Source organism: Diceros bicornis, chromosome 7 (assembly GCF_020826845.1).
Source record: "Diceros bicornis minor isolate mBicDic1 chromosome 7, mDicBic1.mat.cur, whole genome shotgun sequence".
Classification (NCBI taxonomy): domain Eukaryota; kingdom Metazoa; phylum Chordata; class Mammalia; order Perissodactyla; family Rhinocerotidae; genus Diceros; species Diceros bicornis.
Genome location: NC_080746.1, coordinates 16046263 through 16158230, shown reverse-complemented (window position 1 = coordinate 16158230; position 111968 = coordinate 16046263). Strand labels below are relative to the sequence as shown.

Genomic DNA, 111968 nt, shown 5'->3' with positions numbered 1-111968 from the left:
TCATAGAAAAAAAAAAAATATATATATATATATATATCATAATCTCATAACTGGGTATGGCTTCCAGAAGAAAAAAAATCTCCAAGTTTTAGAACTGAAGGGGCCAGCAACCTCATTGTAATTTAAGGGCAACCAGATAAGAGAAGTTCTGTCACTATTGATAGAACATCATTGTTAAAATTTTATTAATTTCATACTAATTTCCAAATCTGAAGAAAGAATGAAAAAATACTAATATTGCCATTACACACATAGTAGAGCTAGTGCTGAGATCAAGAAAGAAAGAAGTCTGCGAAGGCAAGAAAGTGTAAAACAACCTATTTGAGCAGAAATGGCAGAAGGGTTGAGGCCCAAAGAAGGGGCGTAAAGAAATTGAGCATATAATCTGCCCTTCTATGAACTAAGAGCGTGCATTTAAATATTTCTCTGGCTGGGATTGGCTGAAGTGTGTCAGGGAGTTGGTGCATTATGACTGGTGCTGTGTCTGGCGACTTGACCCTATTAACAGGTTAGACTGTGTAGAATCTACGTTATAGAGGTTGGAGGTCAAACACCTACGTGCAATGATCCTTCCGCTAGAAAATTAGCTAAAGGATCCTGTGCCCTCTTCAGTACTCCTTGCACCCAATCTAATGTTCTCTGTTAACTATGTCAGAGAAGTCAGAGGGGAGCAGGGACCCAGGGACCACTCATCTTGCTGGTACTTTTTCGTAGATTGGGGAGTGACCTTGAGAGGGTATTTCTTGAGCACACAGCACCATCTTAGATTCTGTGGGAAACAGTGAAGAAGTAGAAGAAACGATCTGTACTCTGCCTGGGAAGACAAAACTTACCTGTAAGAAACAGTGAAAGTAAAGCACAGAATATCAGAGTGCCGGAGTGTCTGCATTTGGAATACAAACCATGTAGAGAGTCACAGGGCTACAGATTCTCCGTAGTTGAGAAAGGCTTAGCGGCGGAAGCAGAGCTGTTTGTGTCTTGGGGTTGTTAAAATCTTTTTTTAATGTCTAGAAAAACAAGACTCTGCTTCATCTCCCTGGGAGTGAAATATGGTTAATTCATGTTGATGGATTCAGCGCTCGTCTGATAAGAGATGGCTTCTCCTTGCTGCATTTTGTTTTCACGCACAGTGTTCTTTTTTATGGGATTCTGGTTCTCCCGTTATGCTTCTTCCTGTTTGCTGCCAACACTGTTTAGAGATTTTCACCTCTATCTCATTCCTGGGCTTCTTTAAGTTGTATTAGTGGGATTAGCTACAGAGACAAACAGCCTAGCCCTGCAGAATACAGAAAAATGAACTCGAATGAGCAATGAAATGGTCTGAGGTGGATTATGCGCTCTTAAAAAAAATCAAGTATTTTTAGAACTGAGGGGCAGGAGTGAGAATACAGGACTGAAGGTGTGGGATCAATGTGAAAAACTAATACAGAACCAAACCCCCAAATTTCTGATGTACAGGAACATTTAGGATGGTTTTCCTTTTCAATCCATTAAATCATCCTGTTATCCATAGCACAAGGAGCCTGCCTGGAAGGTTATTCTACTTGGCTTGTTCTGATTAGGTTCTTAGTAGCTTTTCCATTAAAAATAACAGAATGTAACTTGCATTTCTACATCATCTGTAATCCTATAGCACTAAGTGAGCATAGAAAAGCATTTTAAATCACCAAAACTTGGTCAAATATGAAGGTCAAAGAATAGACACCACGAGCAGGTGAACAGCACAAGGCAGCACTATCAAGAGACTTCGTATGCCCACACGCTCAAACGTGGTGACAGGACTTTAAAAACTAGCTTTAAAGAGGATCAGATAAAAAATAGTTCCACTTTTTTCTTTGCTGCTTTCCCTCCCTTTTTATATAAGCTAAATGGTGTGTGTGTGTGTGTGTGTGTGTGTGTGTGTGTGGTAGTTTAGCACAGATCTGCAGATTCCTTTAATTTTTTCTTATGTCCACTTCAAAAGAGAAAAGACGCTCCATTATCACTTCAGCCTTTCTCCCTGCTTCTATGTAATATTGCTGGGTTTAGTCTTCTGGCTTTGAGTGTCTTAGTTCTCACTGCGTGGTCTTTGATGTAATTTATTTCTAAGCCAAACGTATATGTAGATGAATGAAGTAAAAGATGTTTTCTCCCCATTCCCAGTTGAGTAATATGATGCCTGAACTGACTTTTTAAACCTATTCCCCTCCACCCCCATCAATGCCAAAGTTCCTCTCGCATTAAAAAGTGACCAGACAGAATGTTCTACCATTAGTGTTATTGAACATAGCCAGTGAAACATGAGCAACGCAGGCTGACTTTCATTCATACTCCATACTTATCGATAGCCTTGTCCAGTTTCGGCAGGAAACAATTTTCAGAAATGTCAGACAATGAAACTGTTAAAATTCGAGTGGATAGGTTGACCAATAAAGTACAGAATTCAGAAACAACATTTTTAGTCAGCTAGCATGTCTTTTGTTTCCAATGAAACAGCAGATTTGCTGAGGCTGCCATTATTTAGGATTTCAGGCCCTCCCTGATCCAGCCCCTGCAGATTTTTCAACCTTCTCCTTAAGCTTTTCTCACCTACCTTCCATCCCACCCTGCACTCAAGCCACACCACTTACTGCTCTGTGTTTTTCCTATTTGTCCTATGCTTTTCTTCCTCTATGCCTTTGCTCTGGCAGTTCCCACCTCCTAGAATGCACTTCCCATTCATCTCTACGTTGCCAAAGCCTACCCATATTTAAGATCCAGCTTAAATATCATCTCCCCCATGAAATCTTCAATGATCCCCATCCCCAAGGGAGTAAGGAAATAACCTCTCCCTCTCCTTAACGTTCCCTTTGACCTTATAGCTTTCTACATTGAATTATATGTTCTTGACACATATGTTGTTCCTCTCATCCCCACCTACCAGCGTAAGGCCCTTAAAGTTCAGAGAAAATGCCTTTTTCATTTTTTATTCTTTCACACTGTGTAGGATTCCTTGCACATATTTGGTTCCCATGAATGAATGCATGAATGAATGAGTTAAAATCAACTGAGAGCAAATGTACGTTAAAATGCTGTGGGTATAAAACTGAGTTGCAGGAGTATGCTAATGTACCGTGCATAGAACAACTTAATTTACACTAGGAAAAAATATGACTTCATTTATTTTACTGGGCATGAATCTAGTGGGGAAAGCAGGTTGATAATATTCGTAGGCTGGTGGAGAGTTGGTTCCAATCGGTAGGTACGAGGGAGTGTTTTCTTCCAGCTGTCTACATGCCTTCTATACAGGTCAGAAGAATTCAGCCACCCGACTCCCACACCAGCTTTGGAATAATCAATCAGCCTTCTCCCTTCTCTCCTCATTATCCTCAAAAAGTGATTTCTGCTCCAGAATAAAATTACCAAAACTTGGTTCATGGGCTATCCATTTTGACAAAAGTCCATTAAGATGGTACTTGCTCAGAACAAATGCAATCTTCTTTACCAAAATAATCAAAATCAACTTCAGTTTCCTCCTTATTCACCAGGAAAACTGAAAAATTTCCCCCTGTGGTTTGCTTTTTAAATGTGAAAACATCATAACTGTTTGAAGGTCAACAAATTATAGCTCTAGCGTGTAGACTGATTATCATGCTGGGAAGTCTGGCCAGTTTTGATGAGTTTAGAAAAATGCTGCTATTTTCCTAAGTGTTAGTATTTAGATCAAAGAAAAAGGAAGGGAGTGGAAGGAAGGAACCAGCATTTCTGTAGTATCTGCTACTCACCAAACACACTACAAACATTTGTTTATTTGATCCTGTGATAGTCCTCAGTTAAATATTAGTATTTTCAGGAGAGAAAACGAAGCCTTCTGCAAGTTAAATAACATGTCCAATGTTCCACAGCTAGTGGAAGACAAAGCTTCAATAATGAAATGCAAAGATTCAAACCCAGTCCTCTCTGTCTCCCTTGCCAGGATATCTTCCATTGCGTCACACTGCTTAATTCCCTCTGGGGGGTTTGCTCCAGAAAGGACAGAACAGGGGCAGGAGTCCGCACACGCTTGATATTTATTACTTAGGACTCTTGCCTTTTGTTGTTGAAGCAGGTAAATCACTTTGATTCTATAACTTTGTTCACTCCTAATCTTTTATATTAGCTTTTGAAACAACCTGCTTCCATAAATGCTCAGAAATCATCAGAGATGCTAAATATATTACTTAAGAGATGGAATTTTACTAGCAGAACAGTGTTTATTAGTTTCTCTGACATGTTGATTATGAACAGCAATGAGCGTTGATGGTTTTAATACGTCAAACATCGATGAACCAGAGCAGTCATTTAGTTGATGGAAGCATCCAGCTGCTCTGTGTTTTCTTCCAGAGAAAGAGAGTCCTATTCAGTGATCAGGGCTAACAATCTAAATGAGAAAAATTAGAGATAAGGCCCTTGTAGATCTAGAAGTTTACCACCTAGACTTGTAAGTCTGGGAGGACCCTGTAGTAGTCAGGACTCCCTTTTAGTCCATTTCCTACCATTAGGATTATACCCACACTATTGTGACCAAAGAGGTAACTCTACCAATTCAAGCCAATAAACCTTTATTAAATGCTATGTTTGCACTGGTGGGAGGGAGGAAGGTTTGTGGTTACAGGTGAGGTTTGTGGCTACATTCTGAGATACAGAGTACAGATAAAAGGAAGACCTTTGAAACAAAGCAGTGAGTTCCCTATCACTGGAAGTATGCAAGTTAATGATATCAGAGATATCTTAACAAATTAAAGCTATCAGAGAGGACTCATATTTTGTGGGAAGTCAGACTAGATGATCCATTATGATGATGATTACAGAAGAGCAATATAATAATAATAATAGCTATCTTTTATTGAGTACATAATAATCACCAGATAATGTACTCTGTGTTGTATATATACTATTTTTATATTCACAACAGGTAGACATTTTCCTCATGTTACAGAGAAAGAAACTATTTTACTCAGTCAATACCAGTTTAGAAGTCGGTGGTGCAACTAGGATTGAACACAGCTGCCTGGCTCCAAAGTCTTCACTATTTTTAGTAAAGTCCTTTTTATTCCAACCTTGAGATCCTGTGATTGTCAGGCATGGAGCCTGCCTTCAAAGTATTATTCTTTTAAATGTCTCCTCTTTTAAGGAGGCAAATGTACATAACTATAATGCAAGAGGGAAATAACATATAACACAAAACATTATCATCGTGTTGAAAAGATATGAAACAGTTCCAAAATAATAGAAGAGATTAATAATAAAAGACATGATTACAAAAGACACAAGAAATTATGTAATCAACTTGTATTCAACAACCATTTGTTATTATATAGTCAAAAAAAGTTCCTTCAACATCTATTATGTGCTCATTTCTGTCCTAGATACTGAAGGATACAGAAAACAAGGCGCTTAAAATGGAAGGAGCTCACTTTCTGGATCTCTCATTTGGCCCTGAATCTTAATTTGGTTTTGTGACATTTCTGTTACTGTACTGTTATTAATGCATACTTTAATGCTTACTTTTTATAACTAATAAAGTAATAAACATACATTATTGAAGATTTGGAAAATCCAGAAATTGAGGAAAAAACCCCCGAATGTGAATACATTATTAAATTTTATTAAATTATTAAATCATTATTAAAATTTTGTCTTCTAGTCATTTTTATGTGGTTTAGAATCATTGTGATCTTCCTGTATGCTACTGCATTATTATCTTAACTTTCTCTCCATACACACTGAGCTTATCCCACAAGGTTGTGAGCTCCTGGAAGGCAGAAATTAGGTACCACACCTTTCTGGAATCCCTAGGGTATCTAGAAATAAACACTGCACAGTGCTCTCAGCATAGTGGGTGCTGAATTAATGAGTGGATTAATTGCTGATTCATTTATTGGTCAATAAATGAATGAGCAAAAAAATATAAAACAAGGTTCTTGCCCTTGACACATTTACAATCTGTGTTAGAAGTCAAGTCTAATTGCACAGAGCATTCTAACCTAAGTCAATATATGATTAATGCTAAATGAGTAATTATACAATACTTGTTAGAAGTGATATGTGGTGAGGAAAGATGGCCTGGGACAGACCTGAAGGGCAGTGCCTCAGGTGGAAGAATCTGAGCTTATTTTTTCTAACCATCCAGTAAGCCCCCAGTAGAAGGGGGCTGGTCTACCTCCAGCCAGTTCCCAGCAGTGCCAAGTGGCCTCTCCTTCAGCTGCCTCAGAGGACCCACCCTATTCTACACAAGCCAAAGAAACCAGAGCTCCTCTCTTTGCACACAGGGAATTACCCAGCTCTTGTTTCCTCTCAGCCCTGGGACGGGAGGAAATTCTAGGCTGCACAGCCATGCTGTGGATGATACCTTTCTCCAGTGGTAAATTTTTTTATAGTTCTTTCTCTCTTTTAAGTTTGTCTGCTCAGGTGGAAGTGCTGAAACCGAACTCTCTACTGCCTAGTTATGTGATCATTGTGGTCTCGGTTCCTCCAATACATGACTTGTGTTGAAGCGTATTGGAACTGGCCTGGGCTCTGATGGGCAGCCCGCGAGGGATGCTCCAGCGACCTGGGGCTTCTCAGATGGCCCGGATTCAATTAATAGTTCCTAGCTAATCAATAGGGGCATAGCAATCAGGTGGATGTAAGTAGGGCTGGATTTGAAGGATTTTCAAGTAATCATTGGAGAATTACCCTGGGTAAAAAGAAACGTCTGATAGCCAACGGCATTTGGCATTCTCCAGCGAAGGCTGTGGCAGCTTGTCTGACGGGATGCCCGCCCCTTTCACAGCTCTTTTAATTCCAGATGAAATGAAAATTCCCTCCTTTGTAGTCATTAAGACTCCAATTTTATTTCTCATTATTAAACCATGAAGTTGGCCAAAACATTTGAATTAAGCAAAATGAAGAGATTTATGAGCAAATTGGAGTCTAGGTGAAAAATTGAAGCCTAATCCCCAAAGATTAAGAAAGACACAATAACTACACTATTGAAAAAAAGCAAATCTCAGAGTAAACAGGAGGAATGTTCTTTCTTATTTTTCCCAAAGAACCGACTCTTTAAAATTGAGTTTTTAGATGATGATTTCATGCTTGGTAATACCCACATGATTTGAGAAATGTTGGAATAAGACTTAAATGGTATTTTAGTCTCGGTGTAGAACTAGAGAAGTATGTCAGATTGATAGCCCTAAGCAGCCGACAGCCTCCTGTGGAGGAGGAGCACTGTGATGAGAACAACATGAATTATTTCAGATCCGCCTTGCCCTAAAGACAGAAACCTGCTAGGTGGCCAGAGTGGGGGTCAGAGATTAAATTTGTTTGATCTTCAGTTTCTCCACTGAGACTGTCAGTAAGGAGCTGTCGTACCAGAGGGAAGGATGTTTCCAGGCAGCTGAGTGTCCATGGGTAAGTGACAGGGCTGAGATCCCATTTGAATTCCTCATCAGAGGCTTCCTTCTTCCTGGAGGAATGCTGTTGCAGGGGCAAATTTGAAATGGTAACTGAGAGACGAAAGGTTCCATAGGCAACCGCGTAAGCCAGCCACCAACCATCAAAAGCATTTTCATTTAAGACTATAGAATGTCCTTGATAATCATATTCCCAGCTACTGGTCCTGAATCTCTTCCAGCAGTGAGGAGAGGCAGTTACCTTAATGGCATAAGGACAATGATTGTTCCCCTGGGGCTTCAGAGAACAATCCATTCACTTAAAAACTGAACACCAAGGCTTGCTCTGAAGGTAAGTTGTATCATCTGGACGTTAGTGTTAATTTCTGCAAGATTCCAATTGTCCCCAAATACTGTATCTCCCCCATAAACCTGCTGTGGCACCAGAAATTGTCAATAGAGTGATTTCTTTGGGTTAAGGGAGTGTAATACTGAGTTACTATAAGTTAATTGTTACCTAGCAGCAGAGATAAGGTCTGGGAGAGGTCAACGTTTAAGAAAGTTATGGAAGTTCACACAAGGTCTGGTGCCAGCAGACCTGCCTCTGAGGATCCTGGGGGACTGGGAGTTGCCAGGGGCACTGGGTCTGTGGGAAAGCTAGTCCCAAACTCAGAGCAGTGAGGGGCAGGGAAGGAAGGGAATTAATGTTTCTTTCATGTCTATTGTGTTCTGGGCATTATACTAGGTGCTTTTATATCAGTTATCTTATGTGATCACAGTAACTCTCTAAGATAGTCATTCTTTCCCTCATTTTACAGCTAAAGAGTTGGAGGCTCAGGGAGTTGAAGTAATTTGCCCAAGTTCGCAAACCTCTCCCAGCATGGCTGTGAACTAAAGTTTGCCAGCTTCAAAGCTCATGCTCTTTCTGTGACATCTGTAAACTCCCTGGAAATTAAGAAATAAGGGGTGTATTGCACAACTGGGTCAGCCAAGGTTCACCTGCCCCAGCAGCCCAGGTGGGAAATTTAGAAACTCCACAGTCTCTTGTTTTTCTTTTTTTTTTTTTTTGTGAGGAACATCAGCCCTGAGCTAACATCTGTGCTAATCCTCTGCTTTTTACTGAGGAAGACCGGCTCTGAGCTAACATCTATTGCCAATCCTCCTCCTTTGTTTTTTCCCCCAAAGCCCCAGTAGGTAGTTGTACGTCATAGTTGCACATCCTTCTAATTGCTGTATGTGGGACGTGGCCTCAACATGGCTGGAGAAGCAGCGTGTCTGTGTGCGCCCGGGATCCGAACCCGGGCCGCCAGTAGCGGAGTGCACGCACTTAACCGCTAAGCCATGGGGCCGGCCCCCCACAGTCTCTTTTAATAAAACCTTCCAAGATTGGAATGGAGGTAGAACCTCTGCTTGAGAACGGGAGACTAGATTGATAACCAGGTTTCTGTCCCCTCAAGATTCACCTTCGCCCTGGTGTCTTGTCACAAGTCACTGTTGCTGCCACCTTTGCCTCCAGGGCCACTTGTGCTCTTTTACCAAGCAGACTAACATGGATTTAGGACTCTTGCCTTAATTCTGTGTAGCAGAGCTGCAACAAAGTTAAAATGATGAAACAAGACTTAGCTAAAGGCTTGGAGATAACAAAGGGAAACTAAACACAGATTAAGAGGCAACTAATTAATCAGGCTCAGGAGTTGTGGCTGCTCAGCAGAGCATGGTCCATCCTTACAGGGTGCCAAGCTTCCAGCCTACCTCTGTGTGGCAGAGCCCAAATTCTCTATCCCACCCCACTCCACCCCACCCCAAGCAACTGGAAACATCTTAAAGCATGTCTAAGGAAGTTCAGGCCACTGTCTAAAGTCAGCCGTCAAATTTCTAAGCAATTACTTTCCCCATGCAGATGGGCCCCCAATCCTGACATTTATTTATTGATAGCATCAAATTCATAACCCAATCTGAATAGGGAAAGGTAAGTAGCATAGCAAAAGCGGAAGAGCTTTTTACAATTTGTCAAAATATGAATACCAGTGACATTTTTACTTTAAATACAACTGCTCAAAGCACTGACAGCAACTGGTCTTCTTGACCACAGCAACAGGGACCTCATTGCATATGTTCTTCTTGTGCACTATCTACTTCAGTTAGAACAAGGTTGTGTTTTCAGTTACCAAGTCAGCTGTTTTTTAAACACTTGAAGACCTTCAAAACAACAAGGAACTACTTCACACCTGTTACTGAGCAATAGGCTCGTTCTGCTTGCTCAAGACTAGCCAAAATGTCAGAAGGCAAGTCAGTGGAATAGAAAGGGTTTATTTGTTTTTGCCAGCAAAGACAGAAGATGGTGGACTAGTGTCCCTAAAGCCCATCTTACAGAACAAAGACTACAGGCCAGTTATATAGGGGCTGTTCTCTGGGTGGGGCAGACATCTGGTCTTAGTTCCCAGTAATGTTTTGTTTTAATGGATATACATCAAGAGACCAGAGCAATGCCCTATGCCCTGATTTAGTTTAAAGATAATAAAAACAAAATCTTTAATCTGTATAGCAAAGATTACTGTTCATGTGAGTGGTGCCAACACATCCATCAGGATGGCAAAATAAATAAATAAAAATCGGATAATGCCAAAGGCTGGTGAGGATGCGGGGTAAAAGAAAGTCTCATACATCCACTGCTCGTAGGAGTGTAAACTGAAGAACAATTTGGCAATATTTAGCCAGGATAAAGAGGAGGAATATCCTATGAATCATCAATTCCGTATCTTGGCACATACTCTAGAAAAATTCTTGCAAGTGTTCATAAGTAGACATAAACAAGGATATTCACTGCCGCAGTTTGTAACAGCAAAACAAACAGACTTAAAAAAAAACCTGGAAAAATTTAAAAACATACACCAAAGGGATAGATTTTTTAAATTATGATTTAATTGATTCAATGGAACAGTTCACAGTTGTAAAAGTGAATGAAACAGCTCTACATATTTCCATATGGATAAGTCTTTGCAATATAGCTGAGTGAAAACCCTGCATCTCAGGTGAACTATGCTGTCTCAAGTTTAGCCATTGACCAGGAAAAACAACCATTCTTTCAAGGCAATATTCTTAATTAGACAGACGTGGCCTCAGTGAGGTATTAGGGGAGATTGAACTATTGATCTTATGCCAATGAGGAAGATTTTCCTTAATGTCTCACGGACATTAAGCACATCTGTAATGTATGCAGGGCTACTTGTACTAGGGCTGGGATGGACTTGGAGTGTGCTGATGAAACAAAACAGATGCAAGCAGGAAAACAAAACCAATAAGCAACTGCCTACCGCAAATGCGGGACAGGGGCAGGAACCTTGTAAAAGGAATGCAGATAAGTGGTTTTTGATGAGAATGTGTTAGTCAACAGAAATCTGGACTAGACTATTCAAGAACTCAGATTGCACTGTTGCTACAACAGTAAAAGGATTGAGAAGTGCTTCTCTCTCTCTCTCTCTCTCTCTCTGCTTTAGTATTAAATGTAATCAAAAGATCAACAGAGTGATTTCTCTTTTCAAATGACTTTTAGTCCTATGTACCATTTGGAAGGAAGTCATACAAAATAGAAAGGGATTGCAATAAATTAGAGGCAAAAACCTCCTAATTAATGCTAGAAATATAGAGGTGGCATGGTATGATGGAAAATCAGAACTGGAGTCCAATTCTGGCTCTACTACTTATGAGCTGATGGTGCTTTGGGCAATTCATTCAATAGTTATAATCTCCAATGTCTTTTTTTTTGTAAAATAAAACCTCCTGCAGTATTGCTGGGGGGATTACAGAGATAACACATGTAAAGTGCGTATGTACAGGGCTTAGTAAATAAGAAGGGCCTGAGAGATAGTAGAGCTTGTGATGATGATGATTACCATTTTCCAGGCTGCTACTGCTCACTGCCGTCAGCTACATCCTCCTTCTATTTATGATGCTGATGGGAAAGGCATAGGAAACCTTTCAAGCTGATCAAAACTTAAGTCAGCAAAGCATTTAGTGGCAGTATGTAACTTCTTGCACTCAGATGATAACCAGCTAGTCTATTTTATTAATATAATGTCTTCCGGTTTCAATTAATTTCATTGTTTGCACACTATTGATCAGCAGAGAGCTGATTATATAGACTATACTGGGCCCCTGCAGAATTATTCTTACAGAATTACCCTAAGTGAGATGCTATTAGCTGAGATGGAGGGTCTTTATATGAGAAACAGCCCAGTGAACCTCACTGACTCTATTATAAAGTATGTTTTTGAGTATGACATTCGGTACATCATATAGTGTCCACTTCACCAGGCCTCCCTGTAGGGGAAAGCACCTATCTGATTTTAGTGCCACAGACAGCTAAAAATCCCTTCAGCAATTGGTTTTATCATATAGATGCTGTGAATGGGCAAGGTTCCTCTCCTTTTTTGAATCAATATCTAGAAAGCTTAATTTGAGGCCCATCTATAAACTGTGTGTCATCACTATGCACATTTCTTAAGCCCACCTTGGAGTCATCTTTGTTCGTGCCCTTGTTTTTTCTCCTCCTTTCACCCTGTTTTTAGCTGGAAAAACATACACACGTAGATACATACATATATTTACTTACAGCTATATAATATGGTTCTCTATACTAATCTATAAAAGAAATTATGTAAAGTGTTGTCATTCTGGGTGGTCTAAGGATTGTTAAAAAGAATTAACAGGCTCAAAATGGAGTCACTTATGCTAAGCTCCACCAAGACAAATCTAGCTGAAGTTTCTGCCTTTCCCAGGAGTGGAATTTTAAACCAATCAGTCTGGAATTTCCTGATCAACACTAGTGAGGTAACCTGCCTGATATGACCCCCTATTCTCCTAAGGAAAGGTGACATTGCCGGAAATAATCCAGTCTTTTATATTCTTTGTCCAACCCTCTTTCTGCGTATAAAAACCTTCCATTTTGTACAACTCCTTGGAGTTCACTTCTATTTGCTAGATGGGATGCTGCCCACTTCATGAATTATTCGATAAAGCTAATGATCTTTAAATTTACTTGGTTGGATTTTTGTTAATAGGATAGATTAGTATAAAGTAGACTAGTCCAAAGTTTCGTTTCTCCCATAGAACCTTCATCTACACATGTTTAAATGCAGCTCTTAAAAAGCCAGTTAAATTGTTAACTCCCATCTGGATCCTAAATAAGTGTTTTTCAAAATACATCATTTATAATATACTGTTGCACCTCAGTAGTTGAGGTAGTAAAGTGCTGCTTGAGACATGCTGGGAAAACTCTGGAAAATAACTTGCTAAAAGGAAAACAGTTCAGGAAAGCAATTTTATGTTCCATTTTCCTGGTGGGATACTATCTGAGATGGGGTGGCACTGTTTATGTGTAAGCAAAAATCTCTTCCATATGCTGAAAGAAAGACAAAAGCAGAGCCAATCTGAGACATTAAACAGTGGCACTCAGCAGATAATTTATAGGGAAGAGAGTCAAGGACTCGTACTTATGCAATCATTGTCATCTTTATGCATGAAGGACCACCATTGCACTTTTGCCTTCCTTTTGCTCTCTGGTGTGTCTGCTTTAAAAAAATAATTATATATATTAAGCCTTGCCATAAGTTCAAAGGTATATCTTGACTTCCTCAAATCACATGCCTTGTCCCTGACTGAGAAGAGTGCACATAATCCAGTATTATTACCAAAAGTGAGGTGACGGGCCTCAGTTCTGAACCATGCATATTTCCCTCTTCTAGAAAAGGCACATTGGTGCTTTCCTCCCCTGGGACTGTTTTGCTTCATAACTCTTTTGGTAATTCTTTTCTCTTTGTCAATTCTTTTTGAAAAAAAAAAGAGTCCTGGTGAGGTGCTATGGATATAGATGTGATTTCATGAGGGCAAAGTGTTCATTTTTCAGCGTGAGGACTAGGAAAGGTCCTCAGGACCTGAGGAAACATCCCTTCTTTCACACCTTCATTTTCCTCAAAATGCTGAATTGCATTTTTCTTTTTTAATTGCAGAATTAATGAAGAAAAGAGGAAAACGTGGTCTTGTGGAGAAGTCCATGGAGAAGTTTCTCAGCAACACGTAGGAAGAGAATTAGCTGCCATAAAACGGGACACAGAAATCTCCATTCTTCCCTGAAAAAGCTCAAACACGTGACTTGTGCCTTTTCTCTTCAGAACACATTGCCCTGATAAGGGCCATACTGCCTAATGGTTAAGACGTAGACTCTGGAGTCAGGCTCCTGGGTTCAAATCCTTACTCTACCACTTTATATTGTGTGACTGTCAACAAATTGCTGTACTTAATTCCACTAAGCCTCATTTTCTCAACTATAAAATGAGAATGACATTAAGAATACCCACCTCACAGGATTGCTGTAAGGATTAAATGGGACAATCTCTGTGAGGCACTTAGTACACTACCTGAGCATATTAAGCGCCAAAAAGTCAGCTATTATTATTTATTGGATCAAAATCATTTTAAGGATGGTTGATCCACAAACTTTTTCTTACAAAGATCTCTTTTTAATGAGAAATATTCTTCATGATCCCACACAGTAGGATCACAGTTATATGTTTAGTATTGAGTGACTAAGAATTAGTTTTTTTAAAATTACAGGTATCAACACATGTTTTTTAAAAGAAGCACATGTGTATTTGAGAACTGTTGTTTATTCAGGGTTTAGTGCACACAGGGATTTGCAGACCTCTTGTAAATAATCCAGTGGGACCCAGGAGCGTTGTCCACAGATAAGGAAACATTGCCTCCCTGAGATCCTCTAATTCTGTTTTGTGGAACAGTAGGGTTCAGTGACATGAGGTTGTCCATGACAAAGGGCTCTGAGGTCAAACATGTTAGGAACATGCTGCATGAAATAGAGTTAAACCATTTTCTCTACTGCAGAACTTCTTAGAGTTTTTGTAATGCAAATAGATACAGTGACTCCGCTAGAGGGTGAGATGGGGTGCTGCTTTTCCCAGACATTTTTGACAAAAGCTGTGTGTGTATTTGTGAGTAAAATCACCTATACAACCTGGGAACATGAGGGTTTGGAAACTCACCTTTACTGAGCCTCCTTGCACTGGCAGGTCCCCAACTCATGTATGCTTAGTGGGTATTATAACGTTTCCCTGCTGCTTTACCACTGCCACTAACACTGCTGTTGACCTCAGTGCTACCTACTTCAGAGCTGCCCCTCTTCTTAAGATGCTACAGTTACCTCACTCTCTCTGTGTTTACAAACTCGTCTATGAAGAACGTTGGGGAAAGTTCCCAAGATGTGGCCTAGAAGGGTTTGATCCTTATCCTACGTGAGCATGCCTTCCTGCACCCCACAATACAGTGACTCAAAATGATCTAGGCACATTGACTCTTATCTACCCCCAGGCAAGTTTCCTTTCTATCCTGAGACAAGGAAATCTTTTCCCCACTTCCTTTTAGCGTGCTTTAATTTCAGTGTCTTCTTACCCTATTGGCAATAAGAACACCAACTTCTCATTCCATAAGACTCCCAGCAACCTGTTCCAGAGCTTCTCAAGTGCACAAACATAAATGTTTTTCCTATTCATTTGTTCATTAAACAAATATTTAGAGAGTGCCTATCTGAGCCAGGTATCTGTGGAGATAGAGATAAGTATATTCTGGAGGTACACAGCATTTGGTAGAATCAAGAATGAATTCCATATTACTGGCTTTAGTAACTGGTGTGAAAAGTTGTGCTGTTTACTAAAATAGGGAAGACTAGATTGGGAGAGGGTGGAGGGAGGGAACTGAGTTTTCTTTGGGGCATGTTAAATTTGAGATGTCTAAGGACTATCTACATGGAAATATTAAAAAGGCAGTTAGATATGCAAGTCTGGGGGCTCAGAGATGTCTGGGCTAGTGATTTAGAATTCATCAGCGTGAAGATGTTATTTGAATCCAGGGCAATAGATGACGTGACCTAGGGAGAGACAAGAGAGGAAAAGGAAAGAAGAGGCCTTAGAACCGAGCCCTCAGAAACTCTAATATTTGGAGGTAGAGTAGAGGAGGATAAACTAGTCAAGGAGACTAAGAAGGAGCAGCCAGTGTGAAAGAGGAAAAACAGAAGAACAAGATATCCAGAGGCCAAAAATAAGGGCGAGGTTAAGTGAACCAATGCTGCTGTGAATTTAAAACGAAAACAGAAGTATCCTCACAGGAATGGTTTCAGTGGAGAGTGGTGGAAAGAGAATCCATATTGGAGTAAACCAAAGAGTGAATGGTGAGAGAAGAAGCAGAGACATGTGTAGCAACTATTTTAAAGGAATTTTGCTGACAAGAGAGCAGAAAAATAGAGCAGCAGGGAAAAGGTATAGAATGTGAAGTCAGGAAGATGGGAAATACTAGAGAATGTTTATGTCATGATGGGAATGATCCAATAGAGAGGAAGAGATTGCTGAAGCACGAAAAGAAGGGGAAAACCAAAGGGTGGAAGACCACGACTGGCTGAGAGCAGGAAAAATCCAGAACACAAAGGGAGGACCGGCCTTTGATGCACGGAGGGAAATGTCCTCCATTTTAGCAGAAGAAGAAACAGGGGCAAGTGCAAGTCGACTTTTGGGGATGGTTTAGGAAGATAAGTAAGTTTACTTTCCTAACGAAGTCTGAAGTGAGGTCATCTGCTCAGCAGGAAGGAAGACAAGGGATACAAGAGGTTTGAGGAGAGGGAATGTCATCTTAAGGGGTAGGAAACCAGAAAAACTCAGTAAGATTTCAGTAGATTCTCAGTAAAGATGGGTGAGCAGTATTGAGTGCCTGTGTGCAGTTAGAGATGAAGTCAAAATGCATCCAGTCAGCTCAGTTATGTGATTTTCTCCAACAGTCTTCAGCTCCTCTAGTACTGGCACATTAGGTTCATTCTTGGGTCTGCCATGTAAGAAGGATGGAGGAAAAAGAAGGGCACAGCAGTTGGGGATATTTGCAAGGAGGTGAGTGTATCGATGGACCACAGTGTCTAAACTGTGTAACCCACTGGTTCACAGTGGACAATAATGAACTAATGAAACATGTACATCTCCCCTTATATAACTTCCACAATTCATTTATACATCCTCAACAGAGCTGAAAATTTTAACTCTCGTGTGTGGAGAGAGTATTTGGGCAGGGACCAAGGTTCTGTAAATTCTTGAGTCTTGTCCTGCCATAGCCATCTAATCAATTCTTCACTTTCCTTTCCCCATTATGATATTTGATGTACATATATATCAAATATATATACACATGCACACATATATACACATGCACTCACACAAGAGACAAGGACATTCTTCACTTCTGTGAGGGCTTTGCCTTAAACTTTTTCCCTGAGGAATGTGGGGTCTAATGGGGGTCACATATATAATAAGTTACTTGTCAGAAGCTATAATAGAAGAATGTGAAAGATACCTGGAAGCATAATAGAAGGAGCAATTTAATTTTGCCTGGTAGGTGGGGATGTCTTCCGAGGAATTGACATATGAGCTCAGACTTAAAAGACAAAAGGTTTCATTTAAGCCTTGACTGTTCAATAGAAACTCAAGAGAATGGAAAGAACTTAGAGAGCTATCATTTATTGAGTGTTTACTTTGTGCCAGGCACTAAGTACTTTACATACTTTAGCTATTTAATCTATACATACATTCTATTTTTTTGGACTGGGATTTATATTTTTTTTGTTGAGGTATAGTTGACATACAATATTATATTAGTTTCAGGTGCACAACATAGTGATTCCACATTTATATACATTATGAAATGATCACCATGGCAAGTCTAGTAACTATCTGTCACCCTACAAAGTTATTACATGTTCCCTATGCTGTACATGACATCCCTGTGACTTACTTATTTTATAATGGGAAGTTTGTACCTCTTAATGCCCTTTACCTATTTCACTCAGCCCTCTCCCCCCACCCCTCTGGCGACCACCTGTTTGTTCTTTGTATCTATGAGTTTGTTTCTGGTTTTTTTTGTTTCTTCATTTGTTTTGTTTTTTAGATTCCATGTATAAGTGAAATCATACAGTATTTGTCCTTCTCTATCCAACTTATTTCACTTAGCATAATACCCTCTAGGCCCATTCATGTTGTTGCAAATGGCAAATTTCATTCTTTTTTATGGCTGAGTAATATTCCATTGTGTGTATGTGTGTGTATATATACATATACCACATATATATATACCAGGTATATATATACCACATATATACTATATATGTATATATACACACACACCACATCTTCTTTAGCCATTCATCTATTGACGGACGCTTAGGTTGTTTCCATATTTGGCTATTGTAAATAATACTGAAATGAATATCTGTGCACATATATATATTCAAACTAGTATTTTTGTTTTTGTCTTCTTTGGATAAATACTCAGAAGCAGAATTCATGAATTATATGGTAGTTCTATTTTTAATTTTTTGAGGAACCTCCATAGTTTTCCATAGTGGCTGCACAAATTTACATTCCTATCAACAGTGTACAAGGGTTCCCTTTTCTCCACATCCTCGCCAACACTTGCTATTTGTTGTCTTTTTGATCATAGCCATTCTGACAGGTGTGAGGTGATATCTCACTGTGGTTTTGATTTGCATTTCTCTGATGATTAGTAATGTGGAGGATCTTTTCACGTATCTGTTGGCCATTTGTATGTCTTCTCTGGAAAAAATGTCTATTCAGGTCCTTTGCCCATTTTTTTAATGGGACTGTTTTTGTTTTTGATATTGAATTGTATTAGTTCTTTATATACTTTGGATATTAACCCCTTATCAGATACATCATTTGCAAATAACTTCTGCCGTTCAGTAGGTTGCCTTTTTGTTTTATTGATGGTTTTCTTTGCTGTGCAAAAGCTTTTTAGTTTGATATAGTCCCATTTGTTTATTTTTGTTTTTGTTGCCTTTGCCTGAGGAGACAGATCCATGAAAATATTGCTGAAACTGATGTCAAAGAGCTGATTGCCTATGTTTTCTTCTAGGAGTTTTATGGTTTCAAGTCTTACATTCAAGTCTTTAATCCATTTTGAGTTTATTTTTGTATATGGTGTGATAAAGTGGTCTGGTTTCATTCTTTTGCATGCAGCTGTGCAGTTTTCCCAGCACCATTTATTGAAGAAACTATCTTTTCCCTATTGTATATCCTTGCTTCCTTTGTCACAGGTTAATTGACTATATAAGTGTGGGTTTATTTCTGGGCTCTCTATTCTGTTCCATTGATTTATATGTCTGTTTTTGTGCCAGTATCATATAGTTTTGATTCCTATAGCTTTGCAGTACAGTTTGAAATCAGAGAGTGTGATACCTCCAGCTTTGTTCTTCTTTCTCAAGATTGCTTTGGCTATTTGAGGTCTTTTGTGGTTCCACACAAATTTTAGGATTATTTGTTCATGAAAAATACCACTGGTATTTTTATAAAGATTGCATTGAATCTGTAGATGGCTTTGGGCAGTATGGACATTTTAACAATATTAATCCTTCCAATCCATGAGCATGGTCTATCTTTCCATTTATTTGTCTTCAATTTCTTTGAACAATGTCTTATAGTTTTCAGAGTGCAGGTCTTTCTCCTCCTTGTTTAAGTTTATTCCTGGGTATTTTATTCTTTTTGATACAATTGTAAATGAGATTGTTTTCTTAATTTCTCTTTCTGATAGCTTGTTATTAGTGTATAGAAACACAACAGATTTCTGTATATTAATTTTATATCCTGCAACTTTATTGAATTTACTTATTAGTTCTAACTTTTTTTTGGTGGAGTCTTTAGGCTTTTCTACATATAGTATCATGTCATCTACAAATAGTGACAGTTTTACTTCTTCCATTCCAACTTGGATGCTTTTTATTTCTTTTTTCTTGCCTGATTGCTGCAGCTAGGACTTCCAATACTATGTTGAATAAAAGTGATGAGAGTATGCATCCTTATCACGTTCCTGATCTTAGAGGATTATGGTATATGATAATTTTAATGTATTGTTGAATTTGACTTGCTAATATTTTGTTGAGGATTTTTGCATCTATGTTCATCCATCATATTGGCCTGTAATTTTCTTTGTTTGTAGTGTCTTTGTCTGGTTTTGGTATCATGGTAACACTGGCCTTGTGGAATGAGTTTGGAAGCGTTCTTCGTCTTCAATTTTTTGGAATAGTTTGAGAATATTTGAAAATATTAACTCTTCTTTAAATGTTTGGTAGAATTCACCTGTGAAGTTATCTGGGTCCTAGACTTTTGTTTATTGGGAGTTTTTTTGGTTACTGATTCAATTCCACTACTAGTAATTGGTCTGTTCAGATTTTCTATTTCTTCCTGATTCAATCTTGGAAGATTGTAAGTTTCTAGGAATTTATCCATTTCTTATAGGTTGTCCAATTTATTGGCATATAATTGTTCATAGTAATCTCTTATGATTCTTTGTATTTCTGTGGTGTTCGTTGTAACACCTCCTGTTTCATTTATGATTTTATTTATTTAGGTCCCTTCTCTTTTTTTCTTGATGAGTATGGCCAAATGTTTATCAATTTTCTTTATCTTTTCAAAGAACTAGCTCTTAGTTTCATTGATTTTTTTAATTGTTTTTTAGTCTCTATTTCATTTATTTTTATTCTGATCTTTATTATTTCCTTCCTTCTACTAACTTTGGTCCTTGTTTGTTCTTCTTTTTCTAGTTCCTTTAGGTGTAAAGTTAGATTGTTTATTTGAGATTTTTCTTGTTTCCTGAGGTAGGCCTGTATCACTATAAATTTCCCTTTTAGAACTGCTTTTGCTGCATCCCACAGATTTTGGAACATTGTGTTTCCCTTTTCATCTGTCTCCAGGTATTTTTTGATTTCCTCTTTAATTTCTTCATTGACCCATTGATTGTTCAGTAGCATGTTGTTGGGCCTCCATGTATTTGAGTTTTTCCCAGTTTTCTTGTAACTGATTTCTAGTTTCATACCATTGTGGTCAGAAAAGATGATTGATACGATTTCAATCTTCTTAAATTTACTGAGACTTGTTTTGTGGCCTAACATGTGATCTATCCTAGAGAATGTTCCATATGCACTTGAAAAGAATGTGCATTCTGCTGTTTTGGGATGGAATATTCTGTATATATCTATTAAGTCCATCTGGTACAACGTGTCACTGAAGGCCACTGTTTTCGTGTTGATTTTCTGTCTGGATGATCTATCCATTGATGTAAGTGGGGTGTTAAAGTCCCCTACTATTATTGTATTACTGTCAATTTCTCCCTTTATGTCTGCTAATATTTGCTTTATGTATTTAGATGACCCTATGTTGGGTGCATAGATATTTACAAGTGTTACATCAACTTGTTGGATTGATCTCTTCATCATGTAATGCCCTTCTTTGTCTCTTGTTACAGTCTTTGTTTTAAAGTCTAGTTTGTCTGATATAAGTATTGCTATCCCAGCTTTCTTTCCATTTCCATTTGCATGGAATACATTTTCCATCCCTTCACTTTCAGTCTGTGTGTGTCTTTAGATCTGAAGTGAGTCTCTTGTAGGCAGTATATAAATGGGTCTTGATTTTTTATCCATTCAGCCACCTTATGTATGTTCTTTTTTTTTTTTTTTGGTGAGAAAGATTGGCCCTCAGCTAACATCTGTTGCCAATCTTCCTCTATTTTATATGTGGGACACTGCCACAGCATGGCTTGATGAGCAGTGTGTAGGTCTGTGCCTGGGATCTGAACCCACGAACCCTGGGCCACCAAAGTGGAGCATTTGAACTTAAACCACTATGCTACTGGGCCAGCCCCCATTCTATGTATTTTGATTGGAGCATTTAGTCAAGTCACATTTAAAGTAATTATTTATAGGTATGTACTTATTGCCATTTTGTTAATTGTTTTCTGGTTATTTTTATAGTTCTTCTCTGTTCCTTTCTTCTTCTCTTGCTCTCTTCCCTTGTGATTTGATGACTTCCTTTAGTATTATGTTTGTGTGCCCTTGTCTTTATTTTTTGTGCATCCATTATAGGTTTTCGGTTTGTGGTTACCGTGAGATTCATATATAACAACTTGTGTATATAGCAGTCTATTTTAAGTTGATGGTCACTTAAGTTTGAGCACATCCTAAAAGCACTACATTTTTATCCCCTCCCACACATTTTATGTTTTTGTTGTTGTTGTTGTTTGTGTGTGTGTGAGGAGGATTAGCCCTAAGCTAATATCTGATGCCAATCCTCCTCTTTTTGCTGAGGAAGATCGGCCCTGGGCTAACATCCATGCCCATCTTCTTCTACTTTGTATGGGATGCCACCACAGCATGGCTTGACAAGCAGTGTGTCAGTTTGCACCTGGGATCCGAACCTGTGAATCCCGGGCTGCCGAAGCGGAGCAGATGAACTTAATCACTACGCCACTGGGCCAGCCCCACATTTTATGTTTTTGATGTCATATTTTACATCTTTTAATTTTGTGTATCACTTAACCAATTACTGTACATATAGATGATTTTACTATTTTTGTCTTTTAACCTTCAAACTGACTATATAGATGCTTAATCCACTACATTTACTATATGTATGCCATTACCAATGAGATTCTTTCTGTCATAATTTTATTTCTAGTTGTGGCCTTTTCTTTTTCATTTAAAGAAGTCCCTTTAACATTTCTTGTAAGACCAGTTTAGTGGTGATAAACTCCTTTAGCTTTTGTCTGGGAAACTATTCATCTCTCATTCAATTCTGAATGATCACCTTGCCAGGTAGAGTATCGTTGGTTTTAAGTTTTTTCCTTTCAGCACTTTGAATATATCATGCCACTCACTTCTAGCCTGTAAAGTTTCTGCTAAAAAAATCAGCTGATAGTTTTATGGGGTTCCCTTGCACATAACTAGTTGTTTTTCTCTTGCTGCTTTTAAGATTCTCTCTTTATTTTTAACTTCTGACATTTTAATTATGATGTATCTTGGTGTAGATCTCTTTGGGTTCATCCTACTTGGGACTGTTTGTGCTTTCTGGACTTGGATGTCTGTTTCCTTTGCCAGGTTAGGGAAATTTTCAGGCATTATTTATTCAAATAGGTTTTCTGCCCTTTTCTCTCTCTCTTCTCCTTCTGGGACCCTCATAATGCAAAGGTTAGTATGCTTGATATTGTCCCAGAGGACCCTTAAGCTACCCTCGCTTTTTTTTTTCTTTTTTCTTTGTGCTGTTCCAATTGCATGACTTCCTGACTTCCAGATCACTGATCCGTTCTTCTGAATCATCTAATCTGCTGTTGAGTCCCTCTACTGTATTTTTTATTTCAGTCATTGTATTCTTCAGCTCTAATTGGTTCTTTTTTATATTTTCTATCTCTCTATTGAAGTTTTCACTGTGTTCATCCATTCTTCTCCCGAGTTCGGTGAGTATCTTTATGAGTATTATTTTGAACTCTTTATTGGGTAGATTGCTTATCTCTATTGCATTTAGTTCTTTTTCTGAGGCTTTTGTCTTTCATTTTCCTTTGGAACATATTTCTCAGCCTCCTCATTTTGCCTAGCTCTCTGTGTTTATTTCTATGTATTAGTAGGTCAGTCATATCTCTTGGTCTTGAAGGGTTGGCCTTATGTAGAAGGTGTCCTGTGGGACCTAGCAGTGCAATCCTCCCTGGTCACCAGGGCCAGGTGCTCCAGTTGTGTCCTCTGTATAGGCTGCATACACCCTCCTGTTGTTCCTGGGCCATGATTGCTGTGGGTGTGCTGGTATACAGAGCTGGCCCTCTGGGGTGGGAGCCATTTTGGAGGGGCTGTGGTGCTCGCTGGGGCTGCCTGCCAGGTGGAGCAGGGAAGGAGCCACTTTGGAGGGGCATCAGTTGGGGCAGGTCTGCAGGAGAATGCCAGGGTAGGGTGAGTGGTGCTAGCAAGGTAGATGCAGAGTGTTAGAAATGGTCCCCACCAGGGCCAGGCCAGCTAAGTAGGAGAGTAAAAAAAAAATGACACCCCCAGTGCTTCCATCCCCAGAGAAAGTTCCAACAGATCCCTTCCTTTCTGGCACATGCTCTAAAATTAATCAATGAATCTCGTTCATGTATAACCCAGACACTTTTCAAACTGCTGCCTCTGCGCTGGGACTCACAGTGAGTGAGTTTGTGTGTGCACCCTTAAAGAGCAGTGTCTTGGTTTCCTATAGCATTCTGGCTCTCCCAGATATAAGCCCTGCTGGTTTTCAAAGCCAGACATTATGGAGGCTCATCTTTCTGGTGCAGGTACCCCAGGCTGGGGAGCCTTAGGTGGGGTTCAGACCACTTGTTCATCTGCAAGGACCTCCATAGTTGTGATTTCTCTCCTGCTTATGGGTCACCGAGCCAGGGTTGTGGGTCCTGACTAGACCATGTCTCTGCCCCTTCTACCTGTCTCAATGTGGCTTTTTCTTTATATCCTTAGTTGTGAAAAATATGTTCTGTTAGTCTTCAGGTCATTCTCAGTGATAGCTGATCTACACGTAGTTGTAGTTTTGGTGTGTGTGTGGGAGGAGGTGAGCTAAGGATCTTCCTACTCTGCCATTTTGATCCAATCTCCAAATAGGTTCTATTTTTATTCCTATTTTCCCTGTAAGGATTATAGAGATTGATTACTCTGCTATTGAGAGTCCCAAATGGGACTCAAACTCAGGTCTTATTGATGGTGAAGCCCAGGAAGAGGGAAAGCACCAGCAAAGGGTTGGGGAATGTGAAAGTGCATGAGATACTTATGTAAGGGAGAGCAAACTGGGCAGGAGTGGAGTGTGGGGAGAATAGAGGAGTATGACTGGGGCACAGATAGGAAGAACAATGGAAGTTGAGCCAGGAAAACCAGGTTGTGCCGAGATTCCAGTCTTCAACTATGAGTAAGCTCTAGTTATCTATTGCTGTACAACCAACTATCCCACACTTAATGACATAAAACAACCAATTTATTATGCTCATGGATTTGGTGGGTCAGGAATTCAGAGAGGACACAGTGGGATGGCTTGTCTTTGCTAGAAATACTCAAAGGCTGGAATGACTCAATGCTAGGGTCTGGAAATATGTAAAGGCTCATTTACTCACATGTATGGTTGTTGATTTTAGCCATTGGCTGAGACTCTGCCAAGGCCGTTGACCAGGGTTGTTGGAACATCTTCTCATGACCTCTCATGTGGCTAGATTGGCTTCCTCACAGCATGGTGGCTGAGCTCTAAGCACAGGGGGCCCAAGAGAACAAGGCAGTAGTACATGGCATTTTACTCCCCTGACTGAGGCAGTCACAAAGGCCCATCCATGTTCAAGGAGAGAGGACATAGACTCCAGCACTCCATGGAAGGAGTGTCAAAGAATTTGTGACATATTTTAAAACTACCACAGAGTCAGTGAATCAGGTCATTAAATAGGGAGAGATCTTTAATTTCATGGGAATCTAGTCTACTGCACTGAGGTGAAGTCTATTGCTATACAACTTCTTCGTGTAAAATGTATGGAACAGTCCTATCTGCTCTTCCAAAGTCCCTCCTGAACCTTTCTTTTTCTCATTTCCTTTCTGCTTTCTGTAAACTACCTTACTTCATTCATTTATAACTTTATGTGAGAAGAGCCAAGTTTAAAGGAGTCATATGGGAGTACCTTGAAGATTTTTAGAGAAAAATAGCTATAAAATTCTAACAAATAAATAATGAAATAACATGTAACAGAAGAATTTTATATTGGAGAGGATTATCTTCCCAGAGCCTCAATAGTCAGCTGAATCTTTTGGATAAATATTATGTATAATATTTTTAATTTCACTCAGTATTATTTCAAAATAGGTACAATTTTTTTAAATGATATAGTCACAGAGCTCAATGGAACCTTCTGAGTTAGGTGAACAGCTAAACCTTCCAAAACAGATGGATACCTATGAGCAATATTTAATCTTAATGGCAAGCCAGGTTTATATATGACAAGTTCCTGGCTTGGAAGCAATGCTTATTGTGACACAACTTTGCTGAACTAAATGTTTACAGAGAGTGGAGAACAACAGGCTAGCCAAACAGCTGCATTATTGTGAGCCAGCATTTAATGCATGCCTAAGAATACTTGATTAGATGCTTCTGTGCAACTTCAATTGTGCCTATAAGTGGTTCTTTAAAGTGTAACTCAATAATACAATCACTAGTTCAATTATGTTCCAATATTATTTATTAATTCATTCATTTCATAAATTTAGTTGATTAACTACCACGGCCAAGGCTTGAGCTAGTCACTGAATGTTATCAGCAAGCTATAGATCTAGAAGTATGTCATCTTTAGAAAGATTCTCCTTTTAATGATTAATCCTTACTGGAGAAAAATACCTTGATTTTGCATAAAATTTATCTTTAGAAGCTAAATGAGTAAGTGCATCAAAAACTAAGAACAATATCTGGCTCTAGCAAGAGTTTAATGAATGTTTAGCTACTATTATTATTAAACCCAAAAGTCTCACTAAAACTCTCGTAAATTCTCATATCTTTTCTCACTATATTTCTTTAATGAGGTCAGGGATTAGGTAAAAATACCAAAAAAGGAGAAGCTGTAGAAATGAATTGGCAACTTCCATTTCTAGCATGAACTAGATAATACCAACTAAGTTTCCCTATGAATACAACTAGAAAAACTGGACAAATTTTTTTTTAATTTATTTGTAAGCATAAGGTAACTAATAAGGCAAGGAAATGGTTCAACACCCAATGGAAGACAGAAACCAGAGAAGCACTAATGCTGTTTTCCCCTAGTAGTGTCTGGTGATTCAGGAAGAGAAAATTGAGAGGCTTATAAGCTGAGTAGTGCTTTTGACAGCCTCATGGGCTAGGAAGGCAAAACCAAAGACAAAAACTTGTCCAAGACCTGGGGCTGGCCTGGTGGCATAGCAGTTAAGTTTGTGCACTCTGCTTGAGTGTCCCAGGGTTTGCAGGTTCGGATCCCAGGTGTAGACCTACACACCACTTATCAAAGCCACGCTGTGGTGGCATCTCATATAAAGTAGAGGAAGATGGGCATGTATGTTAGTCCAGGGCCAATCTTCCTCAGCAAAAAAGAGGAGGATTGGCAACAGATGTTAGCTCAGGGCTAATCTTCCTCTAAAAACAAAAACAACTTGTCTAAGACCTGACAAGGAAGGCCTGGATAATCAACAATGTTTTGGTTAGGTCTCTAAGGGGCTACTTAGAAGAAAAGATGAAATAGAAGTAGATTAGCTCACAAAGATTTTGAAGCCCAAATTCAAATAATGTCTGAAATTGCACTAAAGTATCCAGAGATTATTGATTCCCTAGTTTCCTGCCCAAAGGCAATATAAATTCTCTCTAGAGAAATATAGCCATTTTCTTAGGCCTTAAATTATTGCTACAGTGTTTAACTTACAATATAGATGCTGTTATCAAAATTAACTAGGCACATGAAGAAATAATAAAACAAAGAGAAGCAATGTACAATTGAATCAGACCTACAAGGGCTTCAAATAATAAGTTATGAGACACAGACTTTAAAACAATTATGATTAAAATATTCAAAAAAGATAAAAGATTGAGAATTTGGGCAGAGAATTTGTAAATTACAAAACTAAAAAATTAAGAACTCAATGATAGATTGTATGGCAGACTACAGACAGTTGAAGAGAGAATTAATAAACTGGAAGGTAGGTTAGAAGAAAATATACATACTAGATCATGGAGAGATAAATAAATGGAAAATTCCTAAGTGAGCGTAAAAGACATAGGAGACACACCAAGTATAATATACATATCACCAAAGTCTCAGAAGGAAAGAACAAATATGTCAGAAGAAATATTTGAAAATATAGTTGGTAAAATTTTTCAAAATTGATGACCTTTCAAAAGAAACAATGGAACCTAGAAGATAATGAAATGATATTTTCAAAGTGCTGACAGAAAATATCTTCCAATCTATAATTCTAAACCAAAAAAAAAAAAAACTTTTTGGAATACAAAGATTATATAAAGACCTTTATGTAAGACAAATAAAGGTGAGAGCATTAATCACCTCTTGTCCATTGATACAAGAAATACTAAAGGGTGTTTGTCACACAGAAAAAAAATGACTCCAGAAAGAAGTTTGGAGATAATAGAAGGAATAAAAAGCAATAAAATTGGAGCTATGTCAGGAAAACAGGAGACTAGCAACCCCAAGTTCTTCTTTCTCCACAAACCATCAAAAAAACAACCAGAAACTGTCTGAACAAACTGTGTAGGAGCTTTGAAAACAATTAAAGGTTTACAGCAACAAAGCACACCTAACTGAGGAAAAAAAATCTTCAAAACTGTAAGAAAGCCTTTGGGTGCTTTTACTTATCATTGCACCACTGCCTCTGATGCAGTGTCAACAGTCTTAGTCTTCAGCATCAGCAACCCAGTTCCCATTTCTCAGCCTTGAACGAAAGGGAGCAGAACAGACCTCATTTGAAAATTGTTGTGTACTCCGTTCTGACATGACTGACTCACTCATCTCTGTCTTGTATGACTTGGAATGCAGGCAGGGAAACTGGTGCTGGTAAAAGCTATAATGGGACTACAAACCCACAGCTCTCTTAGGCAAGAGATTCCAGGTGGAGACATACAATAGAGCATCTAATGTCCAGAGGAGAAGCTGAGGTGAGACTCTTTAGGAAATTAGAACATTCAAAAGCAACCACGAATATGGGGAAACATACAAGTCACACACATGCACAAATAGGACCAATTCTCAGAAAAGTCTTGAGAAGACCTTAAGTTTTCACCTCAGGTTGATCACTAGGCTCAGAGCAAGTATAGCTAATCTGTGAAGGATTGCCTCAGCGCAGAGCCAGTCTGCAAAGACTGGGAAAGGTGATTGTTCTCCCTTTCTCTCTCTCTCTCTCTGTGTTTTGTTTATTTGTTTCCTCCCAGCATTCAAGGAAATCTCAATCAAAACATTAGCTGAACATGAATTAAAAGAACAGAGACTTAAATGAGCACACATGACAAAAAAAGTCTTTCCAAAAATAGTTTATAAAAGTCTCAAAACAAACAGACTACTATAGCCTTCAAAAATTAAAAAAAAAAAAAAAAAACCACCAAATCCTGGGGAAGGGTGAAAACATGATTTCCAGAGTTACCACAGTATGATAGTCAAATGTTCTATTTTCAACAACAACAACAAAAATCACAAGACATACAAAGAAACAGGAAAACATGGCTCATTCAAAGGAATAAAATAAATTGACAGTAACCATCCCCAAGGAAGCCCAGACATTAGACTTACTAAACAAAGACTTTTAAACAACTGTATTAAATATACTCAAAGGCCTAAGGGAAAACATGGACAAAGAACTGAAGGAAATCAGGAAAATAATATATGAAAAAAACGAGAATATCAACAAAGAGATAGAAAATATAAAAATGAACCAAACATAAATTCTGGAGCTGAAAAGTACAATAACTGAAATGAAAAATTCACTACAGAGTTTCAACAGCATATATTAGCAGACACAAGAGAGAATCAGTGAACCTGAATTTAGGATAATTGAAATTCTCGAGTATGAGGAGCAGAAAGAATGAAAAAAATGAACGGAGCTTAAGGGACTTGTGGAACAGCATCAAGTGGACCAGCATATGCATTATGGGAGTCCCAGAAAGAGAATAAAGAAAGAAGCAGAAAGATTTTTTGAAAAAAATATTGGTCCAAAACTCCTCAAATACGATGAAAGATGTGAACTTACAAATCCAAGAATCTCAACAAACTCTGAGTAACATAAACCCAAAGAGGTCCGCACCAAGACACATTACAATCAAACTTTCAAAAGCCAGAGACAAAGAGAGAATCTTGAAAGCAGAAAGAGAGAAGCAACACATCACATAGAAGAGAGCCTCAATAAGATTATCAACCAATTTTTCATGGGAAACCTTGAAGGCCAGATGGCAGTTGGATAACATATTCAAAGAATGTGCTGAAAAGAAAAAAACCTGTTGATCAAGAATTCTATATCTGCAAAACTGTCCTTCAAAAATAAGGGAGAAATTAAAACATTCCCATATAAACAAAAGCTGAGGGTGTTCACTAACAATAGACCTGACCTAAAAGAAATGTGAAAGGAACTCCTTCAGTTTGAAATGAAAGGATGGGGGGCTACACAGTAACTTGAAGCCATATGAACATACAGAGATCTCTGGTAAAGGTAAATACATGGGCAAATATAAAAGTTATTATTATCTTGGTTTGTAACTACAATTTTTATTTTCTACAAGATTTAAAAGACAAAATGCATAAACAATAATTATAAGTCTATGTTAATAGGTACACAATATATAAAGATGTCATTTGTGACGTCAATAACATAAAGTGGGGAAGGGGCAGAGCTGTAAAGGAGTAGAGTCTTGGTATGCAATTGAAGTTAAGTAGGTAACAATTTAAAATAGATTGTTATAACTTTAGGATGTTGTATGTAATTCCTATGTTAATCACAAAGAAAATATCTATAGCATATACACAAAAGGACATGAGAAGAGAATCAAAACATGTCATTACAAAAAATCAACTAAACTCAATCAACTAAAATCAATAAAAGAAGGCAGTAATGGAGGAAATGAGGGACAAAAAACCATATAAGACACACAAAAAACAAATAATATAGTAGCAAAATTAAGTCCTTCCTCAACAGTAAGTACCTTAAATGTAAATGGATTAAACCCTCCAAGAAAAAGACATAGATTGGCAGAATGGATAAAAAACAAAACAGAATCCAATGATACTCTCTATAAGAGACTCACTTTATATCTAAGGATACACATAGGTCAAAAGTGAAAGGATGGAAAGAGATATTCTGTGCAAATAGTAAAAAAGAGAGCTGGCTATACTAATATCAGACAAAATAGACTTGAAGTCAAAAACTGTTATGAGAGACAAAGAAGGACACTATGTATTGATAAAAGGGTCAATTCACCAAGAATACATAACAATTATAAACATATATGCACAAATTATCAGAGCCCCAAATAGGAATTATCAGAGCTCCAAAATATATGAAGCAAATATTGACAGAATTGAAGAGAAAAATAGGTAGCTCTACAAAAATACTAGGAGACTTCAATACTCCATTCTCAAGAATGGAAAAACAGAAGGTCAATAAGGAAACTGTATTAGTCCATTTGGGCTGCTATAACAAGATACTATAGATTGGGTGGCTTATAAAAAACAGAAATTTATTTCTTACAATTCTAAAGGCTAGAAAGTCCAAGATCAAGGTACTGGCAGATTCAGTGTCTGGTGAGAGCCTGCTTTCTGATTCATAGATGACCATCCTTTTGCCATGTCCTTTCATGGTGAAAAGAGAAAGGGAACTCTCTGGGGTCTCTTTTATGAGGGCACTAATCCTCTTCAGGAGAGCTCCAATCTCATGACCTAATCACTTCACAAAGGCCTCACCGTCTAATACCATCACATTGAGATTAGGATTTCAACATATGAATTTAGGAGGGACATAAACTTTCAGTCCATTGCAGAAACAGACACTGTGGACTAATTGAACCTAATAGACATAAAGAACACTCCATCCCATAACAGAAAACAAATTTTTCTTAAGCACACATATAACATTATCTAGGAGATATTATACGTTAGGCCACAAAGCAAGTCTTAATAAATTTTAGAAGATCGAAATTGTACAAAGTATCTTTTCTTATCATAATGGAATGAAACAAAACCAATAGCACAGGGAAAACTGAAAAATTTTCATACACATAGAAATTAACACACACAATCAATGGGTCAAGGAAGAAATCACAAGGGAAACTGAACATATGTTGAGATAAATGAAAATGGAAACACAGCATACCAAAAATTATGAGATGTAGTGAAAGTAGTACTGAGGGAAATTTATAGTTGTAAATGCTTGCATTAAAAAAAAATCTCAAATCAACAACTTAACTGTACACCTTAAGGAACTAGAAAAAGAAGAGGAAACTAAATCCAAATCTATGAGAAGACAGGAAATAATATAGATTAGAGCAAAGATAGATAAAATAGAGTATAGAAAAACAATACAGAAAATCAGTGAAACCAAAAGTCAGTTCTTTGAAAAGAGTAACAAAATTGACAAACATTTAGCTAATTTGACTAAGAAAAAAATGACTGAAGACTCAAATAACCAAAATCAGAAATAAAAGAGGGGACATTTCTATTGATTTTACACAAATAAAAAGGATTATAAAAGAGTACTACAAACAATTGTATGCCAACACATTGGATAACCTAGATGAAATGGACAAATTCATAGAAACATACAGCCTACCAAGACTAAACCTTGAAGAAACAGAAAATCTGAATAGGCCTATAACTAGCAAGGAGATTGAATCAGTAATCAAAAACCTTCAAACAAATTAAAGTCCAGACAAAATAGTCTTTAAGGTAATAATTGTTACTGGAGATAGGTGGGATACTTTTAATGAGAGAAAGTTCAACTTGTCAGAAAGAGAATACAATTTTAAATTGATATTTATCTTATAATACAGTATCAAAATACATAAATCAAAAATTTTCAGAACACAAGGATAAACCAAATCATCCATAGTCATAGTAAGAAATTTTAACATTCCTCTCTCAGTAACTAATACAACAAGCAATCAGTCTGCTTGTAACAATTGTTACAAAATCAATTTATAGCAAAAAGTCAATAAGAATATAGGAAGTTTGAACAACAAAATTAACAAACGATCTAATTGCTTATATAGAACAGTGAACTCAACAACTGTATTATACACAATCTTTTCAAGCACTGGCAAAAAATTGATCCCTAAATCATCACATGCTGAGCCATAAAGCAAAGCTTGACTATTTCCAAAAGATTGAAATCCTGTGGAGTATAATCTCTGAGTACAGTTTAATTAAACTAGAAATTGATCTAAAAGTTTCTTAAAATTTTCCATACATTTGGAAATTAAGAAATATACTTCTAAAAAACCCATAGGTAAAAGAAGAAATCACAAGTGTTATGGATTGCATATTTGTGTCCACCCAACATTCATATGTTGAAATCCTACCCCCCAAAGGAGTGGCAGTAGGAGGTGGGACCTTTGGGTGGAGACCACATGATAGGATTAGTGTCCTTATAAGAGCTTTCTCTTTCTGCCATGTGAGGATACAGCAAGAAGTCAGCTATCTATAAGCCAGGAAGTGGACCCTTACTAGACACCAGATCTGCTAGTGCCTTGATTTTGGACTTCCCAGCCTCTAGAGCTGTGAGAAATGAATGTTTGTTGTTTAGGCCACTCAGTCTATGGTATTTTTGCTATAGCAGCTTGAAGTGACTAAGACAACAAGTGAAATTTGAACTTAAAATAAAAATATAACATCAAAATTTGAGAGATGCAGTAAAAGCAGTGCTTAGAGGGAAGTTTATAGCACTGAATGCCTATATATGAAAAGAAGTAAGATCTAAAATCAATAATCTAAGCTTCCACCTTAGGAAACTAGGAAGAGAAGAGCAAATTATATCCAAACTAAGCAAAAGAAAAAACAAATTAGAAATCAATGAAATTGAAAACAGAGAATCAATAGAGAAAATCAATAAGATCAAATGCTGTTTCTTTGAAAAGATCAATAAAATTGATAAGCCCCTAGCCAGACTAACTAAAGAAAAAAGAAAGAAAAAACAAATTACGATAAGCAAAAATGAAAGAAGGGACATCACTACAGACCCCATAGACATGAAAAAAATAAAAAAAGAATACAATGAACAACCATATTCCCACAAATTTGATAACCTAAATAAAATGGAAAATTTCAGTGCAAGACACAATTTGCCAAAACTCACATAGGAAGAAAGAGAAAATCTGAACAGCCCTCCATCTATAAAAGAAACTAAATCAATAATTAATAACCTTTTAAAACAGAAAGCGTCAGATCCAGATGGGTTCACTGGTGAATTCCACCAAACATTTAAGGAAGAAATTGTACCAATTCCAGAAGATAGAAGCAGGAGTACTTCCTAACTCTATGAGGCCAGGATTACCCTAATGCCAAAACCAAAGACATTACAAGACAAGAAAATTACAGACCAATATCTCTCATGAACATAGATGCAAATATCCTCAACAAAATATTACAAATCGAATTCGACAATGTGTAAAAAGAATTATACACCATAACCAAGTGAGTTTATTCCGTGCAAGGCTGGTTCAACATTCAAAAATCACTTAAGACAATCTATCATATCAATAGGCCAAAGAAATTAGGAAATATTTAAAACTGAATGATAAATGAAAATGCTACGTATCAAAACTATGGCCCACAACTAAAGCTGTACTAGAGGCAGATATGTAGTTCTAAATGTATATTTTAGAAAAGAAGAAAGTTACAGAAAGAACACTAAATTATATCCAATAAGAACAGAAGGAAGGAAATAATAAGGATAAAAGTAGAAAATAATAAAACAGGAAAAAATATAACATAGATTCAACAAAACATAATTGATTCTTTCAGAAGACCAACAAAATTGGTGAGACTAATCAAGGAAAAAGACATGCGTAAGTAACCAGGATCTAAAATAAAAATGAGATGTCACTGCAGATCCTGCAGCTCTGACAAAGATAACAGGATATTATGAACAACTTTATACTAATACATTTGAAAATTTATATGGAGTGAGAAAATTCCTAGAAAAATACAACTTACTAAAACTGACACAAGAAGAAATAGGAAAATTTCAATAGTGCTATAATTATGAAATAAATTGAATCTGTAATTTAAAACTTTCCATACAGAAAACTCTAGGTCAAATGGCTTCTTTGGAGAACTCCAATGATCATTTAAGGAATTAATAATACCAATATTACACAAAATTTTGCAGAGAATAGGAAAAGAGAGAACACTTTTCAACTAATTTTATGAGACCAATAATAAAAAGACAGACCAACTCACTAGAAAATAAGGCTCAGACTCTACAGAAAGAGAATATCAATCGGCCAATAAATGTATGAAAAGATACTCAACCTCCTTATCAACAAGGAAATGCAAATTAAACCAAAACAAGATACTACTGTAGAACCACCAGAATGGCTGAAATTAAAGACTCAGTACCAAGTGTTGATGAAGATGTGGAACAACTGTAACTCTCGTACACTGCTGTCAGGAGTGGAAACCAGCACAACCACTTTGGAAAACTGTCTGTTAGTACTACCAAAAGCTGCACTGTCCAACATAGTAGTTAATAGCCACACTTGATTAAGTGAGAGCACTCTGAGCACTTGAAATGTGGCTTGTCCAAGTTGCTATAAATGTAAAATACACATCAAATTGAAGATTTAATACGTAAAAAAACACTTAAAATATCTAATTAAAAATTTTCATATTGATGACTTGTTGAAATGATAATATTTTGGGTATATTGGGTTAATATAACGCATGATTAATATTAATTTCACTTTTTTTTTACCTTTTTAATATGCCTACTAGAAAAGTTTAGATTACATATGTGACTTGACTTAACTATATTTCTATTGGACAGTGCTGATCTAAAGCTATGATCCATCAGTTTTATGCCCGGGTATATTCCCAACAGAAATGTGTATATATGCGCACTAAAAGTTAAGCACAAGAATGTTCATAGTAGCGTTATGCATAACAGCTAAAAACTGGAAACAACCCAAATGTCCTTCAACAGTGGAATGGATAAATAAATTGTGGTGTGATTATAATATAAAATACTATTTAGCAACAAAAATGAATAAACTACAGCTATATGCAACAACATGTTGACTCACAGTGTTAAGTGAAAGAGATCATCTCATTTGATTCCATTTACGTAATGTTTAAAAGCAGAGGAAAATAAGCTACAATATTAAAAGTCAGAATAGTAGTTAACTTTGGGGAGAGTGGTGGGGATAGTGATGGCGGGGAGGGTTTGGGAATCTGGCAATGTTCTGTGACTCAATAGGGTGGTGTTTACGTGGGTTTTGCTTAGAGATAATTCACTGAGCTGTATATTTATATACATTATGTATGTATAGTTTTCTGTATGTATGTTATTTTCACAATAAAAAAAAACTAAGAGGGGTTAGTGAGGCTTCTAGCAATTTGTTGCAAATGATTTTAATAAATGTAAGGCCTCCTTGGAAATTAAGCTTCTTACGACTGATCCATTTATGTAAATTGCAGAAACCCAAATTGAGTTGCTTTTTCAAGACTATATTCTGCCCAATAAGGAAATCTGCATGCTTTCTAAATAGTTCTAGTTATGACTCTCCAGTTTAAAATAAAAATATCTCTGCCTTTTGCTTGGTCACTAAGCTTAGCATGAGAGTCCATTTCCTGACAGATACGTCACTAATGTTGATAAAAATAAAATATAGAATCGCAGAATTTAAAGCGACGATGAAGCCTAAAATTTGAGTTGATTTCTTTGTGAATCTGATGGAATCTATGGCACTTCCTCTTGAAAATGCACATATGTATAATATATGTATATACATAATATTTTACATACAATTTTAGTTGGTTCACCTTGGTAGTTTATCCAGTCCAGGTATTTGGTAGATACAGCTCTAAGGCAGAAAGAGATCAAGCGACATGGCTGGTTAGTGGAAAAACCAGGATCAATACTGCATACTCTTAATTGCCAAATCAGTCATTATTCTTTCAAGTGAAGCTGATATTTTTCTCTTCTCCTGTGTTCCCACCTGTGTACTGATGTTGTGAATTCTCATATAATTCTGTTCTTATCCTTTTGCCTACTTGGGAGAAGGCTTCAGCTAAGAAGATGACTCCCTTATCCCCTTTTTAAAATAATATACCTTTAATTGTCCTATATCACTGTTATTTGAGCATACACATGATCTTTCCAACTGCATTGTAGGGACCATGCCTTATCCATCTTTGTTTTCCTCAAACCACCAAGCTAAGTGCAAGGAAGACATCCATTATAAAACACACATTTGTTGAATTAAAAGGACATGCAAATCTATGACTGAAATGTCATGTTAGAACTATAGCCCATCTTTACAGGGTTATTATGAACTCAGATTCTGGTGTCAGACTGGCTGAAATATGAATTCAGCCTCTGCCATTTACTAGCTGTTTGTTTCTGGGTGTATTACTTAACCTGAGTCTCATTTGGTAAATCTGATGACCCCCAATGTAGTTCATAAGGTCATTGTGAAGATTAAAGGAAATAATCTCTGTGAAATATCTCGAGCAGTGTCTGGCACGCAGATCATAGCTATGATTGTTGTGATAGCATACTCAACCCTGAATAAAAGACTCAGTTGGAGGAACACAGACTTAGAATCTTAGAATCAGACTGGTCAACCAATCTAACTGATTCAGGAATTACTCCTACATTGTTCTAACAGATTCTGCCTTTGCTTAATCTATCCCAGTGACAAGGAACTCATTAGAACCAACTGAAGCAGCTTCAATTCTGCCAAAGTTCTTCCTTATTATTAGGTTGAACCATATAAAATTGCTGTTTGTAGGTCAAAACAATTGAATTATCAACAATTTCTAATAAAATGACTAGAAATTTCTCTTTCTACTACTTCCTCTCACTTTAATTCAACATCTGCTGTCTCCTTTTTCTATATGACAATCCTTTAGAGACATTGGAGAATCAATGATGAAAAGATACACCTAGCTCCTGCCTTCATTGAGGCTGACATGTTTGTTAAGGAGACAATAAGAAAATAAGCAATTGTGTGTAGTTGTCAGTTCAAGGAGGTGGAAGAAAAATGTTTCAAGCAAAGGGCTTAGCAGAGTGAATTCCCATAGAACATTTCATATATGAGGAATTGAGGGTATAGAGCAGCACTGCCCAATAGAACTTTCTGTGATGATGAAAATATTCTGTATTGGCACTCCAAATGATAGCCACTAGCCACATATGACTACTGAGCACTTGAAATGTGGCTAGTGTCATGTAACTCAGGAAATGCAATTTTAGCTTAATTTTAATTAAGTTAAATTTAAATAGCCACGTGTGGCTAGTGGCTACCAGGTTGAACAGAGCAGGTATAGAACAAGAAGAGACAGGCAAAAGATGAGGCTGGAGATGTCAGCAGGGCCCAGATGGTGAAAAGCCTTGAGGAGCATCTTAATAATTGTGACTTTACCCTGAAAGCCTTGGGGAGTCTCTGAAGGATTTTAAGCTCCAGGGAATAATGTGATCAGATACGAGTTTTAGAAAGATAATTTTGGCTGTCTTACGGAGATAGACAGGAGATGGGTAGAGAAATCGATCTTAAGAGTTTGCTCTATAAGGGCAGAGATGGGAAGAAAAGAAAAATGACTCAAGGATATCTCAAAGAAACAAAGAAGTATATAACTAGGCATACCCAGGCACCGACAATACTCATATGTCTTTACATATTATACCCAGTATTTAACAGTAATGACCCACATTTCTTGCATTTTTTCCTAGTTGCTCATGGGACATCTAGCCTCCTAAGTGTTTCTGGGTGTCCCCAAGTGTACCTGAGCTCACAAGTAAGTCTATCAACAAAGTGTCCATGCGGCAACCACCTTGTTCTTCCTCCTCTGTGGATATTTCTCTCTGCTCTTCTCATGGTCCTTGTTACTGAGGCTACTACTGACAGTGGTCATGCCAATGATCTTGATTCTCCCAAAGCCATTAATCCTAAGGTGCCAGAAAGGCGCTCTGTTCTCTGAAGAAGGAGGAGGGACGTCCCCATGTCAGCAACCTAAGCCACACTGCTTGGCTTACCCTCCCCTTGGTTCTCAGAGCAATTTCTTTAATAAGCTCTTTTGAGTTTTTCCCCTCTAACTCTATGCCCTACCTAGAGGATAAAACAAAACAAAACAAAATGAGAGAAGGAAGTCCCCAGAAACTGATGGTGATAAGCTGCTATTGGGTCCCCCCCTAAAGAACTTTATGTTCCCCCCCTAGGAACCAATATATACACGTGCATGCACATCACAATCCCTCGCCTGTTCCCTAACTCACTCTGCATGAAAGCACACACACTTTATGCATGTAGATCTCTTCGACTCCTAGCACTTCAGCTAACATATCCAAACAAGGCTGAATTCTCTTCAGGATCAGCCAGCACCGTCCCTATTCCGTGTACGTTCCTGCAAAAGAAATGGACAAAGAAGCACTTAAACAATCACAGCTGAATGGTCAGATATAACGTGTATGGAGCTGGAGCAACAGCATGGTATAATGCGAAGTGCGTGGACTTGACTTTGGTGCCAGACTGACCTGGATTCAAATCTCAGCCTGGTCAGTTTTACTGACTCTCTGGTCTTGGGCGGATCACTTAACCTCTGTGAACATCAGTTTTCGATTCTACAAAACACCTACTTTCGGAATGTTGTAAAAATTAGAAATAGCATATGTAACAGTGCCTGGTACCTAGAAGGGGCTCAATGAATGGAAGCTGGTATGACTCCATGGGTGCTGAGCACTGAAAACTCAGGATACTGCAGGCCTTGCAAAGGGGACACAGAATAAAGGCCAGAGTGCTACCACATCCTGATGCAAAAGCATCTTAGGATCAAATTAGATCACAGCCTAGAGCTCACCTAGTGAGGATACTGAAGTCAGAGACAGGAAGTGAGTTGATCAAGGTCACACAGCAAATTAGTGTCAGAGCCAGGATAAGATTCCAGGTAAGTGTGGAAATGTTCAGCTCCTTTCTGTAAGGCAGCGGCCTCTCAGCGGCCCAGGCTCTACACTGACCTGACCCTATTTCACTCTGATGTGACAATTTGTACTCCTCCTTGGCACCTGGGAGTGTCCCTTCAAATGATGGGCTAGAGAAAGAGCAGACGAGGTGTGTTTCTAGTGATAACCAGGCTAGTACAGGCATCCCTGTCGCCATGGCAACCCGGCTTGGTTGGGGAGGACCCACTCCTCCAGCGCCCCCTCCCATTTACGCAGCGGACGTGACACGTGCGACAGGGTCACGTGTTGTTGTCGGGCCGCGAAAGCTGCTTCCGGGTCAATGCAGGACACCGGGCTCCGGCGGCCAGAGTGGGGGCCGAGGTGAAGCGGAGCCGGTCCGGGGCCGGCCGGGACCAGGCCGGAGGCTGCGCGGCGGCGACGGCAGTGGCCGGGAGGGGGGAGGCGAGGCGCAGCCCGAGGAGCCGCCGCAGCAGCTCCCCCGCCTCCCGGGCCGAGGGGTGAGTGGAGCCCGGCCTGCCGGCTCCGCCGGGCTCTCGAGGCCCGAGGCGCTCCCCGCCGGAGCCGAGGCGCGGAGGGCCGCTCCTGCTGGGGTGCCGTGTGAGGAAACACCGGGAAGAACTCGGAGCGGGGCGAGGCCTGCCTGGGAGAAGGGGAGGGATGGGACACCTGCGCGGGGCTGGAGGAAGGATGGGGCTGACCTGGGCTAGCGGGGCGGGGAGGGCCCTGGGCTGGGAGAGGGAGTCTGGCCCCGGGTTGGGGGGGAGGGCGTGTGGGGGGCCTGTCTGAGTTCCTGGGAGAATCCAGGCTTCTCACTGTGCCCCAGCGGCGTGGCGGATGGGAAGATGCCCCCTGGCTGGTAGGAGATGGAGATGAGTCTGGGGCTGCTGGGGAAACAGGAAACTTGTCTCTGACCCACTGAATCCGGGAAAAAAAAAAAAAAAAATAGAGGCCGTGTCCCCAGAGAGGGGAAAGGAGAGGGTGGGCATTCCCAGGCTTCTGGGACACTAGGCCTTCTCCTTGCTGGGGCTGGTAAAAGGATGCGGTAGTTTAATGAGGGCTTCTGGGAGAATCGTTTTACCCCCAAGTTGGGTGACGCTGAGAAGGAGAGGATTGGAGTAAGATGGGGCCTGGGAGGAGGGTACCCTGTCCTAGGATCTGGGAGGAGGAGGGGAATATAAGGATCTGTGTTGAGAATGGGGAGTATAGAGTTCTAGGTCCTTTCCTAGGAACACATTCTGGGAATTGGTGAAGTGAGGAGATTTAATACTGCCTTCTCTTGGGACACAGTGATTTTAGAAGTTGTAGTTGAAAGAAAGTTGGTTGGAAGAGTTCAACTGTTTACCGTTTACCGTTGGTTGAGGAACGAGGAGCTCTGCTCTGAAGGTTGCTAAGCTACCGGGAGCTTGTCAGCACCGCCTAGGCCTGCTGTTGGGAGAAGTTAGCAGTCCTTTCAGGTCCAAATACAGGCTTAGCTGAGGCTTGTCCCAGTTCTTTTTATGCTGCCCTGGACCTCTTAAATTGGTTTCCAAAAGTCCATCTTGAGCAAAGAGATTCTGTGTAGGTGCTGAGGACTAATGAAAACATTCAGTCTTTGGCTCCCGAGACATTAGACTTAGATCTCTAGGTAGGAGCTTTCAAACTTTTTTTTATCATGCCCCATAGCAAGAAGTACATTTTACATCATAATCTAGTTCATGCCTATGTATGAACAAAAAGTTTCACAAAGCATTATTTACCCTTATTATATGTGATGCATTCTGATAATTTCTATTATATTCCATTCTCTGTCATTAAAAAGTGCTGACTGAAATCCACTAAATTGATTTATGGGTCACAAGTTGCAGTTTGAAAAACACTGTCTCCAAGGCACATTTCTTTGGCTTCAATTAGTGTCTTCATGTTGCATGCTTCTAGAGAGCAAGGGTGATTATAAGGAGATAGATTGGAGGAGTGGAGGCAGAACCAACCAGATGCAATTGACTGCTTCATTTATTTACATATTTATAACATGTAGCATATTTGTGTTCTGTACTATAATCTTAATGTTGCCTGATCATTTCATGAAAATTTTTTTTTTTTTGCTGAGGAAGATTCACACTGAGCTCACATTTGCTGCCAGTCTTCCTCTTTTTTTTGCTTGAGGAAGATCAGCCCTGAGCTAACATCTGTGCCAGTCTTCCTCTACTTTATATGTGGGTCCCTGCCACAGCATGGCTGATGTGTGGTGTAGGTCTGCGCCTGGGATCGGAACCTGTGAACCCACGCCACCAAAGCACAGCTCACCGAACTTAACCGCAATGCCACAGGGCCGGCCCCTATGAAATTTTTTTTTTATGTGAGGAAGATCAGCCATGAGGTAACATCCAATGCCAACCCTCCTCTTTTTGCTGAGGAAGATTGGCCCTGGGCTAACATCTAACAACAAGCGGTGCGTCGGTGTGCGCCCAGGATCCGAACCTGCGAACCCTTGGGCCTCCAAAGCAGAGTGCACACACTTAACTGCTACGTCACTGGGCTGGCCCCTGAAATTTTTGAAATAAGTGTGTGCTTTAATTTTCTCTATCATTTCGTATGTCAGAAATATGAGAGGCCTAGTTCATTTTAGTTGATCCTACAACATAGTTAAGGTAATTTTATTTTAATGTTATGGTGTTGTAAATATACAGTGATTTGCTTCTCTGCTATTTAAAAAAATCTCAAGCTGAAACCTAAACTCTTCTTACTCCAATAATTAATATATGGTAACAATTTTCTACATAATTATAGGTATAGGTTCATGGCTTTAGTATATATTTTGAACTTAATCATAAACTTAAGTATAACTGAGTTAGTTAACATCTTAATTACCCCCATGAAAGCTGTGTTTTCATCTGTTTATAAAATAGATGAGGTCCTTATATGAATAGTATTATAATAAATGTTAGTGAGTATTGGTGAACAGAGTGAGAGGCCTTCATGTGTTGCTGTGTTTAAAGTCCTTTTAAAAAGTTGTCACACAGCCTATTGGTACAGGACATTGAGTGTCAAATGGTGTTGCCTGATTTCAGTAGGTAAATTTATGGGGTATGTATTTAAGACCAATTCAGTAGTGTTAATTTTTGTTGAGGACACCTTCATATTATTTGAAACATGGTATTCTAAGGCAAGGCCATCAGGAAAGAATTCCCGAAATTAAACTTCATCAGTGGGGCCACATTGTTTATTAGATGCTTTATAAAACATTCTTATCATCTTCAAACTTTGTGTGTTATAAAATATGTCTTTCTTACCTTTAACTGTGTATTGACTATCTTGATTACTGATGAGAGGGCCTGTGTTGGCATGTATCAGCCATCCTTTAAAAATTATCTTTTAATCAGCTAAATATTTGTTTTAAAATATTTAGCTTTAAAGAATGTTTAAAAATTTCTTTTTGTGGTAGGCATTTGGAGCATTAAGGAAGATTCTCATTAATTTCACTTTGCTGGGAATCATGTGTACCTGTCAATAAACAGTTGTGGAGAATTTACCCTGAGTGATTGTGTGTGTTTTTTTATAGTTTTCATTTCTTCTCTTGAACCTCATACTCTTAAGTATGTCCACTTATAGCAGGCTCTTTCCCTTTATAATTTTTGCTTCCAAACTGCTGTTGGAAATGAGTTGTTTACATTTGTTAGAACTTGGTGTAAAATGAGATTCTGTAGCTCTGAATAATGCTTTTTCATTTATATATATAATATATGTATGTTATACTATATATTGTATACTACAATATATATATACACATACATATATACTGACCTCTTAGTCGTGGGCTGTGTTTAAAATAAGTGAAGTCGATGTATTTTGGGCCTAGTTAGCTATATAAGACAAAGTTCTAAAAAGTAACATAAAACTGATAGTGATACAATTTGGACTTAAGAGGTGAAGAAATCATTTTGCTGTGATTGTTGCCGTTGCCCTACATGCATTTAGTCATTAAGAGTTACCATTCCTCCCTTTTTCATCTTTTCCACTACCCTGTTCTTTTCTTTCTTTGAGATTAGAATGCTAACAGCCTAGCTATTCCCATTGCGTGTTATTCTCGTTCTACTGGATCTTGCATAGCTTCATCAGAGTACTCTTCCAAAGAATATTGCTGTAATTTATCATTTCCCTCCTCAAAAACCATTTGCAGCATCCAGGGCCAGCACTGAATAAGGCCCATACTGTTTAGGTTGACATGGAGGGCATTCTACAGCCTCTGCTTTTTTTGTGACATTATTTTTCCATTCCTAAGTGCAGATCCTCTGCTCTTGCCACGCTGTCTAATGGTCGTACCTTCCTGCGTATGTGACATTATTCCTGAAAGTCTGCGGGAAATGTGTTTCCTTACTTCATGAAATCCTCCTCATCTTCATTTCATTACAGATGACCCCTCTTCCTGAAGTCTTTCTTGCCTGTATTGTCCATACCACTTTTTCTATATTGCTTTGTATTATTAGTGTACCTTGTTTTTACCCCTTTTAGGTTGTAAACTCATAGAGGACAGGAGGCTCAAGTACCCTCCAGCCTCTAGGACACCTAACATGAGGTTTATCAGAGTTCGGTTCCTGGACCAAGTGAATCAGAATTGACTGAATTTATGGTTAAAATTTCAGATCTGTGAAAATTCCACCCTAGACTTACTGAATCAGAATCTAGGAATCTGCCTAGGTGTGTCTTCTGAACAGTAAAGTTTGAGAATCATTGACCTAGCATGATGCGTTAAATTACGGTAGGTACACACATAATTTTTGAGCAAATGGTGTAAATGAACTGAGCAATATCAGTCCAGCAGATTGATTTAATTTTAGGGCTTTGGAGTCAGGCAGCCTAGATTTGAATCCTCTCTTAACACCCACTAGCCATCTGACCATAACCTCTCTTTGCTTTAGTTTTCCCATCTGTAAAATGGGGTTAATAGTACCCCTCATAAGGGTGTTGTGAGCATTGGATAACAAATGTAAAACAACCTAGTACAAGGCACATAGTAAACTCAATAGATTTTATCTGCTGTTGTCATAGCGTTGATCAGCATAACAGTGGTCATGGAAGAAATGAAAAGTGGTAAGAATAGGTTCCATGTCCATTGTTAATAAGCAAATTGCTCATGGTTTCAAATATTCAGGCTTAAAATTTATTTTCCATTTTAGGCTAACAGATAGTGGACCTATATGGTGTTTAAACTCGGACAGGTGTTCTGCCTTCTTTAGAAGCACTGGTATCAAATTTGCATGTTAAATTTTTTCTGCTTCATCTCGCCTTTGCCTGAAGAATAAAGTGCATGCTTTTAACCAGAGGACCTTAGCCCCTTACCATCTGGTCCTGCCAGCCCATCTTCATCTTCCAGCTGTCCTCCCACACATCCATACCAGCTGCATTGCATTTTTTCTCACTTTGACTTATTTGTGCCTTTACACGTGCTTTTCCCCTTATTTTTCATCTGGGGAATTCCTGTGGCTTTCAGAATTTTAAGACTCAGTTTTATGTGTGGCCAGCCTCCTTAACTAACTCCTTTGGTGTTGTGAAAGTGCTTTGTCCATACTTATGTATTGCTTTGTTGTGTACATTTGTCTTCTTTTTGGAGGGAAAAAGGATTTAGTCCTGGCATATGTTCCGGGTACATTGTATGTAATTGGTCTACCTCTGCTAGAGGCGGATGATGTTTGGTTATTGTTTGATTCATATAAGCTCTCCCATTTGTCTGGACTTTCCTACTCTCAGCTTTTACGATTTGTTGACTATGTACTACGTGCCAGGCACAACTAGATGCTTTAAAAACTTTATTTCATTTAATCTTCACAGTGACTCTGAGATAGCTATTAACAGCTCTATTTTACCAATGAGAAAGCAGGCGCAGAGAGGTTAGTAACTTGCTCAAATTTCAGTGCAGATTTATAACTGGACTCAGGCCAAACTGAATTCCATGCTCTTAATCACAGTGCTCTTCTAAAAACAGGAGATGTAAACAGATGACACACTTCCAAACCTCAGGACTCTGTGGCTTTGTGAAACTTTCACTAATAATTCATTCATGGTCCTTAGGAATGTGATCTATTACTAGTACTGTAGAGAAAAGGATTATTTAAACTAAAATTCTTAGATTAATGCTTTTCCAGTAATTTTTCAAAATTTCTCCTTCCATTCTCCTCATTGCTGTACTTGATTTGTATTTCACTGCCGGAATATATTACTTCATGTTTATTCAAAGTAAAATTCACTTTTTCATTCATCCAACAAATACTTGTTGCCATGTGCCAGACTCTGCTCCATATAACACTGACCTGGACTGACAAATCCCTGCTTTTGTGGGACTTAGGTTCTGGTAGAGAGGGACCTAAAACAAGCACTGAGCTAACGTCATAGTGAGTGCTGTAAGGAATGAAAGAAGTGAAGTGTGATGAGTGATTGATGGTGGCAGTGGTGCTATTTTTGATGGGGTGGTCAGAGGCAGCCTCATTGAGACGATAACATTTGTGTTTAAATTTATTTGAGGCTTAAGTGCTGAGATGAAGCCAGTTAAACCAAGAGCCAAGACATTCCTTGTGAATGCCTGAAGAGGGGTGATCAGCTCGGCAAGGTTGAGAAGTAGAAAGCCAAACTGGCTGTAACCCAGTGGGCTAGGAGGAGGGTGGGAGGAGGTAAGGTTAGAGAGGTAAGCACAGTTTAAAGGACATGATTTGACTTAAATTTTGAAAAGGTCACTTGGCTGCTTTGTGGAGAATGAATTGTAGTCATGAGAGACCGGGGGAGGCTACTGCAGCAGTCCTAGTGAGAGGTTGATGGAGGCGTGAAGCAGAGTAAAGTAATGGCGATGGAAAGAACTGGGCAGAATGGGGGTGTTTTAGAGGTACAGTTGATAGGTCTTGCTGATTAATTACATGGGGGTGTAAGAGGAAGAGAGAAATCAAATATAACCCTGGAGGCAGGGACTGGTGCAGGAAGAGCAGGTTTGAGGAGCGAATAGAGTACTGTTTTTGCCCCCTGGGTGCCTCTCCCTAATTATACACTGCCCCCTCTCCAAGGATACCACAATTCTGTATATTATTCTCTGACTTTTCTTTAGTTTTTACCACATATGTGTGTGACCCTAGACAATACGATGATTAATTTTCTGTTTTTGAATTTTTGTATAGGTGGAATTGTACTGTATATATTCTTGTGATTAGTTATTTTATCCATTCAGCATTGTTTTAAGAGTCATTCATGTTGATGAGGAAGCAGTCATAGTGAACAATCAATTGTTAATTTCCATTGCTGTGTACCATTTTATGAATATAAATGAATATAGTTTTATGAATATAATGCAGTTTGTCCAGTTGCCTTTTCTTGGATGTGAGGGCCTTTTTTTCACCAGGATTTTTGTAATTTCAAACAGTACTGTTCTTGTGGACATTCTTCTACTTGTCTGTTGTGCACATGTGCAAGTTCTTGTAGAGTTTACACTGAGAAGTAGAATTGCTGTATCACAGCATATGTGCATCTTCAACTTCACTAGACAGTGATAAATTGTTTTCCAAGGTATTTGTACTCCCACTAGCAATGGAAGAGTTCTTATTCTTCCACATTTTTTCCGACGGTAATGTCAGTTTTTAAGTTTTGCTGATTTTTATAAATGGTATTTTATTGAGATTTTAATTTTTGTTTCTGAATAATATCGAAGTTGAACACCTTTTACATATATTTATTAGTCATTTGAACTTTATCTTCTGTTAAATACTTGTTCATGTCTTTTGTCCAATTTTCTATTGGATTGTTTGCCTTTTTCTTACTGTTTTTAGGAGTTCTCCAAATTAGTTACATGTGTTGCAATTATCTTTTTCCAATTTTTGTCTTGTCTTTTTGTGTGTTTAATGTTTTTTGATGATCCAGTTTTTCACTTTACTGGTCACCTTTCCTTAATGGTTTTTTTTTTAGTGTTTTCATTATGAAATATTTCTGTAAATCAAGATCTTAAAGCTCTTCTCCTATTAGAAAAAATAACTATTTTCTCTCAAAGGGATAAAGTTTGCCTTTTACCTTGTCTCTGGAGTTGAGTTTTTCTGTGTTTGTGAGGTGAGCATTCGCTTTCATTTTTCCCAGATTGATATTCACTTGTCCTGGGACCAGTTATTGAATAGTTTAACCTTTCCTACTGATCTCTATGCCACTTCCTGCCGTATTTACATGGGCCTGTTTCTGGGCTCTCTTTTCTATTCTACTGATGTATTTTTTTTTTCCTTCAGAGTTTTTTCTTTAACACAGTATAGTCGGTTCTTGTTATTCATGGTACTTATGTTAAGTTGCCATAAACACTGAATTAGTGAATATGGAACCACTGCTCCTAGGAAAAATACAGGGTTAGGTTCCTGCCAATCTCTAGTCACAACATTTTCGACAACTGATCAGTACATAACCTTGTTTCATATGTGTTTCCGTTTAAAGACACCTTCTTCAATATATATCGTTGATTCATTAACTTTGAATTCATAGTGAACAGCACTATATAAATCTTATCTAACACGTATTTTTCTCCATAAGGCACATCACAGTCGTCTTGTGCTTAGGAACGTTAGACAGCGCTGCGGCACTACACTTGGGAGCCATTTCAATAATGAAATCACCAACAAAACACAAAAATATGAAAACCACGGCACTAAATAGATGGTGAAAAGGACACTTGTTTACCGCATGAGAGCCGAAACAAGAAGGCAGAGTGCCCCTTGTTCTTTCTCAGCTAGAAATGTGCCCAGTGGACGACTCCAGTTTTTTGTTGCTCTTCCAACGTCTGCAAATGACTGTGAAAATGCTGCAAGTATTGATTTTTGGGTTAGAAATAAACTTCAGTGAGTAGGCAAATTTGTAAATAAGGAATTCTCTAATAATGAGTCTCAACTGTACTGTGTCCTCTTGGAAGAGAGACAGTTTTTCAGGAAACCATTAACTTAGCATTTTTCCTTCCCTCTCATGCTTACACGTATCTTTATAACATTTTATTTTAAGAGACTATTTTAATGCAATGAATCTCTCAGATACTGAGTTCTGATTGGTAGATGCCATTATCTCAATAAAGAGACTTCTTTTTTGAGAATATTTTTATTTGTAATCATGGTATAGTTGTTTAGTTCATAGGTAAATGAGCAAAGAATTTTAGGAAGAATTGCAACTCTTAAAATGTTGAAAACAAGTCTAACTTATTAAACCCTTATTGTGACTCTATAGGAGGGTCAATCATGAGGCACTATTAATAAGGCATAAGTTTTGTAAAGGCAAGTACCCTTTGGAGGTTGCAATTTAAATATTAACTCTGTATAGTCCCTCATCCACTAGGGACATATCTCCACGTGAACTTCAGTAAAGGAGCCCAAGGAAAAGATAAGTGAACATCATATACATCGTAAATCAAATCTTCCACAAAATACATTTATTGTGATTTGGCTATTTATCCCTCACTCACTGTTAAGAACCTTAAGTGAATTGTTGGCATTAATTTGATAAGTGTGCTGAGAGAGTAAGAACCAGAAATTTTGGACTTGACCTACATTAATCTTTTTTTTTTTAATATATAGCATATATTTTATTTATTCCTTCATTTAAAAAAGTATTTTTATTGTGGTAAAATAATTATAACATAAAATATACCATTTTAGCTATTTTTAAGTGTATAGTTGAGTGGCATTAAGTACATGTACATTGTTATGCAACCATCACTACCATCCATGTCCAGAACTTTTTCATGTTCCCAAACTGAAACTCTATATCCATTAATCAATAACTCTCCTTTCCCTATTCTCTCCAGCCCTTGGCAACTATCATTCTACTTTCTGTCTCTATGAATTTGACTACTCTATATGCTTCATATAAGTGGAATCATGCAGTATTTGTCCTTTTGCGTCTGGCTTATTTCACTTAGCAGTATGTCTTCAGTGTTCAACCATGTTGTAGCACGTATCAGAATTTCCTTCCTTTTCAAAGCTGGATAATATTCATTTTATGTACATACCACATTTTGTTTGTTTATTCATCCGTCCATGGATATTTGGGTTGTTTCCATCTTTTGACTATTGTGAATAATGCTGCTATGAACATTGGTGTACAAATATCTATTCAAGTCCTTGCTTTCAGTTCTTTTGGTATATACCCTGAAGTCGGATTGCTGGATCATATGGTAGTTCTATGTTTAATCTTTTGAGGAGCTGCCATACTGTTTTTCGCAGCAGCTACACCATTTTACATTCTCATAAGCAATGTATATATATTCATCTTTAGTTACTAAACAGTGCCTATTGTTCTGAAGTATGGCATAAATGATTAACTCTTGCATATAGAATATAAAGTACAGTATGGATACAAAAATCATATATTGAGTATTAAATCTATTGTGGCTGTAGTTTTTGCAGAAGAGTGTAGCTTGTGCTAGGTAGCAAGTAGTTTTGACTCTGCTACTGATTCATTGCTCTATCATGTCATCTCTTATTTTTGGAATCCCCATGGAGAGAGAGACATAGTTACATATTTCAGTGGTAGCTATGAAGCATTTTTGTTCATAAATACTCTGATCTCAGAGTTTATTAATAAACCTGCTTTTCATATTTTAGAAAATAATTTGATAGGCACAATCAGAAGTGATTAGAAAATGCATTGATTAGCACGTTTGTTTGTTGTTAGTGCTGTTGAGTGGATTCTGATGCTTAGCGACCCTGTACAACAAAGCAGAACTGCGCCGAGTCTTTTTGCGCCATTCTCTCGCCTGCCAGCACTACATCAGACGGTGTTCTGCTGCTATTCATAGGGTTTCATGGCCAACTTTTTCAGAAGTGGGTGGCTAAGTCCTTCTTTCTAGTCTGTCTCTGTCTGGAAGCTCCACTGAGACTTGTCCACCCTGGATGTCCCTGCTAGTATTTGAAATCCCGATGGCATAGCTTTCAGCATCACAGCAACACGCAGCTGCCCTAATATGAGAACTGACAGGTGGTGTGGTTCCCTGACCAGGAAACGAACTGAGTTGTGGCGGTGAGAGTGCCGAATCTTAACCACTAGACCACCACGGCTAGCTTGCACATTTACTAGGTGGCAATCATGTGCAAAGTTCCAGTCCATGATAGGTAAAAAGAAGCGTTATGATATAGTCCTTACCTTCAAGAGCTGTACAGTGTAAGGACACAAGACACAAACTAATGAAAATCACATCACAACACATGAGTTAAACAACTAGTATATGGGACAAAAATGAAAAGATGTCATGCCAATATGTGATTGATTAATTGCCCTCTGAATATTTTAGGCATTAGATACCATGAGCTCAGCTCAAAGGAAACAGCATTATAGCAGGAGGTATCTGAAAAGTATACCTCTGAAGTATATTCTGAGTAGAGTGTTGAAGGATGTATACAATTTAGACAGGTAGAGAGAAGAGAAGACCTTCCAGTTAAGGAGGAATGACATTATAAATGTCAGACATTTTTATTGCCCAAATCATTAATTAATATTAATTAGCATTGTCCCAGGAGCAAAAAAATTAGATCAAATCTATATAACAAAAATTTCAAGTAAGTCCCCCAGCCATACATTCATGCTGCCATGCTCACAGGGTGGTGATGGTAGTAGTATAATAGGGATGGTAGTAGCAGTAGAAGTAATAGTAAGCTGATATTTATTAAGTACTTTCTCTGTGCTAGGCACTGTGCTAAACACTTTTCTCCCATATTATCTCCATTCATTCTTCAGCAACCCTATGAGCTAGGAGTTAGAGGCTGTCTATTACCTCTTTTTACAGATGAGGCAATGGAGACTTAGAGAGCTGAATTAACTTGCCCACAGTCACACAGATAAGTGGTCAGTCATGATTTATATCCAGGCAGTTTTGTTCTAGAACCAGCACTTATTACCACCAGGCAATACCACCACAATACTAAATGTGGGAGGGACTAGTGAATTTTGTTTTATAACCTGTAAACTTTTGCAACCTCTCTGTGTGGCTGATGTTTAACATTCTGGCAATCCCTAATCATTAGCCAGAGTGGTTTGTAAACTCCTCTAGAAGGTTGCAGAGTGATGGGCTAGTAGTCTGTTCCTAATGAGGCCTTGCTTTAACTTGATAGCTTCTGTAGGTGCTCCTCAGCTAAGATAATGGTGTACTCTGTTCTGTAAACAGCTGAGTAATGACCTTAAACTTGTATATTCAAAGCTGAAAGCATGCATATACAATTTTCTTCGGATGAAAACTAATCCATTCAAGAAACTAATATTCATCGCACTTTGGGGGAAAGGAGAAATTGAGAATAATTTTTTCCCCTTTGGTGACTAGACCAGTCAGTCCTGCTGCTTAGTTTTGTGGTTCAGAAGTTGCTTGATGTGGTTACAAGAGGTATTTTGGCTGTAATGGTTTTCATATATTTTAATAAGTTATATTTCTATGATTTGTGCATGATGCTGTATACAGTTGACTTAAAATATTCCTTTTTTTTTAAGTAAAGATAGGATGGCTCAATAGATTAGGGATACAGAAAGTATGACTTAGCATCCTGGTTGGGCAACAGAAACCTGAGCAAGTCATGTGAGTTTCATGTCCTGTAAATAAAGATAAGTGTCAGTTTGTTTGTATCAGAGGATCGTTGTGGAAAATTACTAGGCTTTAAAATGATTGTTAATCTCAGTGTGGAGACACTTGACTTTTGGGGAACATCGATTCAAGAGTAAATGTATCTACTTCTGAATTTTGAGTAAGTGCAACATTAAAGCCTTGAGATTTTTCCAGTCAAATCTGGGCCACGTAGAAAGGTAGGAGTGGGTGCAAATTTGTTTGTAAAGGAGTTGGGGTGGGGGAGCAGGGTGAGGGTAGAACTTTCCTTGGAAGCTATTGAAGTAAAGGGTATAGTGAATGTTAAACTTTTATTGTTGTTGTTGTTGTGATTGCTGTAAGTGTATGGAAAGTGCTTTTCTATATTTCAGAATGCCTAATTTAATAGGGATATAGACATCTGGTTTCCTGACAGTGAGAAGCTATGGAAGTCAAGAAAGCAGTGCTTAGAAATATTTTCACACAAAAAGGTACTTCAGTCTAAATAGCAGTATTTTCTCAATTTTTTTTCCTCTCAAATAAAGTACTTTCTTATGAAAATCATAGAATTCTTGGGCTAGTACATTTGGATCAGAAATGTCAAGTGCTTTGTTTACATGCAGTAGCCTACAAGCATGAGAGTCAGTCATATTTGCTAATGGGCTGTTGTTGATGAGAAAACTTTGTCTCTTTGTCCAACATCAAATGTGCGTCGTATGCAGTATAGTTCTTTGGTAGAAAATACAGACAGCTGTGAGGCAGTACTCGCTAACAGAGAGTCATGGTTTTAGACATCTTGGGTGTCACTGATATAATGAAAGAAAGAATTTGGGTTAGATGTTTTAATGTCTGTAGTGCTTTAAGGGGAAACAAGTGCTGTGATAAGAAAAGAGGGTAGCAGTGCCCTACTAATAGCATGATTCAAGGAATGACCAGGACTCTGAATTCTCATGTCATTTGGCAGGTTTGGATTTTTTAAAAAATCTTCTACCAATAAAAGTTGATGTGCCACATTCTTACACTTAGATTCAGTTGAGAAAGAGACTTTGAGAAATAGGGTGGTTCATCATAGTAGGGTGTGAAATCCTGGTGGCCTGGTGTGTTATGATAATGGATTTATCAGCTCCACTCAAGTTTTGCATTTGGAATGCTTAGAGTAAACTTGTGAATTGGTGAACTGTAACTCTACAGAATAGTTTTGAAAGTTATTAGAGTTAGTTTATTTTCCTTGCTTTTCATCCCAAGAAGGCATCCTCTTAGGTATATCATATAACGTTCAGGGGAGATAACTGAGATGGAATTGCCGGTATATGTACTTTATGATAAATGCAATTAAAAGTGCCATGCAGACTGAGACTGGCTAGCCTAATTATATTGACTTGGACAACATCCCTGAAGTATTTTTATGGGAGAGAGAGCGGTCATTCATGACTTCAGCTGCAAAAGCGTGTTAATCGAACACTCTACAAACCCTAAAAATGATTATGTACATGTATAGTTATTGACATAGAAAGTTTTTCATGAGCTATCTAGAGAAAATGTAAGTTATAAAACTATGTATCTAGAAGCAAGTTAATCTTTGTGGAAAAAATATATATCTACATAGCATGGAAAAATATATACCGTAAAGTGTATCCTCAGGCTTAATCTACCTGCTAAATCTGTTGACCAAAGCTGTCTAGTGTGGCTGTGGCTCTAAATATGCTTCAGATATGGAAAACTTTTGGTAGCACTATTTACAAGCTTAGCTTAGCTAATGAATAGGGAAACTAATCTACATGGAAACTACATGAGGTTACAGGTTTTTTGCTTTTTTTCAATTGGAAATTTCTAAAAATTTGGAATGTATATTACTTGTATTTTTTAAAGCAATTATTTAGAAAAAAGCTTAATAATAGACCTTAATTCATTCATTTATTTAATCTTTCCAGGAGGGAAAAGATATAAAACACACATACACCTTCCCAGAGGAATTATGTTTTATTGGGGTACACCTATGCTGAGGATCAGAAAGTTTCAGGAAGCAAAACAAAGTCCCAGCTACCTAAAATGTCCAAGAACCTGGCAGGGTTTGGGTACAGTGGGGTCTTTTAAAAAATGAATTTTTATGGGGATGAGGTTAGGGGTGCACAGTGCAAAAATTAAATGAGCTTAAAAAAAAATTTGGAGAGCCAACCCTGATGGCCTAGTGGTTAAAGTTCAGCGCTCCTGCTTAGGTGGCCCGGGTTCATTTCCCAGTCACGGCACCATACCATCTGTCTGTCACTTGCTGTGCTGTGGGGGTGGCTCACATAGAAGAGCTGGAAGGACTTACAACCACGCACTGGGGCTTTGGGGAGAAAAAAAAAAGAGAGAAAGATTGGCAACCGATGTTAGCTCAGGGCAAATCTTTCCCGGAAAAAAAACTAGCAAAAGTTGAGAGAGTAATCCTAAGAGATCCTTTGAAGCTACCCAAGAGATTTTCCTCCTCAGACTTGTTTCCTTAGTTGTTGTTGACCTCCTCCACCCCCACCCTCACCCCCAAACTCAGCCTATAAATTTCTCTTTTGTCTTTTGAAAAAAACAGCAGATATAACAACTCTCTCTCTGAACACTTGGGTTTTCTTCATCAACTGTCCCATCTCTTCTGCTTCCATCTAAGCTTCTCAAAGGTGTGGTCTCTACTCACTGTCTTTACTGGTTTCTTTCTTTAACTCTTTACTATGGTTTCTACCCCCTTGTCTGTACTGAAAGGGCTTCCCCTAAGGTGAACAAACTCCTGACTGCCCAGTCCTTTAGGGATTTTAAAATTCTCATCGTTGTTGACCTCTTGATATTCTACATAAAGATCGGTAACCCCCATCCTTGCTCTGTGTTCACAGTGATCTATCAAAATTTTTCTTACTTTTATCTCTATAGGATAAAGTCAAACCTAAGCAAAGTCTTGAGCTGACCACCATCCACTCTACAGTTGAATCTCCTGCCTCCCCCTCTCCCACCGCACGTATTTTATGCTTTAGCAATACCACTTAATAGCCCATGTTTCATGTCTCTTGTGCCTTTTCATGTTCTGTTATTTCCTGTGCGTGGAATGTTCTTCTCCATCCTGTTAACTTGATCTTCGTCATCTTTCAAAATGACTCAGGATTCACCTTATACTTCCTTGATCATACTCCATAAGTTAATCATTTCTTATGTTTGAATTCACTATTTCTGTGTGGCTTATTTTAGGTATTTGTTATCTCCATGTATTTCCTTCTAGATTGTGGGTGCCGTCAGGGCAGAGTTTGGATTTTATTCATTCTCGCTTTAGTGCTTAGCACAGTGTTTGGCACAGATTCGATATCTGTTTCATGTTTGTTGAACAGAACTAAATGAGACTGTAAGTTTGGTGAGGGCACACATTTTATGAAAAATGCGTGGGCAAATAAGCCTAACTGGAACCACTTGATAAGGTGCAAAAAAAGAGATAGCAGAAAAAACTAACTATATTTGTTGTCTCCATTTTTATTAAACAAGTGTTAAAGAGATTCTTATCCTTAGACTGTCTTGTAAAGGAAATAGACATCTAAGTGGAGAAAAATGACTGGAATGAAATGTCATCTGACCAAAGGAAACTAAAGGTGAAATTGTAGAGCCTTTGGCCAAAATGTTTAACCTAAGTTGTTTTTTTTTTTTGTGAGGCGATCAGCCCTGTGCTAACATCTGCCAATCCTCTTCTTTTTTTGCTGAGGAAGACTTGCCCTAGGCTAACATCCATGCCCACCTTCCTCCACTTTATATGGGACGCCACCACAGCATGGCTTTCTAAGCAGTGCGTCAGTGCACGCTTGGGATCCGAACTGGCGAACCCTGGGCCGCCGCAGCAGAGTGTGCACACTTAACCGCGACGCCACTGGGCCAGCCCAGTTTAAGTTTTCAAATATTGGTAACAAAATATTGGCAGGTAGCTTTTAGACTGTAGTTTTTTCCTGCCCTTCTCTGATGAATAGATGAGATTGGTTAGTTGGATATAAATGGGTCCATGTCAAATGACTGAAAATAATTTTAAACTACCTGAGAGTATTTCCCTCTTCTCCATTATTTTATACTCTTCCTGGAGATTTAGCCTCATACTAAATTAATGCATATTTTGAATTACTAAAATTTACTTTTTAGAACTGTAAATCAGTTCCCAACTATTTACTATTCCAATAATTTGAATCCTGCAGGATTGGCTTCGTGCTGCAGGAAGCACCACTCTTTTCTTTTTCAGTCTCAGACAGGTGACGTGGAGGCTTGAAGCTCCCAAAACATTCTTAGGCTTATGGCTTTGTAACCTCTGTCTCCTGGAGCTGTTGTGGTTCCAGAGTCACAATAATTTGGATATAGTTCGGGTAATTTGGATGAAATATTTGGATAGCTTTTATTAACACATTTAACTTGGCTGGCAAAGGAGGTGACATGATACCGCAGGCCTGAGGGTCTTCTTCCACTTCTTCCGTACGCTTCCTAGGGGAGCTTTTGCTTTGCCCTTGTTAAAGCATGGTCAAGACCAGAGAACACTGATCTGGCTCTTTCATCTTACCCCTTTATCTCAACTCTACCTCTCAATGTAATTGTAATTGAGTTCTGAAGCTCAGGTGTGTTTTGTTCTGCTTTCTTTTTCTTTCCCAATGCTGTTTTACAAAAGTGTCTATTTCGTTTTGCCATCCATTTTATTTCTCTTTTCTTCCCTGATCCCCAAATCCTTTTAAAATTATTATTAATATTATGTATTCTACATGATACGATTTGGAATTTTTTTTATAAATGATTGATAATAATGAGGAGTTAAAAAACCCTTTGACAAATTATTAGGTCATTCCCAGATATATTTCTTAAAAATGTTTTATATTTTGAAAAGATAATGTTTGGAAAAAAAATGATGTATCGGGCCAGCCCCGTGGCTTAGCGGTTAAGTGCACGTGCTCTGCTAGTGGCGGCCCGGGTTCGGATCCCGGGCGCGCACCGATGCACCGCTTCTCCAGCCATGCTGAGGCCACATCCCACATACAGCAACTAGAAAGATGTGCAACTATGACATACAACTATCTACTGGGGCTTTGGGGAAAAAAAAAAGGAGGAGGATTGGCAATAGATGTTAGCTCAGAGCCGGTCTTCCTCAGCAAAAAGAGGAGGATTAGCATGGATGTTAGCTCAGGGCTGATCTTCCTCACCAAAAAAAAAAAAAAAATGATGTATGCATCTGGTGAGTTGAAATGGTTTAAATGGGTGAACAGTGAAAAGCAGATCTCCTTTCCACCCTTATTCCTCATTTCCTCTCTCTGGAGTCAACCATAGGTGCTAATTTTACTAATTTCTATTTTATCCTCCTGGGGTATTCTATGCATATATAAGCAGATAAATCTATTTTTGTGTGTGTGTGTGTGTGTGTGAGAGAGCAAGATTAGCCCTGAACTAACATCTATTGCCAATCCTCCTCTTTTTGCTGAGGAAGATTGGCCTTGGGCTAACATCCATGCCCATCTTCCTCTACTTTATGTGGGATGCTGCCACAGTATGGCTTGATAAGCAGTGGATAGGTCCTTGCCCAGCATCCGAACCTGTGAACGCCGGGCTGCTGAAGCAGAGTGTGAGAACTTAACCATTACACCACCAGGCCAGTCCCTAAATCTATTTTTTATAAGATTCAAAATTTATATTTTGGAACTTTGTGAGTAGTATTTATATTTTTGGAAGTTGTGAGTGAGGCTGGTAGTATTCATACTTTACAAAGTATGGTACTTTACCATGAATTTTTTTTAATGAAGTAAATATTGCTCTTGCATACCAGCATAAGGATATATCTTGTATATCTTCCAGTGTTAGTGGTCAGACATGGCCTATTGTCTGTTTTCAGTTGTGTTGAGTTTTGTACTAATTTGACCTGACCCCTTTGATTTGGAACATAAAGTATGAAATGTTTGATAGCAATTGGGGACCTGTAGGTGACAAGATGTTCTGTTCTCATATTAATCTGTTTTGCCAAAGTGTACTGAGCACCTTATCCTCCAACTTACCCTTTATCCTGACTCTCTCCAAGCACTTTACAAGAGCATATTATAGTCAGGATTTGAGGCACAAAGGAGTTGAGATTTTCACAGGCACACTCCATTACTTGGTAATGGAACCAAGCAACATCACCCAAGGTTCCTGGCTCCCTGGCTTTAAGCACCAATTCAGAATACTTTTACAAATGTGTTAGAACTCTGCCAGCTGCAGAGGTAGTCAGATGTAATGTGACACCTCTTCTTTCCAGAAAGTCATAGATTACCCCTCCACCCTCCAAAAAAACCTTTTAAAACGCTCCAGTTAAAGATCTTTTTCCATCCTATATTTCCTCATTTTTCAATTTGTTTGGTTTTCAGTTTTCCTGTCCCACCTACTGTTCCCCCTCAAGCTGCCCGAACAGATTTTGAGTAGATTTATGTTACTGATCCATTTTGCAATCTTAATGTTCTAATTCAAAACCCATGTATTAATGTGTACACTATCTGCATTCCTAGAAAGCTATTCCAATAGAGTATCCTGGAAAATGACCAATGAAGGCGCCTGGCATTGCTTTTAAGTCTTGAGACAAAAAAGAAGAAGGAAAAAAAAACCCCAGACTATTTGGAAGAGTTGTTAAGGCCTGGGGCCATGAAGAATAACTTTTTTAAGTTCCCATGATTGCTTGCTCACTAGCACTCATTTTAACTTGAATATGTCTCTAATATTACCATCTCTCAGTTTGTCTAGATTTAATTGTGTGTAAGATTATTGCCCTTGAATCGAAGAGGTTTGAGTTTAAGTGGTTCTGAAGCTTCCAGTTAAAAGATACTATTTAAACTTGGTGACTATTATTTTGACACTGACAGTTCAGCACCCTCTCCACCCACTTTTTATTCTTTGAACTGCCAAGTGCATAGAAGATAGCGATGTAACTTCTTTGACTTTTTGTTAAACATTTCTAAAATTTCTGTAGGCATTCTGCTTGAGACAGGTCTTTGATAAGAACTGTGGTGCCTGTCACAAGTGGCGTAGCACCTGCTCTGTGTTGTCTGCTATTGGTGATAAGTTTACACTGAAAAAGAACCTTTCCACCTGAAGGTTCCTGAAGTCCTAGATGAACACACAGTTCAGTTTTGACACAGTCAGTGCTGGGATAGAGGACAGCGGCAGACACTTAACACTCTATGGATAGAAAGAACAAACTGTCTTGTTCTAAAACAGGCTCTATCCTTAAACTCACAGATGAGGATCCTGATAGAGGGCAGCCCTGTATTTTCAAGGTGACTTGTGATATACTCATTATGAAATGTATTCCGTAGTCTAAACTTTGGTAAATTGTACAGACGAAACTTTTGTTCAACAGATGGGTTTGTGCTCAGTGAGTGTCTACTCTGCGTTATGGGCATTTGTGAATTGATTTCACAAAGTGTATTAGACATGGTCCTGGTAGTTATCTAGGAAATCGGCCAAGTTTAAAGACCACGTTTATAGTCATACTTTTTTCAAATTATTATTACAAGTCTGAGAGGAAAATTTCAGCCCATCCATAGGTGACAAAATTAGAGAGAGGTTAGATAACTAGCTTATATTTTACCCAGCTAATAAATGACAGAACCTAAGTTTTCTATGTCCATGTGCTTTCTACCACACTACAACTTCCTTTTATAATTAGTATCATTTATATATTTTAGAGCCTTACAACATCCCTGTAATCCCTATATTTTAGAGCTCTACAGCAAGTCTGTAATCCAAGTAGTATAGATATTAATATCATATTTTACAGATGAAGACATTTGAGTCCTAGAGAAATACAGTGTCTTGCCTGATGGCAGAAAACTATTAAGTGGTAGACCTGCGTGGTCTTAAACATACTCCCAATCCTGGATTCTCTGCTGTTTCAGCCTGCTGGAGGCTAGTGATTTTAGTACTCAGCAGCATTTCGTGAACCATTACCATGTGTAGTGTACTGTGCCAGATGCTATGAATCAATACTGAAGAAATAGCATTACACAGCTCCACTCTCCTTTATAATGTAATGGTGGAGTTAAGACTCTCACATGAGAAAAATACCTAACATTAAGTATAATTAAACTGTATAAGCAAAAGTAAACCAGTGCAACATTGTAAGTAAATATGTCACCACCAATGGTAAACAATTTGGAACATTATCTGGCTAGCATCAAACAGCCTCTGAGAAGTTTTTTAATGCTCATTCCTGCTGTTTGCTTCTAGGACCACAGACCAATAGTCATTTTTAGGCTTTCCAGCTCTACTTACTACTTCTCTGTAATCTTTAACCATATTCAAGTCTCTTCTGTTTTAAGAGGAATAATCTTGACAATTGCTGTCGATTCCCTACTCCCTCCTGTTCCTGCCTTGCTTATCAGCCCATCTTCTTTCTCCCTTTCTCATCAAAACTTCTCAAAATTTTGACTATACAGTCTGCTCTCTGATTGTTCCTTTTCTTTTCCTTCATGACTCTGCTTCTTGTGCCTGACTCTTAAATATCAGTGTCCTTGAGAGTTCTATTGTTCTACTGCTCTAATTGATAATATTTCCTATATCCTGATGATGTCCAAATCTTCATCTCAGCTCACATTTCTCATCCAGCTTCAGACTATTTCCCTGGGTAATCCACAGATGCCCCAGACTGAACATGTATAAAATGGAATTCATTATTTTCCCACTTAAAACTAGATCTCATCATATTTTCTTTGTACTTAATGGTATCACCAGTCACCTGGTCACCTGTACTAGAAACCTGGAGGTCAGCCTTGACTTCACCTTCCCCTTAGCCCCTATAATTCCTGAAAAGCTTGCTTTCTAAATTGATCTTGAATCTGCCACTATTTGTACTACCACTCTATTCCTTCAGATGCTCATCATCTCTCTCTTGTAGTTTTGCAGAATCTTTCTAACTCTTCTCCCTGCCTTCAATCTTGTTTCCCTCATATTTATCAGCTACACAACTGCCAGGGTGAGTTTTCCCAAAAAATTGGTTGTTGTATTCCCTTCCTTAAAACCTTTTAGTTTCTTCCTGTTTCCTACAGAATCAAGTTCAGCCTCTTACTGTAGCATGCAAGATCTCCCCTGAGGTTTATATTTAGATACTCCTGTTGCTGTCTTCTATTAGATGTCTTGTGGTTTCTCATATATACCATTGTATATTCTCCTTGCTATATATTTTTTCATAATATCTCGTCTTCTTTGTTTATCCTCCTTCCTTTCTCTGATTATTTTAGTAGAAAGCTTGATATCTGATAGTTGGAACTACAGAGGTCAATTCATTGCCTATATTTTGATTGATATTTAATACAGATCATATGCTAAGCCCTCAAGATAATGGGTTAGCAGGCTGTCAGAAGGTAGCATGTTGTATAGTATTACCTGTTTTAACCTATGCTGAGTACTGAGAGGATGCTGGAGTTACTGTGTGTTTGGACCCTTAGTTGAGGTTAGATAGTGAAGACTCTACCCAAACTCAAAACAAAAAGAAATGACATTCTGTATTAGTTATTATTAGGTCTATTGTAAGTAACTGAAAAATTGAAAAGAAGAATGGCTTAAATAAAATACAAGATTATTTATCTTTCACTGAAATTTCCAGAGATAGGCAATCCGTACCAATATGGCAGCTCAGTTCCATGAAGTCCTTAGGGACCTAGGTCCCTTTCAGCTCTTTGCTCCACTTTCCTTGGGGTGTGTTCCTTGGGCCCATAGTCCAAGGTGGCATCTGTTTTCTAGGTAATAGAATTGAGGAAGAGACAAAGAAAGAGGGCAATGGGCATACTCGGGCTATCTTTTAAGGATGATTCCCAGAAGCTACCTCAGAATACTTTATTTCTATCTCGTCAACTAGAACTTACTCATATACTCATTCCTAAATGGAAGTAGCTATGTATACAGTTAAAAATTCTTTTACTGTGGAGGAAGAGGAGAATGGATTTTCAGAGACAAATATCAAAAGATTCATCCAAACTTTTAGTCTCATGTTTAGTCTATACCTTCCTTTTTAGTCCTTTTTTCTGTTACTTACCACATGAACCGTACACACCAGCCAAAAGTCTTCATTACCCTTCCTTGTAAATGATTGCCTCCTCTTCTAAATCTTGTAGCACTTTTAATCTGTATTGCAATTATCATATGCTGAACTGTATTGCTGTCATTTGTCCTCATTGCAGCTTCCCTAAATCCTAAGGTTACACCACAGTGTAAATTTCTGGGGGCAGTGACCATGTCTTATATGTCTGCAATGCCTAGACTGGTGCCTTATAAATAATTAATTTCAATAAATATTTCTTATATGAGTAAATAAATAATTTTGATGATTTCTTGGTTTCTTGTAGAATTTTAGGAAAGGAAGATGGATCAACCTAGTGGAAGGAGTTTTATGCAAGTATTATGTGAAAAGTATAGTCCTGAAAACTTTCCTTACCGCCGTGGTCCTGGGATGGGAGTCCATGTCCCAGCCACACCTCAGGGCTCTCCTATGAAAGGTAAGAAAGATGGGACCTAAAACATTTATTTATTGGAGTTTACTTAAGACATTAAACCAGAATATTCCCTTATTTGCAAATGATTTCCTCTATTTTGAATTATGAGTCAAGTAGTCTTTCTCCCTTGCTATGATTTCAGTTTTTTAAAAAACCTGAAAGGACTTGTTTTTTTTTCAGACTGGCCAAAAGCCATTTTAGTTACACTTGTAGGGCAAGAACAATATTTTAGTGATAATATTTCACATGCATATTCTTTCAGGGAACTTGGAGGGTGCAAGATAGTGCAAGACTGGCCTGTGTCCTCAAGGACCACAGCCTAATTGGATTACAAGATATTCCCATTTACAAATATGTGACACAACATAGTTTATGTTGAACCAAATGAATGGCACAGTGATTGGGAAAGAAATTTAGAAGCGAGTTAATTAATATGATCATGAAAGGATTCAAAGCTGTGAGACTTGAACCAGTCCTTCAGGAATGTAGCGTTTGGTTAGAGAGGAGATAAGGACGTTCTAGGAGAGGGATTATGATGTGAGCAAAGATCTACAACTAGAAACGTGCAGGGTATGTTTTTTGCTTGCATTTTAGCTTAATGTTGTAATTAACAGTTCTTGGAAGTAGTTCTTTGTAATTATGTGGGATTAATATTGAACAGTGTTTTAGTTCTTATGTCTGAAGGTTGCTGAGTGTTCGTTATTTCTCAATGCAACTATCTTATCACTCCATATAAACTGGAATGGCACAAAGAAATGAACTTCTTAGTTGGTAATTTTTTTTCAGGATCCCTTCCTATTCTGAAAAATTTGATATTGAAAAGTACTAAGTTGAAAAGTCACATAATTTGAAGCTTCCATTAATTAAATACTAACTTTGTGAGTCCTTGTTTTATACCAAGTAGGGAAAGAGTGGTTGAATTCTCATGTTTATCCTTTTTACTAGAGATAGTAAGAGCAATTTTATTGACACATGTATTTTTGAACCAGGCAATAGTTTGATTACCCCAGTTTGACCAAATTCTTTGAATAGTTTAAGACTCTGAAACACTTTCTCCCATTACAATTATATTTTTTAAAAAGTCTAATTTTTGTAAGGGACAGATTCTACACGGCTATGAAATGAGAATGATTGATGGACAAGTATGAGAGAAAGAGATGTAGATTTCTAAATGGATCCACTTAAGTGAGGAAGATTGCTTGAATGATATGAACTTGAAGAACAGAAATGGTTTAGCACGTGGACTACCTAATGGTTTGAGATAATTTTCAAAGGCAGCGAAAGGTGAAAATACACATCAGGCAGAGAGAAAAGAGCTATCCAGAATGACACTTTTGAACTAAATTAAAAAAAGAAAGAAGAGGCCAATAAAAGACAGTGGTATTTCAGACATGAATCGCATGGATCTAGTGTTCAGATGATAAGATGATAGCATGGATGATGGCCCTGTTGTTGGTTACTGAGATAAACAATGCTGCCAGGAGTTAAAACCTATAGAACATTTTTGGTAGTACTGGTCCAGTACACTTCTAATCTCCTCCTGGGCTATATTTGGCTGTTTCCCCTTAGAATTCAATACCCTTGGATCCCATCATATCCTGTATTTTCCAGGTCCTTGTGTAATTTCACACAATTTGATTTTGATTCCTGGGGGCTGAGTATATGTAGACAAGAATTAGGCTGACGCAGAAAGTGTTTTGTTTCCTCTGTGATTCAGATCGCCTCAACCTCCCAAGTGTACTGGTGTTGAACAGCTGTGGAATAACCTGTGCAGGAGATGAAAAAGAAATTGCTGCTTTCTGTGCTCATGTGTCGGAACTAGATCTTTCTGACAACAAACTGGAAGACTGGCATGAGGTGAAGTTTTTATATTGCTGCATTTTGGTGAGATCCAGCAATAGCCATTGTATTATTGTTTATGTTATGTATTCTGCTGAATTCTGGTTCTCACTTGAGATTCTTGTTGTCTGTATGTCTCAAGATAAATAACCAGCGACTTCAACTGTTTGGTGATTTTTCAGTTAGCTTTCTTATTGCTAATTTGTTTTTCATTAATGTAAAAAGCTCTGAAGAACTTTATTTCAGATATCAAGAAGTTAATGAGATTACGGAGGTTTAGACTGCTAACAATGCATTAAATGTTCTGCTATTTCACTAGTTTACACATCCTATGCTCATTCTCTGCTACTACTTCAATATTTATTTTTACAAGTTGACATAAAAATTGCTTGAGCTTGAAACTAAGATTATAAAAATATTTATTCTTGTTACTAATGTTTATTCCAAATATTTTAGAACTTTTCCCTGTACTGTTAAGTCTCTTTGGTGGTTTGACATAACTGATGCCTTTTGACCTTAGAGTGACTCTACACCAAGTACACAAATAGAATTAGTATAATCTCCTCTCTCATTATTATATATAATATTACCTACTTGATTATAACATTACCTGATGAAGCTACCCTTAAGAATAAGGGAAAAATAGTTCTTCCTACTTGATTCATTCTCTTGCCTTAATTTAGGCTCTTAATTCTTGCTTGGACTACTGGAAAAACTTCCTACTGGGGTTTCTTGCCTCTAGTTTTATTCTGCTTCCTCTAAGCAATCGTCTACAGTGCTACCAGACTCCTTTTAATAAATGAAACACGATTATGACATGCTTGAAGTCCTTTAGTTGCTTTTCATTGCCTAGAAACTAAGGTCTGAACTCTCTAATCACAGCCCTCCATCATATGGCCCTTTGCTATTTCTAGAGCTTTATCTCCATCTTCAGCCATATGCTTTTTCTTGCAGCTCATGATATACTCTTGACATGAAAAGCTTCCTTGCTTTTATTCATTCTGAATCTATTGCTCTCTTTCTCCTCTTGTCTACCCGGCCACTTCCCATGTATCTTTCAAGACTTGGCTCAAGTTACTATTCCTCTGTGAAACTTTCCCTGGCTCTCAGGCAGAGTCAGATTATCCCAGCACCTGTAGCATGCTGCTATGAAAGGATTTATCACCTTGTAGTGCAATCACTTGCTTACTTGACAGTTTTCCTACTAGACTATGAGCTTATTCAAAGTAGAGATTTTTGTCTTTTTTTATCATCAGCACTAAGCATACTAGGCACATACTATAACGTAGTTTCTTCAGTTTTTCTTATATTTATCCATTTTATTGTCTTGTTTAATCTGGTAACTTGGTTATATTTCCTATTTTTATTAAGAAGTTTACCAAAATTCTTTGAGGTGCATGTCACTTTTGATTTCTAAGTGACTTGTTAGTATATGCAGATTTACTGGGCTGTTCTGTGAAACTATGTCTATTTGCTCGTGTATTTATTCATTGATTTGCTTATCTAAACAACTAGTATAGTTTACTGTTCAACAAATCACAGTCTATGCCTTTTTGGTCCTTTGAGATGCTTAATTGACATGCATGCTGTGTTCACACTGGAAAAAGAACTACCTTGTCAATCCTGCTTCTCCAGGATTCCCACAGTAGTCCTACTGCTGAACCTCTGGTAAGATTTGTGACCTGCCTGGGTGACAGATCAGACCAAATCTTCCTCTGAATCATTTCAGCTCCTATGTTCACAGGCTGATTCCCCTAAATTTATTTCTTTGGGAGTATAAAATTTCACAAAGTTTTTATGCTTTGTGCTTTGACCTATGCTTTGAACACATACTTTACTACCTGGTGGGAACAGCTTAATAGTGTTGCAGTGTTACCTCAGAAGAATGATTTATGTCAATATGGGTCAGGACACGGGATTTGCACTAGGTAATTCAGCCTTTTCTCTGCTTAGACAAAGGTCTACACTGAATATTTCTTAGGCCAAATTGACATATATAGCCAGTTTATTTGTGGTCTATTTGTACTCAGTTTGTCTTTTCCTGTGTATGCTGTATAGTTTATTTTCATATAAACGTTTGTTGCTGCTACCCTTCAGGTTTCCATTTTCCAATTTATTTTTGTTTTCCTCATTCCTTTATATTTTGTCCTTAGCCTTAACTGTAGTTGATCCTAATCTTCTAGAATATATATCAGAGCACAGAGAGATGGGAGAAATACTGACAGCAAAGAATATTGATTTTTAGGATTGATTAAACTCTTTGCCAGGCTACAAATGCTTCATAGGTCACACTTTTAAGACATGACATTTCAACCCCGTTACAACCCATATGTCTGATTACCAAAAAGATCATTTGTCCCTGGTCATTAACTTACTTTATTTCAGCAGTATTTGATATAGCAATGTGGAACAAAATAGTATCGTTTGTTTTTTTAGTGTTTTGAATGGTCAGTAATGTTATGAGTAACTTCTTTGGTAGTTTAAACGGCTGGCTGCTGTATATCCAGAGACTAAGATACATATGAATGAGAAGTGTAGTTCTTTGAGAGGAGGCAAAAATTTGTCTCCATCCTTCTAAAATTGGGCATCTATGTGTAAAAAAAAGGTGGCATGTTTTAGCTTTCGACTTGAATTTTTGGGTAAGTAGATTTTTGTCTGACCTTTCCCAAGGTATCTCCTTTTTTCTCCCTTCCTTATCAAAACCATTTTATAAAAGAAATTAAACCAAGTAGTTGAGAGGAGAGAGGAATTAGCCACTCAGGTGAGGTAGAGAATAGCTTGGGTATAAGTTACAGATTGTTATCTTGCAACCCTTGCCCCATTTTTCTTAAAACATTAGTTTCTTCCTTTGTAGAAGCCAAAGTAGAGGGTCCCCTATTAAATCATTGAATTGTGGAGACCTAAAAGGTGATCTAAGTTCATCTCCATGTTTCTCTCTACTCTTGCACATGAGTATACTCAACTCACTCTAGCAGGAGGAGTCGTTTTTATTTTTAGAATTTAAAAGAGAAATCAATATACTACCATAGAAACTCACCGAATGTTTGTCAGCCTTTGCTATTGGGATGTTTTTCTGTCATAAGTAAATTTACCTGTGTGAGGAATATAATATTTTCCAGAATCTTATCATTAATTTAAGGTTATCCAAAAATCCTTTTTAATTTTAGCCTTTTAAAGAAAATATTTTTAACATATATTATTTTTCCTGCTTGAATTATTAGATGATAGTCCAATTTTATCTTTTTAGAATATTCCAAGGCTAATGAGTTATTATTCTAAGTCTTTATTCTTATTGGACAATAGTGTAGATGCAGACTATGAAAAAGATTACATCACGTATCTGCTAGCCTTGGGAATTCTCCCAGAAATTGCTTCAAAAACCCTTAAGTTATCAATTTTGGGGGTATTTTCCTCTTTGTTATAAAAAATAAAATATGAAGGATGGTGGTTAGCAAAAGGTTTATGTTTTGTTTTTATTTAACTGGGGTTGTACTATAATTAGCAATTATTCTTCAGTCTTTAGTCAGAGTGTAATTCCTCCTCATCCTTTTTTGCCCTTAAAAGAGGTAAAACATAGCTGGTCGTCATCTTCTGTATGAAAGTCCTCATATCTGTAGTATTCAGGTGGTAGAATGCAGTAGAGGATTAGTCCCTGTGTAGACTATTTAGCTGCATTGTGGCCGCAGATTAAACTCCAAATCCTAGCGTATATCACACAAATGCTTGGTACCATTTGGTCACAAAAGGGATCAAGCAGGAGAATATATGCAGAATGGTGTAAATTCCTACATTTTAAACTGAAGCCTAGTGTATTTTCTCTAAAAGATAGCTCATTTCTTCATTTGCAAAATGAGGATAAAAATGGTACCACTTGAAAGGGTTAGTGTGTAGAGTAGATGAAATCGTGTATGTGACGACTATTCCCTCTGACATACTTTTCTGAACCTTCTTGGAATTAATCTACTTCTCACTGATTTTAGAGCTCCTGAACTGTACAGTACGCAGTAGATCTGATGTAAAGTACATATTACCTTTTCTTTCTACCCGTGGTTCTCAATACTGGATACCTTTTTGGCATTGCCTATGGAGCTCTGAAAAGAAACAGGTATTCAGGTCCCAGCCATGAAGCTTGTCCCACCTATGAACCTTCTGATTCAGTAGTTTATGGTGGATCCTGGGAATCTACCAATGATTTTAATTTTATTTATTTATTTTTTCCCTGAAAGCCCCAGTAGATAGTTGTATGTCATAGTTGCACATCCTTCTAGTTGCTGTATGTGGGATGTGGCCTCAGCATGGCCGGAGAAGCGGTGCGGCGGTGCGCGCCCAGAATCCGAACCCCGGGCCGCCAGCAGCAGAGCGCGCGCACTTAACTGCTAAGCCACGGGCCGGCCCTACCAATGATTTTAAATGTGACATTTTCAAGTTAAAATAAATATGATATGACATGTAGCCAGGGTTGCAATATTGGTTCATACTATGGTTATCATATTAGTAATATGATTTCTTGAATGATTTTGTGCCATTAATATATTCAACAAACATTCAGTGCCCACTATGCAGTAGTGAACTAGGTAAGTACTGTCCCCACTTTCATACTTTCTGCTGGGGAATAGGTAAGGAAACAGGTTTCTAAAAGATATTCTAAAACAATCACTATGTTAAGTGCTTTACACATGTATCTCATTTAATTCTACCAACAATCGTGTAAAATAGGTGAGTACTATTTTCTCTATGTTACAAATGAGGAAACTGAGATTTGGAAAGGTTAAGTAAACTGTCAAACCACACAGCTAGAAAGTGCTGGAACCTGGTTTGAACCTAGGTTTTCTGACTCTAGAAACAATTCTAACTCTTCTGTTGTACTCATTTTTTCATACCATTTAGTTACCACATTGCCTGGCTGTTTAATGCTTAATACATTTACTGGGCTTCTACAATTTATTTCATACTTGTTTAAGCTAGTTCTTCATTTTTTTCTGGTTATATTTATAATTTACTAGTTGTGGTATATTGGAAAGAACAGTGGCTCTGATTTTTAAATCCTAGGTTTGGCTTCTGTGACTCTGAGACCTTAGTCAAATTATTTAACATCTCTGAGCCTCAGTTTCCTCATTTATTAAAATGAAAACAGTATTAGCTGTCTTGCAGGTTGTTTCGAGAATTTAGTGAAATAAGCTGTATCAAGGAGACTAGTACTATGCAGAGCAAATAGTTAAGGTCAATAATTGTTATTTCCTTTTTTTTTTGTGAGGAAGATCAGCCCTGAGCTAACATCTGATGCCAATCCTCCTCTTTTTGCTGAGGAAGATTGGCCCTGGGCTAACATCCGTGCCCATCTTCCTCTGCTTTATATGGGATGCCGCCACAGCATGGCTTGACAAGCAATGCGTCAGTGCGCATCCAGATCCGAACCTGCAAACCCTGGGCCACCTAAGTGGAGTGCGTGCACTTAACCACTGCACCACCAGGCCGGCCCCTCCTTTTTTTTTCCTTTTGTCTGTCAAGTAGCTAGCTAAATCGTTAAATTGATGATCATGTTTTCTCTTTCATTATGTAGTTATGGATGCTTTTTGTTTTTGAGTAAATATATTCTAAAGTTTGGTACATCTTTGAATCAAGCAGGAACTTTTCTAAGTGATTGTGACTATGTAGTCAATTTTGAACACCTGAATTGTGGTCGTCAATAAACCTTTAATTAGCCTTGTTGTACTGAGGGTGGAAGGAAGGAGATATTCAAAGAGAATTACATTACCCAATCTCAGCTCTTTAGAAACTTATAGCCTAAAATGTCATCTAAAGTATCTTTTCTGCATTTATCAGAGAGTATCATATAGAGCAGAATCAAAAACCTTGCCAAAGGCAACATGGGAAATCTTTCTTTTGTACCATTAATTTTCAGTCATGCCACTATTTCACAGAAAGAGATGAAATTATTGCCAAGATTTGTTGAAATTATTTATGCCCCTCTATGGGTACCATCACTAAATAGGACTCCCAAACATAAATGGCCCTTTGCCTGGAAACCCACTCACTGAGGCTTTCTTGAGCATGTTTGCTATTTAAAAGCTCTGATTACTGCCTGATACACTTTTCTTTTTTTCTCCCTAGGTCAGTAAAATTGTGTCAAATGTTCCCCAGTTGGAGTTTCTAAACCTGAGTTCCAATCCTCTGAATTTATCGGTTTTAGAAAGAACGTGTGCTGGGTCCTTCTCTGGGGTTCGCAAACTTGTCCTCAACAACAGCAAAGCTTCTTGGGAGACAGTCCACACGATACTGCAGGAGTTACCAGAGTAAGCCCAGAGAGCATGATGGAGAGGGAGCTATGTTGCCATCTGTGTTAATACATAGAATTACTGCTGATCTCCCATCTCAGAAATACTAGAACTGAAGATTGAATGGAGAATGAGGTTAGAAAAATGAAGTAATTAGAATGAGGGTATGAGGGTAATCTAGTAGCATTTTCATTGGAATCCTTGCTCGTGTTGAGTAACTCCAAGACATAGGATATGTCATCCTTTGGCTAGAAAATATCCCTGAGAAGCACTTATCATTTCTAGATCAACCCAACCTTTCTCCATTTTAATCTTCTGATTACCTGATTTCAGAATTTTGCCTCAGCCCTTTTCTTGGGGAGGAAAAAAAAAATCGTGGTATCTCTAAAATGTATTAACACTCAGATCATTAAGTGCCCAGCAGGCCAGATGGGAAAATGGACCTGGCATTCTTTTCAATAATTGAAGCAAGAAATTATACTTTTGTTTGTCAGTTTAGAAATGCTTTGTTATGTTTTGTTTTTCTCTATCTTTTTATATGCACATAAATATTCAAAGGAAGTAGTTTAAAGAAATATATGAAGCTGTAGTTTCTTTGACGTCTAAATATGGAAATTATCAAAGCCTTTCAGAATCTGGTCTCAACCCACTTATTCCACCTTAGTTTCTCACTCTGAGACTGGTTTCCTCACTGCGTGGAACACCTAGCATGGCAGCGAATGAGCTTTTAAGTCCCAGTTCTACTTACTATCCATATGACCTTTGGTAAGCTAAGTAACCCCTTTGAGCTCTGTTTCCTTGTCTGTCAAATGGGCATAATTGTATTTACCTTGCAGAAATAGAAGTACAGTCTATAAAGCACCTGGCACAGGGCCTGACACGGGGTAGGAATTCAATGATAGTTGTTATTTCTATTTCTAAACATTTGTTCATGTTGTTTCTGGAGTTTCCTTCTATCTCCTCTGAAGCTATGCAAGTCCACCCCTCCTTCAGGGCCATGCATCCTTTCCTAATTATTCTCACTACAACTTCAATTCCATTCCTGTATGAACTACTATTGTAATTACAGTTAGTACCGCTTAATTTAGCACTTAATTATTTAAGCACAAAATTGACTTAGTACTGGGTTATATCATTCTCTGCTTGTTTTATGTATTTTAAGTTTTGTCTTCCCAGCTATCTTTGAAGCTTCAGGAAGACATCTTTATATTTTCTCTGCAACACCTAGCAGAATTTCACACACAGTAGGCACTTATTGATTGAATGAATGAAAATAGAAAAGCAAAGTAGAAACAACTGCTTTAAACAATGAAATATTTTCTTTTTTCTCTGCAGTTTGGAGGAGCTCTTCCTGTGCCTTAATGACTATAAAACAGTGTCTTGTCCTTCTATTTGCTGTCATTCTCTTAAGCTACTACATATAACAGACAATAACCTCCAAGACTGGACTGAAATACGAAAATTAGGAGTTATGTTTCCTGCACTGGATACCCTCGTCCTGGCCAACAATCATTTGAATGCTATTGAGGAGCCTGATGATTCATTGGCCAGGTTGTTTCCTAATCTGCGATCCATCAGCCTCCACAAGTCAGGTGAGGTACAGGCTTGTTCTCATTCTGCATGCAAATTGATCTGAGCTTATGCATGAAATGCAGTGAAGGTATATTTCTTTCAGTCATAGCTCTGCCTTCTTATAGGATGAATTTTCAAGAGTGACATGCAGATGCCTATTGATTAACTAAATTTAAGGTATTCATTTTCATAAATGCTCTGATAAATATCAAGTGGCATAGCATTATACTAGCTATTTATATTTTATATATTAAAGGGGTCATGCTATGAAAGGAGTGAAGTGAAGTTGATGAACTGGATAGTAAAATGCAGAGAAAAATAGTACAGAGAATTATAAACTAGACTGTTTTATCTGGGTTTGGGTTAAGGAATCCCAACCTGCTATGCCTTTCAAATGCTTGCTTTTCTAGTATTTATATACAGTTGATTGCCTGTTTGTTGCCGTCTGATTCTGTGTATCTCAGGAATGAATATTTTAGCCTATTTTTTAAAATTAATAAACTTTATTTTTTAGAGCAGTTTCAGATTCACAGCAAAATTGAGCAGAAAGTACAGAGTTCCCAAATACTCCCTGCCCCCACACATGCACAGCCTCCCCCACTATCAACATCATCCCAGCACCAAAGTGGTACATTTGTTACAATCGATCCTACACTGACACACCATCACTCAAAGTCCATAGTTTACATTAGAGATCACTCTTGGTGTTGTACGTTTTATGGGTTTGGACAAAGGTATGACACATCTTCGCCACTGTAGAATCGTACATAATAGTTTCACTGCCCTAACGATCCTCTGTGCTCTGCCTATTCATCCTTCCCTCCCCACTAATCCCTGGCAACCACTGATCTTCTTACTGTCTCCATAGTTTTACCTTTTCCAGAATGTCACATTGTTGGAATCATACAGTATGTAGCATTTTCAGATTAGCTTCTTTCATTCAGTAATATGCATTTAAGTTTCCTCTATGTCTGTTCATGGCTTGATAGCTCATTTCTTTTTAGCGCTGAATAATATTCCATTGTTTGGATTACCATGGTTTATTTATCTACTCACAAACTGAAGGACATCTTGGTTGCTTCCAAGTTTTGGCAGTTATTCATAAAGCTGCTGTAAACCTCCATGTACAAGTTTTTGTATGGACATAACTTTTCAGTTCATTTGGGTAAATACCAAGGAGTGCAATTGCTAGACTATATGGTAAGAGTATATTTAGTTTGGTAAGTAACTGCTGAACTGTCTTCCAAAGTGGCTGTACCATTTTGCATTCCCACCAGCAGTGAATGAGAATTCCTGTTGCTGCATATCTTCGTCAGCATTTGGTGTTGTCAGTGTTTTGGATTTTGACTGTTCTAATAGGTGTGTAGTGGTATCTCATTGTTGTTTTAATTTGCATTTTCCTGATGACACATGATGTTGAACATATTTTCATGTGGTTACTTGCCATCTATAGATCTTCTTTGGTGAGGTGTCTGTTCAGGTCTTTTACCCATTTTTTAATCAGATTGTTCATTTTCTTATTGTTGAGTTTTAAGAGTTCTTCTAAGTTTTGAATAACAATCCTTTATCAGATGTGTCTTTAGCAAATATATTCTTCCAGTCTGTGGCTTTTCTTTTCATTATCTTAACATTGTCTTTAGGCCTATTTCTTAAAACAACTACATAGCTAAAAATAACTCTAACCTACAATTGAAAAAACATAAACAGTTTAATTTGCCAGTTTAATTTGGGAATTAAGTTTTATAAACCAGTATTTTGCGTAAGGAAGCTGTTTATTTCACAACTCGACACCCCTCGAGCTAACTATTCTTCTTCCTAGATGGAAATGCCATTCTGAAGGGAAGAGAACTGTGTGACTTGAGATAGTTATGCACCAGAGTCCTCATTAATTGCACCTCTGCCTTTACCCTTGCTGAAGGTTGATAGAAATAGGAAGGGACTACGTTGTTCCCGGAAATGGATTTCCTGTGTTATAAAATTGACCAGCTTTATTACAGGAATATTTTTCCTACCAGTGCCAAGTATTGACCTGGATAATACATTTGCTCACAGCCATAGGACTCTTTTGTTTTTTTTTTTTTTTTTTTTTTTTTGTGAGGAGATCAGCCCTGAGCTAACATCCGCCAATCCTCCTCTTTTTTTCGCTGAGGAAGACGGCCCTGGGCTAACGTCAGTGCCTATCTTCCTCCACTTTATATGGGACGCCGCCACAGCATGGCTTACCAAGCAGTGCGTCGGTGCGCGCCCGGGATCCGAACCAGCGAACCCCGGGCCGCCGCAGCGGAGCGCGCGCACTTAACCGCTTGCGCCACCGGGCCGGCCCCAGGACTCTTTTGTTTTAGGACTAAATGATCTTAATTTGTTGTATGTTCTCCTACCTAAGGGTTCAGATTTTTTGTTTACGATTTTGTTTGTTTGTTTTAAATTTTGAATCTGTTTTCCCTGTCTCCAAAATGAGGGCAGTTTAAGAGATAATATTTAGTTTCTGGTTCTATTGACCTTGCCCCATTTTAGAATTTGTTAGATAAAAAATTGAGTATGACAGTATCAACTCTGATCAATAGTTATATGTTCTGTGAGTCTATGTTTGATGAAATAGTTGATTGCATCACTTTTTTTATTATGTAATCTTGGTATACATCCTGCTTATTGAAACCACCAGTGACCTCCTTTACAAGCCATTTGGGTGGAGACTCAGTACATGAGTGGATATTGGAGAATAAAGATGCCTCTCCTTGACCACTGGGATCACAGGGACAGGAGAGGGCTATAGGGAAGTTTTTAGAGTGTTTAACTGTGTTCCATTCTTTCCTTGGATAAAGAAAAATTTCAGACTCTAACTAGTTTATGATTATTTTAACATTTCAGAAATTATTAATTGAAGTAATTTTTTTTTGCTATGTGCTTAGTTGTGTGCTTTTCTGGATTTACTTAAACAATATATTTCTAAAATTAGGTTTGCAGTCCTGGGAAGACATTGACAAACTAAATTCATTCCCCAAACTGGAGGAAGTGAGATTATTAGGAATACCTCTTCTGCAGCCATATACCACCGAGGAACGAAGGAAATTGGTAGTAGCCAGGTCTGTTGTCCTGATTATTCTGCTTTCTGTTCTCGGGGCCTTGTTGTTTCATCAAGCGGATGATGCACTATTTGAAGGGGGGTGCGCGCTGTAAGTTGATCTGTCTCTTGCACACACTGTTCTTGAAGGAGCTGCTTCTGTCGCTTCAAATCCAGGAAGAAAAGGAATGCAATATGATGAGGAAAAGGTGAAATATAATTAGCCTGCCAAGATCACTGAAAAATTCCCTTACAAATCTATTCTATTTTTATATTTTTCAATATTTACAATATTTGAAGTCCTGTTTTGGGTCATGAAGAAAAAGTAGGTATAACAGGGAATCAATTCTATTTTAGTTGTCCTATTTTCTCTAACATAGTGGTCATTTAAAGTGTAAATACCTGAAAATTGGGCTGTTTCATTTGTGTAGAATTTAAGAGCAGTATCTGTGTTTTCTTCTTGAATATAGATTGACTTAAATATGACCACCATATTGTCATCTTCTTCCTCCAACTCCCTTGCCTTTCGTGTCGTGTCACAGACTCTCCCTCCTACAGACTACTGAAATGTCCCCTGAGTGTTTATTTTCGTATGCACGTTGAGCAGCAGTAAGATTTGGCTAAGATGTGAAGGGCCACGGAGTTTTGATTTGTTCTCTTTGCATGCTATACATGGTAGTTTTGAAAAGGGAACAGTAGGCTTTAAGGTTCCCTAAAGAAGAATGGGTCTTTAAACAGGGTACTGATCTTTCTGACGAACTAACATCTAGCAGATCCTACTGCTTTCCAGTTGTTAACATACACCTTAATATCTCACTGAAGAAATACATTTCAGCATACTTTTCTTCTAAGAAGAATGTCTTGCAATAGGCGTTATACTTTACTTTCTTTACACAATTCTTTTGTAAATATAATAAATTAATTCCTGAACTATATGGTATGTGACTTTTGAGCACTTGAATTATGGCTAGTTTGAACTGAAATGTGCTGTAAGTGTAAAATACACACTGGATTTCAAACACTGTGAAAAAAGAATGTAAAGTATCTCAGTTATTTTGTGGTATTGATTACAGGTTGAAATGATTAAATCCTGAATATATTGGGTGAAATAAAATATATTATTAAAATTAATTTCACCTGTTTTATTTTTAGTCTTTAAAATAAGGCTACATTGGAGAATTTAAAATTACGTATGTGGCTTGCATTCTGTGTAAGTTGGACAGTGCTGCCTAGAATCTCATGTTGGAAGGTGAGGTATAGTTGTAAAAGGTCAGTGTAATATCTTAAAAAGAAAATTGAGGTATTTTTGGTCATTTTATTTTATACCACTTAAGTTCACGTCAGTAGTTATATAGAAGCAGAGCTACAGCAGATGTGTCCTTTCAAGAGAATAAGACTGGGCCTCAAACCAATAATTTTATTTCTAAAGCTAAATATTTTTAGTATCTTAAAATGTCGTTATTTTGGTTTTTACTTACAGATTGCCATCGGTTTCCAAACTTAATGGCAGCGTTGTTACAGATGGCGAGCGAGAAGATTCTGAGAGATTTTTTATTCGTTACTATGTGGATGTTCCACAGGAAGAAGTGCCATTCAGGTAAAAACCAGTCCACAGCTTAGGAACACGTTAGTGAATATTGAGGCAATTGAACAACTATTGTTTTAGAGCAAAATCTAATAATTTGTTATTGAACCCTCTTAGAGGGCTTTGGTGATAGATTTAAAAAAAAGGAAGAAACACGAAAGCAAATCTGTTTTATCTCACTTTCCATGGTGTATTTCTTCTAGCTTTGCACTTGTATCAAGAATCGTTGAGTAAGTGTTTGACTACTTCCAATAGTTCCCACCCCATACTCAGCATCATTGATTCCTTTTTGATCCTCTTCTCCAGAGGCATATTTTCACCTACCTCAAAATTGTTTTTTTCTTTGACATTGCTTCTGCTTTTAGGATATACTAAGTTCTGCAGTTTGGAAGATTTGGCAAATGTACACTAGGTTTAGTGAATATGAGAAAAGGACTGGAAAATAGACTCTTGAGGAAATATTAAAGGAATTAGGATGGCTGAGTATGAAGAGAAATGATGAGGGCTACGTTAGTAATTACCTTTAAGAATATGAAGAGTTAGTATATATAGTTTGGTGAGGAACTATCTTTAATACTCTATAGCAGGTATGATATAGGTAAATACATAAGAAAAAAAATACCCCCCAAAACAGGTTTCTGGGTGTTAATAGCTAGAACCAGTTACCAAAGAAGGTATATGCTTTCTTTAATGACTTTAAGAATAATATGAAATCCTGGGCTGGCCCCGTGGCTTAGCAGTTAAGTGCACGCGCTCTGCTACTGGTGGCCCAGGTTTGGATCCCCGGTGCGCACTGACGCACTACTTGTCCGGCCATGCTGAGGCCGTGTCCCACATACAGCAACTAGAAGGATGTGCAACTATGACATACAACTGTCTACTGGGGTTTTGGGGAGAAAAAGAGGGAAAAAAAAGGGAAGAGTATTGGCAATACATGTTAGCTCAGGGCTGGTCTTCCTCAGCAACAAAAAAGAAGAGGATTGGCATGGATGTTAGCTCAGGGCTGGTCTTCCTCACCAAAAAAAAAAAAAAAAAGAATATGAAATCCCATTTGACGGGAGGGGTTTCAGAAAAACAGGATGCAAGTTAGGACTGATTGTGCATCAAATCAGTTGGTCCTTCTGGTTACAAATTTCTGTGATTCTGATTCATTCTTAATGAACATATCTAATTTTCCCCGAAGTTTTCTATTATTTACAGGCTTTAAGGGGGTTGACACTCTGTAAATCTCAACCAGTGCTGGATAAAGGATTTTGTGGTATTATTAGTAGTATTTTAAAGCCTAAGCATTTAAAAAATATTAGACAAATTAAGTAAGGATTTTGAAGATAACATTTTAAAATTAGCTAAGAGCAGCCAAGTAGGGAGAAATAAATATTACTATACCATTTAACACAACCCAGAAATATTAAGTTAAATGCATGAAGTTTTTTTTAGGTAAAAAATGGTCTAATATCTATAGTTTCATTTGATTCAATCTAACATTAATGGAAGAAGTAAATGTTCTGGCTTTGAGCATAAGTCTGTTATTATAGTTTACTTCCATTCTGCTACAAGAGGTAGTATATATATATGCAGTAAATTGTTTTCTGTCCCTGATGGCATAGTTATCCTAAAGTGCATTTATGCCTCTGTACTGGTTGGTGTTCTTGAATGCAGGTCATAGGAGTCATCTTTAATCAGAAGAGGAATTTATTGGAAGGATATTGAGAAACTAAAAGAATTATTAGACATACTGAAGAACCAGACATATACAGGAACCAAGGGAAGCTCAGACAGACAAGGTTTCAACTCATAGTCTGTTTCACCTATCTCTGCTGGCACTGTCATCTCTAGACACTACAGTGCTGGATTTTAGCCCTGGATAGCCGTGTCATGGACTTTTGATTCCCCCATCAGTGCTGAAAATAATCTCTCACTGACCTTTGCCTCATTCCCTAAGAGTCAAAAATCTGCATCTGACCAATTGATTGGCTATGTTTAGGGCATGTGCTCACACTTTGTCTCCCAGGAGATAGGGAGAGGAATTATATCCTCTACTTTGGCTTCTGCAGTGAGAGGTAGAATCTTGCTTCCCCTAATTTGACTTTCCCTCAAATAGGAAAAATTCAGCAAAAAGAACATTTGCTATAGTGTGCCACTTGGATTACCCAGCGTCTATACATATAACTTTTTCCCATAGTTACATTAAAAAAATTATTCTTACCTGCCCTAATATATTTCTTGTACAAGTGAAAACGTATTTCTCTCTCCCTGAAATGAGATACTTATTTATTCTAATCCTAAAGACTCTGTGATTGATTAGCTACTGTAAAAGATTCAGGCAGTCAAGGTATTTTAATTACCACTCTGGCCTTGATGCCTAGTTATGTAATTATACCTACTTTCCCACTCGGTTGTGGTTAGATGTCACTGCTTGGTCTCATCCATCCTTTTTGAAACTGAAATGGGCAGCCTTATTTCAGTGTCTCCTGCCAGCATCCCTTGCCTATAAAATGTTTTTCAGGGGGTCGGCCCCGTGGCTTAGCGGTTAAGTGCGCGCGCTCTGCTACTGGTGGCCCGCTTCGGATTCCAGGCGCGCACTGACGCACCGCTTCTCCGGCCATGCTGAGGTGGCGTCCCACATACAGCAACTAGAAGGATGTGCAACTATGACATAAAACTATCTGCTAGGGTTTTGGGGAAAAAACAGAGGAGGATTGGCAATAGATGTTAGCTCAGAGCCGGTCTTCCTCAGCAAAAAGAGGAGGATTGACGTGGATGTTTGCTCAGGGCTGATCTTCCTCACACAAAAAAATAAATAAATAAATACAATAAACTTTAAAAAAAAATGTTTTTCAAAGATGTGAGTGCTCTACTCACTAATGTATTTTTCAAGGTCTTAGGAAATGAAGTGTCTTCTAGGTCCTCTTAGGGTTCATAGAAGGAGAATGGGTGAAGAGTTAACATGTGACAATAATTTCCATCATTCCTATATCTTGAAGTTTTTCAATTCCTCCTTTCGCATTATCCCCCAAATTTGGGATCTCAGCTTCCTTTAGCATTGACCACCATTGATTCTAATTTCCAATCAGCCAACCAGACAAAAATTTGAACCCAACCACTGAAGCTAGCTTTTTGAATTTAGAATCTCTGGTGATGTGCCTATATCAGCAAAATTGGATAGATCTAAGATTGCTTTTCCTTCTTTGGTCAACACACTCAGGATCTATTACTGTACTTATTTCCTATATTTTTGTCCATATAAATGACCAAGTCTTATAATTCTTTTGGTGTTTTTGTAATTAACCCCACAGAGCATGCTGTGGTCTGATGGTAGTAGAGCAGAGTATATATATGGAAGGATGAAGCAAATGGGGAATTAGTTTACTCTTGCAAGGTAATTCTCTTAGGCAGGATTTTACTGCCTTTTCAAGAAAGAGAGGAACAGTCTCATTAGACCTAGCTAGCAAGGGGGGCCTAACTGAGGATTAGGGATTCAGGATACTCCCAAGTCCTCAGAATCCACCCGTATACCTCTATTCCTGTTCATATTCTCTGTCTCTGTCTCTCTCCCTCTCTCCCTCTTTCTCTCTCTCTTTCCAATCAATGCTCCAATTTTCATCTAATAGTTCCAATATGGATGCAAATTTAACTGATCCGTAATTCAGCAACCTGGAGCATCAAACCTTGTGCATTTGTTTTTAAAGCTACCTCAATTCTTATTGTTGTAAGAGAGAAAAGACTCTTTTCTTAAAAGTACCTAGGTTTCACCCTATGTCTTGAGCCTAGTTTATAGAGATTCAACCTTAATATGCTCTTTATTTAAGCTGTCTTCTGATGCTCTGCTTCATAGTCAAATTCTTCATGCCCTTCATATTGTTTTATTCTTGGCAGCAGTAGAGCATTCCAGTCTCCTAGAGCATTCCATGTAACCACAAGAGATAATTAGTTATTTCACTACTCCATGTCAAGGACTTGAAGAATCTCTTCCATGAACACTAATATGATATTCACTGGCCTCTTCTAGGCCATAAACCAACCTCAAATTGCCTTTAATTACCTAACGGACTATTGCTGGTAATCTACTCCCTGGTACCAATTTCTTAGTGCACACAACAGAAGTCTACTCTGGCCAACTTAAGTAGGATAGGAATTTAGTAAAAGAGTAATGAATGTAGCTCACAGAAATGACAAGAAGATTAGAGAATTAGGCTTGGGCAGGATTGATGGGAAGCAAGGCAAAGGCAAGATTTCTGTATCTCACAATACAAACAGTATGTTGCTGACACGGGTCACTGGACAGTCATCAACGAGCTGCTGGGCTTCACTGCCCTCAGACATTTACAGCCATGCCTTCAGATTCTTGACTCTTCTATATCTGCTGTGAATAATCTCTGTTAGACCTTGTGTGTTTGCATTACATCTTAAGATTTAAAATTCCAGTTATAGTTAGACAGCTTTATGTCACCTTCCCATGTTCTAGCTTTCAGGGAATGGAGAAAGAGAATATCTATTCCTCTTTAGCTTCTGTAGTGGAAAGTGGTTCCTGCCTCTCATCTTTCTTGGGTTTCCCTCAAATCAGAAGGGCATTCAGATGCTGGACAGCCAGAGTCGACATGTATCCACTGTGGTACCTGTTCCCTGGTACTTTTTGTTATAAGTCCCCTGGTAGAACTATCAGGTAGAACTACCCATTTACTCAGCAAATGTTTTTTTGAGCCATTGTGATGTGCCAGGAACTGTGTTAGGCACTTAAAGAAGAACCATAATACCGTTCATGCTGATGCAAGATGGAATGGTGAATAAGCACAGAGGAATTTGTATTAAAATGTAGTCATTATGAATTAAGAATAGTGATATATAAACACGGTGTTAGTACTGTACTTATCATCTCTTTAATTGTGTTCTAAATTATATGCATGATCTCTCCCTAAAATACCAATAAATAGTGAATAGCACGGTGCATAGTTGGCAAAAGGTGAGAATTTGACTCTCTGGGTAATTCAGTGTTTCATACAGAATCACATTTGAGCTTTAGTTTCCAGGTGGGATTTATTCTGAGGAAAACATTCCTTTTTATTTGATCATGGATTTTTAAAAATCACTGTTTAATTTGATTTTCCTATAAATTCTAACTTCTACAACAACTTCCCCAGTTGTTAGATTCCCTGAGCCTTTCCTCCTCCCTTCATTTTCCTGTCTTGTGTCATTAAACATGAAATACCTCTACTCAACTTAGACGTAAGTAAGAAAAGTTAGCCAAAATGTCTTTTGAGGGCATGAATAAAAAGCAATTAAGATCAATTGAATGTCCTTTATAGTAGCAAAGTTATTTTGTGAGTCTTATTCACATACATCTGTTTCTATGTGATTAGTCATCGTGGCAACAGAAGACTTGAATGATGATTCAGAAATTTACGAATTCTGTTTTCCTATCTTAGAATAAAATACAAGCCCCAGTTATCTGAATCACTTCAATTTTTTGTGATGAACAGAATAGAGTGTTTAGAGGACCAAAGGGAGATATACTTATTAAGAGTTTTATAATTTCTTACAGGTGCTCATTTATCCTTTTTATTGCCTTCTACTGATAGGTGGAACTACAAGTTTAGCCTCTCTACTGTAGCTGTTTATGATAATAGTGGACTAACACAAGAAAACTGAGCAATCGCCTATATGTTTCATGTTTATTTACTTTGTGAAACAATAGAAGACAAAAAATCTCTGTCTCCTGATTTTTGGCCTTTAAACATCATAGTGTTTGCTTTTCTAATCAATAGACTCTTTCTTTTAAAGCCTTCATCTATGCCTTGTCTCTTTGTGGCTTGTGTGGCAGTGGTGTGCTATTTCAAAATAAGTTCAGTGTGTGCTGCAGGTGGTTGAAAAGATGTCCTCACTGGGCTGGTCATATTTCGGTTATTAGATTCTCATATTTTACCAGGAATACTTCTAGGAAATAACTCTAGAGTCTAGCTGGGTTTCAAAGGACAGTTTAATTTATTACTAAATTAATGAATGAATACCTACTATGAGTACCTACCTACTATGGTGTTCCTACTATGAACCAAGAGGCAATGAGCCAGAAGCTGGAGATAAGAAGACCAAAAAAATTAGTGTCTACTCTCAAGAAGCTTGCCATCTGGGCTAAGCTGGAGATATATTTCCATGTTCCCAACCTCTAAAAATCGAATTATCCCACGATTTGGTCCTTGGACCTCTTCTCTTTGGTACTCATGCCCTAGTTCCAGTCCTGTGGCTTTATGTGCCTTCTGTATTCTAATAACTGCCAAATTTATACCTCTAGCTCTGATCTGCCCATGTATTCCAGATTAGTATTTCCAAATGCCTGCTTGACATGCCTACTTGACATCTTTATCTGGATGTTTAAATCTAATGTGTCCAAAACCCAACTTTTGATACCCTCCTTACCTTCCCCCCTACCCGCCCCTGCACCACCATATCTGCTACTCTGCAAGTATTCCTCCATCTCTCCATTTTTCCAGTTGCTCAAGACGAAAACCTCAGCGTCATCCTTGATTTCTTTCTCCCACACCCCACATCTAGTCCATTTGTTTTTTTTCTTTTAGTTCTACTTTCAAAAATATATATGGAATCTGACTACTTCTTACTATTCATTGTAGTTCAAGCCTTCATCATCTTATGAGAATTATTAGTAGCCTCCTCATTGGTCTCTCTGAATCCACCCTTGCCCCCTATAGCTTATTCTCCACATGGCGGCCAGTTTATAAGAACTCAAGTTTATTAAACAAACAACAAAAAACCTTCCTTGGTGTTCCTCAGACACATCAAGCACACTCCCACCTCCAGCCTTTGCACTTTTTTCCATGTTTGGAATGCACCAAGTGTTGTCTCTCTCTCTCACCGTTACCTTATCAGAGATTCTTTCCCTGACCATCCTATCTAACACAGCATACCTCTGTCTCCTATAATTCTCTTAGCCTACTTTTATTTTTCTTATTTATCAACACCTAACTTATATTTCTTGTATATTGTTGGTCTCCCCCCACTGTACTGTAAGCTCTGTAAAAGCAGGACGACTTCTGTTTTGTGCTTTGCTGTATCCTCAGTGCCTGACAATATGGCAACTGTTCAATAAAATGGTTGAATCTTTGCATTATGCTCTGGGAGCATGAAGGAGGGATGCATAGCTCTGCTAGAAGACTTGTACTTCCTAGAAAATGATTGAGTCATCTGGTGAAAGTGAGGGGAGAATATTCCAGGCAGATGGGAGTACATGGGAAGTAAAGGCACAGAGATATAAAATAACTCTTTATGTGTAGTGAACTATAACGGTTCGATATGACTTAGTGAAAAATAGTACATGGGAAGTAGTGCCAGATAATGCTGGGGAGGAAGGTAGGAGCCAGGGCAGGCCGTTAAAGACTTTGGTATGCCATACCAGGAGATTAGGACTTTTTATTGTAGGCAGTGGGAAATCTTTGAAAGATTTCAAGTGGGGAAGTTACATGGGCAGATTCTGGTTTATACTTAGAAGGAGAAACTGACAGAAACCCAGTTAATAACTGAGACTTTAATAAAGGAGAATGTGTGTATTGGAGGTTGCTTATGTCATTGTACAGAGGTACACATGTTAGGACTGAATTCCAGTATAGAATTTGAGGTAGTCCTTAGAAAAATCTTGGTGAAGTTCTGCTTGTTTTCTGATATTTATAGGCCTGATTTCTCTAGGGGTATAAAAATATCATTTGGAGAGAAAGAAACCTCCACGTTTATGAAGCTGGTACATGTTAAAGTGTGCATGTTTACTATTTTTGCCTTGCTATTTATAAGATGTCTTTCCACATTGCCTATATTTATCAGTTTCTCCTTTATTTTATTTTTGCTTTATCTCTTAATTTCCTCTGAGATTGAATTTAATTGCTTATTTAATACTTCACTAATACATAGTCCTCCTCTGTTTAGTTTTAAAGAGAGACAGAGAAGAAGAAAAACCATGTAACTTTTCTTTTAGAAATCAACATATCATGTATCTTTTAGGGTTCAATGGTTTCTTTTTGTTTCTTTTGGTTTTCAGTGAGGGGGAAGTAAATTCATTGATATGGAGTGTCTCTTTTTTTCAGACTTTAAAATTTTGTTTTTCATCAAGAGGAGTTATAAGAGGCATAGCTCCAGTGAACAATTATTTGATAGGAGGAAATGCTATTGTTAGAGATAGAGTGACAAAACCAGAAATAGGTTTTCTTAAAGGCTTTTCTTTGCTTTTATGCCCCTGTGGTACCTCACTTTCTGTTTGTCCCAAGGAGTCTCTAAACTATGCCCTGGGAAATCCTTATTTATGATGTCGAGGATTTTATTAGGCATTCCTCAAATGCTTATTGGATTGTCATTAGTGGTATGCTTTTTAAAATATGGAGAGTGTGGTTTTTTTCCTGCTTAAGACTAATGGCTCTTCTAAATAGAGCTGATTGTATCTTCATGTTATTATGAGAGCGGAGCAGCAGCCTGTATTTGGACACCACCTCAATGAAGGCTTATTTTGTCTTGGATGCTGGAGAAATCCTAGTGTGCTGTGTCTGTTACCTCATATTCCTTCCAGACAGAGGACCTGCTGTTGTAAAGGAACATTCCTACATGGGACATGAGTCTCCTGGGGTTCTCCATAGTGCCAGGCTCCACCATCCTCTGACAAGGGCCGTGACACAGCACTCCTCACATTCAGCTGCGAGTCTGAGGAGAAACAAAAGGGGCTTTCTCCTTGGCGCACTGTGGAGAGCCTCTGAAATGTTAGCTTCCCCTGCTGCCTACAGCTTTTGTCATTCCAATTACCTTGGACTTTATTTTGACTTCTCGCCACTTTCCCAGCCCAGCAGAAGATAGGCTACCTTCCTAATCTTGATTGAAGTTATATATGAGAATTTGAATATACCTGCAAAGGAAAGAAAGAATAAGAACCAGCCCTCCTAAATCATGGTCTTGAGGGAAATTGTCTTTGGTGTCTGAACTTTCGTTTTGGCGTGGGCAGGAGGCCAGTTTTATCTTTTTTTGTTTTTGTTTGCTTTTCAGAATTAAAAAAATTACTGAGAATAATAAAATAAACGCTCATGTTCAGAACTGATTATTGTTAATATTTTACTCTTCAAGTTTATTTTTTAATTAAAAGAAATAACATTGCAGATAAAATTGGAGTACTTTTTACCTCTATTCCCAGTCCTATTCCTTACTCCAAGAAGTAACCACTGGCAAGAATTTGATATGTATCCTCGGTGTCTACTTATCATATTTTATATATCCATTAAAATATAAAGTAGGATTTTATTATTCTGTGTCAGTATGCATTGCAATTTCTTCTCTTGATCTGTAGCTTTTCGGTCTGATCTTTTCACTTTGTATTTTGTTGAAAAGAAGTTTTAACATTTTAATATCAAATGTATCAGTCCTTTTCTATGGTTTATTCTTATTCTGTCTTATTTAAGAAATCTTTTTCTTTCCAAAGATCACTTAAGATAATCTCCTGGGGGGGCCGGCCCCATGGCTTAGCAGTTAAGTGGGCACGCTCTGCTACTGGCAGCCGGGGTTCAGATCCCGGGCGCGCACCGACGCACCGCTTCTCCGGCTATGCTGCAGCTGCGTCCCACATACAGCAACTAGAAGGATGTGCAGCTATGACATACAACTATCTACTGGGCTTTGGGGAAAAAACAGAGGAGGATTGGCAATAGATGTTAGCTCAGAGCCGGTCTTCCTCAGCAAAAAGAGGAGGATTGACGTGGATGTTAGCTCAGGGCTGATGTTCCTCACAGAAAAAAAAAAAAAAAAGATAATCTCCTGGGTTTTTTCTAAAAGCGTTTTCACATTTATGTCTGTGATCCACCCAGAATCTGTTTTTGTGCGTAGTGTCAAATAGAGATCTAAGAGTTTGTTTTTTTTTACCCCGTATGGATAATTGGTATTCACCACTGATACCCCTGATCTGTAATGCCACCTCTGTCATATGTCTTGTTTTTTATATGCATGCATGGTTCTGTTTTAGGGCCCTCTTCTGTTCCGTTGATGTATTTGTCCATTTGTCCATTCCTATACCATTACAAAATTGCTAAATTATAGTCAGTCTGAGTTCCCAATAAGGGTGAGTTTTCCCACCTAATTGTTTTTCAGATTACCTTAGATATCATAGGCCCTTCTCCCTATGAATTTTAGGATTGGCTTATTGAGGTCCACAAAAATCCTGCAGTAATTTGGATTCTGATTGCATTGAACTCATTGACTAATTTGGGAGAATTGACATTTTGTCAATTCTCTATTATATCTTCTTATCTGTGAACATAGGCTATCTTTCCATTTAATTCAGAGCATCTTTTGTGTCCTTCAGCAGTGTTTGTAGTTCTCTCACAAACGCCTTGCACATCTTTGTTAAATTTATTTCTAGATGTCTTATACATTTTGTTGCTATTTTAAATGAAATTGTATTTTTGTCACTGGTTTCTAATTGGTTATTGTGGGTGTATAGAAATGCTATTTATTTTTGTATGTTGATCATATATCTATCATTTTTTCTGATGTGTAGAATAGTTAATCATTACTTTCTTTTGAATTTCTACATAGACAAATCATATCTGCAAATAATTTTTATATTGCTTTTTTCTGTTTCTTAGATAGGACCTCCTCCAGTATAATATTAAAAATGAACAGTAAAAGAGGGCATCTTTATCTTGTTCCTCACTTTAAAGAGACTATTTCCAAAATTTTAATGTGAAGTATTTCAATATGAAATATGACTTTCACTGTCGGTTTTTGATAGATATCCTTCATCAGATTAAGGTAGTTACTATCTGTATTTTTCTAAGAGTTTCTTTTATTATGAATGAGTATTGGTTTTTTTTATAGAATGTTCTTGCTGTATTGAGATGAGCATGTTGTTATGTTCTGTTAATCTGAATTTTAATGATACATTTTCAGATATTGAACCATCTTTGCATTCCTGTACTATTCAACTTGGTTGCAAAATATTAAGTGTTCTTTTTCAACACTGCAGAATTTAATTTTATAATGTTATTTGGGATGTTTCCAACTATTTTCATGTTTAAAATTGGTCTGTAATTTTCTTTTCTATTATTCTTTTTTGGTTTTGTTATGAAGGTTATATTAGCTTCATAAAATGAATTGAGTTGGTGATTTTACATTTTTCTATTAAATTAACTGTTTAAGTTTAAATTTTTATTATCATGCATAATATGCTTATAATTTGAGGGTAGGTGTTTAAGTTTTGTAATTATTTTATTCTATTTAATTTTTATTTGGACTAGATAGTACTTCCACATGAAACCAGGCTGAAAATATTTAAAAGGATATAGACCAAAAACCAAATCTTCTTCCCACTGGTTTCCTTAGCAGCCACTCAGGTATTTGGTCCCTAGGCAACTACTGACACTAGTTTCTTGTCGCAGTTCCCATTGCTATTCAGTGCATAATTTTTTTACACAAATGATCACAAAACAATACACGTCTTGCCATTTTCACTGAAAAATAGATCTTCAATGTCATTCCATAATGAGGGATCTTTGTGATTTTTAAAAAATGTACTATATCAATATTCAGCTCCTTTTTCATTCCTAATAATGTTTATTTCTGCCTTTTCCTTTTTTCTTGACTGGTCCTGCTAAATGATTGTCTTTTAGTAGTCTTCTTTATTTAAAGTTAGGTTTAATGAGGTATAATTGACATAGAGTAAGTTTTATGCTTTTTAGTGTATAATTCTGAGTTTTGACAAACACTACGGTTATGTAACTACCAGCACAATGAGAATATACAGCAGTTCTATTACTCAAAAAAATCTCCTTGTACTCCTCAACTCTTCTACTGACTCTCATCCTCTGGCAACCACTGATCTATTTTCTCTTCCTATAGACTTGACTTTTCCAGAATGTCATATAAATGGAATCATATAGTATGTATTTTTTAATTGAAATTTTTATTGAGATAGTTGTAGATTCACATGCAATTGTAAGAAATAATACAGCCAGATTCCATGTATCCTTTACCCAGTTTCCCCCAATAGTAAAATTTTGCAAAACTTTAGTACAGTATTACAACCAGGATCTTAACAGTGGTACAGTCCACTGGTCTTATCAGATTTCTCCAGTTTTACATGTACACATTTGTGTGTGTGTGTGTGTTTAGTTCCATACATTTCATTGCACGTGTAGGTTTGTGTATCCACCACCATTGTCAAGATACTGAACAATTCCATCACCACCAGGATCTCTCAGGTTGCTTTTTTTTGTGTGTGTGAGGAAGATCGGCCCTGAGCTAACAGCTGCCAATCCTCCTCTTTTTAATGAGGAATACTGGCCCTGGGCTAACATCCGTACCCATCTTCCTCCACTCTATATGGGATGCCGCCACAGCATGGCTTGCCAAGCAGTGCGTCAGTGCGTGCCCGGGATCCGAACCGGCGAACCCCGGGCCGCCACAGTGGAGCGCGGGCACTTAACCGCTTGCACCACCAGGCCGGCCCCTCAGGTTGCTCTTTTATAACCACACGCAACTCCCTGCCAGGTCCCACTCCCATCCCTATCTTATCCCCTAGCAACCGCTATTCTTATCTTCATTTCTAAAATTTTGCCATCTTAAAAATGTTACATAAATAGAATCATACAATATATAACCTTTTTTTGGATTATTTTTTTCCACTTAGCATAATTTCCTGGAGATTCATCCAAATTGTTGCATATATCAGTAGTTTTGCCTTTTTATTGATGAGTAATATTCCACGGTTATGTATGTACCACAGTTGTTTAATAATTCGCCTGTTGAAGGACATTTGAGTTGATTCCAGTTCTTGGTTATTACAAATAAGACAATCTATGAATATTCTTGTATAGTTTTTTGTGTGAGCATAAATTCTCATTCCTCTGGGATAAATGCCCAGGAATACAATTGCTGAGTAGTATGGTAATTGCATGTTTAGTTTTATAGGAAACTACCATACTGTTTTCTAGAATGGCTGTACCATTTTACATTCCTACCAGCAATAAATGAGTGATCAAGTTTCTCTGCATTCTTGCCATGTTTGGTATTGTCACTATTTTTATATTTAAGCCATTGATAGGTGTGTAATATTTCATGGTTTTAATTGTCATTTCCCTGATGGCTAAAGATGTTGGACATCTTTTCATGTGCTTAATTGCCATCCATAAAGCCTCTTCAGTGAAATATCTTTTCATGATTTTTTGTTTTGTCTTTTTTTTCAATTATTTTATTGAGGTCATAATGGTTTATAACATTGTATAATTTCAGGTATACATTATTATTAATCAGTTTCTGTATAGACTGTGTCGTGCCTGCCACCAATAGTCTAATTTTTATCAGCCACCATACATGTGTGCCCCTTTACCCCTTTCATCCACCCCTCAAATCCCCTTCTCTTCTGGTAACCACTAATCTGTTCTCTTTATCCATGTGTTTGTTTATCTTCCACATATGAGTGAAATCATGCAGTGTTTGTCTTTCTCTGTCTGGCTTATTTCGCTTAACATCATACCCTCAAGGTCCATCCATGTTGTTGCAAATGGGACGATTTTGTTTTTTTTTATGACTGAGTAGTATTCCATTGTATATGTATACCACATCTTCTTTATCCATTCATCAGTCAGTGGGCACTTGGGTTGCTTCCATGTCTTGGCTGTTGTGAATAATGCTGCAATGAACATAGGGGTGCATAAATCTCTTTGAATTGTTGATTTCAAGTTCTTTGGATAAATACCCAGTAGTGGGATAGCTGGATTGTATGGCATTTCTATTTTTAATTCTTTGAGAAATCTCCATACTGTTTTCCATAGTGGCTGCACCAGTTTGCATTCCCACCAGCAGTGTATGAGGGTTTCCTTTTCTCTACATCCTCTCCAACATTTGTTATTTTTTGTCTTGTTAATTATAGCCATTCTGACAGGTGTAAGGTGATATCTCATTATAGTTTAGATTTGCATTCCCCTAATAATTAGTGATTTGAACACCTTTTCCTGTGCCTGTTGGCCATCTGTATATCTTCTTTGGAAAAATGTCTGTTCATATCCTCTGCCCATTTTTTGATTGGGTTGTTTGTTTTTTTTTTTGTTGAGTTGTATGAGTTCTTTATATATTTTGGAAATTAACCTCTTATCAGATATGATTTGCAAATATTTTCTCCCAGTTGGTAGGTTGTCTTTTCATTTTGTTCATGGTTTCCTTTGCCTTGAAGAAGCTTTTTAGTCTGATGTAGTCCCATTTGTTTATTTTTTTCTTTTATTTCCCTTGCCCGAGTAGACATGGTATTCAAAAAGATGCTGCTAAGACTGATGCCAAAAAGTATACTGCCTATATTTTCTTCTAGGAGTTTTATGGTTTCACTTCTTACATTTGAGTCTTTAATCCATTTTGAGTTAATTTTGTGAATGGTGTAAGATAATGGTCTACTCTCATTCTTCTGCATGTAGCTGTCCAGTTTTCCCAACACCATTTATTGAAGAGACTTACCTTTCTCTATTGTATATTCTTGGATCCTTTGTCAAAGATTAGCTGTCCATAGATGTGTGGTTTTATATCTAGGCTTTCAATTCTGTTCTATTGATCTGTGTGTCTGTTTTTGTGCCAGTACCATGCTGTTTTGATTACTATAGCTTTGCAGTGTATTTTGAAGTAAGGGATTATGATACTTCCCACTTTGTTCTTTTTTCTCAGGATTGCTTTCGCTCTTTGGGGTCTTTTCTTGTTCCATATAAATTTTAGGATTCCTAGTTCTATATCCATGAAGAATGTCATTGGGATTCTGTTGGGCATTGCACTGAATCTGTAGATTGCTATAGATAATATGGACATTTTAACTAGGTTTGTTCTTCTAATCCACAAGCATGGAGTATCTTTCCGTTTCTTTATATCTTCTTCAATTTCTTTCAATATTGACTTATAGTTTTCAGTGTATAGCTCTTTCACCTCTTTGGTTAAATTTATTCCTAGATACTTTATTCTTTTTTGTTGTGATTGTAAATGGGATTGCATTCTTGACTTATCTTTCTGCTAGTTCATTATTAGTGTATAGAAATGCAACTGATTTTTGAAGTTGATTTTATACCCTTCAAATTTGCTGTAGTTGTTGATTATATCTAATAGTTTTCTGATGGATTCTTCAGGGTTTTCTAAATATAGAATCTTGTCATCTGCAAACAGTGAGAGTTTCATATCTTCCTTTCCAATTTGGATACCTTTTATTTCTTTTTCTTGCCTAATTGCTCTGGCCAAAACCTCCAGTACTGTATTGAATAGGAGTGGTGCGAGTGGGCACCCTTGTCTTGTTCCTGTTCTCAGATAGATGACTTTTAGTTTTTCACCATTAAGTGTGATGTTGGCTGTGGGTTTGTCGTATATAGCCTTTATTACGTTGAGGTACTTTCCTCCTATACCCATTTTGTTGAGAGTTTTTATTATAAATGGCTGTTAGATCTTGTCAAATGGTTTCTGTGCATCTATTGACATGATAATGTGATTTTTATTCCTCATTTTGTTACTGTGGTGTATCACATTGATTGATTTGAGGATGTTGAACCATCCCTGCGTCCCTGGTATAAATCCCACCTGATCATGGTGTATCATCCTTTTAATGTATTGGTATATTCAGTTTGCCAATATTTTTTTTTTATTTTGTGAGGAAGATTGGCCCTGAGCTAACATCTGCCAATCCTCCTCTTTTTGTTGAGGAAGACTGGGCCTGGGCTAACATCCATGCCCATCTTCCTCCACTTTATATGGGACACCACCACAGCATGGCTTGACAAGCAGTGCATCAGTGCGTGCCCGGGATCCGAACCGGCGGACCCTGGGCCGCCGCAACAGAGTGCGCGCACTTAACCACTTGTGCCACCGGGCTGGCCCCTCAGTTTGCCAATATTTTGTTGATGATTTTTACATCTATGTTCATCAGTGATATTAGCCTGTAATTTTCCTTCTTCGTGTTGTCCTTCCCTGGTTTTGGTATCAGGGTAATGTTAGTCTCATAGAATGAGTTAGGAAGCATTCCATCTTCTTCAATTTTTTGGAATAGTTTGAGAATGTTAGGTATTAAATCTTCTTTGAATGTTTGGTAGAATTCTCCAGAGAAGCCATCTGGTCCTAGACTTTTGTTTTTAGGAGGTTTTTGATTAACATTTTAATCTCTTTGCTTGTGATTGGTCTATTCAGATTCTTTATATCTTCTTGATTCAGTTTTGGGAGGTTGTATGAGTCTAAGAATTTATCCATTTCTTCTAGGTTATCCAATTTGTGAGCATATAGTTTTTCATGGTATTCTCTAATAATCCTTTGTATTTCTGTGGTGTCCATTGTAATTTCTCCTCTTTCATTTCTAATTTCATTTATTTGAGTCTTCTCTCTTTTTTCATAGTGAGTCTGGCTAAGGGTTTGTCAATTTTGTTTATCTTCTCAAAGAACCAACTTTTAGTTTCATTGATCCTCTCTACTCTTTTTTTAGTCTGTATTTCATTTCTTTCTGCTCTGATTTTTATTATTTCCCTCCTTCTGGTGACTTTGAGCTTTGTTTGTTCTTCTTTTTCTAGTTTTCTTAGGAGTAGTTTACTTATTTGAGATTTTTCTTGTTTGTTGAGGTGGGCCTGTATTGCTATGAATTTCCCTCTTATAACCACTTTTGCTGCCTCCTATAAGAGGTGGTATGTTGTATTTTCATTTTCATTCGTCTCTAGGTATTTTTTAATTTCTCCTTTTATTTCTTCATTGATCCAATAGTTGTTCAGTAGCATGTTGTTTAGTCTCCACATATTTATGACTTTCCCAGCTTTTTTCTTGTAGTTGCTTTCTAGTTTCATAGCATTGTGATTGGAGAAGATGCTTGTTATGATTTCAGTCTTCTTAAATTTATTGAGGCTTGCTTTGTTTCCCAATATATGGTCTGTCTTTGAGAATGTTCCATGTGCGCTTGAGAAGAATGTGTATTCTGCTGTTTGGGGGTGGAATGTTCTGTATGTATCTATTAAATCCATCTGATCAAGTGTATTTCCTTGTTGACTTTCTGTCTGGATGATCTATCCACTGATGTAAGTGGGGTGTGAAGGTCCCCTACTGTTATTGTGTTGCTGTTAGTTTCTCCCTTTAGGTCTGTTAATTGTTGCTTTATATGTTTTGGTGCTCCTGTGTAAGGTGAATATATATTCATAAGTGTTTGCCTCTCATTGTCTTTTTTATTTGAAATCTGCTTTGTCTAAGTATGGCAACATCTGCTTTCTTTTGTTTGCCATTTGCTTGGAGTATCGGCTTCCATCCCTTCATTCTGTGCCTATGTTTGTCTTTAGAAATGAGATGTGTTTCCTGGAGGCAGCATATTGTTGAGTCTGTTTCTTAATCCATCCAGCTACTCTGTGTCTTTTGATTGGAGAATTGAATACATTTATATTTAGACTGATTATTGATATATGAGGGCTTAAAACTGCTATTTTTTCTCTTGTTTTCTGGTTGTCCTATATTTCCATTGTTTCTCTTCCCTTGTATTTCTGTCTGACATTTCAGTTTGGTGGTTTTCTATGGTGGTTTTCTCAGTTTTCTCTTTATTTATTACTTGTGGCTCTGCTCTGATTTTTTGTTTAGTGGTTACCTTGAGGTTTGTATAAAACATCTCATAGATGAGATAGTACATTTTCTGATGGCCTTTTATTTCCATTAGCCTAAGTAGCTTCCATTCCCTTCCTCTTCCCCTTCTGAGTTATTGTTGTCAGAAATTATTCTGTTTTGTGTTGTGAGTTTGTGACTAAATTGAAGTGTTTATAGCTGTTTTTGATGCTTTCTTTCCCTTTTTCTTTTATGTTATAATTGTTTGCTAACCTGTTCTGATACAGAGCTACAGTTTTCTGATTTTGTCTATCAATTTATCTCCTTACTCAAAGCTTTGTAGACCTTTGCCTTTTTATTTCAGGTATGAGGGCTTCCTTTATCATTTCTTGTAAGGGAGGTCTAGTGGCAATGAACTCCCTCAGCTTTGTTTATCTGGGAAAGCTTTTATTTCTCCATCATATCTGAAGGATATTTTTGCTGGATAGAGTAATTCTTGGCTGAAAGTTTTTGTCTTTCAGTATTTTGAATATATCATTCCATTCTCTCCTAGTCTGTAAGGTTTCTGCCAAGAAATCTGCTGCAAGCCTAATAGAGGTTCCTTTGTAGATTATATTCTTCTGCCTTGCTGCCCCTAATATTTTTTCTTTGTCATTGACTTTTGCCAGTTTTACTATTCTATGCCTTGGGGAAGGTCTTTTGTATTGATGTAATCAGGAGTTCTATTGGCTTCATGTATTTGTAAGTCTGGTTCCTTCCCCAGATTTGGGCAGTTCTCAGCTATTATTTCTTTGAACAAGCTCTCTGCTCCTTTCTCCTTCTCTTCTTCCTCTGGAATACCTATAATCTTTCTGTTGCTTTTACTAATTGAGTCAGATATTTCTTGAAGAATTCCTTCATTTTTTTAAACTCTTAGTTCTCTCTCCTCCTCCACCTGAAGCATTTATATCCTCTAAATCACTAATTCTGTCTTGCATAATGTCAGCTCTATTTTTTAAGGATTCTACATTTTTTATCTCATTAATTGTGTTCTTCATATCCATAATTTGGTTTTTTTTTTTTATAGTTTCAATCTCTGTGGTGAAGTATTCCTTCTGCTCATTAATTTTATTCCTGAGCTCATTGAATTCTGAGTTTTCTTGTAACTCATTGAGTTTCTTTATGACAGCTATTTTGAATTCTCTGTCATTTATATTGTAAATTTCTGTGACTTCAGGATTGGTCTCTGCAGACTTGTCATTTTCCTTCTGCTCTGAATTGTTACTGTAGTTTTTCATGGTGTTCGATGAACTAATCCTTTGCAGCACATTTGTGGTAGTATCAGGTCACAAATTCCACCTGCTATCACTGAGGGGAAGCAGGGACTGTGTTTCTGATCCCACCCCACCTGCTGGAAGTTGTGCAGGTGCAGTGGGCAATCCCACAGGCAGGATAGCGTTCACACGCGCACTGGGCTGCTACCGCCTCCACTTATGATTGCACCAGCCACTGTGCTTGGTGGGGCTTCTTCATGAGGTCCGAGCCGAGGCCACTCCTTGGCACTGCAGTGGCATGGTGGGTGCTCCCGCAGGGCTGGATAGCGTTCGTGTGCACTCATAGAACTACAGCCGCCTCCTCTTAAGTTGTGCGGGGGCGTGTTCCCACTGGCGGGGCCGTGGTGCCACAGTGGGCAATCTTGCAGGCTGGGATAGTATTTGTGTGCATGTATAGGGCTGCCACTGCCTCTTCTTACAGTTGTGCCGAGTTGTGTTCCCACTGGTGGGGCCACAGCAGCATGGTGGGCACTCCTGCAGGCTGGGATAGCGTTCGTGTGTGCACACAGGGCTGCTGCCTCCTCTTCTTACAGTCGTGCTGGGGCGCGTTCCCACTGGCGGGGCCACTGTAGTACAATGTGCGCTCCTGTGGGACGGGATAGCATTCACCTGCAGTCTGGCCTGTCCCACCTCCTCTTAATGTAGTACTGGCCACTGTGTGAAGACCTGCAACCTGGCTCACTGTTGCCAAGGAGGGGTAGGGGAGCACTCACCTATCTCCGCTGCTTTCTGGGGACCCAGTCCATCCATCTTCAAATGTATAACTGTGGGTCTCTCAGGCATCCTCTTGTGCTGTGTAGGTATCCTCCATTGGTCAATGAATGTCCGTTTCATTGTAATTCAGAGGGAGAGAGACAAAGGGAGCAGCTCACTCTGCCATGTTGCTGACATCACTCTCCTCTTCATGGTTTTTGCCCATTTTTGATTGGATTGTTTGTTTCTTTATTGTTGAGAGCCCTTTATATGTGGTTTACAAATGTTTTCTGTTGGTATGTAGCTTGTCTTTTCATTCTTTTTACATGAGCTTTTATAGCACTAAAATTTTTAATATTGGTGAGGTCCAATTTATCAATTTTTCCTTTTATGAATTGTGCTTTAGTGTCAAGAACTCTTTGCCTAACCATAGATATTGAAAATTTTCTTATTTTTTTCCTAAAAGTTTTATAGTTTTACATTGTACATTTAAGTCCATAATCCATTTTGGGTTAACTTTTGTGCAAAGTGAGAGGTTTAGGTTGAGGTTTAGTTTTTTCACCTATGGTTGAATTGCTCTAGCACCATTTGTTGAAAAGACTATCTTCCCTCATTGCATTGCTTTTGCAACTTTTTAAAAAATCAAGAGAGTGTATTTGTGTGGATATGTTTCTGGGTTTCTATTCTGTTCCATTGATCTATGTGTCTCTTGCTTTACCAGTACCACACTGTCTTGATTACTGTAGCTATATAATAAGCTTTAATATCACCTAGAATGATTCTTCCCACTTTATTCTTCAAGATTATTTTAACTATTCTAGGGATTTGCCTTTCTATACAAATTTTAGACCAAGTGTATCTCTGTCTACAAAAAGTCTTGCTGGGATTTTCATGGGAATTTTATTAAACCTAGAGATAAGTTTGGGGAAGATTGACATATTAACTATATTGGATCTTCAATGCATGAAGACAGTATATCCCTTCATTTATTTAGGCTGTCTTTGATTTCTGTCATCAGCATTTTGTAATTTTCAACATACAAATCTTATATATATTTTGTTAAGTTTACACCTAAGTATTTCATGTCATTTGCAAATACGAAAAATTTTATTTCTGTCTTTCTAATTTGTATGACTGTATTTATTTTTCTTACCTTATTACAATGGCTAGAACTTCCAGTACTATGTTGTATAAGAGTAGTAAGAGTGCATTTCCTTGCTTTTCTCCCAATCTTAGGGAAAAGCATTCAGTCTTTTACCACTAAGTATAATGTTAACTATAGATTTTTTATAGATGGTCTTTATCAAATTGAAGTAATCCCCCTCCATTTCTAATGTGCTAGAGTTTTTATCATAAATGCATATCATATTTTTTTAAATGCTTTTTCTTGTCAATTAATACAATATGATTTTTCTTCTTTAGCTTGTTCATATGGGAGCTATATTGATTGATTGTCAAATGTTGAACCAGCCTTGCATATCTAGAATAAATTCAACTTGGTCATAGTGTGTATTTCTTCTATACATTGTTGGATTTAGTTTGCTAAAAATTTTGTTGAGGATTTTTGAGTTTAAGGTCATGAGAGATCTTAGTATGTAGTATTCTTTTTTTTCCTTAACTGTATTTTATGTGCTTTTGGTATCAGGGTAACACTCCCTTCATAAAATGAGTTGGTAAGTGTTCCCTTCTCTTCTCTTTTCTGGAAAAGATTGTGTAAAATTGGTGTTAATTCCCCTTTTTTATCATTTAAAAATTTTAATTGTAGTAAAATACACATAAAATTTACCATCTTAACCATTTTTAAGTGTATAGTTCAGTAGTGGTAAGTACATTCACATTGTTGTGCAGCAGATCTCCAGAACATTTTTTATCTTGCAAAACTGAAACTCTATATCCATTAAACATCAACTTCTCATTACCCCCTACTTCCAGCCCCTTGCACCCCCCTGGCAACCATCATTCTACTTTCTGTCTCTATGAATTTATGACTAGTCTAGATACCTTATATAGATGGAATCATACAGTATTTGTCTTTTTGTGACTGGCTGTATTTCATTTAGCATAATGTCTTCAAGATTCATTCATGTTGTAGCATGTGACAGGATTTCCTTCCTTTTTAAGGCTGGATAATGTTCTATTGTATGTATATACCACATTTTGTTTGTTCATTCATTCATCAATAGACATTTGGGTTGCTTTCACCTCTTAGCTATTATGAATAGTGCTGCTATGAACATGGGTATGCAGATCTCTCTCCAAGACCCGGTTTTTCAATTCTTTTGAATCCCAGAAGTGCGATTACTGGATCATATGGTAATTCTATTTTTAAATTTTAAAGAACCTCCATACTGTTTTCCATAGCTGTTACATCATTTTACACTCACGCCAACAGTGCACAAGTGTTCTCATTTTTCCACCAACCAACACTTATTTTGTGTTTTTCTGATAGTAGCCATCCTAATGGTATCTCATTGTGATTTTCATTTGTATTTCTTTGATGATTAGGGATGTTGAACATCTTTTCATATGCTTGCTGGCCATTTGTATGTCATCTTTAGAGAAATGTCTATTCAAGTCCTTTGCCCATTTTTAAATCTGGCTTTTTGATTTTTTGTTGTTGAGCTGTAGGATTTTTTAATATATTCTGGATATTAACTCATTATCAGATATATGATTTACAAATATTTTCTCCTATTCTGTAGGTTACCGTTTTGCTCTATTCATTTTATCCTTTGATGCACAAAAGTTTTTAAGTTTGATGTAGTCCTATTTCTCTGTTTTTGGTTTTGTTGCCTGTGCTTTTGATGTAATATCCAAGAAATAATTGCCAAATCAAACATCATGAGCTTTTCCCCTATGTTTTCTTCTAGAAGTTTTATAGTTTTGGGTCTTATATTTAAGTCTTTAATTTATTTTAGTCAATTTTTGTATATGGTGTAAGATAAGGATCCACCTTCATTTTTTTACATGTGGATATCCAGTTTTCTCAACACCATTTGTTGAAGAAACTGTCCTTTCCTTATTAAATGTTCTTAGCACCTTTATCAAAGATCATTGCCCATATACATGAGATTTTGTTTCTGGCCTTTCTAGTCTATTCCATTGATCTACATGTCTGTCTTTATGCCAGTACCACGCTATTTTAATTACTGTAGCTTTGTAATATGTTTTGAATTAAGGGAGTGTGAGTCTTCCAACATTCTTCTTCTTTTTCAAAATTGTTTTGGCTATTCAGGATCTTTTGAGATTCCATATGAATTTGAGGATGATTTTTCCTATTTCTGCAAAAAAAATTCTATTAGGATTTTGATGGAGATTGCATTGAATCCATAGATTGCTTTGAGTAGTATAGATGTCTTAATATTAAGTATTCTAATCCATGAACATGGAATGTCTTTCCCATTTATTTGTGTCTTCTTTAATTTCCTTCAGCGATGTTTTGTAGTTTTCAGTGTTGTTTTCCTTTTTTAAAAAAAATACCATTGATTTCTGCTGTCTTTATTATTTTCTTCCTTTTTCTTGATTTGCTCTTCTTTTTCTAATTATTGAGATAGGAATGTAGATTATTGATTTGACACCTTTCCTAATAAACATTTAGTGCTATAAATTTCACTCTCCGCACTGCTGGCATCCCACATATTTTAATATGTTATTTTATTTATTTACTTTTCGGTGAGGAAGATTAGCTCTGAGCTAACATCTGTTGCCAGTCCTCCTCTTTTTGCTGAGGAAGATTGGCCCTAGGCTAACATCCTTGCCCATCTTCCTCTACTTTGTATGTGGGATGCCTGCCACAGCATGACTCGCTAAGGGGTGCGTAGGTCCATGCCCTGGATCCGAACCTGCGAACCCTGGGCTGCCAAAGCAGAGAGCATGAACTTAACCACTGTGCCACCAGGCTGGCCCCTAATATATTATATTTTAATTTTCATTCACTTCTATGTTTTAACAAATTATTGTTTCATTTGAGTCTTTCTGTTTGACCTATGGATTATTTAGAAGTTTAATTTCCAAGTATTTAGGAATTTTCCTGTTATCTTTCTGTTAGTGATTTCTACTTTGATTCCATTATGGTCAGAGATCATAGCCTGTTAATATCATTTCTTTTAAGTTTGTTGAAGTTTGTTTTATGACCTATCTTGGTGATTGTTCCATGGTTGCTTCAAAAAAATGTGTATTCTGCTGTTGTTGGGTGAAATGTTCTATATGTGTCAATTAGATACTGTTGATTGATTGTTTTATTCAGATCTTCTCTGTTCTTGCTGATTTTCTGTCTAGTAGTTCTATCTGAAAGGAGATGTAAGCAGCCTTTTGAGTATGGTTTCTTTTACTTACCATAATGCATTTGAGAGTCATCTACCTTGAGTGTATCACTAGTGAGATTGTTTTTAGTGCTTAGTGGTATTCTTTTATATAGATGTAACACAATTTATTTAGCCATTCATCAGCTGAAGTACATTTGGGTTGTTTTCTTTCTTTTGGGGGGAGGGAGGGGCAATTTATTAAGAAAGCTGTGATAAATAGTCACCTACAGGTTTCTGTGTGAATATAAGTTCTTATTTCTCCTGGGTAAATACCTAGAAGTGGAATTGCTAAGTCATATAGGAAGTATACGTTTAATTTGCCAACCTGTTTTCCAAAGTGTGTGTAACCATTTTGCTTTCCCACCAGCAACATGTGGGAGTTCCTGTTGCTTCACATCCTCATCACCACTTGGTATTTTTAGTTTTTTTGTTTCTGTCTTTAATTTTAGCCATTCTGATAGATATATAGTGGTATCTCGTACTTTTAATTTGCATTTCTCTAATGACTAATGATGTTGAGCATCTTCTCATAAGCTTATTTGCTATCCAGATACCTTCTTTGGTGAAGTGTCTGTTGAAATCTTTTGCCCACTTTTGTACTGGGTTATTTGTACTCTTACTATTGAATTTTGAGAATTCTTTATATATTCCAGATATATGTCCCTTACTGGATTTGTGCTTTGTAAATATTTTCTCTCAGTCTGGCTTGTCATTTCATTCTTTTAACAGTTTCTTTCAAATAGCAGAAGCTTTAGATTTTGATGACATTTAACTTACTCCTTTTTTTCTTTTATGGATCGTGCTTTTGGTGTCATATCTAAGAAATCTTTGACCAACCCAGGATCACAGAGATTTTCTTACATGTTTTCTAGACATTTTATGGTTTTAGGTTTTACATTTAAGCTTATGATTAATTTGAGTTAATTTTTGTATATGGTGTAGGATATGGATTAAGTTTTTTGTTTTAATTTTGGCATATGGGTATTGGTTGTCCTAGCAGTATTTATTGCTAAAACTATCCTTTTTCTATTGAATTGATTTTACACCTTTGTTGAAGATCAGTTAACCATCTAGGTAGACTCTCTACTTTTTGATTCTTTGTTCTTTTCTGTTGATCTATGTGTCTATCCTTTTGCCAATATCACACTGTCTTGATTAGTGTAGCTTTATAGTAAGTCTTGAAATTCAGGTAGTGTGGGTCCTCCAACTTTTGTCTTCTTTTTCAGTTATTTTGGCTGTTCAGGTTCCTTTGCCTTTACATATAAATATTGGGAAAAGCTTGTTGAATTCTAGAAAAACAATTCTCTTGGGATTTTGATTGGGGTTGTGTTAAATCTGTAGAATAATTTGAGTAGAACTGACATCTTAATAATATTGAGTCTTCCTGTCCATGAACCAGCATATCTCTCCATTTATTTAAGTCTTTTTTGATTTCTTTTGGAAATTGGTGTTTTGTATTTTTCGGTATACAGATCCTGCACATATTTTGTTCTATTTTTACTTAAGGATTTCATGTGTCTTAGTCTTGTTCAAAATAGTACTGTTTTTTTTTCTTTTTTTTTTTTGTGGGGAAGACCAGCCCTGAGCTAACATCCAATGCCAATCCTCCTCTTTTTTGCTGAGGAAGACTGGCCCTAGGCTAACATCCATGCCCGTCTTCCTCTACTTTATATGGGACGCCGCCACAGCATGCCCTAACAAGCAGTGTGTTGGTGCACGCCCGGGATCTGAACCGGCGGACCCTGGGCCGCCGCAGGGGAGCGCATGCACCTAACTGCTTGCGCCACTGGGCTGGCCCCCTACTGTTTTTTTTATTTCAATTTTCAATTGTTCATTGCTAGGTATAGAAATACAGTTGATTTTTGTATACTGAGCTTGTATTCTGCAACCTTGCTAAACTTATTAGTTCTAGTAGTTCTTTTGTAGCTTCCTTGTAGACAATCATATTGTCTATGATGAAGCACAGTGTAGTCTTCTTTTCCAATCTATATGACTTATACTTCTTTTTCTTTTTTTTCTCTTTCTTTTTCCTGCATCTCTTGAGAAATTCATACAGTTTTTCTTATTTACCCTGTCAATATAGTGAATTATATTGACTGATGTTTTTACTGTTTAACCAGACTTAAATTCTCAGGATGAATCTCACTTGGTTATAATGTATTATCTTCTTTGTATGTTAGTGGATTTCATTTGCTAATATTTGGTTGAGGATTTTTGCGTATATGTTCATGAGGGATATTGATTTGTAATTTTATTTTCTTGTAATGTCTTTGTCTTGTTTTAACATTAGGATAGTTCTGGCCTCATAAAATGTGTTTGTGAGTATTCTGTCCCTTCTCTTTTCTATAAAAGTTTGTGTAGAATTCATATTATTTATTTCTTTCTTAGATATTTTGTAGAATTTATCAGTGAAGCCATCTGTGCTTGATGTTTTCTTTGCTGGAGGTTTTAACTGTGATTAAATTTATTTAATAGATATAACTTGATTCAAATTATCTGTTCCTTCTGGAATGAGCTTTGGTAATTTGTGTCTTTGAGGGAATTTATCCATTTCGTCTTAGTTATTGAATTTATGAGCATAAAGTTGTTCATAATATTCACTTATTATAAACCTTTAATATCTGTAGGGTCTGTAATGATCTTCCCTCATTTAGTCCTGATGTTGGTATCTTCTTTTCTTGATCAGTCTGGCTAGAGGTTTCTCAAATTTACTAACCTTAAGAGCGAGCTTCAGATTTCATGGGTTTTCTATTGTTTTCCTGCATTCTATTTCGCTGATTTCTGTTCATATCTTTATTAGTTCCCTCCTTCTCTTTGCTTTGGGTTTAATTTGCTCATCTTTTTCTAGTTTCTTAGGGTAGAAGCTTATATCATTGATTTGAGACCTTTCTTCTTTTCTCTTATAAACATTTAATTCTATAAATTTCCCTCTAAGCACTGTTTTAGCTACATTCTGTAATTTTTTATATATTGTATTTTTATTTTCATTGAATTCAGAAAATTTTCTACTTTCCCTTGTGACTTCCTCTTTGATCCAGGAATTATTTACGCGTGTTGTGTTTTTTCCCAGTACTTGGAGATTTTCCAGTTATCTTTCTGTTAATGATTTTTAGTTTAATTTCATTATAGTCAGAGAACATATTGTATTATTTTAATTATTTTAAACCTATTGAGGTGTTTTTGGCCTAGAATATGGTCTGGCTTGTTCAGTATTCCATATGCACTAGAAAAAAAATGTGTATTTTGATGTTGTTGGGACGTGTGTTTTATAAATGTCAGGTCAAGTTTTTAGGGTGGGTCACGTCTTTTATATTGTTAAAAATTTTCTCTCTGCTTATTCTATCAATTACTGAAAAAGCAGTTTTGAAGTCTCCAACTGTAATTGTGGATTTGTCTATTTTTACTTTCAGTTTTTGCTTCATTATCTTGAAGCTCTGTTGTTAGATACATCCACATTGAGGATTGTAATGTGTTCCTGTTTGAGCTCACCTCTCCCTGTCTAATGGTTTTGCAGTTGTCTCTAACTAGCTCCCCGCCCTCCTGGTCCCCAACCAGCTCTTATAATGTATTTTGGAGAACCCGTCCCACAGTAATTAGAGCTGGTGTGGATCTAGTCACCTAGGTTGCAGGTGATTTGATTTAATTGCTGGTGGTGGAGCTATATTTTTACTTCTTTAACCTAGACCCATTGCTTTAAAGAGGTAGCCCTAGACAGTGGATCTGCAGCCGTTCTTTTGCATTCTTATTTCATGCCCAGCCTCACGTCACCCCAACCTTACCTCCACTTCAAGGAGTGAAACTGGCTCCAGTTCCCCTCTCTCCCATGGAGTACTTTTAATCTCCTTTGCCTCACAAGACCTTAATTCCTGACTGCTACTGCCTGCTTTGGATTTGGAGTCCAGTGGTCCTGTGGTTTAAGTTGTATACGTCGTATTTCTGTTGAATTTCTGGGCCATGGAGATGTCTATTATTTTTGAGCCTGAGCTATGTCTTCTTGGAATTCAACCTTTCATATTTTATCCATTTTACTCTATGTTTGGAGCAGAAGTGCATTAAAATGTGAATTTATGGAGCCATTTTGATCAAAAGTCCTAATCATATTGATAAATGTAGATCAAAATCATTCTTTTAACTGCTGCATGGTGTTCTATTATATGAATAGGTCACATCCTATTTATCCATTCACTAGGTAATTTTAACAGGACTTGAATTTAAGAAATAGTGAGTTGAAACAAAATTCTATGAGTTAAGCCTTGATGAAAAACTATGTGGAAAATACTAAGTTCATTTCATGATATTTTGCTATGTGTGAAAGATGAGAATAAATAGTTCTGGAGGTAGGTGAAATACAGAAGCTTGAGGAAAACAAGTGGGGAATATCTATGCTTTAAGCTAAGTAAGAGAATGAGATCTGTGATGGAAGATTGTAAAGAGAAAAGGGAAGAGAATCTAGGAGTAAATTTTGAGGACTATCCAAGTGTAGATGGTAAAAAGAGGAATAAGAACCCATAAGGACAGATTGCAAGGGGGCATTTGAATTGTAGAAAGGAGAAGAAAATTTCTAGAACGGTATTGCAGCAAACCATTAAGATGATGAGAATTAAGAAAGAATGGTGGTCTGAGAACAAGACCTGAGTTCTAATTTCCACCCTTCTGTTCACTAGCTCTTAGACTTTGGGCTAACAAACTGGCCCTCAGTTACTATATCTGTAAAATATGTAATAGATTATCTCTAGAGTCCTTTCTGCCTCTAAAATGTGATGTTTATTTGTTTTAATAAATAGGATATTGGTGACCTTGAGAAGACTGCTTCAGTAGAGTGTAAAATCCTAGTTGTAGAATGTTAAGGAGATTTCTTTGATATGCCATAATATGATACCCTATCAAAATGAGAGAAAGAAAACTATAGCAAGAGAGATTAAATAACATCAATCAGATGTTTGGAGTGTATTTTTGAATCCTTCATAATGCCTTGGGAAACAAAGTAAACTAAATGAATGTTTTTTCTTCTAGTTATACTTCAATGATTTGGTTCAACCAAGTGAACCATCTGAGATTTTTCATGTTTTATTTGTTGTATTTCTTAAAGAGAAATGTATGTACTAGGGGTTAATTTTGGAGAAAGATAGCTTCATTTAGAATAAAGACTCCAGTTGCTTCAATATGAGTCTGCATTTGAGGAACAATAGATTAACATAATTGTTAGCTCAAGACTACCACATAGGCCACCTGTGAGCACACCTCTAGGCAGTTGTAAGGGATGGATAGATCAGCTCTAGGAATCCCATTGTGGTATAGGCACCTGCATAAAATGTAAATCCCATCATTTTTCTCTAGGATTCTCCTTGAGATTGTGAGCTGATGCTTTTATGGATTTGGAGACATGAGGTCCAAATGTGGAAGCTTTCTGCCACCTAAAAGCCCCTGGTTCTAAGCCAACTTTAGTTTTGCAATTTCCTGAAAATTATGTAAAATATTGAATGCTTGTATTATTTAGTTAAGATAGTTTATAAGGCTACTCAGAGCTGAGAATCAGTTCACCTTTTTTCTCTACCCATCTTTTGGTTTTAGTTTTTATTGTAAATTCACCCTCACACTAAGGTTTACGGTAGGAACCTGCAGTCTTTTTCAAGTAGTGTACCAAGTCTTCATTCATTCTAGAATTATAGACCTGTGACTGAATTGTTATTGAGAAAGTGCTCCCAGGTATCTTAGGAATCAAGAGTGAAAATAGGCAATAAGGAGAAAGGAGCATACCCCTCTCAGCCTGACCATCATGCTAAAATCTGCTCATGATTCTGTCACGTTAGACAGGGGTGCCATGGAGCAGGGAGCCCTAGTGTGTGAAGGTTTGCTTATGTGCATTGAGAGTGGAGCTACCCCAGCTCTGCTAAGGATGGCTTCATTCTTCATTCCCCTCTTTGTTAGTGCCACCTTCCACCCCACTTTACCAGTAGCCTGATTTTTAACTGCTCATGATTCAAAGACCCTTAATGTTGAAAGCTGAAAGCAGCTTTTCTCTCGGGGGGGGGGGGGGGTTATTTAATAGGAAGCAAAAAAAGTACAATGCCAGGAAAGAAAAAAAAAAGCACAATGCCAGTTTGCCTGTGGGTAGTGTTTTTCACGGCCAGCCCTGGTAGTCTAGTGGTTAAGATTCGGCGCTCTCACTGCCACGACCTGAGTTCATTTTCCAGTCAGGGAACCACATCATCCATGTGTCACTTGTCATACTGTGGCAGTTACGTGTTGCTATGATGCTGAAACGCTATGCCACCAGTATGTCAAATACCAGCAGGGTCAGCCATGGTGGACAGGTTTCAGTGGAGCTTCCAGACTAAGATAGACTAGGAAGAAGGACCTGCCCTCCCACTTCTGAAAAAATTGGCCATGAAAACCCTATGATTAATAGCAGAGCATTGCCTGATATAGCACCAGTAGATGAGAGGCTGGCACAAAAAGACCAGGCAGGGTTCTGCTCTGCTGTGCACAGGATCGCTAGGAGTTGGAATCGACTTGACAGCACTAACAAAGTGTTCTTCACAAGGTTGCAGCTAGCATTTGGTTTCTGTTTATCATTCTCAGTTGCCCATGTGGTCTTGCTGGCCTTTATGCTGTGTGTAGTAAATTTTGTTTCTCTTGTGATTGGTTATTTTCTATTAGAAGGTCATGGGGGAATGGTGCTCACATTTTCAACTTCTGAACACAAAAACAGTATAAATTACATTTTTAACATTTGATTATTGCAATACATCCTTGTCAATAATATCTTCCAAAGTAGGTTTATAGCATTTTGCCCACTTCAGGAGTGAGACTTATAAACATTAAATACTTTTTAATAATCAGATAGAAGTACTAACTGGTAGAATAGAAGTTGGGATCATTAGTTTTGAAGAATACTTAGTCATCAGAAACCATTCTCCTCTTAAGACTATGGCTCTGGGAAGAAAAAACCATTTACCTCTTAAGATTATAGCGTTGGAGCTGATGTGAAGAAAAGCTCAGATAATACAGAGTATGCAGATACAGTTCAATTTGGGTGGACTTTTGAATAATGAATAAAATATCTAAGCTGAAGACTAGGAAGAAATTGGTTTCTAAAATTTCCTGGGCATTTTGTAAAATCATGATTTCTTATATGTACTGATTTTCCCTGCTTAAAGATAATCCAAAATAAGATAATTGGGAGTAAACATATTATCTTGAAATCATTGTTTTTATTTATGTAATTTTTAGGGGAACATATTCAGTGTGTGTAGTGAGTCACAACTCTAATACTTTTTCTTCATTTTTATAGAATAAAGAGTGAACATCTGTTATAGGCCATATCCAAACTTTTATCCATGTATAAAAGTCTGCTGGCCTTACCTGCAAATTAATAAATAAACATTGATTTTAAGATTTAAACAAGTGGAAAGGCAGATTCAGAAAGTAGTAATGTTGATGGCACAAAATAAAGTTGGAAAGTTATGAAGGAACCAGTTCATGAAGGGCCTTTATAGTCATTGTATTAGTTTTCTATTGCTGCTGCAACAAATTACCATAAACTTAGTGGCTTAAAACGATACCTACTTATTATGTCACAGTTTCTGTGGGTCACAAGTGTGGGCGCAGTGTGGGTCAACTGGGTTCTCTGCTCAGGGTCTCACAAGGCCAAAATCAGGGGGTCAGCAGGACTGCATTCCTTATTGGAGGCTCTGGAGAAGAATCACCTTGCAGACTCATTCAGGATGGTGGCAGAATTCTGTTCCTTCTCATGCTTTCCATGTGGCCCCCTTCATCTTCAAGCCAGCAATGATACATCAAGTCCTTCTCATGCTTGGAATCTCTCTGACTTCCTCTTCTTCTGCTAGCTGGAGAAACTTCTCTGCTTTTAAGGACTCGTACGATTAGATTAGGCCCATCCAGTTAATCTCTCTATTTTAAGGTTATCTGTGCCATATAACATAATATAATCTTGAGAATAACACCAGGGGACAAAGATCATGGGGGCCAAAATTCTGCCTACCACAATCATGTTAAAGATTTGGGGCTTTATTCTGATGGGTCTTGTGTGATTTTAAGTAGAGGAGTGATATGGTCAAATTTGTGTCTTATAACAATCATGCTGGCTGTAATATAGACAAGGATCAGTGTGGGGCCATCCTGAAATCATGGGAAATCATTTGAAGTATGTATCATTGGGATTCGGTTATAGATAACAGAAGCCATGCTAGCTATTTTAAGAAGAAAGTGATTTAATACAGGGGGTAAGATACTTACAAAATCTTTGGAAGGGCTGCTTCCCTAGGATTGCCTCTAGAACGATACCACAGAACTGGCCCACCAAGAGCGCTGGTACCTTTGCTAGAATCAGAAAAGGGGAGACTCAGGAAGCTGCTGTCCCTGGTGCTGGGTCACAACCCCCTTAACTGTGGTCTGGAGATCAGCAAGCTGCTGCCAGAGGTGTTGACTCCAGGAACACACTGCTTGAATTGCAATTGGTAATTAGGAAGCCTCCACCCAAACTATTCCCACACCATGTCTCCTAGATCCACCGTATCTCTCCCCATGGCCGTTGAATGTGATTGATAGAAGCTAAACTTCACCTGCAAAAGAGTGTGGGAAATGTAGTTTTCAGCATTCTAGTCTTTGCAGTACAGGAAGGCATTCCAGGAGGAGGTTGGAAGAGATACTGAGGCAGCTCTTCCAGCTTGTGCATCCATAGAAAGCTGTAGCAATCCAGGTTATTAATGATAGTGGCTTGAATTTACAAGGCAAGTGGGCAAGAGAGATGCAGATAGATTCATGAAATATTTAGCAATGGAATTAGTGGGACATGGCAATTGATTGAATGAATTGAAGCCAAAAGTAGGGTAAGGGAGGTGGGGGAATAATCTTATGTGACCACTGTATTCTGATCCTGAATTAACCTCGATGTGTCTAATAAAGCTAATATCCAATCTCTTTAGCACTTTTCCCTCTCTGGTTTGTATGAAACTGCTGAGCTTCCTCAGTAAAATCAGACCTAGATCCTTCCAGGCTGGCAGTGGAGACAAGACTTTCCATATGGGGATCTTGACCTTGCGGGCCCTAGTCTCGCCTCTGATTCACTCCCCTCTTGACGTCTTTTGCTCTTTATTCTTGCTTTGATCAAGGAACTTGTATCCCTCATTTACCACTTTTTTACAAGAATGTATTCTTGACTCTTCCACAAAGTCTTTGTATTACAGCCGATGAGACTAGGCTGGAACACTCAAACAAGGCATCACTGAAAAAGCTGGAGTAACAGCTAGCAAACACTAGTTTTTATTTGTAAGTTATGGCTCCTCCAGGAGTCAGAAACTGCTTGCCTACTTCCATATTCCCATTTATTGCCAAGGAACATGTGCGTAGATATCTGCCCTTCTTGATGTTGACATCCACGAAAGCAAGTTCTGGAGTCAGCCTGGTGGCATAGTGGTTGGGTTCGTGCACTCCACTTCGGCGGCCCAGGGTTCATGGGTTTGGATTCCTGGCGCAGACCTATAGACTGCTCATCAAGCCATGCTGTGGCAGCGTCCCACATATAAAATAGAGGAAGAATGTCACAGATGTTAGCTCAGGGCTAATCTTGCTCAAGCCAAAAAAAAAAAAAAAAAGAGGAAGACTGGCAACAGATGTTAGCTCAGGGCCAATCTTCCTCACCAAAAAAAAAAAAAATGAAAGCAAGTTCTACAGAGCAGTTAGACTTATCTCTATAACTTTGCAGTGTCTACTTTTCTAGGTTCTCTTTTCCTCTCTAAACCTATTCTTACATAATGATTAACAGCAGGCATGGTGACCATCTTTAGGAGAAACTCTTCCCTTATCCACAAGGACATTGTTTTACTATTGCCTCAAAAGCGCAACCATAGCAGATCACAGATTCCACAATAGTCATCGGATAGATAGATAGATAGATAGATAGATAGATAGATAGATAGATAGAGATAATCTTAGAATAGGATATTAGAAAGATGTTGAGAGTAGCAGTGTAGTTTACCTATAATTCTGAAGAAGCCCATAGTTCATGTGCTAATGACTAAGCTGACACTTTTTTTATTCTTCTAGGTATCATGAACTGATCACAAAATATGGGAAACTGGAGCCTTTGGCAGAAGTGGACCTAAGACCCCAGAGCAGTGCAAAAGTAGAAGTCCACTTTAACGATCAGGTGGAAGAAATGAGCATTCGTCTGGACCAAACTGTTGCAGAACTAAAGAAACAATTAAAAACTCTAGTGCAATTACCCACAAGCAACATGCTTCTCTACTATTTTGACCACGAAGCGCCCTTTGGCCCAGAGGAAATGAAGTACAGCTCTCGGGCGTTGCATTCTTTTGGCATTAGGGATGGAGATAAGATTTATGTGGAATCCAAGACAAAATAACCTCTACCAGCCTTGTAAAAACACACACATAAAGACTTCTTGCAGGGCATTTGTTTCCAATGTGGTTTTCTTTAGGAGGGAGAAGGTTGTTTTTGTTTTGTTTTGTTTTATTTAGGTTTCGGGAGGGATTTGTATATTTTTCCCCCTAGAATGGGTAGGGGGCTGTTTTTGGTATTTTCTACCACAGATTTCTTCGGCTCAGCCAGCAGAATTGGCCACATCTGCAGTCCGTGTGCCCTCCCTCATGAATGATGACTAAGAAATCACCGACTTCTTACTGTGTTCACCGGGATTTGTCTACCACTTGGTTATCATTACCATTTAGGGTACTTGTGAAGATAGCACGAACAGCATATTCCCCTCAGAAGGGTATCTTAGAGAGTTTAAATCAGAAAACAAGGAACTTTACAGGAAGGGCCAGCACTTCTCTCTCCCAGTTCCTCCCTCTCCCTCCTTGCCTTTTTTGGTTCAGTTTTTCAGTTTGATTTGTGTCAGCACATGTTTACCTAATTGTTTTATTCTGTCCATAATTAACTTCTTATTTCTCAACTTGGGTGATTTTTTTTTTCATTTCTCCCTTTTGAAATTAAAGTGTTTTAAGCATTTTTCAACCTGATTCTGATCTCAGGTACTCAGTCAGAACGCATAACTCTGTTAGGATCTGGAAGAAGCGTAGATGGAGAGTTAAAACTCCAGGAAAACTGGCTGTTCTTCTGGAAGCACAGGCAGAGCAGTCTGATCTCTTTGTATGTAACTGTCTCAATTTTAATGTTCCTAACACATTATATCAACTGTTACTTCCGTAACATGAAATATATCAGATTCTAGAGTTCTTTTATTTTTGCTTATTGAATGTATTTCCTTGTATCTATCTTTTTCATTACTTTAAACTATTAGGAGCAGAGGCCTGACTTTGTGAAGAATCCAATGGAGTAATAGATATACACGCCAGGAGAGTTGAGAATTAGCTGATCAACCATCTGCAGTGTGTGTGAGGGAGGAAAGTGGGTGGAATATGGGAAGAGGAGTGTTGTGACTTTCCTGCCTGTGTCATCATTTGAAGCCCTTGCTCTTGCACTTTGCATTAAAAGTGGGAAATTTTAATCAAAGAGAGCTTTGGTTCCCAGTTCTTCCCTGGGATTTTGTGATGTCATAATTGAACAGTTCTTTTTGTTTTACATCTCAATTCCATTGCCTCTACAGAAGAACAACTCTGCCTAATCTATGAGTAAAGTATAAATGTCAAAACTTCACAATTGCCTCCAAGTCATATTTTTTACAAAAGCATATTTAAAGCACTTTTCTTTAAAAGCTAGTTCCTTATCTACTCTGAAATCTTTTTGTTTGTTCTTCTATTCCTTTGTTAGTCAATGTAATCCCTTTCTTGGTCCACCATGTTTACAGATGGGGGACTTGAGAAAGACTTAGCGTAACTG

General features: G+C 37.7%; 1 protein-coding gene across 2 annotated transcripts; it reads left to right on the top strand.

Moving 5' to 3' along the window:
- Positions 1–39262: 39262 nt before the first annotated feature.
- On the top strand, positions 39263–111081 carry TBCEL (tubulin folding cofactor E like). Of its 2 annotated transcripts, XM_058544994.1 has the most exons (9): positions 39263–39428; positions 51862–51960; positions 61807–61956; positions 63671–63810; positions 69904–70085; positions 71403–71659; positions 74596–74722; positions 76181–76297; positions 110214–111081. In XM_058544994.1, exons 3-9 carry the CDS (start codon positions 61824–61826, stop codon positions 110530–110532), a joined length of 1275 nt encoding a protein of 424 aa, XP_058400977.1. In that variant the 5' UTR covers positions 39263–39428; positions 51862–51960; positions 61807–61823; the 3' UTR covers positions 110533–111081. The 2 variants fall into 2 exon arrangements, with proteins under 2 accessions (XP_058400977.1, XP_058400976.1); XM_058544993.1 differs by lacking the exon at positions 51862–51960.
- The last annotated feature ends 887 nt before the right edge of the window (positions 111082–111968 follow it).

Excerpts from the sequence above, each read along its gene's own strand:
- TBCEL (XM_058544993.1), top strand. The coding sequence starts at position 61,824 with ATGGATCAACCTAGTGGAAGGAGTTTTATGCAAGTATTATGTGAAAAG. Across the intron at positions 63,811-69,903 it reads AACTGGAAGACTGGCATGAG|GTCAGTAAAATTGTGTCAAA; the intron begins GTGAAGTTTTTA and ends TTTTCTCCCTAG. Across the intron at positions 70,086-71,402 it reads ATACTGCAGGAGTTACCAGA|TTTGGAGGAGCTCTTCCTGT; the intron begins GTAAGCCCAGAG and ends TTTTCTCTGCAG.